Genomic DNA, 141,737 nt, shown 5'->3' with positions numbered 1-141,737 from the left:
TCTCCCGCAAGAGGACCCAGAGCCATGTGCCCTCTAGAAAACTCTTCCTCCCAGGAACATCTGCACTGGCTGGACTCAGGCCAGGGGCAGGTACTGTCCCAGAGTTCGGAGACCTGGCCTGGAGCCCGCTTTGCTGTGGATCTGCTGTGTGATGCTGCCTGTGTCCCTTTCATCCCTGGGCCCCAACTCTCTCTCCTGTCGAGTAGAGGTGCTGTGGGATGGTGGCTCAGGTCCCTCTCTCACTAAGACATCCTAGGAGAAAGACAAGGTGAGGTTTGCTATTCCCATGTGTCAAGGGTTTCAAGGTTCATGGAGGAAAAGGACCTACTCGAAGTCACACAGCAGAGAGCAGAAGCCCTCCTGCTTCCGTGCTGTTTCCCAGGGGCATCGTTCCTCTTACACAAACAGTGGCACACATCCTGGAGTTGTTGGTTTGACAGGTGACCGTGGCCCTTGAAATCAGAACGGTGAGGGGGTCACCACATACTGCCTCTTCCCAAGCCCGAGACTGCCTCTGTCGTGCTCTGCCATTTGCCTGCTGCACCCCTTGTGTCCAATAAGGCAGGCCCGTGTCATTAGCTCATCCAGCCCATCTCTCCTTTGCCACCTACTTTCTAGTTTGTGCCACCTGAGGTGCGCCTGGTGTCTGTGTTTCCAGGCAGAGTCAGTTGCCTTAGGGGGTCGGGGGTACTTAACGAGGCGTGCCCTGCTGAAGGAGAAGAGGAACCCTCTGCAGCGCTGGCAGAGAAGTCTAGGACACAGGAGCCCCCAGCAGGGGAGGCAGCCCTGCTGGGAGCCACACCTGAGACTCTCCTCCCATCTCACCCTGATGCCATGGCCAGGTGTGTTGATCCCCAAGAAGTTTGATGAACTGTCTGATACCTCTTGGGATGGAGGAAGGAGGTTCTGGGAGTTTCTTAAATTTTTTATTCCTTCCTTCCTCTTTCATTCCATAAACATTTTTGAACAACTATATCTACTGTATGGATGAAACAATTATGGTCTTGAGGGAAGTGTGAGAGCTGCCATCGAATTCTGTCTAGGGCCTCACCAGGGTCCCAGACACCCTCATGGCCAGCGTGGATGGGTGTACTCACATGCGTATGTGGGAGTTGGTGGAGGGGCAAGTGGGTACAGCTTCTACCCAGGCCATGTGTCAGAGATCCACACCTGGCTGACTTCACATGACTTCCATGACCATTTGGTAGCATTTATTCAAGGGCAAGCAGAGGAGGCCTGGGGGCCTGGCATCATCTGAGGGGCAAGGTTGGAGGAGAGGGAAGGCCCAGGTGGATCTCAAGGCCTTCCAAACCCATAAGTGAAAGAAGTGGCCTTTGGAAGAGTTGCATTTCAGGTGATGGGGTCCTGAGCCACTGTGAGAAGCCGCCGTCCTCTGTCAACCCCTGCTGGCATCTGCAGGAGTCCCGGATGTGGTGCAGTGTAGACATATATTTTGTGTGTAGCTGAGCTGTATTTATGAAGAGGTCAGGAGGAGTTGGGAGAGTCACAGGGGCCAGAAATGTGGAGGGAAGTCACAGCAGCGAGTGGAAGAAAGTCCTCGGGCCCCATTCTCCATGGAAGTCAAAACTGGGCTTTCCATCTCAAGCTAAGAATAGCAAATGGGTGGTCCCATGGGAAAACTCCTCCCTCGCACCTGCCTGAGGCAGCAGCAGGGAGCACCCTCTTACAGCAGACACTGGGTAGACACTGAGACAACTGTGAGACAGTGGACTTCCCACCCATGCCCCCTACTCATTCAAGGCCTAAACTCTCACACCACACAGGAGTGGAGACCCCAGACTGGGAAATTGTCCTCAAATCCATCTGAAACCAGAATACCAGCGAGAGCCAGTGGATAAAGGGACTATACATTCTGGGTTCTCTGGGGCTGTCCTGGGTGACTCCTGTTATCCCAGTGTTGGGCCTGCTTTGGCGTGCACCCAGCTTTGCATTGTTTAGTGGAGTTCGCTGAAGACTTGCTCTAAAAGAAGCTGGGGGAGGTAGGTAACTCCCCACCTGTGCTTCAGCTCCTGCCATGACTGCATCTCATGGTGTGGGACTCTCCTGGTGTGTAGGCACATGGGGTGTGCCATGAGCAAGTTCTCACCTACGCTTGAGGCTGCAACTGGAAGAGGCAGAGTGCTGACCTGCCTCTCCCTCCCAACACTCTCTTGACTCAGTGGAACCTTTCAAAAACAGCATCCAGGCCATTCCTGAGATACTGAAATGCAGGCAGACACAGGTAACTGAGGAGAGCCAGCTCTTCCCATGGTGGTGGTGCTGAGAGAAGGACACAGCACCTCTGCTCCCACCAACTGCTCAGCGCCTCAGCCACTTGCACAACCGCAAGATGCATGAAGCCACTAGGCTCTGGGGTCAGTGGGAAAAGTGAGAGAGACAAGCCAGGCACGTAGGCAGTATGTCCAGGAGCTGGGAGGAAGAAGTGTTCACAGAGGGGAGTCCCCACGGCCTTGCTGCATTGACTTTGCTACTTACCACTTGCTACAAAGCTACAGTGGTTTAGTTATTGTTTGCCACTGCATTTTCATTTTTCAATAAACCCTTTTGGTAGCAATGAACTCAACAAAAAAGGAAAGTGCCTGAGTAATGAAAACGTAAATATATTGACTTTCCCTTGCCTAAGAAAGTAAATTATGAAACTGTAACATGTACAAAGTTGTTCTCTGCATCTACCATCTGCCAAGAACCACAGCAATACCACTGACTACCGAGAAGTCTGCTCAAAAAGTGTCAGCAGCTACCTCAAAGGTTCACAGGAACTTTAAGAAGCCTTTCCAGGACAGGCGTGGTGGCTCACATCTGTAATCCTAGCACTTTGGGAGGCTGAGGCGGGTGGATCACCTGAGGTCAGGAATTCAAGACCAACCTGACCAACGTAGCAAAACCCTGTCTCTACTAAAAATGCAAAAATTAGCCAGCCATGGTGGAGCATGCCCGTAGTCCCAGCTTCTCAGGAGGCTGAGGCAGAAGAATCACTTGAACCCAGGAGGTGAAGGTTGCAGTGAGCCAAGATTGCACCACTGCACTCCAGTGCTTGGGTGACAGAGCAAGATATCATCTCAAAAAAACAAGAAGAATAAGGCTGTCCAGAACCCAGAATCCACAATTTAACATGCACAGGGGCAACCGAGCAGGTGGCAGTTTAAAATCGAGCTTGCTCTGTGTTCTAAGTTTTCTTATATGTAAGCTGAAAATAAAGCAGTGGTCATTCATTGGATAGCATCTCAGCAGAATTTCACATATGGTGAAACAATGCCAGTTTTAGCGTCACCAGATGCATCAATTGAAACATCAATCAATTTCAATAATGGTTCACTTTATTCATCCAATTCTGGCAAAGTAAAGTTTTTGAGAATTCATTCTGGTGCGGGTGAAACACCTCTCACTACTGCAAGTACTATTGGAACTTCACTTAAAAAGTTCAACATTCAAGATAAAAGCATTCAATTGTAAGATGATTAAACAAATATAAATGTTTGTAGATCTTAGCACCTTTGTCAAAGCAATGGTCTCACTAGTGTTTATAAAAAACAGAACCTAAGGCACAGAAATGTATTTAGAATTGGCTGTTGGGCATACGTTAAGTCATAACTGCACCCAGAGGAACAGAAACTGGAACTGAGGATGGAGAGGAATGGAGAAGGCACTAGGCAACCTGAAAGGGCAGAGTCAGGCTCCTTCTGTCAAGACACTGAGCCTCACAGACAGTTGATGTTCATTTCACAAACATTAATTGACCAATTATCTGTACCAGAGGCTGTCAGGCACAGAGGACTTGGCAGTAAACAAGCCAGACAAAGTCCTCGCTTTTGAGGAGCTCACGTTTTAATGCGGGACGCTAACAAGCAATTGAACATAAGCAGTACTTGGGAACAGGGATGGGTGCTGTGAAGTCTAGAAGCAGGTATCTAACTCAAGTAACTCTGGAGTGTCAGAAGCCTCCCTGGCAACACTATTCCACAGACATGTAGAAAGTGCCTACTGCATGCCAGATACTGGGATGGGTCTCATATGTAAGGATACAGAAAAGACGCATCAGTACCCTAAAGGAGTGGGGGCAGTCTCGTGTTTCTGATGGGGGTTCCCAGCCACAGTGCCTCCCCCTGGCCAAAGGGTGAGCCTTCTCCCAAGTGGACCAATCATCGTGCTCCACTGCCCTGGGCCACAGTGATTGGAGCAGACATGGGCACATGGCCCAAACTGGACCAATCAAAGTACCCCATCTTCAACCCACCCACCACACCCCCAGCCAGGATGAGTGATTCTGGGGGTTTTCTTTCTACTGCTGCCAGGGTTCTCTTCCTTTTGGTTGTGAGGCTTTAAGGATTGCAGGAGGCCAGAGCAGCCTGTAGCTGCGATTCCAGCATTGAGAGAAAGAAGCCAACAGGCAAAGGGAAACAAAACAGAGGAGAGATTGATTGAGAGATTGCTTCCTTAATCCAGTCGCCCTGGAGGCAGCTCCACCTGTCATCCAGCGTTTGGTTGTGGGAGCTGATGCGCACACACCCAGGATTTGACTGAGGTCAGTGAGACAGGCAGGGCAGAGAATGCTTCAACCATGACAGACAAGGAAACTGAGGCTCAGACAGGTAGAAGGATTGCTCAAGGTCACTTGACTAATAGTGGGAGAACCCCAGGCAGAAGAACACCTTTTACCCCCCAGATGACAGCTCTTGCCCCATCCACTGCCTCCAAGGACATAGCCCCTGGGCAAGTCCGTCACCCTGTCCACCTATGTAATGGTCCCTGGGTATAAGGTACCCCTTTGTTCTGGACTCCGAGGAAGACCACAGTGTCCACTCTTGGACGGAAAACTATTCTGGACCCAGAAGCGGAACTTCTCCTCTGAAAACTTGCACATGAAAAGCCAAATGAGGAATTTGAGCAAAACAAAACAGAAGTTAACCATCCTCCTAATACCCTCTTCAGAATGCCTGCCGCAATAACAATGTCCTCTGACTTGGCTCAGGAGGGCATTGGCCTTGCTAAAATGCACTGAGTCCGAATCTCACCCATGAACCTTTCATCATCCACACGCCTCATGGTGTTGCTTAAGAAGTGTCCCCCAGAGAACTCAGAGGGCTTTCTGGTGCTTCCTGTTAAGTAGTTTTCTACCTACTCAAAAGCCTGAGAGAACACAGGTTTTTCCCAGGGCCCAGATTTTTGAAATGAGAACCAAGGTAACCTTGTGTCCTTCCTGCTCAATATTCTAGGAACATGGCTTCCAGCACCTGGGAACTGAAACATAGGTTTTCTAAACCTAATCTGAACCTCCAATACCATGAGGCTATGTTATTCAAGCCCCATAATTTCAGAAGTGTTTCTCAGGAGGCTGGTCTTGCTGTGGGTTTCAGGTTTCCAACAGAATCTGGAAATTCACCTCCCTTGACCCACAAAGTGGAGGAAGTGGCACTGCCCAGGGCTTCTCATGTCAACCGGCCTGAGCGTATTTTTCCTGAGGACTCCAAATGCCTCTGATGTTTATGTGAATGGGTTTAGACCAGACAGGTAGACGAAGGCTTTGGAACTTTTCTGGCAAAAGAACAGAGCTTTAGGTAAAAGTTGGCTGGCCCTGTCCAGGACTCTGCAGGAAGCACTAACTGGCCAGTTTCAACTGGCCAGCCAGGCATCCTGGGTGTCCTGGGGACACTCACGTTCAGACTCTGAACATGGTGGTGGGAACTCACTGCCCAAAAGGAACCCCTGCCTTCAGACTCAGCCAGTTATAGACAGGTGGCTTCATGTGCAGAGCAGAAACCTGAGACTGCAAGCTCTTCAAAGGTCCCTGTCACCCCCAACCCCTCTGTGGGCCACCTCCTACCTCCATGGCCTTACCTCTGATTCCAGCCAAGGTCACAGAAAACTGTTCCAGGTAGGTTCCTCCCACTGCATGTGGCTAGCACTCATCTCAAGTCTATGCCAAATGTCTGCTGCTTCCTCTCCTGTGACTTCTTTGATGTCATAGCATGGGACACCTTCAGGAGCTAACATGGCATCTTCTCCTGCACATCCTGGGGGTGCAGGGAGCTTGGCATTCCATAGAACGACCTAGCCAATGGGAGATGGGAGCCTGTGACCAGCTGCTCCTCCCTTTCTTCCCTCAGGTAGACTTTTTTTTTTTTTTTTTTTTTTTTGATACAAGGTGTTGCTCTATTGCCCAGGCTGGAGTGCACTGGCACGATCACAGCTCACTGCAGCCTCGACCTCCCAGGACTCAAGCTATCCTTGAGCTCAGCCTCCCTAGTAGCTCGGACTACAGCCTTGATTTTCCTCCATATGGGCCTCTCCATGTGGCTGCTTGGGCTTCCTTACAACATGGCAGTTGGGTTCTAAGAAGGAAGAAACAAAAGCTGACAGTTCTCTGAAAAGGGGAACTGTGTCTGAAGGCAGGGGCTCCTTCTGGGCAGTGAGTTCCAGCTAAGTTTTTGCATTTTTTTGTAAATACAGGGTCTCACTTTATTGCCCAGTCTGGTCTCAAGTTCCTAGGCTCAAGTGATCCTCCTGTCTCAGCCTTCCAGAGTGCTGGGATTACAAGTGTGAGCCACCACACCCCGCTAGGGGGACAATTCTGAGCTATAGTTCTATGTTCCTCAAAAGGTCCCAGAGGGACCAAGTCCCAGTCAATCACAGTGGTGGACAACTCAGGGATACACTTTACATTAGCTTTTCCTTCTTCTCCCTCTTTCTGTCTTTGGTCCTCATTCCTGCTACTCCTGGATCACTTCCCAAAGAAACTCTACACTATGAGTAAACCTGTGTCTTGGGTTCTGTTTTTGAGGAGGAACCTGGGCTAAGACATGGACTTCATCTTCATGTTCCCATATGCCAGCATGAGCTCTGTCTGTGCTAGTTACTTATTGCTGCATACCAAACTATCCTAGAACTCAGTGGTTTAAAACAACAATCACGGTCGGGCATGGTGGCTCATTCCTGCAATCCCAGCACTTTGGGAGGCCAAGGCAGGTGAACCATCTGAGGTCAGGAGTTCGAGACCAGCCTGGTCAACATGATGAATCCCTGTCTCTACTAAAAATACAAAAATTTGCTGGACGTGGTGGCGTGTGCCTGCAATCCCAGCTACTCAGGAGCCTGAGGCAGGAGAATCACTTGAATCCAGGAGGCAGAGGTTGCAGTGAGCAAAATGGTGCTACTGCACTCCAACCTTGGCACCAAGAGTGAAACTCCATCTCAAAAAATATTAATAATAAATAAAACAACAATCACAATTTTGCAATTTGGGCAGGGTTCATGTGAACAGCTCATTTCTGCTCTACATGCCATCAGCTAGGGCAGCCCAAAGGGGGCTAAAAGATCCACTTACAAGATACCTGGCCTCTATGGTGGCAAGTTGATGCTGGTTGTTGACAGAGACTGTTGACAGGGAGCCTTGATTCCCTTCCACATGGGCCTCTCCCTGTGGCTGCTTGGGGCTTCCTCACAACATGGCAGTTGGGTTCTAAGAAGGAGGAAACAGAAGCTGACAGTTCTGAAAAGGGTCAGAACAGGCAGAGCATCACTTCCAATGCACGCTATTCATCAAAGCAGTGTAAGGCCTGGCCCAGAGGAAAGAAGGTAGGAAAATAAGACACACCTCTTAGCTCAAGGAGTGACAAGCCATTTTCAACTATTCTTAACCTGCCACAATGGCGCAGAACACTACATTAATGAAGACTTGAATAAACAACTAAGTAAAGAAATCAATTAATTTAATGCAACCAGTCATTACTCAATGGTAACCTTCCCTCAACCCACATAGTCACTACTACTCTTCTGAAATTTTAGAATAAAATATTAATTTGAAAACTTATTTGAGACTAGAAGGTTTTGTGACCTCGGGGTCCTAAAATATTAGAGCTTTGGAATCCTAGGGGTAACCCACCTCAGCCACCTCAGGCTGAGGGAAAGGAAAATGGGAAGGAGAGAATTTGTCCAAAGTCACTGCCTTGGTTATTGGCAGTGCATGTCGCAACACAGGGCCTGGATTCCCACCCAGGTCCCCCATGTCACACCTCAATGCCAGCTTAAGGGATGTGAGGACTGCGGCCTTTCCCACAGGAAACTCCACTTCCTGGGTTCCTCGTGAATCTTCATCCCCAAAAAAGCCACACTCCAAACTGTTGTAAGCAGTTTTTGAAAACTTTTCAGAAACTGGGCACAGGAGGGACCCTATGAACAGGTTGAGGCTGTCAGTGTGGAAAAGAAGCTCAGACTCAGGTCCAAAAATGCTGCTGGGTGGCACTGCCCACTTCATGCAGGCCAAAGGCTGGCCTGCTTTGGTGCCAGTCATGGGCCAGTCAACCACACTGACCTGGTCAATCACACTGATCCAGTCAATCACAATGATTCAGTCAAACACACTGATCCAGTCAATCACACTGATCCAGTTGATCACACTGAACTGGTCAATCACACTCACTTGGTTGATCACACTAATCTAGTCGATCACATTGATCCAGTAAATCACACTGACCTGGTCATTCATACTAATGAAGATGATCACACTGACCCAGTCAATCACAATGATTCAGTCAAACACACTGACCCAGCCGATCACACTGATGCAGTTGATCACATTGATCTGGTCAATTGCACTGATCCAGTCATTCACACTGACCCAGTCAATCACATTGATCCAGTCAATCACACTGAACCCAGTCAATCACACTGATCCAGTCAATTACAGTGACTCAGTTGATCACATTGGCCCCGTCATTCACACTGATCCAGTTGATCACACAGACCTGGTCAATCACATAGATCCAGTTGATCACATGGATCCAGTCAATCATGCAGACCCACTCGATCACACTGATCCAGTCAACCACACTGACTTTGTCATTCACACTAATCCAGTCGATCATGCAGACCTGGTCAATCACACAGATCCATTTGATCACACTGACTCGGTTGATCACACTGATCTAGTCGATCACACTGACTTGGTCATTCACACTGATCCAGTCATTTTCAATGGTCCAGCCATTCACAGTGACCCAGTTGGTCACATTAACTGCCACATTGATAGTGGGCAGCTTCCACATTTCATGAGCATTTGTGGAAGTCCTGGAATGTGCAAGGCACAGAGGAGGATACAAAAATAATATAATGAATGTAGTCTCTCTCTTGAAATTGAGTAGCTACCACGGGTCAGGCATTTCATTTCATTATCTTCATTTTATGGATAAGAACTGGGTAATTTCTGTTGTTCCCTAGCTACTAAGCAACTGGCAGGGGTTTACCCCAGGCCCAGCGGACCTAACCGTCCACTCCTTTCCCTAAATCACCCTGCACACTGGTCAATGTTCTCCTCTTCTAGGAAGTTTGATCAAGTCTGAAGGCCAAAATACCCCACACTCAATCCATAAGGAGATCATACCCCCCAACACAGAGGCAGAACCCATCACACAAGAGTCAGGACTCAGGCACAGGAGGCCTGGGAGGGAGGCTGGGCAGGGCCGACCCTGAACTAGGCAGAGGCTGACTGTGGGAGGAGACTGGAAGGTAGTTAAAGGCAGTGGTCAGAGACAGGTTGCCTGGGGGAGACAGGGGGAGCCATGGGTTCCAGAATTTCTGTGTAAGGGGGCAACTGAGGAGCTCCTGTGCACCAAGTTCAAAATCGGAACTCAGAGACCTGTCTCAAAGCTGCCTTCACACAGTGTACCCTACTGTCTTTTCACCGCATGCATACCAAGGCGCCACGTGCCCTCTACCAAGCCTGTGTTGGTGCCAACAATCATTAGTGGGGGAATGTGGCCAAGGGCCCTGAATATAAGACTGAGACTCTGAGCTCTGGTCCTGTTGTTTGGAAGCCCCTGGGATTCCAAGATGGGCAATGACAGGACAAAGCAGGAGGAAAAGTGCCCATTTATGGAGCAAGCACTTGCTTTGAGTCATTTGACCACAGTGTGAAAGTCAATGCACCTCTCCACTGGGTGAGGGGGTCTCAGGATCCCAATTCCTCCAAATGAGGAAGCCGGGGCTCAGGGGAATGTAGTGACTCACGCGGGTCTCAGCGAGCAGGTGGAGGAGCTGCGCACTGGGCCTAGGTCGCTGCCCTTTGAACTGCACTTCCCTTCCCCTCAGCAGTGAGCTAGACCGGGCTCCACCGTGGGGCATAGGAGCCAGGAAGACCACATCCTGCAGGGCCACAATCCAGCTGGACAAGAGAGACACACTTAGCAAAATGCCCACCAAAGCCGCCTGTGCAGTTTCTAGCAAAGGGAGGCATCTACAGGCCAGGGGCACCCCGGGGCCTTTGCCCCTCCTCCTCAGGAAGAGAGGTTTCCGCCCTGAGCAAGACGGCACACGTCAGAGGCTGAGGCCGACCAGGGGCCAGTTCCCAGCACTCGGGGTAGCTGGGGCCAAGCTGCTGACTCACCCTGTAGCCCTCAGACAAGTCACTTCCCTCTTGGGTACCCAGCATGGAATTGAAAGTGGGCACCCCTATGTCCCGGGCTGACAGAGAGGCCTTTCCAACCAGGGCTGACTGGCTGGGTGGAGGGGGGATTGGATGATTGTCAGCAGAGTGGGAAACATGTTCTTTGGAAATGGATATTCAATGGAATAACAGAACTTAACATTTCAAAAGTGAGAACACAGTGGCTCAAACCTGTAATCCCAGTACTTTGAGAGGCCGCTTGAGCCCAGGAGTTCAAGACCAGCCTGGGCCTGAGCAACATAGCAAGATTCTGTCTCTACAAAAAATTTAAAAATTAGCCAGGCATGGTGACACACACCTGTAGTCCCAGCTACTCAAGAGGCTGAGGTAGGAGGATCGCTTGAGCCTAGGAGGTCGAGGTTGCAGGGAGCCGAGATGGCACCACTGCACTCCAGCCTGGGTGACAGAGCGAGACACTCTGTATTAGTCAGGCGCTCTCTCTCTCTCTCTAATATATATTATAATAGAGAGAGAGAGAGATATCTCGCTCATATGTATATATGAGATACATATATATATGAGTTATTAAGTATAAACTCACACAACCACGAGGTCCCACAACAGGCTAAATTAGTCTGCAGGCTAAGGAGTAAGGCAAGCCAGTCCGAGTACCAAAACTGAAGAACATGGAGTCTGATGTTTGAGGGCAGGAAGCATCCAGCACGGCAGAAAGATGTAGGCTAGGAGGCTAGGCCCATCTCTCCTTTTCATGTTTTTCTGCCTGCTTTATATTTGCTGGCAGCTGATTAGATTGTGCCCACCAGATTAAGGGTGGATCTGCCTTCCCCAGCCCCCTGACTCAAATGTTCATCTCCTTTGGCAACACCCTCACAGACAGACACACCCAGGAACAATACTTTGTGTCCTTCAATCCAATCAAGTTGACACTCAGTATTAACCATCACACCCTCTTACCTCAAAATAAAAAAAAAAAAAAGCAAGTTTCCAAAACAATGCAAACCCAACATTCTAAAAGAAAGCTAAGATATTTACATAAGCACACACATCTGGGAAAAAAAAGTCTAGAAGCAATACAACAGGATATTAACAAAAGATGTCTTTGCATGGTGAGAGATAGGGGAATCTCCCGCTGCACACTTTCTCTTCATTGTGTCTCTGTACTTCCAGGTCTCCTACGTGTACCTACACAACATGTTTAACAATAAAAGGTTTGTAATTGGGCTTGGAAGAATAACTGACCAAAGTGCCACTTTACTTCCAGAAAGAACTTAGCACCCTTATTACTACAGAGTGAGCAGCTCACTCCTTACTGAGATAAATACTAACATGAATCATCAGTGTCAGCCCTGCCAGGATCTGTCCCAATGGGGTCAACAGGAGAGCCAGATTTTGTAAGTGTGTGTGTGTCCATATGTGTCACATATTTTCTTCCTAATCACACACTTTGGTGAGGACAGTGTTACAAATAGCATTCCTGACTGATGGAAAGGGTGGGGTATGGACACAGCCCAGGAAGTGGCAGGGATCCAGTGAAGAATTAAACTTTTCCAGGGATCATTGAGAGGAAATTGTATTAGGAATTAACATCTCACCCTCGGCCCTCTCCTAAGCCATTCCCGTTGCTTCTATCACCATAATCCGAAACCTCCTGGCCGAAAGTAGGACCAATTTGCAGACAGAAAAATTGAGCCACAGAGAAATGAAACAAATGATCTAAGATCACATGCTGAGCAGAGGGCGGACCAGTCAGTGTTTGCACCCTGGGTAGCTATTCAACCCTCTAACAAAGGTTGAATATTGATTGGACGCCTACTATGTGCCTGGCATGAAGCAGGCCCCATGGCATGAAAGATACGTAAAATGCCTTTCCCAGATAAATACATTTCCAGACTAGTGGGAGGAGACAGACTTAAAAACAGAGCTTGCATCATGACGCTGTGAGAGCTATGTGAGAGGCTTGTGAGAATGTACAGAAAATGGGCCTGCAAACTGCATGGCTGGAGACTGGGCGTGGGTAGGCTTGAGCGGGTGGAGGGCTGTTGCAAAGGCTCTTTGAGAGGAGGAACACTGTGCTAGGTCCTGAGACAGGCGCAGGAACCTGCCGAGAAAAGGTGTGGGGAAAGGTATTCCAGAGGGAACAGCTTATGCAAAGGCACTGGGGTATGAGGAAACATACCCTGTTTGGAAATTGGCAATGCCCAGAACCCACAGTGTGCTGTGGGAACTGCGTAAGGTGATGAGGGCCAGGTAAGTTGGGACTGGATTGTAAAAGGCCTTGAATGTCCCCCTGTGAAGTTTAAGCTTTACCTTATTGGCAGGACTGGGCAGATAAAACTTTTTAAGTAAAAAGGAAATGTTGTTAGATCTTCCGGAAGCATTATCTCTCTAGCTGGATGGGACAGGGGAGACTAAGGGTCATAGTCAGTGAGTGACGGGGTGACTGTCTGGGGCGGACAGTCATGTTAGGATTCAAAGCATGGAATCTGGGAGTCCATGGGGCACGGAGCCCCTGCCTCTCCCAGGAGACCAGCAGCAGCCTCACACCGGACCCTGCCTGGCAGGGAGGGTGCTCCTGAGTGCCAGGGTTACATGAGGATCCACAAGGTTGGGCTGAGATGACAGCGGCCTCTTGCCCCATCCTGTCCAGCCCAACACCCAAGATGGAGGGGTGGAGGGATCAGGTGATGTGGGCAAGGCAGGGCAGAGTTCCCAGGAGGTGGGGCCAGGGCCGGTTATGCATGGGAACAGGGCCAGGCCAGGTGTCTGGGGGCCTCTTGCCATGGCCTGGTGACAGAAGGTGGGGCAGCAGCCAAGGGCAGCTGAGGCAGGATGGAGATGGTGTCATGGGAGGTGTTCCCTGCCTGGATGCAGTAACTGTGGCTCCAGCCCAGCCGTGCACAGCACCTGAGGCTCACCCTGCCACGGCTGTGCACAGTAGGACTCCCACCCAGGTCACCCCCCAGCTGCCACCTCCCTAGAGATCACCCCATGCCAAGGCCAGGGTCAGAGAGGAGGGGATCCTCCCCTTTTCCGTGCTCCCTTTTCACAGACTCAGAGAACCAGGAATACTCCAGCTTTTGGAAACTGTGGAGTCCTGCCTCTGAATTTACTGAGACCCAGAGAGGGGAAGCAACTTGCCAAGGTCACACACTGGGCAGCCCCACAAAGCATTAGATGAAAAGACCTAAGTAGACCCCAACCTTCCTTCACCCGCCCCTCCGTGCTCGGGAGACACAGGCAGTGGGGGCAGTCCAGTGCCCGACCCCTGGGTGCAGATGGTCTCACTGCACGGGGAACTCCCTGCCTGCCTCTGGGCCACCCATTGGCTGTTTCAGGACCTCAGACTCAGCTGCGGTTGTGGGAGGCTCACATCCAGGAGCAGCCCGAGAGATGGCTGCCCCTCCTGGGCAGGAACCGGGGCAGGAGACAGGGAGAGACTAAGGGAGCCGGGGGCCAGGCTCCCACCCCCTAGCCATGTGTGTGCTGCTCCATGGATGGAGACCCAGCCCACCCAGCTGTGTGGCCTCCCTCGGCCCTTCACCTGGCCTCAGCTCCAGCTTTGCCACCTGTGAAAGGACAGAAGCATGCCTGAGTGAGGATTGCCGTGACGGTCGCATGAAATCCTGAGGTGAGGACGCACCTCGCAGATGCGAAGGGCAGAGCTGCCGCCTGCTCTCCAATGTGCCCGTGCAGTCAGCTCTCAGGGACACACGTGCCGGTGTTGTCCCCAAGGCAAGCACAGGTTCATCTTTTCTGGCTGGTAAACACTCCCTTCATGTACCTTTTGTTACCAACAGCCAACTCCCTGAGGAAGGCGGGAGTGCCTGTGTCAGTGGGGCTCGGAAGGCAGGTCTGTAGGGAAGGTGGGGCCCACCTACAGGTTGGGGGGAGTCCCTTGGGCCCAGGGCCCACTGGAGGCTGTGCTGCGGCAGGAGGCTTGTGTGAGAGCTGGCACAGCTCTGGGGAAGCTCACATCTGCGACTGTGCCTCTGAGCAGGCTCCTAGTCTCCCAGGACCTCAGTCCTTATTTCACAGCTAGGGCACTTGGCAGATGCTGCAGGCATCCCTCCCGGCCACAGGCCCCCTGACCGGCCCCTCTCTTGTCCCTCCATCTTGTGCACCTCCCTACCCCCAAGCTGGAGCCACACATCCCAATCCCCCAGGGCAGGAGACGAGACTGGCCCTAGAGGGCAGAACAGAGAGTGGAAAAACCAGAGGGTCGGTCCAAGATGACACTGAGAAGGGGGAGCTCTCCCTCTAGCTGCCGCCCTCTTCCTCAGCAGGGACTGGGACTCTGGGCCGCCCTTGGGAGTGGCCAGAACCCCTCATCATTCCTGATGCTTCTGGAAGGGAGGGAGACCCTGAGCTCCCATGTGGCTCAGCCCTTCCAGTCACAGACAGGCAGCGAGGCTCAGGGAGGGGTGGGAACTCATCCAGGCCACACAGCTCAGGGCGGAGCCAGGGTGGTGTTGGGGTCCCAGGATGCCAGCCCCTGCCTTTTCTCTGTGCCAGCTTGCCTCCAAAGCCCACAGCCCTCAGCTCAGAGGATGTCCTTCCAAGATGGACACAGAGACAACAACTGACCGGGTGGAAGGAGGCTGGTCCATGGACTGTTTGTGAATAAAGAGACCAATTTTCTAAGCCCAAATGCTAGGCAGGGGGTCTGATAAAGACAAATGATGTGCGGTCACTGCTATCCTTGAAAATGGTTGATTTTGGAGCAAGAAGGCATCCATTCTGGGGGACCGGGGTGGTGGGGCCCTCAGAGAGGTCGAGTGCTCCGAGGCGGGACCTTTGGACTGCTGGGCCCCCGTCGGCTTCCTGCGGCTGCTGGGACAGGGTGGGGAAGGAAGGCCAGCCGGAGCGAGCTAATCTGGAGAAGTGATTTTCCTCCTGGGCCAGCCCTTCCCTGGGCAGGGCGCTCAGCAGGCTCGAAGGTAGGGCGGCCAGGGCTCTGCAGGGAGGGCCCGGCTTATCAGGCAGGAAACACTGGGCTCTGGCCACATCCTCCTGCTCCTGGTCACAGCAGCTCCCATGGGCAGGAAAACACTCAGCAGCCACTGCTCCTCGGCCTTCCCCGGCCCCTCCTGTGAGCCTTCCTCCTCCTTGGAGACTGGAGTACTCTGTGCTGGTTCTGCCGCCCCCAGCTCTGCCTGCCCCGCCAGGTGCCCTGGACCACCCGCTGCCTACTAGGGCCCTGAATCCTGGTCACAGTACGGCAGAAACCCGACTGAGGGGCCTACAGTGCTGGGGATGTCGGGGTGGGATCCTTGGACCCATCTATGCCAGCCCGGGCTGTCAGAAGCCACCACCTGTTCCCTCCCACGGTGGCCCACAGGTGCACACTGGGACGCCCCCTCCTCTGGGGCCTGTTCTCAGCCCTGCTGTCCTGGGCCAGCACCCACGGAGACAAGCTGGGCTTCAAGCAGCATGACAGCCAAGGCCTTGGGAAGTCTCCTAAATACATGGAAGCCCTAAGCTTCAATATCCCCTCCCGCCTGCACTCTCCGGCCCCTTCCTCGCTTCACCCCACACCTCTGGAGCTGTGCTGCCAGCCCCTGCCCCTGCTGAGACCCTGGTGCAGCCGAGCCCTTCCAAAAGCTCCGCTTTGGCGGCTTCTCTCCGCAGCCTCTCACCCTGGCCCTGGGGGATCCCACCTCCCCAGCTCTCTCCCTACCACCCACGCTCCCCACACAATCCTTCACCGACTTCTCCTCTCTGCTTTGTGCCCTGGGGAGGACACCATTCCCTCTCTGGGCCTCCATTTCCTCTTTCATCAGATCTGGACTTGACAGTGACTCCCGTCAGCCTAAACAGTCAGTGATTTTATTTTTCAAGGTTACAGACCTTGATTAGGGATTACAATCTCCTAATTTCAAGCCTTGGTTCTTTCTGGCACCAATGCAACGCTGCTGTTTACCTCTGGATGCCTCCGAATGGCCTGACGGGAGGGCAGGATGGATCCCTTGGAGTCTCCTGTCTCCTGCAGATCTTATGATGTTTCATGCTTTCTGTGACTTTCGTGGTGCCCTGACCTGTGGGAGCCGGTGCTGCTGTTTTTCAGGGAAAGGAATAAAGAAAAAGAAAGTTCCGTGGCTCCCAGGGATGGGGATGGAGGAGCTACGATGCCCTCATGGGTTCTCTGACAGGATGGGAACACCAGCGACTGTGCTGAGACAGCAGGAACCCAGGGATGCCTCTGGCCACCCACCCACTTTGCACGACCTCTCAGGCCTGGAAGTCACAGCCTTACCTTGCAGGTGTCAACAATGGAACATCTAAAACCCAATGACGAGTCTCCCTGAGGCCCCTGGAGGCGGCAGACCTTTCATTCATCAGAAACCGTGACTTTTCTGGGTGGAATATTGTCCATTTTTTATCGTCCTCCGTCCATCTTTGTCCCAGACCTGCGCCACCCCACGGCCCCTCAGATAGATAGAGATGAGTGACCATAAGAAAGGACAGTGGCCAGGGATGGGGAACCAATCACCATTTGAGCCAGGAGTGAGCATGAGCCTCTGAGAAATGACTACACCCCACACCTACATCCAGAACATTCCAGAAGCACGTGCAGAGCACCCCCTCTCACCCCCTGCTGAAACCCCACTTTCCTCTCCCAGTCTTTTGTAATGAGCCTTATCTTCTCCCTCCCACCCCCACATCCATGTGACACTCGGCCTCTAAGGGGAATGCAGACCAGAGAGGGGGTCTGGAGGAAACCACAGGCTCTACCCGAGCCTCAAACACAGTCCCCAGGGGAAAGAAGGGTGACTGCCAGCCTTCAGGGACCAGGATTGCTCCGACCTCCGCAGATGACGTCAGCAGACGTGGACCTGGACTGCAGCAGAAGGGACTTAGGTGAGACGGAAGGAAGGACTTTTGGATGATGGAGCTTGTTAGACAAGCTTATAGAAAGCAATCCCTCTTTCTTTTCAGGATTCTCCAGCCAAATAGAAGCCCATCTGCCAAGAATGGCAAAGAGGTCATCCTCACTAGAGGAAGGAGAATGGGCTAAAAAAGGACCCAAATGGTCTCTTTCAATCCCACTTCCGTGGCCAAAGAAGGAAACGGACAGAGTTCCTCTATAATCCACATTAGGTTTTTTCAGGGGGTCCTCTCCCCTCATTTCTGCCTCACAATCCATACCAATGTGACAATTGCTGAACACATGGCTCTGGATTTTTCAAGCTAGTACCCACCTCCAGGCCTAAAAACATCTAATGATCTCAAGAACTCCAAAATAGGCAATAGCTCTCCTATGCATTCACATAAAGCTCTGCCTCTAAAATGCATACGAATCCACTCACTACCTCCTTAGATGACAGAACCGGTTCAGGGATTTACCCAAGTCCCAATTAAAATCCAGGCATGGGTAGGGCCAGACCGTGCCCCCAGGTCCCGGCTGCTTTCGGGCATCCTCCCCCTGTATCAGGAGCTCCGAGCGACCTGAAGATGCAGCCAGCAGCATGGGCGCGTGTACCTGGGAAACCTGGGAGGACCAATCCAGTTGCCTCGGTAACTCACAGAGCAATCCTTTGCCCCATATAAGAGGTTGATGCTTAAACTCAGGATAAAAACCACTTTCACACATCTTGGGCTGAGAGCAGTAGAAACGGGTCAGAAGCCAAGGAAGAGTGTGTCATTCACGGTGGTGTCTGGGAAAAGGGACGCTTTTTGCTATTGGAAGCCGTCAGGAAGCGCAGGAGAAGGCAGAGGTGCCAGGACAAGTGACGCAACGGAGCCCAGTCAGATTTCAGGCAGTCTTATAAATAGTCTTCAGACTTTAATTCTTCCCGTTAAGAAAAAGTGAGTTCATTCTGGGAATGGAATGGAGTCATTTTTCCTTCGACAATCAATTGAGACTCTGGGAAACCAATGAACCATTTGAAGCAAAGCCTGCAAATATGCTCATGCGCTTAGACCCAGTGACCTCCTGCTGGGAATCCAGCTGTGAGTGCAAACCAATAGACTCACTGCGGTGCTGTTGATAACGGCAAAAGAGCAACAATTTAGTGATCTGATAGCAAAGGGATGGTCGAAAGCTCCGTGTATTCACTGCGGTATTCTGCAGTCATCAAAAATGATAAAAATTAAGATGGATATGAATGTGGTAAAATTTCTACAACAGAATATTGAATGGAGAAAGCTGAATGCAAATGGCATCTATAGCTACACAATGTTCACAGCATGTGTGCATGGATGTGGGACTAGGGAATTCAGTGTACAAACATGAGTGTATTGAAAAAAGGTCACGGAGTGGGTGGTTTTTCTCCCCCCCCACGTTTTTTTATATTAATCTTTCAACTAGGAAGAGAACATCTTTTGCAGAAAAATGAAATTTAATGGCACAGAAAAAAGTTTATTTAATATTATGGATAAAATGTCTATTACAGAAGATATGTATATATGCATTATATCTACATGAAAAAAAGAAAAAAGGGCTTCAGAGATATATACCCAAAGTATTACCATTAATGTCTCTAAGTTGTGGAAAATCGATGACTTATTTTTTTTTCTTTATGATGTTATTTTTTTCTATACTTCCGACAAACACTATATGTCCCTTTTGAGAATTGAAATATCAGTGAATAAACGGATGGATGGATGGATAGATAATAGATGGGCAGGTGAGAAGGCGGGTAAGGTATGGGATGGATGAATGGAGGTGTGGGTGGGTAGGAGGATGTATGACTGGCTGGCTGGATGTACAAGTATACGTGTGGGTAAGCTGATGGATGAATAGAGAAAAAAGAAAGAAAGAAAGAGAGAAAGGAAGAAAGGAAGAAAGAAAGAAAGAGAAAGAAAGAAAGAAAGGAAACAGAGAAAGAAAGAAAAAAGAAAGAAAGAAGGGAGGGAGGGAAAGAGGGAGGAAGAAAGGATAAAAAGAGAAAGGGAAAAAGAAAAAGAAAGGAAAATAAAAAAGAAAGGAAGAGAAAAAGAAAGAAAAAGAAAAAAGAGAAAAGAAAAGAAAGAAAGGAGAGAAAGGAAGAACTAAAGAAAGAAAAAGAAAAAGGTAGGCTGAATGCCTGGCTGGATTGATGGATGGGTGTGTATGGATTAAGGAGTGGATGGAAGGATAATTAAAGAAGGAAAGACAGAGAGAGATGGGGTGAATGGACAGATGGATAGATGATAGATATATAGACAGACAGCTAAGTAGATTCATATAGATGTCTCTCTCTTCTTTTCCTTCCTTCCTTCCTCCTTCCTCCCTCCCACCCATCCCTTCCAAATTCCTTTCACTGGGATGAAACCAGGAGCACAGCCTCCTCAAAAGGAAAGGGAGGCGAGAGCGATGACAGCAATCTTCTGCCCTCAGCCCTCTTCTGCTGCTCCACGCTGGGGTGGGAGAGGAGTGCTCTCCCCGTGTCTCCGTGCCCATCTCCCACCCCAGTTCTGCCAGGCTACGCTCCAGCAGGTGCAGAAGAATAGTCGTGGCCACATCAGACCCAGCTTCAGAGTCCCAAGAAGGACACACACAAAGGCCCCAGGGTCTTGGTTTCCAGGGAAATGGAAGATAAAGTTAGGGACGCAGAAGCGTTCATTCAGGTCTTTACCACCAAGATTAACCGGCATACCTACGAGGCATCCCAGGTGATCTTTTAATTTATATATTCATTCATTTGTTTCTCCAGCAGCCTCTGTGGGTCACCTGTGGGAGAGAGTGCACAGGGCGGGTGGTTCCAGGGCTGGCAGTGAGCGCAGTAACCGAGGTCCGCCCGAGTCCTGTGGCTGCCTGGGGAGGACAGTGACTGGCCCCCCTCTGCTGAGCGAGGTTGGGCGTGTCTGAGCTGACTAGGACAGTGAGTGTGATGTCACCAGATGATGACGGAAGTGAGGGTCGCCCAGGTCAGGGAATCAAGGATTAGCATTGGTGAAAACACAGGAGCAGAGAGAAGGCAAGAATCTCCCGGGCCCCACAGGCTTCCCTGTGGTAGGGTACACTGCAGCAGGCAAGGGCTGTGTGAGAGGCTGCCGGAAAGAACAGGGTCAATCACAGGAGTGCTCACATGGGGACTGAGCCTGGTGTTCTGAGGCTTATGGCTTGCACAATTGGGGCAGGGGGTGGGGAACTCTTAAAGAATACAAAAGCATTTTCCTTTTTGCAAAGGTTTTACAAACCAGTGGCCATGTGAACACATGACTAGGCCCCTCCCAGGACCCTGCACAACGAGGGGCCCAGAGTGGGAGCCACAGTGAACCCACCCTGGTGCTACCTGTGTGCCCTGGGCAACGAGCCAGTGCTGAGGGACCTTAAGGAAAAGAGTGGAACAGTAGCACACAGGATTCAGAAAAGGAACTTCTAACTGTGCATTGCCATCAATTCCCATTGGCTAAAGCAAGACATGTTCTTTGCACCAGAGGCAGCGATGTGCCCAGAATGGGCAACTAAAACTCAGAGATGCCTCTGGCTCCTGGGCACGACTGTCTCACCCGCAGCTGAGCACAGTGGAAGAGCAGCCCGGTTGTCAGCCTGCTTCCTGCCTTCCCAGAGACAGAAACCATGCCCCCACAGTGTGTCCTGGAATGAAACATGCCCACGAGGCGGTGATGGGATGATGTGCCAGGCAGGCACTGCTAGACAGGAGCTCCAGGCAGCTGGTGACTCTGCAGACTGGCACGGGCCACGGCCGCAGCCACCGGCCTGGATAGCAAAGTCTTCAACATCATCTCACTCTGAGCTGTGATTTCCTCTCCTCTTTTTTTCTCTCCCTGGGCCGTGATGGGTATGAACTAGACCGCATATGACTCCATGCCATAGTAAAGTGGGAAAACTCAGGCAGCACCAACCCCAGCAGTGAGACCGACTAATGCTGCCAACACACATCTGACGATGCTAAAACCCAGGTAACAGGACCACACGAGCCAGCCACCCTTCGCCCACGCCCACCCTGGGCTTCCACGTCCCCTGCTGCACAATGTGGTGGGTGGATGACGGGCCCCACCTGGGGCTGTGGATGAGAAATAGCCCATAAAACTTTCCGTAAAGCTCTGTACACCTATAAAGTGCTATTAAAGTAATGACTATAGATTAGGATCAAAACTGAAGGGAACACGCATGCCCATTTGGGCTCTCCCAAGACCCACTCCTTGGCCCAGAGGGCCTGGGAAACACACGGCTGCCCTTAACTTCAGCAAGTTACAACTGCTTCCCCATAGACAAAAGCCAGACAGAGGTGACCTGCACAGGGACTGAGTCATCCTCAGTTTCTTCCAGTGCTTTTTGGCTGGGATGTTGCTCCTAATCCTCACTAGATTTGCATCCTTTTATTATTACTCTGTGTGCTCTCCTGCCTTCTCCACAATGTCCCAGTGAGTTCTGAGAGCCTGTGATATATTTCCACAGCACATCCATAAACACAGGTGTGTTTCCAGATTATTTCAAAAAGAAGAAAAAAAGTGACAGTATTTTTTTTTTTTTTTTTTTTTTTTTTTTTAAGAGTCTCACTCCATCGCCCAGACTGGAGTGCAGTGGTGCGATCGTAGCTCACTGCAACCTCCACCTCCTGGGTTCAAGCAATTCTCCTGCCTCAGCCTCCCAAGTAGCTGAGATTACAGGCACCCGCCGCCACACTCACGCCTATAATTCCAGCACTTTGGGAGGCCGAGGCAGGTGGATTACTTGAGGTCAGGAGTTCGAGACCAGACTGGCCAACATGGCGAAACTCCATCTCTACTAAACATACAAAAAACAGATTAGCTGTGACAGTCTTAAGTAAGCAAACAAGTAGACAAAACTTACTTTCATTCTTCAGACAGTCTGATAGTCACCTCATTCCACTTATGAGTGTAAAGTGATCACGAGGAGAAAATTGTTCTACATGTAGGTCATGAGTTGACATTTTCTTTCATCATCAATAAAAACAGCAGGTTCTAATGTGTAAAATTTGGATTTATCTCTTTAGCATAACTCATAAATGAAATAAACCATCCCTACCAGATAACAACTTTTTAAAATAAAAAAGTTGATGTAGAAAACATTTTCATCAATACCGCAAGTAGCACTCGATGTAATATTTATGTCTTACTTGGAAACCTTTTCTTTTTGCAAAACTATAGTTCAAAAGACAGAACAGTCATGGTACAAAAACGTTTATTTAAATTAAATATTTTCAACAAATTAATATTGACAACTGTTTCAAAGTATGTGTCATTCTTTCAAAAAAATGAAACAGTTTAGCTTAATGGCTGTGATGCTGTTTTATGAGATTATTCATACATGCTCTGGACTGCACACCAGTCAATCATATCATCAACAATTTACTATTTATTACCAAATGGCATATAAAGTAATAGCATAAAGAGTAATCATATCTTATAAGTGATTTTACAATAGGACATCTTGAGAGGACAAAAAGGATTTATCAACAATACAAAACATAAGATAAAAATAATAGGAGATTATATAAAACATATTTCATACAGGAAATAATATGCTAAAATAAAAAAAAAAAACAACTGTCTTTCAGCACACTGTTACACATGCTCCTTCAAAGGAGGTCTGGGAGAAAGATGAAAATGTTTTGGGGTCAGTTGTCCAGGGCTCAGAAACATTTTTGGAATCACAGTGAGTTTCTGATTTGTGGGAAGTTGCTCTAAAGCACTGGCTGAGGACTTTGCCTGAGGACCTGGCTGGTGAGGAAGACACACTCTCACTGCAGCTGGAGGAAGCACGCTTGGGCTAAGTCAGGGGCTGTTTGAGTTAGTGACTAGTTCAGCAGTGGAGGAAGAGTAGAAAGAAGAGAAGAAGAAATCCCAGAAAAGACAGTAAAGAAACTGGAGACGGCTGGGAAGGAAGCACCTTTCAAATCTACAGAGGGGAAAGTGTGTATCCAGATTTGAGGACAGTGACTTTGCTTGGTTGTAAAGTCCTTTTAGGAACCCGGGCTCTTTGGATCATCAGAAACAGGCAGTTGGCAAGAAGCTGTCATTGTTAATAAAAATATCTGATTTAGACTATAAGAGTTGCATGAAGTGGGCATGTGTCTCTCACACTCCTTTTATATATTCAGACTGTGTAGATTCTTTTTTTTTTTCTTTAAATGGAGTTTCACTCTTGTTGCTCAGGCTGGAGTGCAATGGTGCAATCTTGGCTCACTGCAACCTCTACCTCCCAGGTTCAAGACATTCTCCTGCCTCAGCCTCCCAAGTAGCTGGGATTACAGGCGTGCACCACCACTCCTAGCTAATTTTGTATTTTTCGTAGAGACAGGGTTTCATCATGTTGTCCAGGCTGGTCTTGAACTCCTGACCTCAGGTGATCCACACGCCTCGGCCTCCCAAAGTGCTGGGATTACAGGCGTGAGTCACCGTGCCCGGCCTAGACTGTGCATATTCTCTTGAAGTGTGTGTATAATAAAAAAGAGACAGAGAGAGAGAGAGAGAGAGAGAGAGAGAGAGAGAGAGAGAGAGAACTGCTTTAAAATGTATATTTAAAATAAAATAGTTTTAACTCAATCCCATTTTCTGTAATATAGGTAGCCATACTGGTTAATGTCTCAAATCAGGTTGACTGTTTTTTGTCAAATTGTGAGTCCCTTTGGAATTTTGTGGTCATTTTGGAAAGGAGTGCAGAAAGTGCAGAAAGCCTCGTGGTCCTTGGGCTGTGCACACAAAATTATCACCAGATCATAGGCTAGTGAGCTCATTAATGAGTCAGATTTCCCCATCTTCCTTTATTAACCTTGAGAGAACCCTAAATCAGAAAACTGTGGACCAGAAGGGACCTTGGCTATCAAGTCTGCCCCACCATTAGTTTCCACGATGGCTACAAAGAAAAGAGGTCGGTGAATATTCTACTGGGAGACAGCAACTCTCAGGGGCTGGAGGAAAACTCACTTGAAGGAATATACTTAAAATGCAGACTGCAGGGGCTGGAATGTGGGGAAGGGGATGGAGGCGGCACTCGGATAAGCAGAGTCCAGCTTAGGCCAAAGGCTCTGGGGCCACAGTTCAGACCTCCCTGCCCTGAGTGGTGGGAGGACAGCTAGTGTGGCTGCAGGGCTCCCCCACCCCCACCCCCCCGCCACTCAGGGCACAGGAAGGAGAGGGTGTGAGGGCTGGCTGGACACGGCGCCTCCAGCTCTATGACACACTGTAGCTGTTGTAGTACGTGGCCGTGGCATCAGCCAGGACAGAGATGAGGCTGGTCTCTGTGGGACCCGTTGGTGTCACCTGGGAGACGGGGACATGCCCACTGAGGGCCACGGTCCCTGTGGCAGAGTCTGGGTGGCCAGGAGTGTTCAAATACTGGTCGAATTCATTGCGATCCATGTCCCCCAGGAGTTCCACCTGACTCAGTTGATCCAGGGCATCGAAGCCAGGGTGCTCAGGAGGCGGGGAGAGCTGGCCCAGGTGGGCTTGGAGGTTGGAGTGGAGAGGGTGGTAGGTGGCCGGGGAGTAATAGGCAGGAGATGGGGGACAGCCGGGTACAGGGGACATCATGGAGACGCCGGGGGACTGGCCAAGGGCCAAGGAGCCCAGGGAATGGCTACAGTGGAGAGGGCTGGGGGCGTACTCTGGTGAGTACGGGGGCCCTGGCAGATGGGGGATGCGGCGGGGGTGGCCATGCTCCTCCTGGCAGGGGGAGGAGAAGAAGGTCTGCTCCGGCTCCAGCACGTCCAGGGGAGACATTTCAGGAGGTGTGGGCAGCCCGTACGGGTACGTGTCCACACTGCTCGGGGTGCCGCCGCCGCCACCACCAGCCGGCCCCTCGTGGTAGCAGCCCCGGAGGCTGGGCAGGGCAGTGCCGGGGGAGTACTCACCCCTGTCCTCCTTCTCCCCCAGCACCCCCCGGCTGCCGCTTCTCTTCTCCGGCAGGGCGTTCTGGTCGCGGGAGAGGGAGCTCAGGAGAAAGCCGGGGTCCACGCGCTTGCACAGCCGCTTGGCCTGCTTCTTTCTGCGCGGCCGGTACTTGTAGTTGGGGTAGTCCTGCATGTGCTGCAGGCGCAGCCGCTCCGCCTCGTCCACGTACGGCCTCTTCTGAGACAGCGTCAGTGCCTTCCACGACTTTCCTGCTCACACAAGGCAGAGGAGGCCATGCTCAGTGTTGTGCCCCCTCAGACATTGCACATGCACACGCGTACACACACATGGGCACATGTACACACACCTCCCTTCACCCTCTCAGTCACAGAGGACACGGGCACCTCTTGCACCCTCTTCCCAACCCAGATCCTGCAGACACAGTGAGGCGAAATCAACATTCTGCTTGCATCCATAAAGCCAGATCGTGCACTGTGCACACAGAGAGCATCGCCTCTCATGTAAGAGCCACCAGAGCATGCCCAGGCTACAATGCGGGGTCCCCAGTGAAAAAAGCCCACCTGACCATATTCAGCTACAGGAAGAAAATACCTAATGATCACGATATTGATTGGGGCTCTTTTTACCCTTCGAGGGTCCATTCTAAACATTTGTGCATTCTCATGAAAATCTCTGCCTTCATTGATTAGTGCAGGCTAAAGAGATACTGTCATAGTTACCTATGGCATAAATCTCACAGCCCTTTCTGGGAGGGAACTCAGGCTCAGTCAATAGTTTCACAGATGTCAGTAAATCAGAGATTTTTCACTTAGGTTAACAAATGCCTATTCCTTACCTCTGAAGGTCAAATAGGACCCTGCTGGATGACCGAGGCCAGAATGCTAACATCTGCTTGCAACACATGTATGCATGCCCAGACACATGCGTGCACACACATATACATGCAAACCATCAATTCCAGACAGCCATCTTTTGGGGACCCTTGACAGTGCCAGGGCACCTGCTTAGCCACAGATCCCCATGCAGAAGCCATTCCCTGCACTTTCCTGAGTCTCTATTTTCTTCACTATAAAATAAAGATATTGTGACACTCTCCAGCTCCAAACTCTCTCTTTAAAAATTATTCCATGCTTGCAACCCACTGCTGGCTGCGCTGGATCTTCTATTCACCATTGCTTGCTTGTCTGTTGTTTCTCAAGTCCCCAGAGCATCTTCCCTCATCTCTCAGTGTGCACTGCACACCCCTCCTGCAGTGTTTTCTAGGGGGTGGAGGGCTACTTGGGTTTCTTTGCTACCTCCTAAGGTGGGCTCAGGATTCTACAACTTTAACATGTTCTCCCATGACGCTAATGTGTCCTGAAGTTTGAGATGCATTAACCTAGAGGTTAAGGCCTAAGGAAAGGGCTATGTGTTCCATTCAGCACATTCTGCACAGGGGCAGGTGCAGAGCCGTGCACACAGCAGCCCTCAGTACCTCTGTCGACTGGTTCCTTGGGCCGGGGCTCAGAGCCAGGGTAGCGCAATGATTACGGGCATTGTACCACTTGGATGAGTTTATAGAAATTCTGTGGAGCTTTCAACTAACATCATTAGCTATCACTTAAAAGGGTGACTTGAAAGTGTTAGGAGCTACAGATTCAGGGCTGGTCATCAATTCCCAGCCTGTGGCTGAGGCTACAAAGCTGTTGCAAGCGACCCAAGATTCAGGTGCACCCCATACCCTGTCCGTGGTCTCAGTATAAAATATGGCCCTAGCTTCTAAATGTATCTGGATGTTATATGATCAATAAAACACGTGTTCATTTTAAAATGCTACCAAATGTCTCCTTCTCTTTATGCACTTTCTCATTCATAATATGTTAAAAATACCAGTGTGACTAGGTCACATTTTTAATGTTAAGGTTTGGAAGGTTTATAGTGGAAAAAGTTGAGACTTTCATATCCAGGCTTTTCCTCTCAGGTCAGAAAGGAAAGAGCCAAGAAGGAAATGTCACACAGGTGGAGGGGATCATCCTGCTGCCCCCTGCTAACAGGTGCACAAAGTCCATATTGTGAAAAGCACCAGTGTTGCGGTTTCCCTCACCCAGTGCCAGGAGCTACATGGCTCAGCAGGAAGGAATCTGTGTCTTTTCTGCAGAATGAACTGTAACCTCCTGAAGCTGAAGTGTAGGCCCCGATTGGGACCAATTCACAGGAAGCATCTGTCTCCTGTGTCCCTGTGCCTGCCCCTTTCCTGGGAGCAGGCTTCCCCAATTCCGAAGGGCCGCGCTTCTCACCCTTCCCTCCTCCCCAATCCCTGGCCCAGGCCTGCACAGAATTCCTTCTCTATCACCCTCACAGCAGTGGCTTGCTTCCCCCCACAGCGGGCATGGTCAACAGGCACAGTGCCCAGGGTCCGTGGAAAAAAATGTTTGGGGATCCACAACAAACATATTTTCATTTCTTTTAAAATCTAAAGAAAAATATAAACTAATCGGTTAAAGAAAATGTTTTATTATTGTACATATTAATATATTTGTCTTTATGCCAACACTGTGTAAAATAAAAATGTTACTGTTTTTTGATGAGGGAAAAGGCCCCAGAAGGCTGCAGACCACTAACGCGAGTTGGTGAAGCCAGCCACGAGGCTGGGCCCTTTGCAACCAGCACTCCATCAACTGCTTTACGCAGCAGCTAAACTGCAGGAGCGCTCGGCCGGCCTGAGGCTTTGACAAGCAGAAAGAGGGGCGTCAGTCCTATCTCCAAAGTTCCGCCCCAGGAAAGAGCCCTGAGCTCTGAACTCCGACGAAAAAAAGAAGGGCTCTGTTCTGGGCAGGGTGGGGTTTGGGAAGGGTAAAGACCGCCTCGGGTGCCCACGCGTCCCTTCTTATAGGACCTGTCTCCCGCTGCGTGCACCAAGTGCTTTGAAAGGTTTTCGCCGATTAAAACGAATAAAAACCGCGTGGAAAGGCAAAGAAGTTAGGGGTTAGGTAGGGTCGAAAAGTACTCAGCTCGACACCGGAGGAAAAAGAAACCCCCACAGGAACTCCGGTTGCTCGGGTGTGTCCTAACAGCCTCACTCTGGACCTCTTGGACCTGGTGGGTCTGTGTCCCCAGCCCCTGCGGGGACAGCCCAGGAAAAGGCCGGGTTCCAGGACAGCCCAAGCATCCGAATCAAGTTATCTACACCCCCGAGGCTGAGAATAGATGAACGAATCGAGTCTATTGGGGTAAGATTTTGTTTTGTTTTTCTCTTAATTATTTAGTTAAAGCAAGGATTCGTTCCACAGGGTCTCTCTTCAGGAATATTCGTTAATTATAATTTCATCTGTGACAGCCTTCTTCTGAGATGGCCCAATTGTAAGGTCCAGGGAATGCTGGGTCTTCCCGCTTCGGTATTCCTAGCAAACGCGGGTTCCACCCAGCCTCGACGTTTCCGTCCCTGCCCTGTCCATGCGCGCCGGTTCCTGCGGCCAGGCTTCCCAGCCTGGCAGCTGCCTCGTCTCCCCGCCCCCTGGGGCGCCGACCTCCGCTCCTGTCCCAGCAAAGGAGCCTCCCCTGCCTGCCGCGCCAAGTGCCCCCGCTCTGAATCCTGGGCACCGAGAGCACCCACGCTCGCGCAGACGGCCAGCCACGCGGGCACGAAGAGGGCCCTCGCCCCGCGTGCAGGGTCGTCCCCAGGCTCCGCGCTCGCACCCGCCCTGCCGGGCAGCCAGCCGCTCGCCGTCCGCCCCCCGCCCCCAGCCCGCCCGACAGCGCGCTCACTCACCCAGCATCTTGCTGAGCTCCGCGTTGTGCAGGTCAGGGTTCTGCACCGCCAGCCGCTTCCTCTCGTCCTTGGCCCAAACCATGAAGGCGTTCATGGGCCGCCGGATACGGCTCTCGGAGCCCTTGTCCCCCGGGGGCCGAGGGGCGGCGGGCGGCGACTGTCCATCCGACAGCTCGGCGTCCAGGGCCGGGCACTCGAGCCCCTCGGGCCAAGGATAGGCTCCCAGCAGCGAGGCCATGGCCGCACGCGGGTCGCCTCGCTTAGCTTGGCGGGGCCTGCGCGGACCTGGCCCTCGCACGGGTCGGGGCGTCCAACTTGGCCCGCAGCCGCGACCCGGCCCCTGATTTATCAGCTTCGGGCGGCCGCGTCCTCCAATGACTCTCCAAGGCGGCGCGGCCCCTCCCTCGGTGTCGGCACGGGTCCCCTCCCTGCGTCCCGGGCCGCCGCCGGGTCCCCGCTCCAACCTGCCGGGAGGAGGAGGGAAGAAGGGAGGGAGGCAGGGCCTCCTCCCCGCACCCGCCCCCGGCCCGCCCCTCCACCGCCAGGGGCCCGCCCGGGGATCTGCGCCGGGCTGGCCCGGGCCGCCTCCCGCCCCCTGCCGTGGACCCGCAGGTGCCGCAGAGCCGCAAGGCAGGCGCTGGAGGCCCGCTCCAGCCCCGGCCTGCCCGGGTCAGACTCCACCACCCCTCCTGCGCGTGGAGCCTCGGAAAACCCAATCCAACCAGGTTTCGCCGAGCCCGCCTGGGCGTGAGAGACACTGACCATGAACCCCTCAGATCAGCCGTTCTTAATACTCCGACTGCCATTCCTTTCTAAAATGACCGGGTTTCGGCCACCGCAGCCCCAGTCAACTTGGGTCGCCACAGAGGCCGGCCGGAGCCGGGGCTGGGGACTGCACCCCGCCTCGGGTTCTGTGCAGTGTTCACCCAAGGCCCCGCGACGCCCTGGCCGCCCCTGGCTCTCAGGAGGGCGAGGCCGGCGTTCTGGTTCTCAGCCACCTGGTTGATTTCTCCTCTCACTCCACCCGCACCCAGTCTCCGGGGCCAGGCCTCCAGCTCCCTCACTTCTGGCTCTTCTCACCCTGAATTTTCGACTTATATTTTCTCTTTCCTCCTCGGATTGGCAGTCCGGCTTCTCCGAAAGGAGTCGCTCCTGCCCTCTCGCGTCCCCCCTGGCTGAGCTGCGACCTGCTAACTCCCCCAGTTTCCCTCATCTGCACACCCTGGTGTACAACGACCGTGCGTGCCGGGCCCGCGTGCAGCCTGGGGACTGCGGGCTGGGAGCTCACGGCCGTCGCTTGCCCGCGCTCACCGCAGCACCCATGTCACCCGGCCCCCTGTGTGGAGCGCTGTTCCCGCACTCTCATATAAGCGCAGGCACACAGTAGGCGCTCAAGGCCTGAAGAATGAGTGAGCAAATATGGCTCAGACACGTACTGAATGAAAGTCGGCAGGTTTGACTAGCTCCTGGAATTCAATATTTACTGAGCGCCCTCCATGTGCCGGGCTCCACAGAGGTGATCCTGGAAGGAGGCAGCGTTGTGGGGGTGGGGGTGGGGGTGCCGTGGGATCCGGTGTCAGAACCTGTCTTAGTGTTTAGGTGACTGAACGTGCGACTCTGGACAAGTCACATCTCTCTGGATCGCCTTTCCTAATCCTAACACGGGGCGATGATAAGACTGACCTTTCAGGGCTGTTGTGAAGATTCGGTGAGACAAATGTAGAGAAAGCTCCAACCCTTCCTGTGATGCTTGACGTTAATACAACTCTAGGCATGAAGCCTGTGAGCCTGAGTCGGAATTTCAATGTCCCCGCGCGCAGCAACCGATGCCTTGCATGCAACATGCAGCGGGCCCCACGGCTAAGACCCGGCAAGTGTAAGGTGAACTGCAGCGCCTCTCTTTTCACGTCCTAATTTTTACCTCTAGAGCCCGGGACAATTTTCATCCGAGAACTAGCTTTTCGAACAAAAGAGATGGCTGGGCTTGCCAGGATTCAGTAGCAGCACCCTGGGCCGGTGCGCCCCAACCGCTGCACTGGCGGGCCGGGAATCTAAGGGTGTGGGGCTAGGCGCGCGCTGCGCAGCACGGGCAGAGTACAGGGTGCCCACCGCTGGGGCAGCATCCAGGAACCAGAGGCGGAGCGGTGGGGGACCCAGTGGGGGCCGTTTGCAGAGAGTTTGTCCTCCATCTAGGCGGACTTCCCAACCCTGTAAAGCCCAGGCCATCTCCAGTGGCCGACCCCTTTCCCGCATGTGCCTCCAGCAAAACCCCTAGGCCAGAGTGCGCCTCGTGGAATCCAGGGCCAGGAGAAGGGAGCTCTTTGAGAAAGGGGAGAAAGAGGGTCCCATTTTGGGGCTTGAGCTGCGGCGGAGGATCCAGGGAAGAGCTCGTCCCCGACCCTTTCTGACCCTACTGAGCTCCAGGGCGGGGGCGGTGCTCAGCAGGGTCGGAGGCCACGAGGGGACAGCGCCCCCTTCCCGACGACTGGCGTCCCCACTCCCCGCCCCAGCCCGTAGCGCCCTCCCTGCATGGCCCCAGAGCAGAGCGCTCAAGCCATGGGGCCGCGCCCGGGCACCAGGTTAGGAAGATGCTTCCTTCCCAGGGAACACGGAACGGTCAAGTTAGATCCCAGTCACGGACGGCAACAACAGAGAAAACAACGGGGACGGGGCCAGAGAATACGTGTTGTGATTGTTGTCTGCACTTATTTAGTTTCTTGCTTTTCCTCTGCAGAGAGCTTGCAAGCCTGGGCTGTCCAGGAGGTGATCATCAACCTTCCCAGCGCTGATGCGGGCGCCGCCCGGAGCTCGGGAATTGCCAGCACCGCAGTAGCCGGGCTCGCTCACTCCATTCCTTCATTCCCTTGCGTCCACGCATTTATGCACCTTGGCAACCGTATGCTAGCGCGCCCTGGTGCAGGCGACGCCAAGGGACGCGGGGTCGCCATAACCTCGCCGCTTCTCTGGTCTCTGCGAGCTTCAGTCCTTCCAGAGCTCCGCGCCGACCCTACGCGACCCCAAAGCCTGGAGCTCGGAGGGCTGAGCTAGAGGCGGAGGGAGCCAGCCCTGGCATGCCGATACTTGTGTCGCCAGCGCTGGGTTCGGGGCTGCGGCCAGCTGTGGGTCCAGCGGCTCTTAGGTCGAGGCTAGGCGCGGCGAATCGTCACGGCGCGGACCCTGAAAGACCTGGCAGAGAAAGGTCAAGGCCCAGGGCTACCGGGTTGGATCTTGCGGGGCTCTGACCTTCGGCGAGACCGGTCAGAGGCAGCCAAGCAGAGGCGGAGAGGCAGGGCCGGGTGTGATGACGCAGGGCACACTGGACAACGCGCGTGCTCCACGCAGCAGGCCTGGCCGCACCACCGGAGCTCACGCCTCCCGCGCGAGTTACCTGAACTGCACTCTCTTTAAAGATGTTTTCTTTCTTCCTTCTTTCTTTTCTTTTCCTTCCCTCCCTTCTCCCTCCCTCGCTCCTTTCTCCCCGACCCCCTTCTCTGTCCGTTTAGCTCGGTAGTTCTGTGAACATTGGTTTCCAAGGACACAGGACCTGAAGCCAGAAATCCCCAATTCCGATTTTCTGCAATTCAATTGCGTTGTGATAACTCACTTAACTAATCTCGGCCTCAGTTTCTTCACCAGTAAAATGGGGATAATACAAGGTGGCCGACACAGTGTTTGTAAAAGCTCCTCGTAGAGTTTTCTGAGTTGTGAAATATGAAATCGTGAGTGGGTGAAAACCTAAAAAAAAAAAGTCGGGCCTCCACAACTTTCCTCTCCAGGAGCTTTTCTCATTCTATTCCGAACAGAGGAATTTCAGCTGCTCTGGGGTGCAAGGGGAGAGAAATGGGCAGAAAGAGGGGGGGGAGGAGGGGCAGGAGGAGGGAGAGGGGAATCCAGCTGCAGTACCCCTGGTACCTGCTCCGAACCCGCTGCGAACCCGGAGCTCTAAGCCGGACCAGGCGCGTCCTGGGCCAAGGGCCTGCCTCGGGCGGGGCCACCGCGGATACTCCGGAGGCTCGCGGCAGCGCCCGCAGGCGTTGGGTGCAAGTGTTCTGTGTTTGCTTTTAGTTCCTCACACCAGGCTAGAGGTTGAAGTCATTATCATCACCATCTTCGCTCACGCTGATTTGTCTGTACTTGATTGGCAGTCTTTGCAAAGCAGGTTCCCATTCACTGGCTCATCCCCGCCTCCACACAACCCTGGAAGCAGAAGGCTCAGAGTTTTAGGATTGAGCCATTTCCCAGACAAGGCGGGTGAGGCTGCGGCTACAAATGCCAGAGCACAGACCCCAGCGCGCGGCTCCTGACCTCACGCCTGGACTACTAGGTTCCTGTGCGCCCAAGTAGTGCCCCAGCTTGAGGGAACGGCTTCTAACCAGCTGCTGCGACGCCTCCTGGCTTTGCGCTCCCTCTAGCCTGGTCTCTGGAAGTTCCACTGCACCTTCCCTCATCCAAAGGGTGCCTTCAGTTTAAGGCGTGTCCTGAACAAGGTAACGTGAAAAGTAAGGGGCCAAACCCTGCTGGCCATGGCCGAGGTGCGGGCTGGAGAGAGGGGAGACCCGGCCAGGCCTGCCAGCCCTGCCTCCCGCCCGTGCGGGGTCCAGGAGTCTGCAACTCGGGTTTTCTACATGACGCTGTAGTGGAGTTCCTTTTTCAACCCACGGAAATCTCTCCATAGTCATCTAAGAGAAGCCCATCAAGTTCCTAATTTAGAATAACTGTCTGTGATTAAAACAGCAGATATTGGCCAGGCACAGTGGCTCACGCCCGTAATCCCAGCACTTTGGAAGGCAGAGGAGGGCGGATCACCCGAGGTCAGGAGTCCGGGACCAGCCTGGCCAACACCATGAAACCCCATCTCTAGTAAAAATACAAAAATTAGCCAGGCATGGAGGCATACGCATGTAATCCCAGCTACTTGGGAGGCTGGGGTAGAACTGCTTGAACCCGGGAGGCGGAGGTTTCAGTGAGCTGAGATGGCGTCAATGCACTCCAGCCTGGGCAACAAGAGCAAAACTAACTCTCTCTCTCTCTCTCTCTCTCTCTGGGCAACAAGAGCAAAACTAACTCTCTCTCTCTCTCTCTCTCTCTCTCTCTCTCTCTCTCTCACACACACACACACACACACACACACACACACACCGAGCAGGGATTTCAGATGTACACCTGCAGCTTCACTGCACTGACTGAAGCAGGCAGAACAAAAGGACATTAGGTCAGTTTCACAGAATCTGAGGTCCAGTAGCTTTTCCACATGAACCTAGGGAAAAAGGAATGTTGTTTTCAGACTAGATTGCTCCTGAATGTGGGTAGTACAGACCCCTTATAACATCAAAAGCTTTTTGTAGTTGCTTAAAATACTAAGATACAGTTTCCCTGGGTCAGGCATTCCTGGTTACTGCAGAGGCCCCCCTGTACACACATACTTGTGAGCACCCCTAACCCACCACTTGTCTCTGATGAATCATGTCTCCAGTGGATAATACCTAAAACCTCCATGGTGGGAAGAACACTGACTTGGAGCCAGAAGCCACAAGGCCAGTCCAACCTGCCACTACTGTCTGTGCACATTTTAGCAAGTCACTTCACGGGTTAACTCACAGGCTCTGGAGCCTCAGTGAGGCCCCGAGAGATGAAGGACTTGCCACGTTTTGTCCACTTGGATAGCACTGAGATAAGCTGATGTTCAGTCTGTGATTTGTGTTTGCTTCCCCCTAGCACTGAGGGACATGAGTCCCAAGCCAATAACACCCTTTTTCTACACTAACTTTCTTCCACTCTACTCTGAACAATTATCAGATTTCCTTTAAGGGGTCAAGTGTGTCAGATTACTGCACAGAAATGATCTTTATTTGATTGGTCAGAAGCTAGACTTTCAGACAAATTTCAGTAGAAAAATTAACAAACTACAAGATAAATTAGCAGTTGGTTTGAGGGGATATTTATTTATTTTTATCCTATGGTCTCTTCTTTCCAAATGTCTAAGATGAAGAAGTGAAATTGATTAGAAACAACCCATAATAATACAACATGGAAAATAAGCTTTTTCTTAGGACATTTGTACACACATCTGACTTCTGGGTAAATAGGATATCAGGCTAATGATGAGACAGCCTAGATAGAGATCTCATCACAGAGAATTCTGTCATCAGTCAACAATTCCAGTGTGAGAAGTTGAGGATACTTTGTATTTGTTTAGATTATGAGATTGCTTTATTGTGTAGATTTCAAACTACTATGTTCTGTTTGTAAGATAAAATGTGTATTGAAGTACAGCATCTCTACAGAGAAGTGCATGGAGTTTTCACCAAGTGAACACACCGCATAAGCAGCACTCAGATCAAGTAACAGGTGTTGCGAGCCCTGATATTTTTAAGGCTCCCTACCACTAAGTTGTGAGCTCCCTTAGAGCAGGGACTGAGTGCCATTCTGGTTTAAGATATAGTACATTAATAGAAAATTTGAGCATGGGTTGTGTCTGCTTCACTGTGTCTGAGTCTGGAAAGACGTGAACAACTAGAAGTCACCTGAATGGCCAGAAGCTAGAATTATCTGGAGGCTTCTTCACCCACAAGTCTTGCACCAGAGGAGGGGTGACTCAAAGATTGGGCTAAGTTGTGACTGTTGACTGGCATGTCTACACATGGCTTCTCCATATGTTTTTGGCTTCCTTTTTAGCACGGTGGCCTCAGAGTAAATCTTACATGTCAACTTGGCACTCCAAGAATGAATGTTCCCATAAACAAGCCAAAGGCTATATGGCCTTCTAAGACTTAGGCTCAGAAGTCACATTACATCACCTCTAACCGATATTTGTTGGTCGAAGCAGTCACAAGTATGTCTAGATTTAACCAGAGAAAATATAGACCTCCACCTCTCAAAGTGGGGCATGTCACAGAATTGTGGCTGTGTTTTAAAACCATGAGGTATGTGTATGTGTAGAGATGGTGGAAATGAGAATACCAGAGGTTTATCACAGACAAAGTAGCTAACTTTGTAACTCATAACATTCTTTCCCACCCCAAGGCCAATGTCAGGGCAAAGGAGTGCACCTTCTTTTTCCACACACTTAAACGAAGCCTTACACAATGCCATTCCTTCAAAAGGTTTTTCAAAGTTCCTCAAAAGAAACTAATAGAAATTGGACTATAGTAATTTCATTTTTGAGACAGAGAATGCTGAAGCACAAGATGTGCTTAGAAATATAAAGCAATTTAAAGGATAGGGCTGGAGCTGGGCATTGAAGTTGTATTTGAAAAAAAGTTTAATGAGTTATGGTTCTATATTTGGAACTCGAATTTTTAGGGTTTGATCAGACGGAGTTGTCAAGGATATTTTGAAAAGAATTTCAGTGCAGGTAGAGAAAATGAGTTCTAAGCCCTTCTTCAACTAGCTTCTCAATAGCCACCATCCCCTACGTTTCTGACACTGGATCTAGTTCATATATTGTGTGGAGCAGTACTAACCACAGTCATGCTTACCTGTGTAAATAGAATTTTTAAGGTGCTCTTACACATACCATCTCACTTCATTTTCAAACACCTTATAAGGTAATCTGGGAAGGTGTTCGATTATCGCTCTAATTTTGTAGAGGAGAAACTGAGGCTCATAGAAATAAAATAACAGGTGGCAAGTGACAGACCTGGCAAAATGACTCCCCATTCAAGGCTCTCTCCAAAATATCATTCATTGCTTAATTCTCCATGGGATTTAGGGCTTGACTGAAATGAAGTTGGATCCAAACAAACAATATCACATATAAGAAAGTAAGTTTTAAATTATAAAAACTTCCACTTCTGCTTATGCTGGAGTAACAGGGATCAGATTAACCCCCCACCTTAAACAAATACAAAACTAAACAATATCTGAGTTTTCAGCTATTGCACAACAGACAGTGCACATAGTAATTCTGGAAAAGAGAAACAAATGAGGTGAACCCAATACGTGCCCCTGATCATTGTCTGGAGAAGGTCTCTAGGCCATGATGCAGGGAAGGGGAAAACAGAAACCAGGGTGATGCTGAGTTGAAGAGTCAGAGTTCAGAGCTGAGAGAGGATGAAGCAGAGAAGAGTTTGCACAGACAGGGGTTCAGAGATCTGAAGAGAGGTCTGCTGGAATTTCTGCCTGACAATGATCTGCACGTGTGTGTGAAAAAAAATCCTAAGGCCATGGAAAGAACCACTGGAAAAAAATTAGGTGGAATCATCTCCTGAGCTCATACCAGGACAGAAAGTTTCTGTTCCCACAAGTAGGGTAGAAAGAACTCCTACTACACGGGACATCAGGTAGGATCCTCAGAAGACTACTGTCTGATGGAAAAAGAAACAGGAAAATAGAATCCACAACCAGAATGAAAATCAGTCAATAGAAATGGCACCAGAAATGACAAAGATGATGGAATTGGCAGATATGGATGTTAAAAAAGTTATTTTAAATATACTCCTTGTGTTCAAGAAGGTAGAGGAAAACAAGATCACAGTTCTTGAAAACAAGATGTAAAAGATCTAAAAAAAAAAAAAAAAAAAAGAGCCAAATCAAAATTTGAAAGGTAGAATATTTGAGTTACAAAATACCCTATAGAGGATTATCAGTAGATTAGACATTGCAAAAGAAAATATTAGTAAACAAGAAACATGCCAATATAAATGATTCCAAATGAAAAACAGAAAAAAGACTGAAAATTAACACAGAAGTAACAACTTGTGAGACCATATTAAGTGGCCTAACATAAAAGTAATTAGGCTCAGAAGAAAAGGGAGAGATTAGAAAAACATATCTGGGAAAATAATGTTTTTTAAATTTAATGGAAACTATAAATTCACAGATTCAAAAAGCCCAACAATCCCCCTCCCCAAAAAAAAAACTAAAGTAAACCATACTAAGGCACATCATAATGAAATTGCTGAAAATCTTGAAAGCAACTAGAGGGAAAAGGACACATTACACACAGAAGGAAAAAAACAAAAACTAAAGCAGACTTTGTGCTTGAAACTATGCAATCCAGAAGACGATGGAATAACATTTTTTAAAGTACTGAAACAAAAAAATTTTAAAACCACTCAACCTAGAATTCTATATCTAGAAAAATTATTTTCTAAAATAAAAGCCAAATAGGACTTTTCAAACACACAAAAGCTGAGTGAATTCAACAGGAGACCAACATCATGAAAAATGTTGAAGGAAGTCCTTGAGGCAAAGGATAGTGACATAGATGGAAATTTGGATGCACACAAGGGAATTGGTGAACATAAAATACTTTTCTTCTATTTTTAAAATCTGTTAAAAATATAATTGTTAAAGTAAAAGTAATATATTATTGAATTTATAGCATATGTAGAAGTAAAATTTTATGACAATAATAGCAAACAGATCAGGAGGAGGGAAATGAAAATATATTTTTTGTTAGGTTCTTGTAAATATATGTGAAGTGGTATAACATTATCTGATGATAGACTGACCATTTAAGATGTAACGTTAAGATGTAAGACCATTTACTGTAAACGTTAGAGCAACCACTTTTTAAAAAGAGCTAATATGCCATCAAGGTATATACAATGGAATAATAAACTTCTCAATTAATCAAATCTATCCAAGACAGAAAAAGATGAAAAGGAAGCAAAGAATAGATGAGACAAATAAAAAACAAATAGTAAGATGTTGGATTAAAACACAACCATAATTATGATCACACTAAATGTTTATGGCCTAAATATTACATTTAAAAGCAGGGATTGTCAGATTAGATTTTAAGAAAAAGCAACATAGAACTACATGGTTATAAGATGGTTTAAAGAAATCCACTTTAAACACAAGACACAGATTAGCTAAAGGTAAAAGGATGAGATTATTTTATACCCAGTCCAGCATGTAAGGAGATTGGAAATCATTAATCCCATCCTAACAAGAGAAAAAGCTGAACAAACTGAAAAATGACAACTCTTCTTGGCTCCATCAAATAATGCAGGTCATAAAGCAAGCCACTGTCCTATGTTTGAAGAGACAAAAAGGTGGATACACAGATCACAACTTACCAGAGCAGAAACCCATGAGCAGAAACCTCCACAGGAGTCAGTACCAGGTTCCTCTTATGCAGTACATCATGTTTGGGTTTTAACAAAAAATGACAAGGCATATTAAATGGCTCACAGCACAGTTTAGAGAAACAGAGAATGAAAATCAAACTCAGATATGGCAGGGATGTTGGAATTATTAGACTGGAAATTTAAAATAACTATGATTAACATGCTAAGAGTTCTAATGGAAAGGTAGACAACATGCAATAACATATTGGTAATGCAAGTAGAGAGATGGGGATTCTAAGAAAGGATCCAAAAGATATGCTAGAAATAAAGAGCACTGTAACAGAAATGAAGAATGCCATTGATGGGCTTATTAGTAGTCTAGACATGGCTGAAAAAGAATCAACGATCTTGAAAATACGCCAGTAGAAACTTTCCAACCTGAAAAACAAAGAAGACTGAGGGAAAAAAATGGAACATAATATCCACCAACTGTGAGTCAATTACATAAAACATACACACAATGAGAATACCAGAAGGAGACCAAAGAGCAAAAGGAACAGAAGAAATATTTGAAGCAATAATGATGGAGAACTTCCCAAACCACATATTCAGGAAAGTCAGAAAACACCAAGTAGCATAAATGCCAAAAATGACACATAGGCATATTGTATCCAAATCATGGAAAATAGAGACAAAGGAAAAAATCTGGAAAGGAGCTGGAGGAAAAAATCACCTTCCCAATAGAATAACAAGGATAATAATTACATTGGATCTCTTCAAAAGCCATATAAGCAAGAAGAGAGTGGAGCAAAATCATTTAAGTGTCCAAAGAAAACCCCACCAACCTAGAATTCTGTATCTAGCAAAATTATCCTTTAAAAGTAGAGGATAAAAATTTTCTCAGATCAATAAAAAATTAAGGGAATTTGTCATTAGTAGATATGCCATGCAAGAAATGTTAAAAGAAGTTCTTCAAAGTGAAGGAAAATTATATAGGTTAGAAACTCAGATCTGTATGAATAAAGACAATTAAAGAAGGAATAAGTGAAGGCAAAATTAAAACATACTTTTTCTTCTTCTTCTTTTTTTTTTTTCCTTGAAACAGGGTCTCACTCTGTCACCCAGTCTGGAGTGCAGTGGTGTATTCATGACTTACTGCAGCCTCAATCTCTTGGGCTCAAGTGATCTTCCTACCTGAGCTGCCCAAGAGGCTGGGGCCACAGATATGCAATAGCACACCTGGTTAATTTTTTTATTTCTTGCAAAGACAGGGTCTCATTATGTTGCCCAGGCTGGTCTTAAATTGCTAGGCTCAAGTGATCCTCCCATCTCAGCCTCCCAATGTGCTGGGATTATAGGCAAGAGCCACTACACCTGGCCAACAGGTAATCAGTTCGTTCAAAGTAATTAAAATAACGATGTATGCAGTGATTATTATAGCTTATGGACAAATGAAATCAATGACAGCAATGATATAAGAGACAGGAGGGAGAAGTCAGAAATACTTTATTATAAAGTACTTAAACTATCTGTGAAGCAGTATAGTGTTACTTGAAGGTAGACTTGAATTAATTGTAAAATGTATATTGCAAACTCTAGGGCAACCACTAAGAAAGTAAAAAAAAAAAAAAGAAAGAAAAAAAAGATAATTAAAGGATGGAGGAAAAATGAAATCTAAAAAACCCTCAATTAAAACCCCAAAAGGCATAAAAAAAGTGAAAGACAAAAATAGAAACAAAGAATGGGGCAATAAATGGAAAACAGTAACAAATATAATACATATTAATTCACCTATATCAATAATCATGTTAAATGTCAATGTTCCAAATACACTGTATTAGGCCATTTTCTGTAAAGAAATACCTGAGACTGGGTAATTAATAAGAAAAGAAGTTCAATTGGTTTATGGTTCTGCAAGTTGTACAGAAAGCATAGCAGTATCAGCTTCTGGGGACGCCTCAAAAAGCTTCCAATCACAGTGGAAGGCAAAGCGGGTGTAGGTACATTGCATGGCAAAAGCAGGAGCAAGAGAGAAAGAGAAGGAGGGGAGGTGCCACGTACTTTTAAACAACCAGGTCCCAGGAGATTTCACTCACTATTATGAGGACAGCACCAAGTGGATGGTGCTAAATCATTCATGAGAAATCTACCTTCATGATCCAATCACCTTCCAGCAGGCACCACCTCCAACATTAGCGATTACATGTCAAAGTGAGATTTGGGTGGGTATAAATATCCAAACCATATAATACACCAACTAGAAGACAGAGACTGTAATAGACTTATCACAAAACAAAACAAGACCTAACTATAACTTGTCTACAAAAAAACCCCCACTTTAAATATATAGACACAGATAGAGTAAAAAGAGAAAGATATACTATGCTAACACTAAGCAAAAGAAATCTAGAGTAGTTATATTAATTTCAGATGGACTTCAGAGCAAGGAAAATTACCAGCGATAAAGACAAGCATTACATAATAATAAACGGGTCATTTCTCCAAATAGACATAACAATCCTTAATGTATATGTACCTAACAACAAAGTATCAAAATACATGCAGTAAACTAATAGATGTCCAGGAGAAATAGATGAATCCAGGATTATTGTTGAAGACTTCATGATTCTCTTTCAGTAGTTGACTGACTCAGCAGGCAGAAAATCAGTAAGGGCATAGCTGAACTCAATGGCACCTTCAATCAACTAGCTATAGTTGGCATCTATATATTACTTCACCTAAAAACAGAAGAATACACATCTTTCTCAAGTTCACATGGAACATTCACCAAGATAGACTACATTCTGGGCCATAAAATACACTTAAACAAATTTAGAAGAAGAGAAGCCATGCAATGTATGCTCTCAGACTACAATGGAGTTAAACTAGAAACCAATAACAGAAAGATAGCTGGAAAATCCCCAAACACTTGGATATTAAACAACATGTTTCTAAATAACACATGCATCAAATAAATAAATCTCAAGAAAAATTTAAAAATACTTTGTACTAAACAAAAATGAAAATGTAACTTATCAAGGTTCATGGAAAGTAGAGAAAACAGTACATAGAGGGAAATTTATAACATTAAATGCATACTTTAGAAAAGAAGATATAACTAAAGTCAATAGTGTAAGCCTACACCCTAGGAAATGAGAAAAGGAGGAGTGAATTAAAGTAAGCAAAATAAAATAAAATAATAAAAACTAGAGCATAAATCAATAAAATTAAACACAAAATATCAATAGAAAAAAATCATCAAAACCAAAGGCTGGTTCTTTGAAAAGATCAATAAAATTGCTAAATTTCTATCCAGGCTAACTAAGAAAGAGGAAGAGAAGAAACAAATTGCTAATATCAGAAATAAAAGAAGGAATAACTATTGACTCCATAGACATTAAAACATAATAAAAAAATTAAAAACAACTCTATGCCCCCAAATTTGATAACCCAGATAAACTGAACCAATAGATACAGAGAAAGCGTTTGACAAAATCCAGTACCCATTCATGATAACAAATCTCAGGAAACAAGAAACAGAGAAGAACACTCACAATTTGACAAAGAACATCTACAAAAACGACACAGCTAACATTACACTTAATGGCAAAAACCTAGATGCCTTCCTGTTAATATCAGAAATAAAGCAAGGGTAATCCTTTTCACTACTATTTTCAACATTGTGTTAGAAGATGGCTAATGCAACAAAATGAGAAAATAAAATAAAAGGTATACAGATTGAGAAGTAAAAGATAAAATTGTCTTTGTTCATACATGACATGACTGCCTATGTAGAAAATCCCAAAGAATTGACAAAAAAGCCTCCTGGAACTCACAAGCAATTATAGCAAGATTGCAAGATACAAGGTTAATATACAAAATTCCATTGTATTCCTGTATGCAGCAATAAACAGTTTGCATTTGATATTAAAAACATAACACTATTTACATCAGCACCAAAAACCCGCTGTAATACTTAATTATAAATCTAACAAAATGAACTATATAAGATTCATATGAGGAAACGTACAACACTGTAATGAAAGAGATTGAAGAAGAACTAAACAATTGGAGAGCTATTCTCATTTCATGGACAGGAAGATAATATTATTAAGATGTCAGTTTCTTCCAACTTGTTTTTTAGATTCACTGCAATCTCAATCAAAATCTTAGTAAGTTATTTTGTGGATATTCACAAACTAATTCTAAAGTTTATTTGAAGAGGCAAGAGATCTAGAATAGCCAACAAAATACTGAAGAAGAACAAAGTAAACACCTGATGCTACCCAACTTCAAGACTTACTAACCTTATAGCTATATAGTAACCAGGACAGTGTGGTATTGGTGAAAGAATAGACACATGTATCAATGGAATAGAATAGGGAACCCAGAAATAGACCCATGGAAATAAAGTCAACTGATCTTTGACAAAGAAGCAAAGACAATTTAATGGAGAAAGAACAGATTTTTCAATAATTATAAAACAGGTGAACCTCCTCATGCAAAACAAACAACAAAGAAAAAATGAATCCAGACACAGACACTTACACCCTTCAGATAAACTTCTGGGGGACACATTTAAACCATAGCACCAGTTTTCCCAACATTTGTTGAAAAGACTGTCCTTTCTCCACAGAACCATCTTGGCACCCTTGTTGAAAATCATTTGACCATAAATGTAAGGATTTCTTTATGACTCTTCCTATTCCACTGGGCTCTATGTCTCTCTTCAAGCCATTTCCACATTGTTTTGATCACCATAACTTGTAGTAAATTCTGAAAAGAATGTGTAAGACCTCTAATTTTGTTCTTCTTTTTCAAGATTGTTTTAGCTATTCCAGGACTGTTGACATCCCATAAAATTTTCAGGATGGATTTTTCTATCTCCATAAAAAAACTGACATTGGGATCTTGATAGGGACTGCATTGAATCTGTAGATTGCTTTGGGTAGTAGTGACAACTTAACAATATTATCTTCCAGGCCATGAAGGGATGGACGTCTTTCCATGTATTTGTGTGTTTAATTTTTTCTAGTAACATTTTATAGTTTCCATTGTGTAAGTCTTTCATCTACATGGTTAAGTTTATTCCTAAGTATTTTACCTCTTTGATACTACTGTAACGGGAAATTTTTTAAATTTCCTCTCCAGGTTGTTGCTTGTTAGTGAATAGAAATGCAACTGATTTTTGCACGTCAATTTTGTGTCCTAAAACTTTGCTGAATTCTTAGTTGCAGAAGATTTCTTATTGTGTCTGTGTGTTTAATCTTTAGGGGTTTCTACACTGTAAGATCATGTCACCTGTGAATAGAGATAGCTTTATGTCTTACTTTCCTATTTGAATGCCTTTTATTTCCCCAATTCTTGCCTGATTGCTTTGGGTACAACTAATAGTACTATGTGGAATAGAAGAAGTGAGAGTGGCCATTCTTGTTTTGCTCCTGACTTTAAAGTTTTTAGTCTCCTACCACTGAGTATGATGTTGGCTCTGGGGCTTATACAAATATTTGGCTTTTAGTATATTAAGATTTCATTCCTTTTATTCCTAGTTTGAGGTAGTTTCCTTTTATTCCTAGTTAATTGTTTTTAAATCAAGAATGTTGATTTTTATCAGGTGCTTTTTCTGCATCAACTGAGATGATTATATTTTTCTCCTTAATTCTTTTAATGTGTGAATTACCTTGATTTTTACATGTTGAACATTCTTTGTATTTTAGGAATAAATCATACTTGATCATGGTGTAGAATCGTTTTAATAGCCTGTTGAATTCAGTCTGCTAGTATTTTATTTTATTTTTTTAGAGATGAGGTCTCACTATGTTGCCCAAGCTGGTGTACACTGGCTATTCACAGGTGCGATCATAGCACATTACAGTCTCAAATTCCTAGACTCGAGGGTTCCTCCCATCTCAGCCTCTCAAGTAGTTCGGGACTACATACATGTGCCATCATACCCAGCTAGTATTTTAAATTCTGGTGAATTTTGTTTGCTAGTTGAGCATTTTAAAATCTATATTCAAAAGGGATGCTATTGTGTAGTTTTTTGTGTTCTAATCTGGCGTGGGTATCAGGGAACACCAAACTCCTAGAATGAATTTGGAAGCGTTTCCCCCTTTTCAATCTTCAGAGGAGTTTGAGAAGAATTGGTGTTAATTCTTCTTTAAATACCTTGCAGAATTCATCTGTGAAGCCATCTGATCCCAGGCTTTGTTGGGAGGTGTTTGGTTTTGAAATCAACCTCCTTACTAGTTGTAGCTCTATTCAAATTTCCTATTTCTTCATATTTAGTATAAGTAGGCTGTGTATTTCTGGGAATTCGACCTTTTCATCTTGGTTATTCATTTTGTTGCCATACATTTGTTCATAGTATTCTCTTATAAACATTTTTCATTTCGGTAAAATTGGTGGAATGTCCCTGCTTTCATTTCTGATTTGCATTTTCTCTCTTTTTCCTTAGTCAATCTACCTAAAGATTTGTCAATTTTATTGATCTTTTCTAAGAACCAATACCTGGTTTTGTTGATTTTTACCTATTGTTTTTCTATTCTCTATTTTATTGGTATCTGTTCCAATCTTTTTATTTTCTTCTTTCTTCTCATTTTGGGTTTTGTTTGCTCTCCTTTTTCTAGATCTGTAAGGTGTAGAATTAGGTTGCTGACCTGAGACCTTTCTTCTTTTTTAGTGTAAGCTTTTACATCATAAATTTCCCTCTTAATACTGTTTTTACTGTGTAAGTTTTTGTTGCTGTATTTTCATCTTTATTTGTCTTAAGATCTTTCATAGTTTCCCTTGTGATTCCTTCTTTGACCCATTAGTCATTTAAGAATGTGTTAATTTCCCCAAATTTGTGAATTTTTCAGTTTTCCTTCTGCAGTTGTTGCCTAGTTTCACTCCATTGTGTTCAGAAAAAATACTTTGTATAATTTCAATCTTTGAAAATTCATTAAGGCTTGTTATGTGGCTTAAAATACAGTCTTTCCTGGAGAATGTTCCATATATACTTGGAAAATCTGCTGCTGCTGTTCGATGGAGTGATCTGTATATGTCTTTCATGTCTAATTGGTTTATACTGTCGTTCAAGTCATCTGTTTCCTTATTGATCTTCTGTCTGGTTATTCCATATATTATTGAAAGTGGGTACTGAATTCTCCTACTATTATAGGGCTATTTCTCCATTCAATTTGGTCAATGTTTTTTTCATATATATTTGTACACAAATGTTAGAACTTCCTATGTTCTAACTGACCATAATCTAAGAACATAATTTTAAAACATAATTTAACTTTTATGTTCTTGCTATCTTCTTAGTGAACTGACCCTTTTATTATTTAATGTCCTTATTTGTCTCATGTAACAGTGTCTTAAGGTCTATTGTATTTAAAATTATAGCCAACTTTTCCCCTCTTTTGGCTATTTGCATGGAATATCATTTTCCATCCTTTTACTTTCAGTCTCTGTCATGAGATCTAAAGTGTGCCTCTTGAGGACAGCACAGAGTTGGATTCTATTTTTTTAAAATCCATTCTGCCATTCTATATCTTTTGATTAGATAATTTATTCCATTTATATTTAAAGCAATTTCTGATAGGAAAGCACTACTTTTGCCATTTTGTTGTTTTCTGTATATCTTATAGCTTTCTTGCCCCTCACTTTTTTCATTACTGCTTTACTTTGTGTTTAGTTGACTTTTTATAGTGGCACATTTTTATTCTCTTCTAATTTTCTCTTTTATATATACAGAGTCTCACTCTGCCCAGACTACAGTGCAGTGGTGCAGTCATGTCTCAGTGCAGCCTTGACCTCCTGGGCTCAAGCAATCCTCCCACTTCAGCCTCCAAGTTGCTGGGACTACAGGCATGCACCACTATGCATGGCTAATTTTTTTTCTACAGACTGATCTTGAACTCTGGGGTCAAGCACTCCTACTGCCTCAGCCTCCCTAAGTGTTGGAATTATGGAATGAACTACTGCACCTAGCTTATTTTGTTTGTGGTTATTGTGGACATTAAATATAATACGAGTTATGGCACCTTAAATTGATACCAACTTGACTTCAGTAACATTAAAAAACTCTACTCCTTTATAGATCCTCCCTCCACTCCCCGCTTTGTGTTGCTGGTGTCACAAGTTACAACCGTATGTACTTTATATCTTTTTTTTTGAGACGGAGTCTCACTCTGTCACCCAGGCTGGAATGCAGTGGCATGATCTTGGCCTACTGCAACTTGTACCTCCTGGGTTCAAGCAATTCTCCTGTCTCAGCTTCCTGAGTAGCTGGGACTACAGGTGCACAACACCATGCTCGGCTAATTTCTGTATTTTTAGTACAGATTGGGTTTCCCCATATTGGTCAGGCTGGTCCCAAACTCCTGACCTCAGGTGATCCACCTGCCTGCCTCCCAAAGTGCTGGGATTACAGGTGTGAGCCACTGCAGCCCATCTATATCCATTACTATAGATTTGTATTTATTTTAATAAATTTGCCTTACAAATCCTGCAGAAAATAAAAAGAATTACAAATCAAAATTAAAGTAAACTTTTTTATATTTTTCCATGTATTACCTTTATACTTTGTTTCACATGCCTTCAAGTTGCTGTCTAGCATCCTTATATTTCAACTTGTAGGACTCCCTTTAGTGTTTATTGTAGGGTAGGTCTAGTAGTAATAAACTCCCTCAGTTTTTGTTTATCAAGAAATGTCTTAATTTCACCCTCATTTTTGAAGGACAGTTTTACCAGAGATTAAATTCTTAGTTGATAAGTTCTCCCCACCACTTCATGACTTAAAATATATAATCCCACTGCCTTTTGGCTTGTAAGGTTTTTTTTGCTAAGAAATCCACGGGTAGTCTTATTGAGGATCCCTTGTACATTGTAAGTTATTACTGTCTTGCTGCTTTCAAAATTCGTTGACTTTTAACAGTTTGATTATAATGTATCTTGGTGTGGGTCTCTTTGGGTTTATCCTACTTGAAAATCTTTGAGCTTCTTGGATTTGTATCTCCATGTATTATCTTAAAATTGGGAAGTTTTCAGCCATTATCTCTTCAAATAACCTATCCCCTTCTCTGTTCTCCATTTTCAATTTCTGTAATGTGTATATTGGTCTACTTGTTCAGGTCCCATAAGTCCCTGAGGCTCATTTTTTGATTTTTTATCATCTTTTTTTTTCCCTTTTTGTTCTCAGACTTGGTAATTTCAAATGACTGGTGTTCAAATTCAATGTTTGCTTTTTTTCCCCTCTGTTCTAGGCTACAGTTAAGCCTCTAGTGAATTTTTAAATTCCCTTAAGTATTTTTCAGCTTCTGAATTTGTTTAGTTCTTTTTTAAATATATAATTTCTACCCCTCTGTTTATATTCTAATTTTGTTTATATATATAATATAGTATATATTTACATATTATTTATTAAATATAATTTAGATATATTATATATATTTATATAATATATAAATATATATTATTTATATATTGTAAGCTCGAATTTCTGGACACAAGTGATGCTCCTGCCTCAGCTTCCTGAGTAGTTATAATATATAATTTAGATATTTATATATATTTTTATATATAAATAATATATAAATATATATATCTAAATTATATTTAATTTATTATATAATTTTATATAATAAATATAATTTATATATATTTATTAATTATATATAATTTATAATTTTATATAATTATATAATTTAAATATATAACATATAATTTATATATAATTAAATTATATAATTATATAAAATTATATAAATTATAAAAAATTATATAAACGTATATAATTATAAAAATATATATTTATGTAATATATAAAAATATAAAATATAAAATTATATAATTTATATATAAACTATATATTATAATATATAAATATATAATTTATATTTATATATAAAAATATAAACAAATTATATATTTATATATAAAAATATAAATATATTAGATATTTATATATTATATAGATTATATATATTATAAATATATATATTCTCTATATACGTGTGTGTGTGTATGTATGTGTGTATATATACTACTTGGCCTGGCAAGTATTGTGCTTTTAATTTTTATTTTCACCTCTCTCTCTCTCTATATATATACACACACACACACACACACACACACACACACACATATATATATATATATTTCCTGATTTCCTTTAGTTTTTTGCCCATGCTTTAACTCTTTAAGCACATTTAAGATGGTCATTTAAAGTCTTTTTCTAGTAAGTAATCTGTGTGTTTCCTCAGTGACTATTTCTGGAGGTTTATTTTGTTCCTTTGAATAGATCATGTTTCCCTGTTTCTCTGTATGCCTTGTAATCTTTCACTGAAAAAATGGATGTTTGAAGAACACCTCTTCCAATGTTTGAAGGCTAGAGTTATTTATTATCAAGCCCCTGAACCTAAAGATCGGCCCAGGGTAAAGGCTTAAGGGCTGCTCAGGTCTTCCGGGCATGCATCCTATCTGGGCCTATGTGTGTGTATTTCTTCTGGCTGCTTTCAAATGTCTTAATTTTCCAAAGCGTTCAACCTCAACTTTTTCTCAGAGCCTTAGATGGCCTATTGTATTCCTCTGCCCATGATCTCTTGCTCACAGTTGTCCTCAGATCTACAGTTCTCCTATGGTTTTCACACATCATGGTGTACCCTGCTTCCTTCTGAGGCTTCCAGCCTAAGCTCCAAACTATGCTACCCTTCCATCTGAGCCAGGTGAGACAGATACCGGTTTGTTGGACATCCCACAAATAGGCGAGAATTATACAAAAATTTCAACTCTGCTCTTTCTGGCCCAAGGGAGAGAGTCAAAAATTGGTCCTGTTCCTCTGGCCTTCACTGCATGGGTGAGGCATGGGCAAGTAAAAACAGCACTAAATTTCCTACCATTCTGAGTGTGGCTTTTTTCTGATTGGTATTCGCTTGGTTGTTACAGATCTTTGGTTGGTTTCTAGGGCTCTTTAAAGTGATTTCAGTCAGTCTGTAGTTGCTTATTTGATGTTTTATGGGAGAATAAGAGCTTCCTGGTCTGCCATTTTGTTGATGTCCTCAGTATTTTAATCTTTTAAAAATGGATTGTACATGGTATTATGCCTTTTTTTTTTTTTTTTTTTTTTTTTTTTTTGAGACAGGGTCTTGTTCTGTTGTCCACGTTGGAGTGCAGTGGTGCAATCAGCTTACTGTAAGACCGAATTTCTGGACACAAGTGATGCTCCCGCCTCAGCTTCCTAAGTAGCTAGGACTACAGGTGCATGCCACCTTGTCTGGCTATTTTTAAAACTTTTTTGTAGAGATGGCGTGTTACTATGTTGCTCAGGCTGGTCTCAAACTCATGGCCTCAAAGTGACCCTTCTGCTTTGGCCTCCCAAAGTGCTGGGATTTCAGGAGTGAGCTACCTTGCCAGGCAAATATTGTGCTTTTAATTTTTATTTTCAACAGTTCATTAAAGCATAAAAAATTGTGTGTTGTTCTTGTATCTTGTAAGCATGCTAAATCCATTATTAGTTCAAGGAGGTGGTTTAGGTAGATTTCTAGAGGTTTCTATGTAGAACAATCACCTTAAAACTCAATAAAAAAAATGCAATGAAAATGCGGTCAAAAGATTTGGACACTTTACAAAAGAAGATATAAGAATAGCCAATAAGCATATTAAAAGGTGTTCAGCATTATTAGCTATCCAGAAGAAAATACAAACCAAAAGCAAAATGAGATACTGCTATGCTTTAGGATGACGAAAACTTGAAAGATTGAGAATATCAAGTGCTGGGGAGGTTGCAGAGCACACAGAACTTTCAAGAACTTCTTGCAGGGATGGAAAGTGGTACCTTTTAGAAAACTGTTTGACAGTTTCTAAATTAAACAATCATTTGTCATATGACCCAACCTAGGCATTTTCCAGAGGAAATGAAAGTGTATGCCCAAAGAAGGACTTGTATTTCAATGTTCATAGAAGTTTTATGCACAAGAGTCCAAAACTGCAAAAAAATCCAAAAGTTCAATAAACTGTTATCTATCCATACAATGGAAACTAGCTAGCAATAAAAACTATGGACATTATTGAATCTCAAAAGTATTATGCTAAGTGGGAGTGATTCTATGTATATGAGATTCTAGAAACAATAAAATTATAACGGTAAAGAGCAGATCAGTGGTTGCAAGGGGCAAGGGCATAGGGGAGAGAGGACCAACTGTAAAGGGGCTTGAGGAAACACACTGGCGGATAGAAATGTTCTATACCGCAGTAGTTGTGGTCATTACACAACTGCACATGCTTCTCAAAAGTGACCAAATTGCACACTTCATAGTGGTGGATTTTATTGTTTGTAAATTATACTTTAATAAGTCTGATTTTATAAATGCAATCTTGAGTAGTAGACAGATTTCTTTGGCCTGTAGGTGCCCACTTACCACCCTGAAAGGCCCCACTTGCCTAAAAATAGAGAAATAAGAGGAAATAATTTCATTTATTCACTTATTCATTTCATCATTTATTAACTTTATTATTTATTTACTAAAAGTATTTCTTAAACATGGATTAGGGGACAGACAGTACCAGGTGTTGGGACAGAGTGGGGAGAGCTGCTCCTGTGATAAGCATGCACCCAGCACTCCATGAGTGCAGAAGAGAGACATCCAGCCCAGACCAGGGTGTCAGGGCAGCGGGTGGCTGCTGAACTAAGTCCTAAATGATGAATATGTTGTGCTTTTCCCCTCAACATGTTCACATAATGATCCTAGGGAATAGCTGGGAGGCTCTTGTAGCACAGAAGAAAGAGTGGACACTTCAAAGTCATGCAGGTGTGGGCTCCAGTCCTGACCTGGCTGTTTGCCAGCTGTGGAACCTTGAGAAAATGTCAATCAACCAGAGTCCCATTTTTTTCACACCCAGAGTCAGAGCAATCATAATTATCTATACATTGCTCTGAAAATAAATTAGAAAATATTTCTCCTTTTTTTGAGATGGAGTGTTGCTCTGCCACCAGGCTGGAGTGCAGTGGCACAGTCTCGGCTCACTGCAACCTCCGTCTCCTGGGTTCACACCATTCTCCTGCCTCAGCCTCCCGAGTAGCTTGGATTACAGGCATGCACCACCATGCCCAGCTAATTTTTGTGTTTTTAGTAGAGATGGAGTTTCACCACGTTGGCCAGGATGGTCTTGATCTCTTGACCTCGTGATCCGCCCACCTCGGCCTCCCAAAGTGCTGGAATTACAGGCGTGAGCCACCGCACCCGGCCTAGAAAATACTTCTAAAACATCTAGCTCAATAAAGGATTAGTCATGATAATGAGACATACATATCAGGTAGCCTCTTTGGTCACCATAACCTCTTCCCACCATCATGGTCAAACACTAGGAATGAAAAATGCAGGATTTGGGGTTCCTGAAACTCAAGACTCACACAGTGTCACAGTCAGTAGAGTTGCAGCCAAGCAGTTTTTGCTGCTGGCACCCGTCAGGAACCAGCCAGAAGAAGACCACAGCCCAGGGAGAGGCCACGAGATGCCACCCACCCCTTTTCTTCTGTCTAAGGTTGTTCTGCATCAAATCATTGCCTTGTTTTGCACCTCTCTGGTGAAATTTCTAAGCTTCCTTCCAGTTCTAAAATCCAACGTCCATGAAGCAAAACTCAAAACACAAAAGTCAAACCCCAGCAAAGGGGGTTCAAAGTCATCATTCCCGAACTTCACTGTGAAGAAAAAAATGTACTCAGGCACAAGCTCCTTCTAACTCTGAGCTTTCATGCCCGTGCATCCACGCACAGGTGTTTCGCTGCCCTTAGACACCAAATGAGCATTCCTTGGCTTGAAAACTCTCTTAAGGCTGACAGCCTCCTTTTGAATTTGGATACATAAAATTGTTAATATCCAAAGGAGGCACATGGCTTTGTTTTCCCAACTTTAGTGACACAGTTAGCTAAATGGCGAGCTCTTGAGAGCTGGGACCATGTCTTTTCACACCTGTATTCCCAGCCTCCAGCACAGAGCCTTCACCACTGAAGCTTGTGGAACAAATGACTGAACACATCTGATGGTGCTTTCCCGCAGCATTTTCTACATCTCTCCTCTAACTCATGTTGGCACAAAGGTACACTACGTGCCAAAATGGACGAAATCACACGCAGAAGAAATTCAATTATTAAAAACAAAAATCAAACATAGTCCCCATCACATCTTTAAGATGAAAAAGGGGTTAGTCCTGGGGGAGAGAGCCCGGGGTGATGGACGTCACACCCTTCTGCCACCCTTTATGAACTGGCGAGCCTGGCCAAGGTGCTTATCGACTCTGAGTCTGTTTCTCTACCTACAAAATGAGGAGCATAAGAATGCAGCTCTTACGGGGCTGTGGTGAGCAGGACTGCTTGTTTCAGGGATGAATACTGGGAATGGTCCCCTGATTTGGAAGACCTACTGGCTCATGTGTCCTGAAAACACTCTGATTGTCCCTATTCCAGCTCAGTTAACATCAGTTGTTCACTGCAGATTGCAAGGGCCTTGCCCATCACAGCAGGATTTTGTAATCCCTCCAGGCTAAATTGCAATAACTTGCTCTATTGGGGCTGCCTAGGAGTCCCGGGCAAGGGCAGGACCTGAAGCCTGTCACCTGAGCGAGTCTGAGTCACTGTGCCCATGCCTCAGTCCTGCCCCAGGGCCTGCACAGGTTACCACCTCCAGTGGCAAGCCCTGAACCTCCCTGGGACTCTGCTGTCTCCAGGATGACCTGGACACACCTTCCTGTGGCACACCCTGGAGCTTGTTGGTCCTGGGTAACAGTCACAGGAGCAGGTAAAAAGTGGCTCAGGAGCCTTAGGGATGGCTCTGCAGAGGACGGGGCCTGCCGGTGCCAGTCCCTCATCGGAGAGAGGATGGCAGTTGCCCTCCTGACCAGGACTAGGCTCCCTAGTATCATGTGAGGAGCACTTGGCATTTTTGAGAAAGACTTTCTTTTTTCTGAGGCAGGATCTTGCTCTGTCACCCAGGCTGGAGTGCAATGGTGCAAACATAGCTCACTGCAGTCTCGACCTCCCAGGCTCAAGTGATCCTCCCACCTCAGCCTCCCAAGTAGCTGAGACCACAGACACGTGCCACCACGCCCAGCTAATTTTTATTTTTTGTAAGAGATAGGGGTCTCACCACGTTGCCCAGTTGGAGGTCAAACTTTATTGCCTAGGCCACTCTTGAACTCCTGGCCTCAAGCTATCATCCTGCCTTGGTCTCCCAAAGTGCTGGTGATATGGTTTGGTTCTGTGTCCCCACCCAAATCTCATCTTGTAACTCTCCCGCCTGTTGTGGGAGGGGCCCGGTGGGAGGTGATTGACTCATGGGGGCGGGGCTTTCCCGTGCTGTTCTTGTGATGGTGAATGGGTCTCACAAGATCTGATGGTTTTAAAGAGGTGAGTTCCCCTGCACAAGCTCTATTTTTGCCTGCTGCCATCCATGTAAGACAGGACATACTCCTCCTTGCCTTCCACCATGATTGTGAGGCTTCCCCAACCACGTGGAACTGTAAGTCCAATTAAATTTCTCTTGTAAATTTCCCAGTCTCGGATATGTCTTTATCAGCAGCATGAAAATGAATACGGCTGGGATTACAACTCTGAGCCAATGTGTCCAGCATTGACTTTATTTTCTTAGAGCCATTTTAGGTTCACAGCAAAATTAAAAGGTACAGAGAATTCCCATATAGCACCTCTCCTACACCCAGGCATAGCCTCCTCCACTATCAACACCCCCCACCAGAGTGGTACACTGGCGACCATGGATCGAGTTACCTTGCCACATTATCATCCCCCACAGCCACAGTTATGTTAGGGTTCACATGCACATTCTATGGGTTTGGACGGATATACGACGACACGTGTCCAGCATTCTAGGATCATAATTTCCTTGTCCTAAAAATCCTCCATAGCACTTCCTTTTCATTTTCTACTCTTGTATGTGTGGAGGAAGAGAAGAAAAATGCATGGCACGCCTGCTCTCAGGTATTTTGCTGAGCCGCATTTCATTTAATCCTACAGCCACCCTTTGAGCAAGGAAGACTTGAAAACAAGGCCCTGGGAATGAGTTTGCTGAGATCCCGGTGGCCAGGGGACAGTTACAAGGAAGACCTAGGGAGACACGCAGACGAATTCAGAATCAAGCTTTCAACCAAGGTGAGTGAAGAGGTCTCATCTACTGAATGCAGTTCTGGGAGTCAAGGGAACCTCAAGTGCGGGGGCCAGGGTGTAGCCACAGGAGAGCATCACTGGTCAGACATCTTCATCCTGGGATATACCTGAGGCCTCCAGAACATGGGTTCTTGACTGGGTATGGTCTGTTCATTTGTATTCATTTAAGAATTCTGTTAGCTGAGCATGGTGATGTGGGCCTGCAGTCCCAGTTACTCAGGCATCTGAGGCAGGAGGATCACTTCAGCCCTAGAGGTCAAGGCTGCAGTGAGCTTTCATTATGCCACTGTACTCCATCCTAGGTGACAGAGCAAGATCCTGTCTTTACTCTAAAAAGAGGAGAGAGAGAAAGGGGGGGATAGAGGGAGAGAGATAAGAGCGAGCGAGCTGTACCTTCCTTGTGCCTGGCACCGTCCTGGTGCTACAGGAATGCAAAGATGAAGGTTGCCTTCAGAGGTCCTAGGGTTGAATGGGGAAAGTGACATACCCCAAAACACAAGTAGACTTTGATGAGCGCAGAGAGCACTATGAACATTCAGAAAATGGAGACTGCTTCTGGGGGCCGGATCAGGACCGGCTGGAGAAGTGGACGGCACCTGTGGCAGGCCTTGAAGCCAGTGGGTGGAGAAGGGAAGCCTGGTCAGAGCCACAGATATGCACCAGGGGAGGACTGTGGGCAGGAGGCAGAGCCGGGGGTGCAGGTCTGGGGGAGCGGCATTACAGAGGGAACAATGGGAGGCGCAGGGCAGCACTGTCCTGGCAGGGGTCAGACAGAGGGGTGTCGAGCTGGGAGCTCTGTGAGGGCAAGGACCTACCTAGTGTACAGTGGTGGCAGACACTTGATTAGGTTGGACTGCTGATAATGCCTCTTGATGTTGGGGTGAGACTAAATGACAGCATGGGGTGCCTGTAATAATAATGGCAGGGGGGCAGACAGGAGGCAGCCTGGAGAGGATGAGTTCCTCTTAAGACCCACTGCATCTGACAGGCCCTCTGGACGGTTGGTTGGAGATGCAGGATGAAAGCTTGAGACTAGTGGGGACAGAAATGCTGACCTGGGAATCACACAGAAAGCAGCAGAAACCCCAGCCGTGCAGATGTACATAGAAAATGGATAGTCAGAGGACAGAACCCACAGCTCAGAACCACTCAAGGGCGTCCCATCTTCCCACACTTAGCTGACCACAGTAGGAGGAAGAGCCAAAGAGTATTCAGAAAAGGCAGAGACTTAAGAGTTGCATGGAGTCGAGATAGTTGGAGAAGGAGACTAAGTGGTCTGAGATGCAGTTACTCACCGGGGCAGCCACATACCTCACAAAGGTGAAGATGAGGGTGCTTCCTTCCGTCAAGGTGCTGGGGTCACTCTGGATTGCTCAAGACCTTGATTCTCTAAGGTTTGAAGACCGGAGTCGGAGTTTGCCTTCAGCAGTTTTCCATGTAACAAATGTGTGTTGATACCTGTCTTTGTCCCATCCAGGTTTGAGGGGCATCCCCAGTTAGTGGGTGGAGGGAGGCTATCTGGAGGCCACCTCTCCTCTCCCATCCCTGTGCACGCCATCTGCACACTCAGTAGATCCTCTGGAGACAGGAGGGGCAGGAGGAAGTTGGGCTTTATCTTCAAACTGACCTGTTAAGAGCCATCCCACGTAGGTGAAACACATTTCTAATGCATTCTATGTGCAGAAGGCACATAATATAATTTTGTGAATTTATCGCAGAGTTAGAAATGTTGTTAAATGTAGACGGCTCCTCCTCAGGTTCAAGTAAAATGAGCTGGCAAAGAGCTTCTCACAGCTCATGCATGAATGCCAAAGGGGAGAGGACATTCGCTAGCCATGGTGGAGGAGGCTGCGTCCTGGGCATCAATGTGTTGAGATTAATCCAGGACACGGCAGTCCTTTCTCAATGACACACATTCATAGAACTTGAATGTGGGTAGGCTCTGTAATGAGTCAGTCACTCTGTTGTCAATTGGCCTGGAGCCGGGAGTCGGTGTTCAATAAATGTTTTCAGAACAAATAACTGCTTTCAGCACCCACGCACCTTTTACTAAGGAAACTCGACATAGAATATACAAACAGAAAATTTCAGCTATAACTGATTACAAAATTCTCCCCCCCAGCTGAAGACTTCACTGCTGCTTTCCTTAAAAGTTCACTGCTAATGCCTGCGCAACAGGTCAGCTGAGGTGGGAGGACTCGCACAGCCTGCACCAGCCCCCTACCCACCTGGTCCTTAGGAGGCCCTTCTTTACCTGCTGTCTTTCTCTGGCTTATTCCTGCCTCTTACTGGTTCCATGAAGGCTTTGTGTATGCCACTGCAGTATATTCAGTATTTCCTAAATAGATCGGACACTTTTATGCAAGGAGTTTAGTCATCGACTTTACTAGGACACGGTACTAATTTGCTCATTAATAATCGAGCACTATAAAATCACACACCGGGCACCCGACCTGACCTCCTGCCCTGCCTGCCGGCACAACAGGCTCCGAAATGCAGCGGCTGCAGAACCAGCGAGATAAACAGGGTGGTGACGAGGAGGTTCTTACTCCAATCTAAGTACAGCCGCTGCCTGCTGATCCCAGGGCTGAGATCACTCGGACAGACTGTGCCGAAAGCCTTCCCTGATGCTGTTTCTTCTCAATAAACAGGTCTCGGCATGTGCCTGCCAGCCAGTGAACAGGTGGAGGAGGAGGGAGGCAGAGGGATGGCCTCTGCTAGGAAAGAGATGCTCACTGGGATTTCAACTCTCAAAAGCATCAATAGTTTCTACAAATTGAAAATACTCTTTTTCAGAATTGCAAACAGGGTTTAAGAAGCCGACTCACCCAATTTCCCACCCACCTCTTGACCAAGTTGGAAAAGAAAATCCATTGGGAATGTCTCACGTGCAGCATATCTCAAAGTATTTTCTATAGCTCATCCGAATCATACTAACTCAAATCAACTGTGAAACTCTTTGCCGTTTGCCTGCTGCTTTCAAATCCATTCCCAGTGAAGAGTAACAATGACACGTGAAGAGCATCTGCAATAGGGAGCCTCGCAGGTGGAACTCGCTGTAGCAAGGATGGAGGAAAAGGGGCGCGGGTTTGTGACTACGGTAGATAGTGGGCTGGGGCATTGCGGGGCCTCTGGGAACAGCATCAGTCTAGTTATAAAAAGGCTGAGAGCCAGGAGCAGTGGCTCATGCCTGTAATCCCAGCACTTTGGGAGGCCGAGGTGGGCAGGTCATCTGAGGTCAGGAGTTTGAGACCAGCTTGGCCAACATGGCGAAACCCTCTCTATTAAAAATACAAAAATTAGCTGGGCGTGATGGTGCACACCTGTAGTCCCAGATACTTGGGAGGCTGAGGCAGGAGAATCACTTGAACCTGGGAGGTGGAGGCTGCAGTGAGCCAAGATCACACCACTTCACTCCAACCTGGGTGACAGGGCGAGACTCCATCTTAAATAAATAAATAAATAAAATAAAAGGCTGAGGGGCCCTTCTGTAAAAGGGGATGATGATGATGGTTACCTCCTGGGTTGTTTGAGGACTACATGAGTTGACTTATTTGAAGTGTTTGGAATAAGGCCAGGCATCCAAGACCTCATACAATAATAATAATAATAATCATCATCATCATCCATTAAAATTAACAGAAAAGGAGAGAAGGTTACTGCAGGACAACACAGAAGAGCCTCTTCAGTCGACAAATATTTCCTTGGGAGCCGCTTTTCCTCTTTAAACTGAAAGAACCAAGGAAAGCACTGAAGACTAAAATTAATGTATTTTTATCTGGCAAAATAATTCAAGGCAAAAACAGGGTTAATATGCTATCCATTTTTAAAGTATCAAGCATAAAATGCAATTCAGAGTATTTGTTTTGTTGTTCTAATTTCCACTTAGATCCAGAAAACCAAGTGAACTGAAAAACAGATACAGAAAAATGAAAGCTGAGGGTATCTAGAGAAAAGAGAGTCTCCACCTCCTTTGGAACAAATCTGCTCTTTGCTGAGTATGTGACTCATTCTCAGGCTGCCCACTCAGTTAATAAAATAATTCAGGAGGGGTCAGAAGCAGTGGCTCACACCTGTAATCCCAGCACTTTGGGAGCCCAAGGTGGGTGGATCACTTTGAGCTCAGAAGTTTGAGACCAGCCTGGGCAACATGGCAAAACCCCGTCTCTACTAAGAATACAAAAATTAGCAGGGCGTGGTGGCCAGCGCCTGTAATCCCAGCTACTCAGAAGGCTGAGGCAGGAGAATCACTTGAATCCGGGAGGCAGAGGTTGCAGTGAGCTGAGATTGCACCACTGCAGTCCCTCCTGGGTGACAGAACGAGACTCCCCGTCAAAAAAAACAAAAACAAAAAACAAACAAAATATTCAGGAGGCTTTTCTCCAGTCTATGAAAACAATCATCACCACATTTTACATCCTCTCAGTAAAAGTTGCATGTGGGCCAGGTGTAGTGGCTCACACCTGTAATCCCAGCACTTTAGGAAGCCAAGGCGGGAGGATCACTTGAGGCCAGGAGTTCAAGACCAGCCTGGGCAACATAGCAAGACTGTATCTCTAGAAAAAATAAAAACATTATCCAGGTGTGGTGGCGTATGCCTGCAGTCCCAGCTACTGGGGAGGCTGAGGCAGGAGGACTGCTTGAGCCCAGGAGTTCGAAGCTGCAGTGAGCTTTGATCAGGCCTCTGCACTCCAGCCTGGGCGACAGAAAGAGATCCTATCTCTGGGGGGAAAAGAAAACCCAACAGTTGCACGTGAACAATCTTACAGTCGGGCTGCCTTGGAATTCCTAACTCCGGGAACTACCAGCTCCCTTCGCTACCTCCCTCCTCTGGTCTTCCCATCCAGCCCCTTCACCCACGCCTGACCTAAATGCATTCCACCTGCCTCCTAAATACGCCTGCACACAATTTGGTATATTCTCCCGGCTCTAATTTTTACTGGTAAAGGAAGTTAAAACAAAAGGCCAAAAAAAAAAAAAAAAAAAAAAAAAAATCAAAAACAAACCCCAATCAGCATCTACTTATTTTTGAAAGTTAGCTCCCCTTAGGTTCCAGGCATTCCACTTATTTCTGGATCTCTGGTTTCACAGGCAAGATGGGACAGGCAGACAGAACTTGGGCATGTGCCCTCTGTGGAGAAAGTGACTTCAGAAACCTCTGAGGCTTTATTAGCCTGCGATTCTAAACTCGGGGGGACATGAAAAACTCAGAGACGAGTCATCAGGCTCTATCTTCATAAGAGTCTTTTTTTTCCTCTCTCTCTCTCTGTGTGTGTGTGTGTGTGTGTGTGTCTTTTCAAGCAAATAGCACTGCGCAGTATCCTTAGAAACTACAGCCAAATGTCCTTCACGTATTTTCTCTACATTTCAAGAATCTCAGGACCATGCTTCTTATCTAATGTGTGACCTTAAGAGTTAAAAATCAAGGGGAAAAGGTCACAGAATTGGGGGCAAGTTTGAGTTCCCGTCACCAGTCACAATCTCTAGATCAAATGGAGGACAACACACTGCCTGGGACCTGGCCAGGTTTGCCTGAAGCAGGGCCAGGCAGCCTCAAGGCCTCCATGGCAGGCTGGGGATATGGGGACGTGGGAAAAGGGGGTGCAGGGAAACTGGGAACTGGGGGGGGAGCGTGAGAAAGGGAATAAACGTGTACGCGGATGAAGAGGAAAAGCAGGAGGAGATGAAGGCAGTGCAGAGGGCAGAACGGCAGACACGGGGCCGGGAAGGTGGCAGGGCTGCACTCCAGAACCTCAGCTGAGCGTTTTCTTCTCCTGTGTCCCAGGGATGGTGTGAAGTGTCTGCAGGCGTCTGAGTGAACCCACAGGGAGAGTTCGGCTGGCACACAGGGAGATGGGCCAGGGCGCGGCAGGCGAGGGCAGCACAAGCATGGTGCTGCGACACCACTGCTGGCAGCAGGGTTGAAAGGCGTCTTTTGCTCTAAGGACTTTCATAAGGCAGTCCCAATCCAAAGACCGACCTTAGTTTCACGGCCTTAGCCTCTCAGTTTCTTAAGTCTTCTGAGGACCTCCTGATCATAATGAATAAGTCACTATTTACAGCCATGTGACAGATAAATCAGTATAGATGATTTGTCCCAAAGGGAAATACATCAGAGTACCCACACTCGGCACAGGAACAGCACGAGTCCTCCTGTGAGAGCTGAGAGAGGACACTGGCCCTGAGTCTGTCCACTGCTGAAGCTTGGCAGAGGCGGGGGGAGGACCTCAGAGCAGTCGGCTGCCACTGCTTAGTGGAGGGGAGGGCGGTAAAACGTTTCCCCATCAAACCAAAACACAACAAAAAACCTCTCTGATTTGGGAACGTAACCATATAATTTCCACTTGGCAAAAATGTTGGTTGGCTATAGAACAAAAAGAACAATCTGAATCCAAGCTATTGCCTCTTAATCCTTTAATTAGGCCGAGTCTTTCAGAAGAAAGCACCATTCATTGTTACTGAAGGGAACCAAGAGCAAACAGAGATAGTGACACACACACACACAGACACGCGCATGCACACACGTGTGCACACTTACATGAATGCATGTATTTGTAATGATTATAATTAAACACTCTTGCTGAAGGGCTCAAAGTTTACAAGAAAATTTATTTGTGTCTGAGAGCCACTATTTAGAACATTAAAAAGGCCCTCCTGGGAACGTAACTTGGGGGAGATGTGGTGAGAGGGCGGGACCCAGCAGCCCACAGGCATGTCACAAGATGCGCCCAGACGCTCTGGGGTGAACTCTGCTCTGACTTCAGGCCAGAGGTGTCTGCCCCGGCAGTGCCCTAACAGCTGAGTGGTCGGAAGGCTCCGGCTGGGGAGGATTCATTTGGAATCTTTCTTCTTCTTCTTCTTTTTCACTGGCGTTTCTTCTGGCGTAGCGTCCTCTGCTATCTCTACTGGCTTTTGCGGCTTTTTCTTCCCTCTCCTCTTTTTGGGCTTCAGGATGAAGTCCCCGCCCTCAGGTGGCTGCACATGGTCCCCTGCATCCAGAGCAGAGGCCTCGGAACTCTGGTCCCAGCAGGGGCCTCTGAGCTGCTCTTCCGCTGGCCCGCTCTTCTTGGCCACTCGCTCCTGGGCTTTGGCCCTCTTGGGCTTTCCCTCCATGTGCCTCTTGGCCTTAGGCTGGGGGTAACTCTCCACATCTTCACCTGTGGCCTCTTTGTTTCTTTTCTTCCCCCTTTTGCGTTCCATCTGCGTCTCGGAAGTGTCAGACCCTGGAACAGGGACCTGGGGCTTGTTCTTCAGTGCTGCCATCCGCTTGGCAAAGTACTCCTGGATGGTGAAGGCACTGGTTGTCGTGGTTTCATTCTCATCTGGAGTGGAGGGACTGGCATCGCCCTACAGTGCGCAGAAGAGTTAAAAGGCAGGTAAGCATCAACTGTTCATCCCTCACTGCACCCAGGAGGCACTCACACCCGGTACTCACACCCGGCACCCACACCCGGCACCCACACCCGGCACCCACACCCGGCACTCACACCCGGCACTCACACCCGGCACCCACACCCGGCACTCACACCCGGCACCCACACCTGGCACCCACACCTGGCACTCACACCTGGCACTTAGGAGACAAGGCTGAGTGCCAGGCTTCTTTCGGTCTCTCTCCCTTCTGGTCGGCCTGAACTGCAGGCCTGGAGCAAGGCGGCCACACACTCTGGCTGAGTACTAGGTGGGGTGGTAGATGACAGGCAGAAGTTAATGTCAGAAGGGAGGTGGCAAGCCACCTCGATGGAATTCTGAGTAAACATCTCCCTAGAAACAAGTGTTGTGGTGACTAAGCTCCCAGAATCTCCCATCAGAAACAGGGACACTGGCGTTCCAGAGCTTCGTGATTTTGTTAGACAATGATTTCACCTTCATTATGAATTACACGGGCCTCTGTGTTGATCTAGAAACTGAAGACAGCACCTAGATAGGTTAACCTTCCATGAGGACAGGAGCCGCATTCCACCCTGGAACCTGGCTTGCCGGGGGCACCCTTTCTCACCCAAAGGCGGAGTGTGGCCGCTCTGGCAGCTGCTCCTGAATGGAGTGCAGAGTGGAGACTCCGCGTTTCTCAGCCTCCTCCCCGAAACAGCGGGCCAGCTTGGGGGCTCTTTCCCTCAGCTGGGGGTGGGGAGGAGGGAAATGCCCCCTCCTTCCCTAACAAAAACTAGATACTCAGGACTGTGTTCGGGCTGTTCTTACATTTGAGGAGTTACTCACACATAACAGCTGAGATGAGGATTTTAATTTTAAATGAGTAAACTGCATTGTCAGATAATATCCGCTATGAGAAAAAATGTGAAAAAAGTATATGTCTAAAAGTACATTTTGCTGTAAAGCTTGAGAAGCGGCAGAAAATTCCTAAGGGGAGAGGCTGGGATAAAGAATGAAATGCTGGAATCGCCATTTGGGTTGAGGCTGACAGTAAGGTGAGGAGGCGTGCCTGTGAGGCAGGAAGTGCCTTCGGGTTGAAGACTACAAGGAATATGCTCGGAGTCAAATCAATGTCTGCAGCAACTCTGCCCACAGAGACTCTGGAAATAAGTCATTAAGCTACCATGCTAAACTTAGGTTTTCATAGTCGCCCGGCTTCTTCCTTCATACCCATTTATCTCCCAAGAAGAGGCTGGGTGTTCCATGCTTTCATGGTGGGAGGGTGGGAAAGGGCTCCTGAATAAAGCAGTCTCCAAATCAGGATTCTACTATGATCCTAAACTCGGCTGGCAAGGTTCTGCTTGTGCAGGTAACTGAATTACAAACCACCCATAAACAGACCCTGTATTGTCTTGGCAGAGTGGTCCTCAAAAACCAGCTCGGTAGAATCCAAGATAATGTCCCGCTTGCAGTTCCAGCAGAATCGATATTATTACATATCAACGGACAACTAGGGCTTGAGTGGCAAGTGCCTCAGAGAGCTTTCACAAAAGGGTACGTAAAAAAATCTTGTGGTCAATTTTGGAATTTCAAAACAGGCAGAACATGAGGAATAAATCAACTGAGTTTTGGGAAGAAGTTTTAATTTTATCCATCACTATTCAATTTGTGCTGGAATTCCATGGGGTGATTTTGGGAAAAATAAAAAATATCTGCCCCCAGGAGATTTGTCTTTTTGTTCTTCAAATGTTGAAAAAGAGCTGAAATGCTGCACAGCTGAATGAAGGATCTTCTCAAGGCTCTCCTGGTGCGAGCCAATCCCAGCCTCATGAACGAGAGAGATCCTGCCACCTACAGACGGGCACGTCACAGCCACATGGAGACAGAGACAGGCTCGGTGACCAGCCACCCTCACAGCCACACGGGGACAGCCTCGGTGACCAGCCACCCTCACAGCCACACGGGGACAGCCTCGGTGACCAGCCACCCTCACAGCCACACGGGGACAGGCTCGGTGACCAGCCACCCTCACAGCCACACGGGGACAGGCTCGGTGACCAGCCACCCTCACAGCCACACGGGGACAGGCTCGGTGACCAGCCACCCTCACAGCTACACGGGGACAGGCTCGGTGACCAGCCACCCTCACAGCCACACGGGGACAGGCTCGGTGACCAGCCACCCTCACAGCCACACGGGGACAGGCTCGGTGACCAGCCACCCTCAGAGCCACACGGGGACAGGCTCGGTGACCAGCCACCCTCACAGCCACACGGGGACAGGCTCGGTGACCAGGCACCCTCAGAGCCACACGGGGACAGGCTCGGTGACCAGCCACCCTCACAGCCACACGGGGACAGGCTCGGTGACCAGCCACCCTCACAGCCACACGGGGACAGGCTCGGTGACCAGCCACCCTCACAGCCACACGGGGACAGGCTCGGTGACCAGCCACCCTCACAGCCACACGGGGACAGGCTCGGTGACCAGGCACCCTCAGAGCCACACGGGGACAGGCTCGGTGACCAGCCACCCTCACAGCCACACGGGGACAGGCTCGGTGACCAGCCACCCTCAGAGCCACACGGGGACAGGCTCGGTGACCAGCCACCCTCACAGCCACACGGGGACAGGCTCAGTGACCAGCCACCCTCACAGCCACATGGGGACAGGCTTGGTGACCAGGCACCCTCACAGTCACACGGGGACAGGCTCGGTGACGACGGCGGGCTCGTTTATGCAACAGAAATCTCACTGACAGTTTTGCAGCACTACAGGCGCCTGCAGTCTGTGGGCCTCTTTTGGAATGTATTTGTGAGGCTGGAACTCACATCTGAGTCGAATCCTATGACTCCTTACCTTGCTTATCTATTTACTACCTTGTGAATTTCTGATTTTAACCACAGGAGCTAAGTGCTGGTATTAATCACATTTTTTATTATCAGGAAATACAAGACCATTTTTGAGTCACTTGTTGAATTCAGTGGGTCTTCCTAATCCCAGAAAGTAAGTAGGCTCATAATCAATTCCTGGGATGTAAGTTTAATCGGCACGGGCCACTGCACAGGCTTGGCAGGGCATGGAGACAGGCTAGAGAGGGGCCAGCACCCGAGTCCTACTTCTTCCCAGCAAAGTGCTGGCCACATAATGACTGGCTAGAGAGAGCTGCTTAATGCGGAGGTAGCCACCCTCCCACACCACAGAAATGTGCCTATTGTATAACACCATGGACTCAAAGGAAAAATACACTGAAAATCTGACTCCTGCAGGAGCAATGGCCAGGACTCATCTTTTTATACACTGAAGTCAGAAACTCAGTTTCACTGCAGAGATTCTAATCCTGCTTCTGCATTCTTGACCATGGCATCACATAAAAATATATACATATTTTCAAGAAAACTAATGCTTTTGTATCTGGTCTCTATCAAAGTAAACAAGTATTGAGAAAAACAAGTTACTTTAAAGTATTTTGAAGTGACAATAACTTGCATTTTCCCACATTTCCATTAAACACACAATACAACCTCAAAAAATAAAATCTGTAATATTTAAATGTGACATTCACTGCTTCATAAACGTTGAGAATGTCTGTTTGCTAACTGTGTTCCAAAAACTAATGAAACAAATTTAAGAGTAACTTGAAAACTTCTGGTTCTATATAAAATACTACTAAGAAATATGGTTAATTATCTTGCCAAATGTGATTTAAGCTCAGGGATTCAGGAAATGTCTCTCTCTCTTTTTTGAATTCCAATGCCTGCTGTTCAACTAAAGGAGTTTTTTGTCACTAATGGCAAAAACCGTGAGTACTTTTGCACCAACCTAATAAAACAAGCAGGATCTAGCCTTGTCCGTTCGCAGCAAGCCTCACGGTCCTCTCCCTTCCTTCAGCGCTAATGAGTGCATCGCACGTGTCAAAAACATTTGTGACTTTCCCAAATGGTAAGTGGGCCTTAATTTCTACCCAATCAATAAGCACTTGTGGGTTTGAACTGAGATGACTCTGGAGCACCTGCTCCCCACTTCACAGAGCCCTGAGAGTTGAAAGCCAGGCCCTTGGGAGCACCCTGCTCACTCATGTGAGGAAGCTTCACCCAAAGTGATCAGGCCCGGGGGTCCTGAGGAAGGCAGCTATCACCACTGTGCCAGGCACTTGACATCAAGTGGCATCTCAGCCGACTCTTGCGGCCACCTGAGGAGAGGCGCGTGAGACTCCTAGCACTTAATCCGCAGAAGGTCTCACAGCTGGAACACGGCAGGAGAGAAACAGCCCTAAGGCTGCTGGAAGCAAAGCACTTGCTCCCTCTACCACAGGACCTTGACTCCTAGCTCCCATCTCATGGACTGCCTTGTCACCTTTCCTCTCTCTTCAGAAGCCACCACCAAAACTAAAGTATGTATCAAGTGACCACATAGTCCAGAGACTGAGGTCCACACTCACCTAAGTTGACTGATGCAGAAAAAATATCCACAGAAATAGTACTTTCCAAAGAGAAGAAAAACTACATCATCTTGGTTTGCAATTCATATAAATAAAAAACAGCCTGAAGCCAGGCTTAAGGGTTTTATAATTTATCAAACTAGCATGTACAGTCACTTGAAAAAGTGTGACTGTTTCAAAGCAGAGAGTAAAGCCCAAGTCCACAGCCACACGGGGACAGGCTCGGTGACCAGGCACCCTCAGAGCCACACGGGGACAGGCAAGAAGCCGTCTCGAGCAGATGCTGGACAGCTTCCACTGGGACACTGCCAGTATGGAAAGGTGGCTGCTCTGGTTCTCTGACTCAGTTTTCTCATCAGCAACAGGTCGATTCAGGTGGTTCATGGGCATACACTGTGTGTCATGATTAGAGCTGGAGAATCTTAACACCATCTCTGGCAAGTCCAAATTACCACTGAGGAAAAAATAAAGAGTGGGTACAAAGGCAAGCTGACCCTGCAGAGAGTCCCTGCAGGTGTCAATTACAATACACCACAGTCCTCTCTGGTCCCTGAAAGATGTCTGAAGCTACACATATCAACTCTTCTCAGAGGTCTACAGAATTACAGTCTATCTGCTTCTTGTAGGATCCTCTCTCTGGAGACTGTGCAGCTCCACGAGTATCTGCGCAAGCTCCTCTGGGCTCACGGAGGACTTTGCTCTTGTGTCATTCAAACGTGTATACTGAGATGGATTATTAATAAAATGCCCAAATAGAGAGGATTCCCCATTATTCTCAAAAGAATCTTTTGGGGCAAGGAAATGAAGCAGTCTGTACACAGGCCTTAGTGAAGTGCCTAGAGCAGATGCACATTACTATAGAATCCCCCTACTTATGATCAACACGCCAGTCCAGGGAATAGACTTCAAAGGCAAGTCTTTCAGCTTGCCAGCCTTGCTCACACATCACCACTGATCTTAACTGAGAGGATGATGGAAGCTTTCTGATTTCCATGTTAAGACACGGAGGTCATGCTGCAACAGTAACTCTTCAATGAACTTTGTTAACAAAGTAGACACCCCGAGCTCAAGGGTAATGGATTTAGCAACTGGGGTTGTGAGTCCTGATGGCTATTGCCTGTGATGAACAAACGCTCACTGCCACCACAGCCTGTCTGTCATCAGCCTGTGCTGGGTTAGTCCGTGAAAAGTTAAGAAAGCTTGGCAAGTGAGTGGTTTGACAGAACATTCTGTATCTTTTCCAAACTTTTCAGTAGGGCAGTTCTGACAAACACAAATTGTGTACCCCTTCAGGTATGAAGTGACTGTGTGACTCCTCGAGACAAAAGGATTGTGGAGACCCACTGTCAGCTGTGTGTGTCCTTTAAACTCCTCCAACAGAAGGGGCAGGATGAACTAACCCAGTCACTCCCTATGCTGGCCTACAATGTCCTTCCACATCCCCTGTACACAGTCCCATGCATCACTTTCTTGAAGATCAAGTGTAAAACTGCTTCCTTCCACAAGTCCGATCCCATGTGAACATCCTTTCTTGTTTATTGCCCATAATAGCAATTTGTTGCTTCTATTTTCTGTATTTGTTTAATTTGCTTTGCAAGCATCTTCCCAAGGAAACAAGTTTCTTGAGGACGGGGTCATTTCTATTTCATTTGTATTCATACAATCCACAACCTCCCTAATGAGGAACAAGGTACAGTAAGTGCTCAACAAAGGCACAAAGACACCAAACCCAGCTGGACCAAGGCTGTGAAGAGCTCCCACCACCACCCACTGGCCCCAAATGTTTTGTGTTTGTCAGCACGAACTTGTCTGCATATAAGGCAGGTCTAATGTACAGAAGGGGCATGGGAGGGTAAGAAGAGAATCAGCATTTTGAGTGCAGATTCTTCCCATCCACATGAAACCACCCCCTTCTCATCAGACAGCACCTTCCCTTGCCTCAGGATGCAAACTGCTTCTCTAACTACTGCAAGGTATATCTGAGTGTCCTCTGCTGTCAGCCAGTTCCTTCCTGGCCCTTAGCAATAAATAGAAACTCAGTCCAGTGATCCATCCATTTCTTCTGCTCCATCATTCCACATGTTACCATAGTTGCCTTGGAGGGGATAAGTCCATTGGAAAAAAGCAAAGTACTGTGTGGTACGGGAACTGCCACGTTTTTTCTGTGGGATTAGTTGAACACAAGCAATGCCAGTAGGGACTGAACTGTTCTTGCTAAAGAAGACAACTGTTCTTGGTAAAGAGAAGAGAGTTCTCAGGCATATTAGATACAAAGGTAAGCAGCTCATTTGGAGAACAGCAGTGGGATGCAAGTTCCACCAGCAGCCTCTGGTAGCAAGCTGTGAAGGCACAGCCTACATTATATCTTAGCTGAAAACACAACCTGGGCAAGCTGATTCTAGGGAATCATTGAAATGGGTTTGCCACTGAAGGCTGAGCTAGGCAGTGATTCACAGCCATTCGTCGGAAAGCCTGCCCTGAACCACCATGGCGGGCGGCCCTGCTCTTCTATGAAACCTCTGTGGTTTCATGCTTTTCCTTTGTGGTTTCTACATAACTGAAAACATCCAGTGTTTTACTGACGAACAGCTATTTTTACACTCACAAAAAGCTTTTCAAGTGTGAAATCTCGTACATTTTTCAAGACACTCATCGCTCACATCTGGAATTAGGCTAAACACACACAGTCTCGGCAATGAGCAGCAAAGGGAATTTGCCTGGGAGATGCAATCAGTTTTAGCATTAGCAAGTATCACAAGAGTCAAAAACAAATATAAAACCCCATCGACTGGAGCTGTGATTTGAAGTGGTGTTAAAAAGCAAAGATAAAATAACAGAATGAGAATTATGGAGCAACTCAATTGGAAAACACAGAAATTGTGTGTGCACACGTGAAACAGGTGTAAGCACCTGTGGCGTGTATTAGAAGCCCACTATGCAGGGGTTCCAGAGGGTTCTCTCTAGACAGACTGGTGAACTATGGCCGTGGGCCTAGTTTTTAATGATTTTTTTTAAACCATTTCTAAATGGTTAGGAGGAAACAAAAAACTTATGACATGTAAAAATTACATGAATTTCAAACACCAGTGTCCTTAAAGTTTTGAATTTCCTCAGTAAAAATCTTGTGAAAATTTGTTTTCTTTCTCATTATACAAGTATATGCAATAGGTGCTAAGTAAATATTTACTGAATAAATGTATTATAAAATCGGCTCTGCGATTGTGAATATAGTACTGCTGACTTTTGGAAGTGGCAGGTGCTTTTCAAGTGCACACACACAATATACCTTTATATACACGCATGTACCTATACACACGCATGGAACTGGAGGACACTGGGCTTTGACAAAGTCCTCAAGCTCTGTCTCCTGCCAGCGACAGAATGCCTACCTTTCTGAACTGTGTCAGCAAGCAGCAGAGAGGCTGCTAACTGCTGCCTGCTTTTGAGTAGCAAAAGACAGCAGACAAAGAAAAAATTTGTTTAAAAAGTGATCTGACATCAAAGAGAACTCTCAGCAACCCAGTAAGTATGCAGATACACCTTTCTAATAATCAGGCATCAGAACTCTGCTTGGAATTTACAAACTCAGACACACCGGACATCGGAGAAGATAATACGAACTAGAAGGGACAGAATAGCTTGCTCTTCCCTGGACTTTAGTAGAGAAATACACAGAATGCCAAATTCCTCATATGAAGGCCAATGCTAACAGAGCTGTTAATTTTATGTCTTTTTCTTTTTCTCTTTTCCCATATGCCTAAACAGCTATTCCGATTGCCACTTATTAGGAAAAGCCCACACAAACATGTTTGAAAAGGATGGTTCTCTATGGCAACAGCTTCTCAAGTAACCAACATCAGGATCACTGACAAGAGTCATCCAGCTTCTGTGGAAAAAGAGGGAAAGAAACAGGAACAGGCTTCCTGCCTCCCTAAAAGGTCCTCAGGCTCGGAAAGTTGCAGTGACAACCATTCCCGACACTCTGGCCATGAAGATAAACGAGGCTCCTCCAGAGCTGGAGATGATCAATGTGACACAGGCCCCAACTTCTGTGAATGATGTCTAAAAATAATCCAAATTAACTGCATTTTAAAATTCCAGGTCAACTGGTTCTCTCCCCTGCTCTCCAGAGGCAGGACAAACAGCTTTGATAAACAGCTGAGACCCAGCATTGGCCTCTCACAGAACAGAGCAGAAGCTTCCAGAGGGTTCTGTCTCTTCCATCTTTATCCCACATGAAGAGGTGAAAATTGCTAAAGAACCATGACAACTCGAATGCAGGTTCCTTACTATAGAAGGCAAAGCACATCAGTTCTTGAAGATTCTAGAAAATCTAAAGTCTTCTAATTTCTAAAAAGAATAAGGTCTTTGTTTTTTTTAGACGAAGTTTCACTCTTGTTGCCCAGGCTGGAGTGCAATGGTACAATCTCGGCTCACCGCAACCTCCGCCTCCTGGGTTCAAGTGATTCTCCTGCCTCAGCCTCCCAAGTAGCTGGGATTACAGACATGTGCCACCATGCCCGGCTAATTTTGAATTTTTAGTAGAGACAGGGTTTCTCCATGTTGGTCAGGCTGGTCTCGAACTCCCAACTTCAGGTGATCCGCCCGCCTCAGTCACCGAAAGTGCTGGGATTACAGGGGTGAGCCACAGCGCCCAGTCGAATAAGGTCTTTTTTAGAGAATAAAATCTTTATTTTGAAACTAGGAATAGGGTATGCATAGTTATATGGAATAATTAAGTAGTCATGATTGTTTATAAAAGAAAGGTAAATTAGGTGAATATAGTTGACTAATACAAAAAGTTTCCTCTTTCAATTTTTGTAAACTACATAAGGCTAATATTTTCATATACTCTTTCTTTCACCAAAATCAATGTAGCAAATAAAAATATTTAAGAAATATTTTTAGGAGTAAATTTGGCAAGGCAAAGTCATTCTACGTTTAAAAGATATTGAAATTAGTAAGAATAAATAAAATTCTGAACTTAGTCATGTTAAAAAAGTAAATGATATAAAATAATACACCAGATAGTGTTCTTATCACAATAAAAAAAGACAATATACCGGCACAACTTATTTTTAGCATAGACAAAAACTAAACAACAACAAACCAACTACAAAACCAATTCTACTCAAGAAAAACCCTAACCAGTTACACTGAGACGGTAATTCCAAGGAGCTGATAAAAAATAAAAATTGTTACTGCTATTAAATATATAATCCTATAATAACCTCTTCTCTTAGTTTTACAGAAGCTATAATTTGTTATTTTATAAACACAAAATATACTGAAAGCTTAAGTGAAAAAGTACAAGAAACACTATCTCCCTGCATGCTCAGAATCCAAAAAGGTTCTTGCAGCAAGACGTGCCTCATTTGCAACAAAGCATTGCTCGCAGTCCTGAGCCCACCCAACCACCAGAAATTCAATGCCCTCCAGTATCTGCTTCTCAAACTATCAGCGGTAAAGGATTAGTTCTGTCTGTTTTGTGTTTTGTTTTTTTTTTTTTCTTTTTGCCTTTAAAAATTTCCAATCCATTACAGGATTACAGGGCAAGATTTTTATACAGTTAAAAAAGTTACCAGAAAAATGAAGTTTTAAACAGATATCTAAAACCCAAGTCCTAAATTATTGTCAAATTACTAGAAAAGCTTCTAAATGCTTACTCTTAATTTCTGTCTTTATCTTGTCTATGGACCATACTTTGAGTGGCACTGCTATCAAATATCAGCTAGCAAAGGACAGAAAACAGGTGCTCAATTTAAGACAGTAGAAGTGGAACTGAACTGGCTGTCAGAAGATCGGACGCACAACGGACAGAACGTGTGATCTAGGACAAGTCCCGGGACTTTCCAGGCCTCAAATGCAATCATTTGCAACACAGAGAAATAGGGCTCCTCAGTAACTTTTTTCAACATAGTTTCTTCACATGCCTTTCTTCAAACACAATCTTAAACAGAAGGCCAATCTGTACATCTCGGGGAGCTTTGGCTGCAGCGGGGCGGAGGCAACCCAAAGCTCATGTCCCAACTCTCCCCTCCAATCCCCTTGTAAAGGCCCCTGGGGACCCTAGAACTCTATGGAATCCAGTTTGAAAATCGACAGCTATATTTTTAAGGTCCATTACAATTCTAGCATTCATTATAGCCTAGATAAGTCCATAGCACTCAGCAAAAGGAGAAGGCGAAAGCTTTTGAGAATAAAATTGGTCTTTGCCTGGGTGCGCTGGCTCACGCCTATAATCCCAGCACTTTGGGAGCCAAGGTGGGTGGATTACCTAAGGTCAGGAGTTCGAGTGCAGCATAGCCACCATGGCGAAACCCCACATCTACTAAAAATACAAAAATTAACCAGGCATGGTGGTGCAGTCTGTAATCCCAGCTACTTGAGAGGCTGAGACAGGAGAATCTCTTGAACCTGAGAAGCAGAGGTTGCAGTGAGCAGAGGTCGCGCCACTGCACTCCAGCCTGGGTAACAGAGTGAGACTGGTCTCAAAAAATAAATAAATAAAAATAAAATAAATTGGTCTTTAACATTATGTAATATACATAATTCTTAACACTGTCATTAACCTTTGGAATGTCAACAACTGGCAGTCAGAACTGTACAGTCAACCAATTTCTTCCAAAAATGGTAACCAAGAATCAAGACTGAACTCCCCAATATTGTAAAGTCTCACTTTGCAAAGTGGGTCCTCCTGAGGCTCACAACGGCTGACGATGACCTCAGGCTGCCCACTCTTCCGGCTCTGCCTCGTGAGGTCAGGAAGGGACCACAAGGAAAGGGAAGCAAGGGACGGGATGGTGCTGCCCAGACCTGTCACCACAGCTGCCACCCTGCTCCCTTCAGACTATGGCTGGAGATGCAGAGCTTTGCCTTCTCTGCCAACCCTTCCCCCATACTGCAACCCAAAGAAAGATCCCCCTTCTTCCTGTTTTCATGACGTCACAGAAGGAAAATCTGGGGAGGAATGTTATTTCTGCTTTTCTGGCAAGAGAGAAGTACAGAAGGAAAAATGAGCCGGTGTTTCCCTCCACTTCTCCTGCAGTAGACCATGTGTATGTCAATTTCTTACTATCACAAAAGCTCTTAAAACCACTTGCTTCATGTGTCAACACACGAAAAGCCAAATCTAATCCTTTCAGGCCAAACCTATGTCCTGGTGAAGCTCTAACCAAACAAAACAGCCCAGCGACTTCCAACCCTTGGGCGTGTTGGCAGGCCCTGCCCTCACCCCCACTGCTTTCTCATATCTTCTTTACGAGTATCTTATTATGAAGTTATGTTGCTGATCTACAAGACGACAAACATTTTCACTGGTACTAAAACAACTTTCAAAAAAGTCATGACCCACTTTCTCCTTTCTGGCTCCTCTAGAAAGTAGAGGCAGGCCCAAGCCCCGTTTGAAGTCCTTGCTGCCGGGAGATGGCCAGTTTATGTCTCTTGTCCTAGAACAGGAAAAGGATGCACTCTCGGCACCATGTGCTAGGGTGAGATAAGACCAGAGATTCTGTCCTCAGCACCTTATCAGCTTTTCCTGCCACTTTCCAGAGCAGACAGCACCATGGCTGGCAATGAACGAAGCTAGCTGAAGGGGGGCTGGGTGTGTGAATGGCTTGGGGACTGCAGGGAGTGAGGTAGGCAGGGTGTAGATGAGAAAAGGAAAGAGAAGAGGTTCTTCATGTATCTTAAAATGGTTTGGTCCCCCCCAAAATTGCTTTTTTTTTTCTTTTTTTTAAACACATGGATTTTGCATCTCTGCTGAAACTGCCGCAACCAGGATAGATGTTTTTACAAGGACTTCCGTTCTTGTTCGAATGAACCACCACTTTCATTGCTTCGCGCCCTGCCCCTCACTGCCTTGTGCGACTGGCTCCTGGGCACGTAGCACAGGACGGATCTGCTATCAGATGCTCCATGGAATGCCTGTGGGGCCCAGGCTGCAGAGCGAGTGCCTTCCATGGGCACGTGAGCCTCTATCTGCACACCCAGTGATCTCCTGGGGCCAGGACACACTTGCTCACATGGGACAATCTGCCTCACAGTGCAAAGGAACAAGGGACGCTACGGGACACTCCTTCAAATACAGACGAATGGCATCGATGAGCTGCTTTGTTCTGCAACAAATAACATCTGCGAATCCAAGGATTATACTCTTTAGAAACCCTGGTCTTTTGGGGTTGGGTTAGGGAAGGGGTGAATAAAACTCTTGGAAAAAAAATCTAGACTAAGCAGGAAAATTTTAATTTGGTTATGGTCTCAGTTATTGATAATGAACTCATGAAAGTTCAGGTAGAGTATCCCTTATTTGAAATGCCTGGGTTCAGAAGAGTTTCAGATTTTTGATTTAGGGATATTCAACCTGGAATAGCAATATAAATATACTAAATTGATATTCCAGATTGAACATCCCTCTCTTGTTTTTGCAATTTGTTGTTGATGAAACCAAACCACATGTTCTGTAAAGTTCTCTCATAATCGGATTTTTGCTGAATGTATCCCTGTGGTATAGGTTAACACATTTCTCTGTCTCACGTATCTCCTGTTCGGTTTGAGTGAGAGGCAGGCTTACTTCCTAACGGAGCACTTTTCCAACGCCAGCATGTTGTTTTATGAAAAACTCGGCTGGATTCATGGTCTAAGGAAGTTTGGGAAACAAGCCTGTGCTATTCCTCCCTTTGATTCATAACGCACATCACCATTTGAGACACGTGGCGGCTGTTCAGCTTCAGAGTGGCCCACATTTATTTGATCCGGGAACATTTTTGGTACACACCCACCGGCATCCCACGAAATCAGTGCTCTGCCGAACTGACTTTGAAAGGGCTATTCAAACAGATAGTTCCATTATCTGGATGAAATGAGTCGTTCTCTTGTTAAATCTTATAGTTAAATCTTTGTTTTGTCCCAGACTGTCCAAGAGGGTGGGCTTTTACCAATGTACGTTTTTGCAAAAATGACAAAAGCATAGCAGGGAAGTGAAAAGAGGGCCTGGTAAGCATCCCACTATGGACACTAGTTTGCAGAGCGCCTCCGGGAGGAGAGGTTAGCTCTTTCGTAGTTATCACATGATTGAAACGGGAAGGTCTGTTCCTAGGTTTAGAATAATTATGCTTCCATTTTGGAATGGAGGGTAGCGGAGAAATAACATATCCTAAATGATGCCGAGTATGGATGTATTTTCTTTGTTTACTTTTAAGACTGCCTACAATCTAGCCGTATTTTTAAAAGGATTATGCAGTAAGCAGCAAGCCCTGCAGAGTCTGACAGTGAGATGACCACTGTGAAGAAGAAAGATCTTGGGCATCAGGTTCCACTTAAAGTCTGTGCAAAGTTCAAACCACAGAACCAAGAATAAATGTATAAAATAATCAAGTGAATAGCATATGGAACATAGAAGTCAATGGACACATAACAAAATCAAGTTCAAAAAAGCAATTTCTAAAAGTGAAATGAAACAAACTTGATTCTGCAACTAGCTGGGGAAGAGCCACACAAAAAGAAATTCCAAATGACTTGAAACATAATAATTTAACTGTATAGACTGAATAGGAAATACATAAAGACAAAAAGAACTGCCACACACCCAAAACAAACCCTCTGAATCTCTCTCTCTCTCTCTTTTTTAAAATGACCAAGTTACTGGCCTTATTCTGTGACTACTGTGTGTATAATGGGAAATAAGCAAATGAGTACTGTGATATTTTAATGCTTTTATTTCTGGAACCTGTTGATTCCAGAATCTTACTGTGGGTAAGTAAAGATAAAAGATGAGCGGGGTTAAGTCCTTTTGGTCCTGAATCTAAACTAGCAATATGACTATAAACTCAGGATATATTTTATTGTAAAGAAATTATAGTTATCTACATGTAACAAGGCCTCAAATGAAGACCAATCTAGGAATAAATGAGCAACCCCCAAGCCTAGATTGTGTCGCTAAATATCATTTACCACAAAAAAAGGAATCAGGGAGAAAGGGATGACTCCAAGTGTGGGGCAGCAAATGTACACAGTGGGCCTGGAAACTCTTACACTAGATTGGAAGGAAGCTATCAAATACCACTTAGGGTCATGTCAACAGTACTCAGGTCATTGTCTGTGTATAGAAATACCACAGATTTTTGTATGTTGATTGTGTATCCTGCAACTTTACTGCATTCATTTAGTTCTAACAGTTTTCTGGTAGTCTTTGGGGTTTTCTACATATAGGATCAGGTCATCTGCAAACAAGAGATAATTTTAATTTTTCCTTTCCAACTTAGAGACCTTTTATTTCTTTTTCTTACCTGACTGCTCTTGATAGTACTTCCAGTACTATGTTGAACAGAAATGGCAAGAATGGACATACCTGTCTTGTACCAGATCTTAGAGGGAAAGCTTTCACCTTTGCCCCACATCAGTTATGACACTAGCTACGGGTTTTTCATAAATGGCTTTTATTTTGTTGAGAAATTTTCTTTCTCTACCTAAACTATTGAGAGTTTTTACCAATAAAGGATGCCGAGTGCTTTTTCTGTGTTGACTGAGATGATCATGTGGTTTTGTCTTTCCATCTGTTAATATGATGTGTTACACTGACTGATTTACATAGTTAAACCAGCCTTGCACACCAAGGATAAATCCCAAACAAATGAAAACCTAGCTGAAAAATCAAGAAAACAATCCCATTTATGGTAGCATAAAAAAAAAAAAAAAAAAAAAAAAAATCAAAATACTTACGGATAAATTTAACATAGGAGGTAAAAGACCTGTACACTGAAAACTATAAAACACCGATGAATGAAAAGGGACATAGATAAATGGAAAGATATTCCACATTCATGAATTAATAGAATATTATTAAAATGTCTATATTACCCAAAGCAATATACAGATTCAATGTAATCCGCCAGAATCCCAATGGCATTCTCAATAGAAATAGAAAAAACAATCCTAAAATCCATATGGAACCACAAAAGACCTTGAATAACCGAAGTAATTCTGAGAAAGAAAAACAAAGCTGGAGACACCACACTTTCTGATCTAAAATTATACTACAAGCTATAGTAATTAAAACAATATAGTACTGGCATAAAAAACAGACACATAGACCAGTGGAACAGGATAGAGAACTGAAATAAATCTAAACATTCACAGTCAACTAATTTTTGACAAGAGCATGAAGAAGACATAATGGGGAAAGGATAGTCTCTTCAATAAATGGTGCTGGAAAAACTGGGTTTCCCACGTAAAAGAATGAAATTGAACCTTATAACATACACAAAAATCAACTCAAAATGGATTAAAGACCTAAACATAAGACCTAAACCATAAAACTCCCAGAAGAAAACACAGGAGAAAAGTTCCTTGACATTGCTTTTGGCAATGATGTTGCGGATATTATACCAAAATCTCTGGCTACAAAAGCAAAAATACGTAAATGGGACTACGTCAAACTAAGAAGCTTCTGCACAGCAGAGGAAACAATCAACAAAATGAAAAGGCAACCTACGAATTAGGAAAAAATGCTTGCAGACCATGTATCTGATATAAAGTTAATATCTAAAACTTAAAAAGAACTCATGCAACTCAATAGCAAGAACATACATAACCTGATTTAAACATGGGCAAAGGAGCTAGACGGGCATTTCTCAAAAGATGACATACACATGACCAAAAGATGCTCAACATCACTAACCATCAAGGAAATGTAAATCAGAACCACCATGAGATATCACCCCACACCCATTAGGAGAGTTACTATCAAAAAGATAAGAAATACTAAGTGTTGGCAAGAGTGTGGAGAAACAGGAACCCCGTACACTGCTGGTGGGAATGCAGATTGGCATACCCTTACAGAAAACAGTGTGGAGGTTCCCAAAGGAATCAAAAATAGAACTACCGTATGGCCCAGCAATTGCTCTTCTGGGAATATACCCAAAGCAAATCAAATCACCTTGTGAAGATAGCTGCACTCCCATGTTCATTGCAGCAGTCTGCATAATAGCCAAGACATGGAAACGTCCTAAGTGTCTGTCCACAGGTGAATGGATAAAGAAACTGTGGTGTGTATATATGTATACGGTGAAATATTATTCAGCCTTTAAAAAGGAGGAGATCTTGCCATTTGCCATGACATGGATGAACCTAGAGGACACTATGCTAAGTGAAATAAACCAGACAGGAAAGAAAAATATTGCATGATCTCACTGATATGATGGAATCCTTTAAAAAAAAGCAAATATACAGAAATAGAGAGTAAGATAAAACAGTGGTTACTGGAGCAGGGTGGGGGACAGAAATGGGGAGATGTACATCAAAGGATGCAAAGTAGCAGGTGTGTTAGTCCCCACGCCGTACTTTAGATCTCTGAACTTCAGATCGAAGGTATGGCGTGGGGTCTGTGGTTAATAAGAGTATACCCTGTCAGGAGCTTCACTAAATGAGATTATAGCTGCTCTTGCTATGAAGGGAAAATCGGTAACTATGTCATTATATATATGTAACTCATAACATGTACACGTTACTCAATAAAAAAAAATTTTTTTTTAAATACTCAAAATGCCAGGCACAGTGGCTCATGCCTGTACTCCTAGCACTTTGGGAGGCCGAGGGAGACAGATCATCTGAGGTCAGGAGTTCGAGACCAACCTGGCCAACATGATGAAACCTTGTCTCTACTAAAAATATAAAAATTAGCCCGGCACAGTGGCTCACACCTGTAATCCCAGCCACTCAGGAGGCTGAGGCAGGAGAATCACTAGAACTCAGGAGGCAGAGGTTGCAGTGAGCCGAGATGGTGCCACTGCATTTCAGCTTGGGCAACAGAGCAAGATCTGTCCAAAAAAAGTACTCAGGAACCAGGCTCCCATTGGGTAGAAATGGGAAATTTGATCACCAATAAAGATAATAACTGCAATGTACTGAAACATCAAACATTTCAATTCACTAGCAAAAAAAAAAAAAAAAAAAAAGGAAAACTCTCCAGTTTTCTTTGGAGAATGCTAGAGCACCTCCTTGTTTGGAAATTGCTAAATAAAGGACATAAATATTTATCCTGTCTTTTCCATATAATCTGTTCCTCAGAGTAATCTACTAATAAGGGGAAATACACATTCCAAATTTCATTCTAAAAATGAAAGAGGAACGGAAAGAAATATGGAGGGAGACTCTACAGATTGAAAGAAATTTAAAAGATACATCAACCAATTGTTATGTGTGCCCCTTATTTGAATCTTAATTCAATGAAAATGTAAAGAAAACTCAAATTTATGACATTTATGAACACTGAACTTTGAACACTTATTAATAGTATGCAATTACTATACATTTTTATAGAGTATAATGGCATCAGAGATATACATTTTTAAAAAAGAACCTCTTAACCTTTGGAGATAAATACTCACGTACTAAAATACTTGTGGATGAAATATTGATTTCTGGGATGGATTTGTTTCAAAGTAACACAGACAGGAGAAGTGTCTGGAGCACTTACAGACTAGCCATCAGTAGGGCTGTTGTTCCCCAAAAGGACCTGCGCTTTCAAGAACCCGTGTCTTTGCAGATACGGTATTTTTTCTCTCTGGAAAGCCTCTGAACCTGCCAGTTGCTGCTCCTTCGAGACACACGCAAAGGTTATCTTCCTTGGTCTCTGCAAGCTGAATCCAGTGCTGCATCACATATGCCCCCAGTCGTCTGGCACAGCACTCAAGGCCTTTGCTCCGGTTGACTGTGAATGTCCCAGACTTCCTGACGAGGTTGTGAATAGGGATTATACCTTACCCATTTAATCACCTGTCATGAAATAATGCTACCGGGTAGCAAGAAAAACATCTGAGTTAAGTAGGAAAAGGAATTGGAGGGGACAGGGAACCAGAAAGGAAAATGGTTAAAGCACTATTACATAGAAGAACTATGAAATAATGAGATATTACCCTGAAGGGAGTCATTCTAAGACTATAGCCTTGTGTAAAGACACTGAGTCAATTCAAGTCTGATCCTATACTTTTAAAACACAGATGACTAGAAAGTAGGCTCTGTTTATAGATCACTTGTAACCTCAACTCAAAGACAGCTGATTTTATTCACTAATTTTAAGAGGGTGCCACCACAGTATGAGTCTAACAGCGGTTAAAGCCTTCTAAGAATCCCTATAAAGAGTCTAAAATAAACTGTGACCAATGATGATAATGTGTCATGCATCATGATTAATCCAATTCAGAGTACCTGAGGTCTATTAAAAAATAAAATAATATGAAGGTCATGCTTCTGCCTGTATAATAACACATAGATCTCCATAGCAGGGAGGACACAGGGGCTGAGAGTGAGGAGGCTGATCTAAAATGAAATGACTGATTTAACTAAATGAATAATGTCACTGTTTAACTTTATAAAGCACATCATACATTTTAGAAGATTTTAGTGACCTTCCTTAGGATCACAAAGTAAGCAGGTACACAAATCCAATCTGAAACTTTAACAATTTGGGAATCAGAATTGGATAAATTATTTTAAAGCTGATACTCTATTTACAAGTTTCAGTGCTACCTAGAAATAAAAGAAAACTAACTGCACTGATTCCCAGAGTCTACTCAACAATTTCCTACAAAAGCCATGTTCCTTTTAGAAACGGTGCTGACATGAAAGGTTCAGATTTACTTAAAGTAGCTTTCCCAGGTCAGCTTTTCTGCTTGCAGAAAAATAAACCTCACAAAACCTAGTTTACTGAAAGGCATAAAATAAGTTTAAGCACTTGTTAAAAAGCTATTTGGAGTTCAGGCCCACAAAATGCTTCAAAACCAGTCAGGTAAAACTTAAAACCTCCATGTGATTTTAAGAGTCAGAATGAGAATTACAGGAGCCTGGACTAAAGTTAGGGGACAGAGGTAACTGGAGGGGGGATGTCATTACTGTTACTACTTTGCTTAAAACAAGCCTTTTTGATGCAGGAAAGATAAACTTGTCAAAGAACAACAGATGACAAATCAAAGACTAAAGCATTTCAGCCTTGTGCTCTTTGGCAGAGACTGCCCGCTGTTCGAAGAAATACAAACTCTGAGTGAACTTCCTAGAGGCGCAGGCGGCTTCAGATAAGAATTAACAGAACCTTGAGAAACAGAAGAACCTACCAGCACTCTGATCCCTAATAAACATAAAGAGCATATCATTTCAATCTTACCAAGGAAAAAAACTTCTTTTTAGATAATTCCCATAAAGTTTTAAGCTAGTTCAAGATTGTGTTTTAAACAGAAATTTCTGGTTGTCACAAAGTAGTTCCAATGGAATTATATAAGATTACAATTTCATGACAGATAAGCAACAAGAGATATTGTAAACTACACTTAGAGCTATTTAGGATTGGTTTAAGCTGCTTCTTGCATTATTCTATGGAAGGATTAGCCTAGCAAGTTAACCCATCAGAACCTTATTTTAATACTTTACTTTAGAACCAGTCTACGAAAGACAAGATTCTTAGACTCCATCCAACCATGCTTCGATGATAAATATCCAAATGACTTAATTACAAACAGTTTGAATTACAAAGAACTCCTAAGGCACAGGAAAATGTTTATTTAAATTACTATAAAAAAACACTTTCAGGTAGCTTCAAGCAATAGGATAACACTCACTTATACAAACATTTGCTGTACTAATTACAATTAGTTCTTATTATAGCAATCCCACTGGGACAGTTTGAACAATAAGCTGGGGTTGAAGCTGTTTTTTCCTCTAGAACAAAAGTTCTTAAACCCCAAACTCAAATAAGAAAGATCTTAAATACAAATGCTTTTCGCAACCCTGAGCTAATTCGTGTTGAAAGACCGATTTTTAAGTACCCAGTGTGTGGAGGTCTGTTGCTTGTGTATGTATACCTACATATACATGTGTACAGCACCCCCCTCCATGTAAGGAACAAACACTACATACTCTAATGGAACACAAATAATGTACTGAGAAGAGTTCTTTTCTCTTTAGCTAGACAAGTGTTTAGGTTTGTTACCATGAAAATCAAATTAAAGATGGAAGGATTCGTTACCTGAAAAAGATTCTGGACTGGGTATATCACCACTAGATTAAGGGAGTGTATATGACGAACGCAGAGCTAGGCCACGGTGAGTAAAAAGGTTGTATGTGGATCCACTAGTGTCTTTGGTTTATAATCCTTCTTTATTTTTCACATTTTCATCGACTCAAAATGCCTTGTTATCTTACAAAATTATTCTTAATCATTTGTTCACTTCCTTGCCAATATATTTAAAGAGATGTTACATTTTAGGTGAATTTCTTGGGACTGATAAACCTGATAATTGAACATCAGGGTTAGGTCTATAAATGGCATCAATACCTTCCTGAAGTCAATACAAAAGTGAAGAGGCCTTGTGATTCTCTTGCATAGCGGGGAGTTGCATGGTTCACACGTGACATTTCCTAAGCAAGGGGAGCCAAGACAGTGTGAGCAGAACTATAACCCTGAGAAAGAAAGAAAAAGTTCCAAGTCTCAGTGTGGCTGCAGTATAGGCAGGACCCCTCCAGTCTACTTTACGAAAATTAAGCATGAACTATGCCCCCGCAGGGTTGGACCCTGTGACTGGTCAATGCAGGGGCACAAAGACTCTTCCCCCTCCAAAGATCTGGGGCAGTTGGGAAGAGCTCCCTGTGGAGTCAGCTGAAAACTTCAGTGTACACTGCAGGCCAAATCCTCTCCCTGTGTAATCTTGCTTCCTCCCTCTTGCTCCCCCAGCAGGCAGTCCTGAAAGCACTCCTATGAACTTTCTGCAGGCCAACTCCCAGGACCCAACCTGCAACCGCACTTGCACCCAGCGCCTCTCCCCAGACAGCCCTCAGCTGGTGGCAGATTGCACCCCACTGTGGACCGCTAATGGGGAGCCTGTCCATTCAACTGTCTTTGAACATTTTTAAGACTCCCAAGTAGCCCCCCGGTCTGAGTGAATTATCTCATGAGGAAACAATTACTGTGCGTGTGGAGGGGTAGGCAACATGTATTCTGGGTGCAAAATGACACACATTTTAACAGCTTGACTCTTACCCAATTTTTCCCACGAGCTCTGTTATTTTTATATTTTTATAAAATATAATATTTTTCATGAATGCATAAATTGTGTTATAGCAGAAATGTCTATATTTGATATTATATATAAATGTATTTATATATATATACACATATATACATATTTTACACACACACACACACACACACATTTTTTTTTGTTTTTTCAAGAGACAGAGTCTTGCTCTATCACCAGGCTGGAGAGCAGTGGCACAAACACAGTTCACTGTAGCCTCGAACTCCAGGGCTCAAGCAATCCTCCCACCACAGCCCCCCGAGGAGCTGGGACTATAAGTGCATGCACCATCACACCCAGCTAATTTTTAAATTTTTTGTAGAAATGGGATATTGTTAGGTTGCCTGGGCTGGTCTCCAACTCCTGGGCTCAAGCAATCCCGCCTCAGCCTCCTAAAGTGCTGGGATTACAGGCATGAGCTACCATGCTTGGCTGACATGTCTTCTATTTGACATTATTATTATTTTGAAAAAGTTTACAACATTATTATCTTTCAGATTACACTATAAGCTACATGACAGCAAGAACCATTTACCTTTTGGTAACAAGAGCCACACCAGGGAAATTAAGGATAAATGTGGATTCAGCAGGGACGGTAATCTATGTGGTAAAGCCAGTCAGTGTAGGGTCTCTTTACAAAGTGAAGATACTAAAGCCCACTGGGAAGGTGAAATCAATAAAATTCAGGATATGGGAAATTCTGTAAGATAAGGAACCCAAAGTGACTTCAACGATAAACTGCAAAGAAAAAAGTGAGAAGGAATGAGAGCCTATCGGTCAGGAGAGTCTATCGGTCAGGAGAGTCTAAAAGACATTTCCGAATAATCTATAATATACAGACCTTGTTAGATTCAAATACATATGCAAAGTAAAAACTTACTAGACAGCTGAGGAAACTTGAACATTGACTGGATTTGATGATACTGAGAAACTGTGGTTAATTTTTTTCGGTGTGATAACAGTATTGTGATTGTGTGTTATGGAGACCTTATCTTTTAGGTATGTAATACATACAGATAGAAAGATATGATGCCCAGGAATTGCTTCAGTAATGGGAAAGACGGGTGGGAGTACAGCTGGAATGAGGCTGGCCACAAATTGATCATTGTTAAGCTGGGTACCAGGCATGGAGAGACTCCTTTATTATTCTCTCTACTTTTAAACACATGTAGAGTACTCCATAAGCAACAGTTTTAAAAAGTGAATGTAGGCTAGATACAGTGGCTCACATCTGTAATCCCAGCACTTTGGGAGGCCACGGCGGGCAGATCACATGAGGCCAGGAGTTGAAGAACAGCAGTTGGAGACCTGGTGAAACCCTGTCTCTATTAAAAATACAAAAAAATCAGTTGGGCGTGGTGGTGCGTGCCTGCAATCCCAGCTGCTCGGGAGGCTGAGGCAAGAGAATCGCTTGCAACTGGGAGGCGGAGGTTGCAGTGAGTCAAGATCGTGCCATGCACTCTACCTTGGAAGACAGAGCAAGACCCTGTCTCAAAAAAAAAAAAAAAAAGTGATTGTATATCTGTTGGTATAATATCGTTACAGTTTTTCCTGGAGTGTAGTAAGTAACCCAAGGAATCTGTGTCTAAGTGAAAGTGGTCACAGAAAGTGGCCTACCTGAAGCCTGGCAGTTCCATTATCCTAGGAGAAATAATCGTGGACTCTCGCAGAAAAACAAGGCTGAGGGGAAGCCAACCAAGGCAGAAAGGTGACCCCATCTGTGCGCTGACTCAGACAGCAAAGCGGTGGGTTTCCCTTATGAGATCATGGATTGGCCGCCAGTGACCGCTACTAATGTTAGAACAGGGTTTTTCCCTGAAAGAGTCACAATTCCTCTCCCTGGCAAAACAGGAACTGGTCCTAACAGGAATATTATGTAATACCAGAACTGAGGAGCTCAGGAAAAGCAGGATGAGGGTGGGGGTGGGGATGGAAGAGCAGAGCCCTTTGTGGGAGCGTGAAAGGGACAAGCCCAGTACCGGCTTCCTGCCAGCCTCCCCTTCCCGCCTGCAGCACCTTCTCTCTGGGGATGAGCAGGGATCTCGCAGGCAGACAGAACATGGAGCGGGAATAAAAGAATCCCACCTTCTCCAAGGCTGACGGTAACTGAGACTGTAACTACAGTGTAACTGAGGGGACCCTGCATATAGAGATGGGCCAGCAAGAGGAGGAGCTATGCTGGACGAACGTCCTTTTTTTTTTCCAGATGTAATAAGGTATAAGTGACAGGAAAACTCTATGTTTAAGGTGTGTCATGTGATGTTTTGATCTACATACACATAGTGAAATGATCCCCACAGTCAAGCTAATTAACACATGCATCACTTCTCACAGTTACCTTTGCGAGTGGTGAGGACACCTAAGATCCACTTTCTTAGCAAATCTTGAGTACACAGTGTGTTCTTATTAACTGTGGTCACCATACTGTACGTTAGGTTTCCACAACTTACTCATCTTAGCCTCTGTCCAGAGGGGAGCTCCCTTGCAATGTAGAGGGCAGTGGTCAAAGGAGTAGCATTTTAGGAATGTCCTCAAATAGCACAAGGACGATAAACAACACACGTCACAGGCCCAGTGGCAGAGCCAAAAAGGCAAGCTGCTAAAGAGACAAAGTGTGTTCAATTGTTTTTCAAGTTCAATATTGTCTGTATCCGATGACCCTGCTTCTGAGACAGACAGGAAGGGTACACACCACTGAGACCACACGCACACACCTCCATGTGCCCAGCTTTTCACTGCAGTTATCTCTGGCTGTTTGGATCATGGATTTTTCCCCCTTCTTCCTAATGTATTATGTATAGGTCATGATTTTTCTAGAGTGGACAGGTACTGCCTTTATAATTTAAAAATAGTTGAAATTAAAACTCACACAGAAAAAAACCCTACAAGCCTAGGGCAGAGTGCTCTCTCTGTGAGGACAACTGCATTCAGGAGGCCAGGATGCCGTCACAGCCAAGCCGCAGGTGCTGGCCCTCATCTCTGGACAGGACACAGGTGGAGGTGCCATCTGCACTCACTCTCAGGACTCAGGTTGCCTCCTCATCCCTTTCACTTCCAGAAGGTCCCCATGCTTCTCTCAAGGTTCCTCCCCCACTACACCCCACCGGCTGTGTCTGTAAGGGATCTAACAGGGCTGAATAAAAGTCTTCTAGCACAGCAAATGACAGGAAAAAGTGTTCAAATGAGAACGAAGGAGGCTTTTCAGGAAGTCACAACCCGATGGCAGAGAGGGCTTTGACATGCATAGATGAGTACATGAAAGAAGTGAAGGACCTCGCAGCATCAGGTCAGATGTGGAGGAAAAGTTAACAGCACGAGCGATGAGATGACAGGCAAGCGAGGGGGAGGAAGCAAGGGTGTACCAGCAGAGGCTTCACATCCCGAGCTGCTCCCCTCCGCATGTCTGCCCGGCTGTGTGCTCCTCTCCCGGGAGCCATGCCACCATCCATCCAAGCTGTCAGAGCCTCAACTTGTCCATACTGTCGGCCCCCAGTCCCAGGGCCTCGACCTCCCAACATGCCCCCACCAAGCTGCCCCTTTCTCTTCAGGTCTTGCCACCACTGAGCAGCTCAGGCTGAGGCTCAGGCTCGGGCTCTGGCGTCCTCTGGAACAGCAGCCTCCACCTGCTTGCCTCAGTCTGGCCCCTCTCTGCCCTCTTCTTAGTGCCTTATCTCTGCTGCTAGAGGGATCTTTCTAAAATGCAAAAGCAACTAGCCCCGTCCCATACTTCAAAGCCCCCAGCAGCTCTCAAGTACATGCAAAACATACAGTCTATCCTCCCTGCAGATGTCTTTTGGGGGCTCTCAGGGAAAAAAATTCCCCCTCCCCCCACTCTTTTTTTTTTTTTTTTTCAGACGGACTCTCCCACTGTTGCCTAGCTGGAGTACAGAGGCGTGATCTCAGCTCACTGCAACCTCCACCTCCCAGGTTCAAGCTATTCTCCTGCCTCAGCCTCCTGAGTAACTGGGATTATAGGTGCGCACCACCACACCAGGCTACTTTTTGTATTTTTAGTAGAGACGGGGTTTCACTATGTTTGCCAGTCTGGTCTCAAATTCCTGACCTCATGATCTGCCTGCCTCGGCCTCCCGAAGTGCTGGGATGACAGGCGTCGGCCACCACGCCCAGCCAAAATCCCCTCCTTTTTAGATCCCAGCTCATTTTTCAACACCCACCCAAAAAGTCAAAATTAATTCATAACAAGACTCTTTTTTCCAACATCCAGCTGCACCTAAAGCATCTGAAGCCTCCAGTGGCTCCCATCCTTTCTTGGTGGAAGCACATAGTGCAAATGCTCTGTACACTGCATCCTCAGGGCACCGCAGGGGCAGTACGAAGTGACCAGCTTAGGGACGGCAGCTGCTCCAGGATCCTGGCCGCGAAGAGGGCTGAGGGGATAGATCCCTCGGATCACCTACCATCCACTCGTGGCATGCCAGCTGGTAAACTCTGCCTAAGAATAAAGGTGACTGGTGAAACCAGCTTGCTGAGCCACAATTCGAATTTAGGCTTCAGTGCAAAGTTGGAAACATAGCTGTATTCTTTTAAAAGGACTAGTGGGTTGTTTTGGTCTGGGGAGCTCCGGCCCCCATCTTTGTGGCTGCTGCTGATGTGCTTGGGGGATCTGCTGGCCCCCTGGCTTTCTACACGGAATCTGACTACAAACCGTAAACCCTGGAAGAGATGCCAGGGTGGTGGCGGCGACCTCTCTCCAGTACTGCACGTAGCAAAGGACTCGAATCTGGCCTGTGGTGCTGCCATGGTTCCTGCCCGGGAGCGAGTGGACATCTTGCCCTCTTCCAGGCTGACCAGAAGCGTGTAGCTTTTGGAGGCCCTGAGACCCCCAGGACAACATGCCCCATCTCAGTCTCTCCACAGAGGTTCCAGTTACACCCAGGAGTGATGAGACTCTTAACTCCCCGTGCTGGCCAGGACAGCCCATCTCTCCCGCTCAGGACCAGCAAGGGTAGCGGTGGAGCTTGCCTGTGTTACGATCAACCACTGGAGTCTGAGTCTCTGGATAAAGGTCCAGCTATTTAGAGACCTCGAGAATTATCCTCTCACCGGACGACAACAAGCCCTGCAGATGCGCTGGCCTCGCCCTCCCCGCACTCTCTGCGCTGGATGGGCCTGCGGCTGCAGGTTCCTCTCCGCCCTCTTTCCACTTCACATCCACACGCGATGCAACTTCTGCTTGAAAATCCTCCTGCATCTTCTCTTACTGACCCTTTTGTCCTTATGGATTAGCAAGGACAAGACCTCCTCCAGGAGCGCAGGAACCCACCTGAGAGGGAGGTGCCCAGGGGCCACGTGCACGCCTTGCCTCCAGCTCCAGCTCGACAGTTACCAAACTGCATCAAAATCATTGACTGTCCCTCTCCCGTGACACTGTGTGCTCCCTGAAGGGACAGACTGTGCATCTTCTTCACAGTCCATGGTTATGAGTGCCTGGCACCACTCAAGAGTGGTTCTGGGAGAAATGGATGAAAGCAGATTTACAGCAAACAGAAATACTCTCAGGGATGGAATTCATGAAAGATTTGCAGATGGCACACCACATACACGCCGCAGGGACTCTGGCAAAGGTATTTTTAGCATCTTGAGATTAAATGGTTTTATCTATAGATGAGTGTAATAGGAAAAAAAGAAATACTTCAGGGACAGGATTGTTTAATTGCTGTGATGTGATAAACAGCAGTCTACATTGTATTCCTCATGGGATAGCTGTCATCTGTGTGAATTACTTAGATCACAATGTTTACTATGTTAGTTAGTGTGAATATATACAATACACCATCTCGTTATCTGAGACGCCCCCTTACCTCTCCCAGTCAAGCAGCTTTCATTCCCAGGTAGAAGCTGACCACACACCGTGCCTCATCCCTTTTCCAGACTGTCTTGTTCCCACTTCCACGGATTTGCGAGATCCCGCTCCCAATGAACGTGTTTCACGGCACGCCATTCTGACCCTCACTAACATCTGCTGAGTGCCTACTATGCATGAACACTCAGCCGGGGCAGATACCCATGATGATGAAAGCATGATCTTCCCCTTGAGGTGCTTCAAGAAGTGTAAGCTTGAGGAGCTCCTGCCCTCAAGTCTGTAACTCCTAGTGTCTGCATTCTCTAAACTATTTTAACAAGAATATTATCTACATGATGCTCAATTAGCTGGTCTACAAACCAAATTATCATTGACAAGTTCTTCTGAGCCAAGTTATGCTCCCGAGCTTAGTTTGCCCAAATGTTTTCACCTAGACCAGGGGTGTCCAATCTTCTGGCTTCCCTGGGCCATGTTGGAAGAAGAATTGTCTTGGGCTATCCATAAAATACACTAACAGTAATGACAGCTGGTGGGCTATTAAAAAAAAAAATTGCTAAAATATCTCACAACATTTTAAGAGACTTTACGAACCTGTGTTGGGCCACATTCAAAGCCGCCCTGGGCAGCATGCAGCCCACTGGCCATGGGCTGGACAAGCGTGACCTAGACCATTACCTTTCTACCAAAAAGCTTCTAAGGAATTAATGCTGAAGAAAGGACACAGATGACCACTGGAACGGGGGCATTTGTTTTAATTTTAATTATGAAAGGTCGTTAATTTCAACAGCCAGGAAAAAAAAAAAAAAGACCTTACTTGAAAAATAAAAGTATAGTGAATTTACAAATCATTTTGCCTCAGGGATCTCTGTCAAAGCAGCAACATGAATACACTTAATGCTGTTGTAACAAATCATGACAACATGAGTCACTCAGGAGCCTTTCAGTATATTCTTTATTACCTATACAGATTTAACTTAAGATAAACTTCAAACAAATACTGCAATAAGTATGTAGTAACAGATTCAAAGAGGCAAAATAATTCCATTGGGGTGTGTAAAAGCTATGCTGCTTAACAGAGCTTTTGTGTAAGAAGAAAACTACATTCAAAGATCTGGAATGTTTTAAAATTTGAATAAATGTAAACTTTTAAAAAATGGACTTGCTAGTTGCTAAGGAGTTGTCACCACCAGAATAACTCTTTTCATTAATTTTTCTCTTCAAAAGTGAGAATGTTATGAAGTGGCAACGAAGGGGTATTTTTAGAAATGGGCTCAGATGAACCAAAATATTATTGCTCAATCACTGGTAATCTATCACAATTAAAAATTTAAATTACAATTTTTAAAATAAAATTGTAAATTATATTTTAAAACATACAGATCTTAAAATCTCAAATACTTCCTTTAACCTACACAGAAAAGTAATTTTTGCTTATTCGCAAAAAGTAGCTTCATCATATATTGACTTAAAATATCTGAACAGTATTACAAAGTAAAAAGGAGCAAACCCTTCCCCTTCGCCTGTTACTACCACTTTTTTTTGAAACAGTTTTGCTCTTCTTGCCCAGGCTGGAGTGCAGTAGCGCAATCTCGCAATCTCGGCTCACTGCAACACCTCCGCCTTCCGGTTTCAAGTGATTCTCCTGCCGAGTAGCTGGGATTACAGGTGCCTGCCACTACGTCTGGCTAATTTTTGTATTTTTAGTAGAGACAGGGTTTCACCATCTTGGCCAGGCTGGTCTCGAACTCCTGACCTCGTGATCCGCCCGCCTCGGCCTCCCAAAGTGCTGAGGTTACAGGCATTAGCCACTGCGCTCAGCTGCTGTTACTACTTTTAAATGAGTGGGAAGATGTGTTCAAATTAGACTTTTAGGGGTTTAAAACTAAAATCTGAGTGCATGTATGTTTTTCAGATTGTACTTTGTTTTTAGTGACATCAATATAACAAGTGCTCTGAATTCCTCCCAGGAATAGAAAGACCATTTATCTACTGTATTTATTCAGGGCAAGCTTCCTGTCTGTGTCAGACTGAGAAATTTAACATTGCTGAAGAACGCAGGCAGTGATAAAGGGGGTGATGCTAGAAATGAACACCTCACATGTTTCCAAATACTTTTAAAAAGGACGAATACTATACTCATCTAGAAAGTGGCCATTTTCACGATATTGATTCTTCCTATCCATGAGCATGGTATGTTCTTCCATTTGTTTGTGTCCTCTTTGATTTCACTGAGCAGTGGTTTGTAAAAATGGCCATACTGCCCAAGGTAATTTATAGATTCAATGCCATCCCCATCAAGCTACCAATGAGCTTCTTCACAGAATTGGAAAAAACCGCTTTAAAGTTCATATGGAACCAAAAAAGAGCCCGCATCTCCAAGACAATCCTAAGTCAAAAGAACAAAGCTGGAGACATCACGCTACCTGACTTCAAACTATACTACAAGGCTACAGTAACCAAAACAGCATGGTACTGGTACCAAAACAGAGATATAGACCAATGGAACAGAACAGAGTCCTCAGAAATAATACCACACATCTACAGCCATCTGATCTTTGACAAACCTGAGAGAAACAAGAAATGGGGAAAGGATTCCCTATTTAATAAATGGTGCTGGGAAAACTGGCTAGCCATAAGTAGAAAGCTGAAACTGGATCCTTTCCTTACTCCTTATACGAAAATTAATTCAGGATGGATTAGAGACTTAAATGTTAGACCTAATACCATAAAAATCCTAGAGGAAAACCTAGGTAGTACCATTCAGGACATAGGCATGGGCAAAGACTTCATGTCTAAAACACCAAAAGCAACGGCAGCAAAAGCCAAAATTGACAAATGGGATCTCATCAAACTAAAGAGCTTCTGCACAGCAAAAGAAACTACCATCAGAGTGAGCAGGCAACCTACAGAATGGGAGAACATTTTTGCAATCTACTCATCTGACAAAGGGCTAATATCCAGAACCTACAAAGAACTCAAACAAATTTACAAGAAAAAAACAAACAACCCCATCAAAAAGTGGGCAAAGGATATGAACAGACATTTCTCAAAAGAAGACATTCATACAGCCAACAGACACATGAAAAAATGCTCATCATCACTGGCCATCAGAGAAATGCAAATCAAAACCACAATGAGATACCATCTCACACCAGTTAGAATGGCGATCATTCAAAAGTCAGGAAACAACAGCTGCTGGAGAGGATGTGGAGAAATAGGAACACTTTTACACTGTTGGTGGGATTGTAAACTAGTTCAACCATTATGGAAAACAGTATGGCGATTCCTCAAGGATCTAGAACTAGATGTACCATATGACCCAGCCATCCCATTAGTGGGTATATACCCAAAGGATTATAAATTATGCTGCTATAAGGACACATGCACACGTATGTTTATTGCAGCACTATTCACAATAGCAAAGACTTGGAATCAACCCAAATGTCCATCAGTGACAGATTGGATTAAGAAAATGTGGCACATATACACCATGGAATACTATGCAGCCATAAAAAAGGATGAGTTTGTGTCCTTTGTAGGGACATGGATGCAGCTGGAAACCATCATTCTTAGCAAACTATCACAAGAACAGAAAACCAAACACCGCATGTTCTCACTCATAGGTGGGAACTGAACAATGAGATCACTTGGACTCGGGAAGGGGAACATCACACACCGGGGCCTATCATGGGGAGGGGGGAGGGGGGAGGGATTGCATTGGGAGTTATACCTGATGTAAATGACGAGTTGATGGGTGCAGCACACCAACATGGCACAAGTATACATATGTAGCAAACCTGCACGTTGTGCACATGTACCCTACAACTTGAAGTTTAATAATAATAAATAAATTTTAAAAAAAATAAATAAATAAAGTAATTACTGATAGGGAAAAAAAAAAAAAAAGAAAGTGGGTATGCATTCAGAGAATCAGAAGATAAAATCCAAAATTTTATTGACTTTATAGATGCAAAATTCTAAGATTAATTCACTCAAAAAAAATCACTTGGGTTGGGTGAAAATCCTAATATCAAAGTAAGAAAATTCACCAAATCTACATGGCGAAGGATTATTAAACCTCTGCCTCTGCAGAGTAAGTTCATAGAAATGTCTTTGACCCGGCTACAAACAGAGGGCTTGGCTGGCTCCCAGGATGTCTTTCTTAGCTGCCATAATCAATGAAGCAGAAAGGGTCCTTTCTAAAGATGCTGGCAAAATTTTTAACAATCAACATCACCTTAAGTAAAAATTAAAAGTTTCTCTCCCCACCACCAAGATGGCGTGTCGCTCTGTCGCCCAGGCTGGAGTGCAGTGGCGCAATCTCGACTCAGTGCAACCTCCGCCTCCCGGGTTCAAGAGATTCTCCTGCCTCAGCCTCCCAAGTAGCTGGGAATACAGGCACACACTACCATGCCCAGCTAATTTTTGTATTCTTAGTAAAGACAGGGTTTCACCATGTTGGCCAGGCTGGTCTCGAACTCTTGACCTCGTGATCTGCCCACCTCGGCCCAATAAAAGTCTTTAACTTGTGACTTTATGACTTACTTTTATAGTCACTGCTTGTAAGAAAAAATCCCAAGACTCTCAAAGCATACTGTATTACCTAAATAGGTAAAGTTAAAAGTAAAGTGATCTTACTTTTTAAACCAAAATCTCTGTTAGGGAATGCCAAATATTATGATAGTTAGGAAAAAACAACAAAAAGGCCCTTATTCACAAATCCCATTTTATTTTATTTTATTTTATTTTATTTTATTTTATTTTATTTTATTTTTTTCATGATGCCTAAGCTTCTGTCCCATTCAACTGAACAAAGATTTGTATGGACAAATAAAATAGAGTAGTTGCTTTAGTTGCCTAAAGGTGGTTTAAGAAAAACTATTATCACCACAGAAGAAAGATACAGGTGTTTCAAAAAGCGAACTGGTTGATGACTTTGGAGGCCAAGCGGTAAAAGAACTTAGAGATTTGGAGAACCAGTCAGTTCAAATGATAACGGGATGCAAGATTCTGAAAAGAGCAGATAATGACTTAGAAGAGCACACAGAATTGTATACTGCTGAGTGCATGGAAGGAGCTTGTTTGCTCAGATAAGAGAGGCTTCCAAGAGACTGTGAGCAAAACCCAAGAAACAGGGCAGCTTGGGGGAAAAGAACTTCCATCGGAAGTCAAAGACTCCAGGCATATGAAAGGCACAGGATCTCCCAGGGGGAAATGGAGAGTAAAAGAAGTACGATTTGTTTCATTTCAACGAGAACAGAGACAGCCGCAAGAATCCGATGAGTTCCATTTCTACCTCTCGTACCCAGCCTTTACCATTAAGACTCACTCAGCCATCAGCCCCCCTTCCAGAGAGCAAATTGGGAAAGGGAATGAAGAACTCTCTATTAGATGATGACTCAGCTAGTCAGGCTGCCTTTTGGGTTGCTGTTCTATTTGTTTAGTTCTATTGTGATAATAGATTTTCTTTAAAAGATATAACATTTAAAATATGGGAAGTACTAGGAAACAAACTTGTTCACTCCAGACAGGTGATAAAAATCCATTACTCTGCCTACATTTTTTTATCTGATTTTTTTTTCCCTTAGTAACCTAGTGTAGCTTTCCTCAACTTATTCTAAGGGCTGTTAAAAAAAAAAAAAAAAAGGAGAATTCCAGTCAAAAAAGTAACATTAAGTTTTAGAGCTGAACCATGTTCATTACCATATAAAAGGCTCTAAGAAGGATACAATGAAAAAGTTGTTAAATATCTACATGTTTAATCCGTGTTTCCCAAATGTATCTGAGCATGCGACAATGACAACCATCAGCACTCCCCTCCTCCCATGCCAAACATCTACCAGCAACACTGATGGTTCCAAGGAACACATTTTGGGAAACTCTGCCCTACAGCAATGCTGACAGTAAGAACCAAGCAGAAGAAACAGCCCCACAGCTTGAATTGAAGCTGAGCCAGTCTCTATCTCCCCTACCCTGCAACACACGTGAACCTGCAGTACAGTAAAGCGGGTGACAGAGAGTGTTGCTGCTGTGGAGGGAGAGGGGCCTGGTTTTTCATTAGGGGTCTTCACGCTCACTAGTCTGAGTCTTCAGCCAGCTCACTTTAACTTCCTCAAGAGTAGTTCCTACCTCTCACAGCTGGTGTCTCAGGGACCTAAAAGGAAACAGTATTTTGACCGCACTCTAAAAACCAAAAGCTCCCTCAAATACAAGGCACTGCTGTTGTTAGTAAGTCACTGACTGTGTGACAGAAAGGGTGTGCTGGAAGACACTTCTACTGCACTTAGCTCAAGCCTACTAGCAGAGCCTGAAATAGTCGACAGTGGCCTCTCCTGAGCTCAAAGTTTTGAACACATAGTTATAGGAGACAATATTGTTGCTTAAAACAAAAAAACCAAAAACTTTCTAAAGACAAACAGAGCCTAAGTCATGTAGATTACTATAGCTTCAGGAATATTTGTAAGCCACTATTTTATTGAAAATGAAAAGAGGATCCCTGAATCAGAGATTCAGAAGAAATCTAAACATTGAGGACCACCAGGGGTGCCCGAAATTCACTTTATTTCTAGGGCTTCATCATCACAGCAAAAGGTGCCTCAGACCACCTTTTCATATTTTCAAATAATTTGAAGAGAAAGAAAACAGCATATTTTCAGTCACAGAAATGTATTAACTCATAATTCGTAATAATTTATTCAAAAATTTGAATTAGGAAACGGTATAGCAGGAACTAGTGAGCTCTCCGCTGTCTGACGGAGAGAAGAAATCTGCACTAACGCAACCATGACAACCACGTCAGAAGAATCTCAGCCATCTACTAATGCATGCACGCAGGACATTCTCAGTGATGAGCTAAACAGTGCCTGCTACTTCACTCTATCAGAAATAAAGCAAGTGTCCTTACAGTAAAGAAAATAATGAAGTACTGAACCGGCTTTCCAGGAGTAAGAGCTACACTAGAAGTGAGGAATAGACGGGGAGACAGATTCCATCCTGGAACTGCCCCATCAACACACGAGTTTCTGGGATGTTTGCAAGACATGAGTAGGCTGCCTTTGAATAAACTGCTCAGCCAACATTTTTGAAAACTTCACTGAATTTCTTTTAGAGTCCATGTGGCCTGGGCAATGCTCATTAAGCGTCCACTGAAGTGTGCATGTACGCATGCCCACATGTGTGCTGTTGAGATAATGAGAGCAGCACAGGCCCCAGCCTTGAGAAATGATTACTTCAAGTTGACTTCCACCCCTTCCCAAATCCATTTCCCTCAAACATAATTGGAAACAACTCAGAATGAGACTGTGGCAACATGTCATTTTTACCGGTTTTTAACTAGCATATGATTTAAAAACTCAGGATGAAGTTACACTTCCACCTGATATATAAAAGAAAATATAACAGTGGAAATTACTAAAGAGGAGAAAAATCATTTCTTTTTATCAATCAAACATGTAGCCAGGACTCCTGGGTAAAAAAAAGCCAACCAGGCAATTCAAAAGCTGCACTGATGGCCATTTAGGAACAGTCTCTTTGCAGTAAGCCAGGTAAAACTAAAATCTTTCCATCTCTTCCTCAATTACTTTTGCAACTCTCTCAAAAGGTAGAGCCACCTTTTCTAAATTCAGAAAAGGTGAATTATTTTCAGTCTAATGGTCTGGTCAGTGTTTCTGAAATTACATACCATATTACCTGGGAGCCTGTTAAAAATGCTGATTTCTAGTGTCCAGCCAGAGCCTACAATATGCATTTCTAATAAGTCCACCAGGTGATTCTGCCAGCTTAGAACTGGAGTTGGTGAATCAACTACTGCTCAGTAGCTCCTCCTGGTGTTAGCTTTTCAGAAAATAATCAGTTTTCCCAAATTGTGCACAACAAGCAATGATTTGATATTAGAAGAATCATTATCCAAATCATTAGTGTGATCAGAGAAAAGGCCATCTGCTTGCCCTCTGAGAGAAAAATCCTCCTCCCTTTTCTTAATTATGTAGACTATTTATGACTCTTAAATTACATATTTTGTCTGCACATCGTTTTCTGGCCTTTCTCTGTGAGAAAGGTTGTCCCTCCCATCACACGATTTGTAAGAAAATGAGTTTGTACTCACACTTTCACAGCAAAGACATTAGAGGTAAGGACCCTTCCTACTTTCTTGGGAAACTGATAAGCTGTATCATAATATTTAAATTTTATTTCAATAAATTACACAGTATTTAAAGAAAGGTTTTCTAGTTTGTCAATTTTTTTTTATTTCAGTGCATTTGGAATCTCTATCTGGACAGAATAACTGCAAAAAGTAATAACTCAGTTAAATAATTGTATTATAAACCTGAACTTAGGTTTTATGCTGTTAACTATATTTGAATACAATCATCAATTTAAGATGGTCTCAACAGAACTGATGAGACTTTAAAGGGTGCGTTCATGCGTCATGTGTTTGCTGTTGCTTTTTTTTTTTTTTTTTTTGAGAAAGAGTCTTGCTCTGTCGCCCAGGCTGGAGTGCAGTGGTACGATCTCAGCTCATTGCAAGTTCCACCTCCCGTGTTCATGCCATTCTCCTGCCTTTGCCTCCCGAGTAGTTGAGACTACAGGCGCCCGCCACCACACCCGGCTAATTTTTATATTTTTAGTAGAGACGGGGTTTCATCGTGTTAGCCAGGATGGTCTCCATCTCCTGACCTCATGATCTGCCCATCTCGGTCTCCCAAAGTGCTGGGATTACAGGCGTGAGCCACTGCACCCAGCCTGCTGTTGCTTTTACAAGCAAACAGTTGTCCTTGAGGCCCCCAGAGGCCTGACAGTTGCTGGGGAAATGATGGGACAGACATGCCTGCTCCTGTTTCCATCCTTCTTCTGCCTGGCTCTGCCATTTCTCTTACTGTGCATTCTAGATCTGCCATCAAAGATTCCAGTTCATTCCCCAACACACCTGCTTGGCTTATGGAGGTCCATCTTCAATATGGTTTGAAATGGACAGGTGAGAGGCCTGACTGCGAGAAAGCATTCAGGGAAGAGCGGAGCCACTCGGACCACATTGGTGACCAACCCACAGCTGTCTAATCTCACTTATTGTCCCTCTCTAAACTGGGGTGCAGTGGACAAAACCACAATCCCTGCATGTCTGAGTGAAGGGACATGACACAGGGCCATTAGATAAGAGGAGCCCACTGGCATGGGATCAAGGGAGGACAATGTCCAAGGACTATGGGCTGGAACATGGATCCTGGGAATTTTACTGGGCAAAGTAGGTTTTTTCCAAGTTAGGGCCACTTCCCACAAAGTTGAACAGGGAACATGTTCTCAACCAGGGTCTGAGTTAGTCCTTACTGGGCTATTTGTCATTCCACTAGCTGACTACTAAGGCTCAGAAAGGTTAAATTCCTGCCTAAGGTCATATGACTCATAAGGGCAGAGCCGAGACTGCGATCCAGGTCTGCATGATGACACAGCCTGGACTCTTTCTACTACACCACACCATTCTCGCGTCTGTTACTACTAGTCTTTAGGATTGTTTTCCTTCTCCGTTTTGATGGAAATAACATTTTTTATCTCCACTGTGACTTCCACAAAGTGAGACCGTGGGTGCAGGAATATTACCTAACAGGAGTCTGATGTACAGCATTTGGTATTATTCTCAAGGATTCATGAACAAGAACACTGCGTATATATAAATGAACTTGTCCGACTTAAGAGTCACCCTGTTGCTAAACCACACTGATGCAACTGGATGTCGCCGTAGGGCTTTAAACAATGTCAATGATAATTATTTTGTGGTTCTTTTACTGAAAGTGCTGTTATAAGTAACTTGGGTTTTTCTTGGTCATGGTCACTCTAAAACAATAGAATAGAGTTTATCTACATGATCTAACTGAGAATAAAGTAAAAATGCTTTTTTTTTCTCCTTTATTTGAGAGCAAGTCTCACTCTGCTGCCCAGGCTGGAGTGCAGTGGTATGATCTCGGCTCACTGCAGCCTCTACCTTCTGGGTTCAAGCAATTCTTCTATCTCAGCCTCCTGAGTAGCTGGGATTACAGGTGCACACCACCACACCCAGCTAATTTTTGTATTTTTGGTAGAGAGAAGGTTTTACCATGTTGGCCAGGCTGGTCTTGAACTCCTGACCTCAACCGATCTGCTTGCCTCGGCCTCCCAAAGTGTTGGGATTACTGGCATGAGCCACTACGCCCAGCTGAGAATAAAGTAAAAACTCTTTTTTTTTTTTTTTGAGACAGAGTCTCGCTCTGTCACCAGGCTGGAGTACAGTGGCACGATCTCGGCTCCCTGCAACCTCCACTTCCCGGCTTCAAGCAATTCTCCTGCCTCAGCCTCCCGAGTAGCTGGGATTACAGGCGCCTGCCACCATGCCTGGCTAATTTTTGTATTTTTAGTAGAGGCGGGGCTTCACCATGTTGGTCAGGTTGGTTTCCATCTCGTGACCTCGTGATCCGCCCGCCTCGGCCTCCCAAAGTGCTGGGATTACAGGCGTGAGCCGCCGCGCCCGGCCAAAGTAAAAATTCTTAATGTTACACCAGCCTTAAATGAAAAACGATGGCACTCTCTTCTCTTTGCTTTCCCACCACAGACCATACCACCTGATCCAGGCGCTTAGCTTACAGGACCCAAATATTAAAGTATGCAGATGACAAATCTGTCCCAGCTCTCCTTTCTGCAAGATGGACACTGAGTCCGTGTGAGATGGTGGACCCTGGGGGAGTCCTTGGCATCAGTCTCTTCAGCTCTATTTTCTTAATAGATGGATAATGGAGTAGAAGCTCTATATTTTATCATGATCTCAGCAAGATAAAGAGAAATATATTTTAGGAAGACACTGCTGGTAGAAAACTGAATTCCAGAACACAAAAACCTCAGTGAACTCTTCCCAGTACCACAGATTAATCATGCCCATCCTGCAGAAAGGGAAGGAAGGGGGAAGTGAATAGAGGAAAGGGATGGATTTCCACTGATGGCTTACGAAAGCGTGCTTCCAACTCCCCTCCCATATGCTAAAGGAGGAGAGGATGACGGTGTCCCAGCTATCTGCTTAGACTTACTTCCTCCAACACAATGATGACTGCACATTTGCTTTATGCCTTAAAGAGTCTCCAAGTACTTTCAACCCATACAATTTCATCAATTGGTAAGGTGAGCATAGGCTGTCATCCACATTTCCCAAGTGAGGAGGCAGAAGCTCACAGCAGGCGTGGTATGCTCCCCTCACCTAGAAGCAAAAAGCCAGAATTCTCTGCCCAGCTCTACAGTGGGCAAGCTTAACCTCTACAAACCTCAGTTTCCTTTTCTGGAAGTCAAGGGAAGACCCAGATGGTCTTCTCCAGCTACAAAATTCTACCACTTGCCCAAAGTCACGCTGAGGGTTCAGTGACAGAGCTGAGACTTGAGCCTAAGTTTCTGACTTTTAAAATAATCGGTCCTTACAGAACTACACCAAACCACCTCCAGTGAAAAAGAATTTCTGGTATCATTCTAACCTAGCTCCTGGATGCTTTAAACCTGTGAGCGGTATCTCAAGAATCTAGACTGCTAGGAGAACAGATTTGCCTAAAAGATAAAGGCACCTCCATCGCTGCCCACGGGTATCGTCCTGGCCCCATGAGAGACCTTGTCACAGGAAGTGGCAAGGAAAACATCAAATGCACAAGCACCACTGGAATGCAGCAATCTCACAGTACTGCCCTGTCCCTGCACTGGAGAAGCAGAAGATGTGCTGCGAGCCGTACAAGTGCCAGCTGTATCCTACTGACAAACTGGAAGACGTACAAAGAAGAAAAAGCAAAGGGCCCAAACGCTTCAAAGAAATGAACAAGTTAAAAAGATAGTTTGGGGGATGGAAGGCAGAGGAAAAAAAAACTTTAGCATAATCAAGAACTTCTTTGGAACAAGTCGAAAAGCCTGCAGCATTCAATGCCAGGGACTCCCTCCCCTGTAACAGAGAATTGCTTTAGGGGGAAGCTCAAGAAGCTGACCGCACCTGGGGAACCGTCGCCAAGGAGACAAACTTCTGTGACTTACACACAGCAGGTCACTCATACACTAATGACATTCCCTCGGAGCACTTCACCCCACAGACAAGAACAAGGCTGACATGTATGAAGACAACCTTCACTCTGGAGACATCAATCAAATTTGGATATTCCAGGCCTGGAATAGCTTTGCATTCCACTCCATCATTTATGATGAAAAAATTGCTTTTTGGGCTTGGTCCCATTTTGGAACTCCTACCTCTTTGCCAGAATCCAGTATCAACAAAAACCTACTGGTTACTCGGCATTCCCAAATCTTCCTAACTGCTTGCTATACCCAACCTTGATTTCCCCAGTAGCCAGGAGTGCACAGAGGGCAGGGGCCCGGAGGAACCAGGCACTCTACTGCTTCTGCACCTCACTTCTGTCCCATGGGATCTGGGCGAAGATCTCTGTGAAGGGAATGTGCCAGTCCTCCGAGGTGGGAGATAGGGTGCTCTGCTCAGAAGACTGGGGAATTATATTCCAGGAAAGAACCAAGATATGGATTCTCTTGGGACAACTATCTTTCTTCTCTTTGTTTGCTTCCAGCCCTGACTTCTATTAATATTAGTACACACAGCAAGAAGACTTATTGAAGGGATTTAAGGAAGAAATAAACTAGGACGTATGAGGGCAAAAATAAATTGAACACTAACAACTTCACACTTGTAGGATGACCATGACATTGTGAACTTAAATGTCACACAAAATTAAACCATTTCTGTGGTGGGACTAAATAAATGTTAACGTATTATTAGTAGATTAAAAAAACTTTTTTATTGTGTGAAAAATTTCAAATGTACAAAAATATTAGTGAACCCTAATATTCCTATCAACAATTAACAAAGTTTATCACACCATTACATCATTGCTTTGTTCTTTGCTAAAGTATTTTAAGGTGAATCCCAGATATCAAGTCATTTCATCCTGAATGCTGCAGTAAAAACCACTAAAAAGTATGGAAATTTCCTTACACAATCACAGTGCCATTAGCACATCTAACCAAACAGATAATAATTTCTTGGCATCTAATACGATCTACAATCAGATTTCCTCACCAGCTCCGGGATGTCTTTTTATGGTTCAAATCAGCTCATAAATAAGGTCTATACTAGCGTGTGATACTTGTATCTTCTAGGGTTTTTCTAGTTACCACACCCTATTCTTTCCCACAATCCCATATTTTTTTTTCATTCCATTGACTTGTAGGAATTGGGTCAATTGTCTTGAGCTCTGTCCCACATTTTGGATTTTTGTTTGTTTCCTTCTAAGATTGCATCTCTACAACTTGTATTTTCCATGAATGAAAAATACTTTTAGAGATTTGATTAGATTTAGGTTCAGCTTTTTGGCAAGAAGAGTTCAGATTTATACTGCATTATGTCAGGAGCACACAAGGTCTGATTGTTCTACCTCTGTGGTACCAAGGCTGAACCATAAATAGTAGGTTCTTTATTAAGCTGAAAAATACTCTTTTTCTGTTGAAAACAGATTTACTATGAAAGTGTATAACTCTTAGTATACACTTTTTTTTAGTATACACTTTTTTTTAGTATAACTCTTGGTATAGTGGATAATGTGTCTGGATTTTAGTAGGAAGCAGAAACTTAATAATTCTTTCATAGGGCTATCAATTAAGAAGCAAGGAAATCAACCTGCAATATAAAACTACCCTTGATTCCCATGAGTATTAAAGAAGTTCAAACCAGCTATCATTTTAACTATACCAATGAACTCATAGTTACCTAGTTACCTAGTGAACAACTACTAATGACCCTGAGCCAGGGCCTATGAAGGGACAAAGGCATGGCTTCTGTCATAGGGGTAGAAGAGGAAGACACACTGTTGAAAGGACAGCACGCAAGGCAGCAGACAGTAATCAGCAAATTCAGACCAAGGCAGAGCGCAGTGAGAGGCAGGATGGAGACGAGGAAACCTTCCATGAAGATGTCACTGCGGTGTTAGCCGCTGGGGGCAGTGACTCGCATTACCAGAGCCTAGAACAGCGCCTAGCACAGAAGTATTTAATAAAAACCTGCCAAATAAAATAATGAGCCAGAACGTGGTCAGGGTCCTAAAAGAAGCGGCAGCAGAGTGGGTGACAGAGCTGGGTGAGAAGAGTCCCGGGAGGTCTGTACCAGGAGCCAGCAAGCATCAGCATCAGGGAAGCAGGTTAGCATGAGCTGGGCAAGGGTCTGGTGTGTGCATTAAGGGAGCTGCATCTGTCATACGCTGGACACTGCTGACATAGGACAGGAGCACTGGAGAAGAGCCGATTTTGAGAATAAGCTCTCAAAAATGCTCTGAAAGGATGCCCTGCAAGTAGGAAACAATGGGGCTGAGGAGGCCACTTAGGATTATCATTTCGGGTCATGATGATTAGGAATGGTTTCACTGGAAGGAATGAAAAAGTAGGATGGATGCTGGAGGTGTTAAAAACACAAAATCAGCAGGCCCTGGTGATGTCAAAAGAAAAAAATAAATCGCAGATCACACTTAAGATCCAACAACTCTAGGTAAGTAAGATATCCAATGATAAAAAATGTGCTTAGTGCTTGTACTTTTTCCCCCACAACTCTGGGTATGGGTTTAATCTACTCACCATCATTCTCACAGGAAGTGACCCTGTCTATGCTTTAATCGAAAACTCAAGAAGGACCCAAGAAGACTTGGCTTAACACTACAAAGGGAGCTGCCAACAGACCTCGGACTGAAGTGAAGACTGGTGGCACTCAGCTCATTCCTCTTTTCTCTTCCACATCACAACTATAGTTTCCACTAATCTTTCTCAATAGGGCAGTTATTACTAAGAAAGGCAAACCTGCAATAGGTGAGGCCTGTCTCTCCTGGCAGAACACCTCACATTCTTTCTGTGGGAAAGGAAAATGGAGCCAGGGGCAACGTATCTGACCTGGTACAACCTCCTGCAGGGTGTGCTTGGAGGAACCATCCACCAGAGACAGCCTGTTGGCTACAGGAGGCACATGCAAAAGACATCCACGTCAGGGTAATAACGACCAGCATGTATTTATGGAGGCTCAGAGCACTTTCTGCAACCCACCCCATGTTTCAGTAAGATAAGTTAGGAATGGCGTATTTCCATGATATACTTTAGACAACCAGAGTACTTGGAAGATTCATGCTTAACTTGCAGGAAGAGGCCACACTAGTGCTGAGGGGGAGGACAGAGCACAGGAAGAGGCCACACTAGTGCTGAGGGGAGGAGGCAGAGCACAGGAAGAGGTCACACTAGTGCTGAGGGGAGGAGGACAGAGCACAGGAAGAGGCCACACTAGTGCTCAGGGGGAGGCCAGAGCACAGGAAGAGGCCACACTAGTGCTCAGGGGAGGAGGATAGAGCACAGGAAGAGACCACACTAGTGCTGAGGGGAGGAGGACAGAGCACAGGAAGAGGCCACACTAGTGCTGAGGGAGAGGCAGAGCACAGGAAGAGGCCACACTAGTGCTGAGGGGGAGGACAGAGCACAGGAAGAGGCCACACTAGTGCTGAGGGGGAGGACAGAGCACAGGAAGAGACCACACTAGTGCTGAGGGGAGGAGGCAGACCACAGGAAGAAGCCACACTAGTGCTGAGGGAGAGGCAGAGCACAGGAAGAGGTCACACTAGTGCTGAGGGGAAGACAGAGCACAGGAAGAGGCCACACTAGTGCTGAGGGGGAGGCCAGAGCACAGGAAGAGGCCACACTAGTGCTGAGGGGAGGAGGACAGAGCACAGGAAGAGGCCACACTAGTGCTGAGGGGAGGAGGACAGAGCACAGGAAGAGGCCACACTAGTGCTGAGGGGGAGGCAGAGCACAGGAAGAGGCCACACTAGTGCTGAGGGGAGGAGGACAGAGCACAGAAAGAGGCCACACTAGTGCTGAGGGGGAGGACAGAGCACAGGAAGAGGCCACACTAGTGCTGAGGGGGAGGACAGAGCACAGGAAGAGGCCACACTAGTGCTGAGGGGGAGGACAGAGCACAGGAAGAGCCCACACTAGTGCTGAGGGGAGGCAGAGCACAGGAAGAAGCCACACTAGTGCTGAGGGGGAGGACAGAGCACAGGAAGAGGCCACACTAGTGCTGAGGGGGAGGACAGAGCACAGGAAGAGGCCACACTAGTGCTGAGGGGAGGCAGAGCACAGGAAGAGGCCACACTAGTGCTGAGGGGAGGACAGAGCACAGGAAGAGGCCACACTAGTGCTGAGGGAGAGGCAGAGCACAGGAAGAGGCCACACTAGTGCTGAGGGAGAGGCAGAGCACAGGAAGAGGCCACACTAGTGCTGAGGGGAGGACAGAGCACAGGAAGAGGCCACACTAGTGCTGAGGGGAGGCAGAGCACAGGAAGAGGCCACACTAGTGCTGAGGGGAGGACAGAGCACAGGAAGAGGCCACACTAGTGCTGAGGGGAGGACAGAGCACAGGAAGAGGCCACACTAGTGCTGAGGGAGAGGCAGAGCACAGGAAGAAGCCACACTAGTGCTGAGGGGAGGAGGATAGAGCACAGGAAGAGGCCACACTAGTGCTGAGGGGAGGAGGACAGAGCACAGGAAGAGGCCACACTAGTGCTGAGGGGAGGAGGACAGAGCACAGGAAGAGGCCACACTAGTGCTGAGGGGAGGACAGAGCACAGGAAGAGGCCACACTAGTGCTGAGGGAGAGGCAGAGCACAGGAAGAAGCCACACTAGTGCTGAGGGGAGGACAGAGCACAGAAAGAGGCCACACTAGTGCTGAGGGAGAGGCAGAGCACAGGAAGAGGCCACACTAGTGCTGAGGGAGAGGCAGAGCACAGGAAGAGGCCACACTAGTGCTGAGGGGAGGAGGACAGAGCACAGGAAGAGGCCACACTAGTGCTGAGGGGAGGAGGACAGAGCACAGGAAGAGGCCACACTAGTGCTGAGGGGAGGACAGAGCACAGGAAGAGGCCACACTAGTGCTGAGGGAGAGGCAGAGCACAGGAAGAAGCCACACTAGTGCTGAGGGGAGGACAGAGCACAGAAAGAGGCCACACTAGTGCTGAGGGAGAGGCAGAGCACAGGAAGAGGCCACACTAGTGCTGAGGGAGAGGCAGAGCACAGGAAAAGGCCACACTAGTGCTGAGGGGAGGAGGACAGAGCACAGGAAGAGGCCACACTAGTGCTGAGGGGAGGAGGACAGAGCACAGGAAGAGGCCACACTAGTGCTGAGGGGAGGAGGACAGAGCACAGGAAGAGGCCACACTAGTGCTGAGGGAGAGGCAGAGCACAGGAAGAAGCCACACTAGTGCTGAGGGGAGGAGGACAGAGCACAGGAAGAGGCCACACTAGTGCTGAGGGGAGGAGGACAGAGCACAGGAAGAGGCCACACACACTAGTGCTGAGGGGAGGACAGAGCACAGGAAGAGGCCACACTAGTGCTGAGGGGAGGACAGAGCACAGGAAAAGGCCACACTAGTGCTGAGGGAGAGGCAGAGCACAGGAAGAAGCCACACTAGTGCTGAGGGGAGGAGGACAGAGCACAGGAAGAAGCCACACTAGTGCTGAGGGGAGGAGGACAGAGCACAGGAAGAGGCCACACTAGTGCTGAGGGGGAGCAGAGCACAGGAAGAGGCCACACCAGTGCTGAGGGGGAGGCAGAGCACCATCTCCTTCACTGCACAGCGGACGCTTTCTCAGCTTTCTTTAGGCTTGGATCTGACAGGCTGCAGCCGGAGCTCATGGACGCACATGTGAGGGAGAGGCCCGCATGAGACCACGGCCCTACTTAAATACAACTCATAAGGAAGTCAATCTGAGGGGCAAACAGAGTAAGTTTTTGTGTTTTCTGTTTATGTTTTAAAATGGGAATGATGCCAGGGCTAGGATTTGAAAAGAGCAACCACTCCCACCCCTCCCACATCTATTGAGATAAAATAGTTTATAAGATTTTGGAATTGATGGATGAGAAAAAGGGTTGTTACACTTTAAAATAAATATTTCTTTTGAATTGAAAGGGTTTTCTCTTACTCTTTCTCCACTCTTTTCCTTCAATAATGATTTTCTGAATACCCTGAGCCTAATGGCCCAACCACTTTCCAGAGTGGGGAACAGCAGTGTTTCCTCTACAAGAGAAACATGTGAGGCAACAGAAGGTATAATCCCTGGAAAAACTGACCCCCAGAGGTTCTGCCAGCAGGACCTGGGATGCAGCGGAGGGCAGGGGAGGCGCTCCTGACAGTGGGGAGGCGCTCCTGACAGCGGGGAGGCGCTCCTGATAGGAGGGAGGCCAGGGCATGTAGGAGGACCTCCCTCTTGTCCACCAGAGCCCAGGTCCATGGGCCCAGCAAGATGGCTTCTCTAGAGAAGTCAAGACCCACTGACAGAAAGACCCGCTGACTCTGACATCCGGGGGTTCCCTAAGGAAATGGCCAATTCCCCATCTGAGAAGGCTGCCTCTGCAAACAGATTCCAACTGGCTCTTCATTAACTGACTGTTAAATGAGAGTGGACAGCAAAGGATCATCGGACTATGTCGGGGAAATCCTCCGTCATGAAGGCAGCAAACCAAAACCAAAAGAAAAGAGGAACTCAGAGGACAAAGACAGAAAAACAATCTATGAATCTGTGAAAAACACAATGCCTCCAGAGGCCAGGTAACATATGGTTATATCCATGACACAAGAACAGGACATTATTAAAAAACAACAAACAATGAGATAGTAAGACATAGCTCTTGAAAATTAAAAATATGACAGCAAAACTTACCTTATAATAAAAAGGTTGGAAAATAAAAACCAAGAAAATGCCCCCCACCCACCCCCACCAAAGTAGAACAAAGATACAGAAAAACTAGAGACAAAAGGAAAATTTGAGGAGGAATTCAAGATGTCAGTGCAAATACTGGCTTCCTGACAAAACAGAGGGGAAAAAATTATGAAAGAGCTAATTTTCCAGAACTCAAGAAAGGACATGAATCTTCATATTGAAAGTTCTACCAAGTGCCTGGTAAGTAAAAACCCCCAACCAACTCATATTCCCATGAGGTTTTAGAATCTGAACATGTTAAGATTCTAAAACCTCCTTGAAAATGAGATAAACAGGTCTGTGCAAAGGACTAAAGAAAGAACTGCAACAATGGCTATCAAAAGACACTAGCTAATACCTTCAAAATGCTGAAGGAAAATGATTTCCAACTCAGAATTCTATACCCAGACCATCTGCCATGGAATTAATAGAGATTTTCAGACCCATGCCCTTCTCAGAAAGCTGTGGAAGATGAGTAAGGAGACAGAGGAGCTAAAAGGAGCAAGGCTGGGGAAAAGTCCAGGAGGCCAGGGAAGTGGCCGAGCCAGCAACCAGTCCTGAGGGAGCCAGGAGGCGGAAATCTTAGGAGAGGTCTCTTGGGAGACAGATCCAGTCAACAGATGATCTGATGCAGCTGATACTCTGCAAGTTTTATATTAAGAGGCTACCAGAGGGTCTAGAGGGAAAAAACAAAATCACACAGATATATAGAATGCTTTTGTTTCCCATCAGAAAACCAAAAATTGTTACAGGAAATGTTATTATTGCACACTATTTGGCTTAGCAGGGTACGATATTTACATAGCAATAAAAATATAAACCCCAAATAACAAATTCACTAATTATTATACAATACAATCAGTAGTTTGAGTGGTGTACAGGCCCAGATCTTAATCTACCAAAACAGAAGTCCACATTTTAAAAATTATGACATTGAAAAATGTCAGTGCAAGTTATTATTCTAAAATATGAAAGTAAATACCAAATAACTGAAGAAGAATTGAAAGTGCTGTAGGGAGGAAGTTTGTGAGGTGAAGTGGCAAGGATGACTACAGAATGCTCTTTCTTTAAAAGCTGTTTGGTGGAGCTTAATTTTTTTACAACTACGTGCATATATTACTTTGATTAAAAAATAACAAGCATTTAACACATACTCTCTTTGTATGAGTCATTGTTCAAATGCTTTATAGGTGATCTCATTTAATTCTGCCTAATAGATGATATTACTATTATCCCTGTTTTAAAATATGAAAATTAAAGTACAGAGAGCTTACATGGCGTGTCCAGTAGTGCAGTGCTAGCAACTGATGGACCCAGGATTTTAACTCACGCAGTGTGGACCAGAATCTGGAGATCTTAACTCGCAAGGAAGCCAGGAAAAGATAATTTCATCTTGGGAAAAACGATCTGATTTTCACCTATTGGTAAACCTAGATAGTCAAAACCAATCAGCCTATCTGACATGAATAAGTAGGAAGCATTTATTTTCTCATATCTAAAAATCCTATATTTTTCTATCAACAACACAAAAACACAGCCTAAACAGCAAGAGCAGCAGAAAAGGAAAAGTTGGAAAAAAAAAAATTGCAGTCACACAAACTGTAGTTAAAAAATGACTAAGTTTCCTTGATATATGAATTTCTTGGAAAACCATTTATCAACAGCCTGTTTCTCTCTAGCAGAGTCCCTCAAGCCGAGAGCCATGTCATTCCCCTTTGACTGATTAATTAGCCAATCAGGGGACATTTTTCATTGTGAGATATGATGGTTTATTTCAGCTAATGCTTGGTCTCTAATGGCGACACATTAAAGCCAACTCGGCTATTTCAGCCCTGTGGAGTGACCAAAAGGAAAGAACAGAAGATAAATCAAAAGAGCTCCCTTCAGTTCCCCTTCAGTCCTTAACAAAACCCCTAAGGAGCAAGTGGCTGGAGGGAAGATCCTCTACCACTAAAAAGAAAAAACAAGTAAAAGAAAGGCACACATGTCTTCGAGCCAAAGAGTAGCCTTCCTGCTTCTGAAGAGCAATAATTTATCTGTTGATTTACAGACCACTGATAGAACAGGCCCCCAAAAGTCAATATCTAGCTCTTCTTCCTTTTATCAAAAGCTGTGCTCAATAGAAAATCTAGCTCTGTAATGCTTCTTACTCACGGGGCTGATTTTCCCTGCACTCGGAATTGGAAGAGGCTGTGAGTAACCCACCTCAAGCACTATTCACACCAAAGTCACTCCCCCAGCCAATATCCCACTGCACTGCAGGTTCTCTAAGCTTCTTACCTGTCCCCATGCTGTGAGGGCACTGAAAACACAAAGAAGTAGAAGTTCAAGGGGAGGACAGATGGGAATATTCACATATCCAGGACAAGAAGCACATCTTCAACACGTCCACTGACAATAGTCACCAAGGTGGGTCTAAGGAGCTGGTCTTTGCTATGCAGTCACACACTTTATCATCACCATCTTCATTCATCATTCTAATTTTATGAATCTTGGAAGCTGTGTTAGTCTGCTTTTGTACTGCTATAAAGAAATACCTGAGGCTGGGTAATTTATAAAGTAAAGAGGTTTGATTTTGACTCACAGTTCCGCAGGTTGCATAGGAGGTGTGCCACTGGCATCTGCTCCTGGTGAGGCCTTGGGAAGCTTCCAATCATGGTGGAAGGAGAAGGGGGAGCCAGCCCATCACATGGTGAGATGGCAGGAGGAGGTGCCAGGCTCTTAAACAACCAGATCTCATGTGAACTCAGAGAACTCATTCGTTACCATGAGGATATCAAGTCATGTGTGAGGGATCCGTCCCTACAACCCAAACACCTCCCACCGGGCCACACCTCCGACACGGGGGATTACAATCCAGCATGGGGTTTGGAGGGGACACACCTCCAAACCATATCAGAAGCCTTCAGACAAGACACCACTGTTTCCTTCCTTCCCAATTGATTCAACGATGACTTCCACATGGCTAGTTATATTCCTGGACACCACTGGCATTTGTGTTTGAGGCCAGGACGAGTCATGGCTCATGCTGCTTCTGCCTTTTGATGCCTTGTCCAGCGAGAGAACTGCCACCCTTCAGGCCTAGCTCAATTTCCAATTCTTCTGTGTCTCTATGTCTCCTGACAGACTCAGTGAGCATTAGCAGCTCCCTGCCTTTGTCCCCACATGTTTAAGGCATATTTCAACAAATGAATTCAATTCAGCAAGAACCTTACTGAGAACCCACTCCATGCCAGGCATAGTTCTAGATACGAGGAAATATAAAAATTCCTGCCCTTACGGAGATCCCAGTCTCCTGAGGGAAGGCAGGCAGTCAACTAGGGAACCACTGAGCATGTCAGCGGGTGCTCACTACTCTGAAGGAAAACAAGCGACCAAGGTCTGTACTTCCACCCAAAACTGCAGAGAACATGGCATTAGAAGGTTATTGCCTTAGTCATTACTTATCTTCAACATCAATTAAACAAAATTGATGCGTTAGGAAGTCCTGTGCCATTGCCATAATGGCAAAACGGCGGGCAGGAGTCACTTCACTAGAGGACTTTGAGAAGGACATGCTTCTCAGCAATGACCCCGTTTACTCAGTAGGTTTATATCAAATATTGTGACTATGCACACATAGATACAATTTTCTCTGTTCTAAAGGATGTTTCACAGAAATTATTACTGGCTATTTTAAACTGTGAGAGTGTTGATGCTGACTGTGATGACAGTGGTCTCAGCAGCAGCAGCTAACTAAGAGTTTTACGTGGCTTATCATTTAATCTTCCCTGGATCTTTTATTATCCCCATTTACAAATGAAGCAGCTGGGGCTCAGAGAGGTTAAATAACTTGCCCCAAATCACTCAGTCTTCAAACTACTCTTGGGCTCAAAGGCAGGCATATGAAACTCTCAAGTGCCTATTCACAACACTATATGGCCCTGAGTGAGTTGCCCTTTAGAAGAAACCAGAGTAGAACATTCATTAGATGACCTGATTTCCTCATTCTACTGGCTCAGATGGTTCTACCAGGTATATATTTTTGATACCAGGTACCAATGTCTAATCACAGAACCACAGGAAGACAAATCCTGAGACAGCCATTTCAGTTATCCACACAACAAACCATCCTGACACTCGGTGGCTTCAAACATAACAGCCATTTCCCTGTTCACCCTATTTCTGTGGGTTAGCAATTAGGAAGGGCTGGGCTGGGCAACCCTGGCTCAGGGTCTGTCACGCGGATATTGTCAAAAGGTGGGGAGAGCCGGCAGAGCCGGGAGCTGGCCAGGCACGCTCGGGGAGCCTGCATAACTCACTGCTCATGGTCTCTCCATGGGGGCTTGCCTGGGCACTGGGCCTCCTCACAGCTTGGGGCATGGGACAGCTGGACTATTTACATGAAAGCTTCAAGAGCAAGTGTTCCAGCCAATGAGGCCTCAGAAGTCACCTGGCACCCTACTGCTAGACTGTCTTGGCTACAAGCAAGTTCCAGGCCTGCCCAGGTAGAGAGGAGGGGACCGGACTCCACCTCCTGGTGCGGAGGCGGTAAGGGCCCACCTAGAAGAGCGTGTGGAATGGGAGGTATCACTGACGCCATCTTTGGAAAACAGAATCTGCTACACAAACTATAACTCAAGACTCATTTATAGATATCTGAGTTTACAGATAAAATAGTAACACCCTACCCAAGGTGAAAGTAACTTCGCCTTGATACTCCACAGTTCCAGTTGCTCTTTCAAGTCTTGAATCTGCTAAGACAGATGACTTGCTATTTTACCTGAAGTCTATTTGATCTCTTGTTTGCACACATCAAGACCCTTTCACATTTATCTACTGGATAAAGGACGTAAGTAGATAAAGCCAAAATTGCTCAAGTATGTAAGAATCAAGAAGAATCCAAGTAATGTTCTCTTCTTTGTTGTCGAGGAAAACGTAAAACTTCAAGTCAAGTCTTAAACCTGCCAGCACCGTTTCAAATGGGATCATTTCACATCTTCTCTTTACTCCAGAATGAGAGAAGGACAGAACTGGAAGGGCTTGAATGCATTTAGCTGGGACTCTTGCCTGGTACCAGAACCTGCACAGGGCACTCCCAGGAGGCGTGCACTGTGCCCAGCAGCTCTGCCAGCCCATGCAGGCTGCTTCCTTTTCCTGAGTTGTTACCTTTCTATGAATTTCATCAGTCAGTGCTAGTTCTTCCTTTGTCCAAACTGTCACCCTGGTAACTATACCCAATTCTTCCATCTGTTTCTGAACATAACATGCTTTCCAGGCGCCATTGTCCCCAAAGGCCATTCTCTGAACGTACTCTTTGAAAACATGACCCTCAGGCCCCCAAAGAGCTGTTAAAGCACAGTCACTTGTGAGGAACACAAGTTACAAGTCTGTTGCTTTCAGCAAGTGGGCACAGCCTCCCTTGCACATCCCAGCCTGCACTCAGGACAGGTGCCACAGGACATAATTTGGCTTAGGTTAAACTTGTGGTCAGGATACATGTCCTACCTTCTAACTAATTTTCATCTAGCTGCTACCAAGTTAGATCTTTCTAGAACTAAATGAGACTGTATGTACCTTCATAAACTTTCACCTTAAAGCAGTGAAAATGTTTTGGCCAACTGTCCCAGCTAAGAGAGATCATTTTGAATCAGGATTCTGTTATCAATGGTCAAAATGATGACAAGAATTACTAAGGTCATCACTGTTGGGAAAAAATGAATTTTGGAACTCAAGTGTATTATTTGTCTTGTTTGTGGGCTTATATTTCTCCCTAACTAAAGGTTTTTAATTAAAAGATTACTTTGGTGTCCAGATGTGGAGGAGGGGGAGGGTGGGCAGAGCGATGGGTACAGGAAGGGGGGTCCACATCCTGCAAAGCCCTCATGAAACTCACCTAACCATAAACATTGGGTATCAGTGTGAAAATTCAAAACAAAAGGAGAAATGCCCTTCAATTAAAAGGCACTTGAAAAATTAAGGCAATAAAGACTCTTCTCAATGATCTTCTCCATGAGGAACTTAAGGCATTGAATCCAACCAGAAAAATAAATGGTCCAAGATACCCCATGAATTCCACCAAGCAAAACAGAAGCGTCTGCTTGGAATTCATTTTCAGACTGGATAATCAGCAAGCAATGGGGAAAAAAAGGGGACTGACAAAGAGAGGTGAGAAAGGAATACAAACTGCAAATAAGTCATGCTTTGCTTCAAAAAGCAAGTCAGCAGAAGAATTTCAAGGAAAATGATTATTGATTTGGTATCCTGGGAGAGTGTAACTCTCATGAGGGTTCTAATTCAATCAGGCTAGAAAGGTGAAGAAATGGACAATTATTTTGCCAGGAGCCCATGCCAGAAGCATGCTAAACAGAGAAACGAAGTGAGAATGCTGGTGACACATTCTCCATCCTCACTCCGGTTTCGGAGTATTTTCTCTAGTGATAAGGCTCAATCCGGAAACAAGCTGGAGAGAGGAAGGAAACTGGGAAGGTCGGGGAGGGAAAAAAATGAGAGAGGAAAAAAAAAAAGAGTAGCAGGAAGTTCAACCAGATAGGAACTGATGGAATTTGTTTTTCAGTGTCTCCAACTTCAAATTGCAAACCAAGTGAGAAAAGACACACACTTATGTACACAGGCCCTGGCAGGCACTGGCCAGCACAAGTACTGCCGCAGGTCCCAAGGGGCCCTGGGAATCTCAATTCATTATCTTCGATCATTTCTTTGTCTCCATAGAAAGTGCATACATCTCCAATTTAGGTGCACTCCAAACCAGAGTTATTATCTTCCAATCAATATACAACAAAGATGGTGGGAAAAGGAATAACTTGGAAATTAGAAATGTGCAACCAGCCGTCCCCACACAGAACAGTTTATGAGAAGTTTTCTGAGCAATTGGCAGTTCATGATGATCTTTCACTGTTGAAGCCAGTACTTCTGAATAGCCGGATTCAGCGGGCAAACAGCACCTCCTGACAACTTCTGTGTCTGGAGGAAGTACTAAGCACCAATAAAGTTAGAGGAGAGTCCTTCAAGCAATAGGAATGCTTTATCTTCTGAGCAAAGAAAAACAGCTAGAGCTGTGAAAAACTATTCCAGAGTGAAATGCAAGGTCTGAAAGCCAGTTTCTGGCAAACTGGGTTGATTTTTAAAAACATAAAATGGTGTGAGCGAAGATTTATTCAATAATCCTTTCTCCAGAACCCACAAGTAGATTGTGCATGGCGTGCAATGTAGATTATGAATATTTCCTACTCTCAGAGAAGAAATACTTATCGATTAGAACATTTCAAAAGGAAACGACATTTCAAATATCAATGATGACGCTATACGAACCGTGATTTTATGGTAACAAAGTCCATTTTTAAAAAAGAGATGAATGATGAGGCTTCAACTGACTGAATCCCTACCATGTCCCAACGACTGGAGCCAGTCACATGGTGGGGCCTAGAAATAAGAACACAAATCCTCTCTAAGGTGTTCGCTGGCCAGTGTACACCACAAATGAAAAAGTCCACATGTAAAACACAATGAAGCAATTTCTTCTTTTTCTTTGTTTTTTTGAGACAGGGTCTCGCTCTGTCACCCAGGCTGGAGTGCAGTGGCATGATCATAGCTCACTGCAGCCTCAATCTCCTAGACTCAAGCAACCTCCCATCTCCAGCCTCCTGAGTAGCTGAGACTACAGGTGGATGCAACTGAGCCTGGCTAATTTTTAAAATTTTTTTGTAGAGACGGTGTCTTACCACATTGCCCAGGCTGATTTCAAACTCCTGAGCTCAGGCAATCCTCCTGTCTCAGCCTCCCAAAATGTTGGGATTATAGGCATGAGCCACTGCGCCCAGCTAGCAGTTTCTTCATTAGACACAAAAAGGTCAGAGAGAGGACAGAAAACATGATTTAAGTTTCATAAACATGTCCTAGAAATCTTGCATTTAGCTTGTATTGTTGCTGTTTCATTTTGATGTAATTTTCTTTTTATTTCTATACATTATATTCAAAATAATTAAGAGAACACATTCTTCACTTGGCATAGTTTGTTCCACTACACAAAGTTCATTCCTACTATGCTCACAAAGGAATTTTACATTTTAAGTGATTTTTTTTTTTTTTTTTTTTTGGAATGAAGACTTTTAAATGCATAGTCTTAAATTTTAACGCTTCTTTTTGGACCAAGGACACGTTCAAAAATCCAATGAAAGCTCTGCCCGTGTGCCCCCACATATTTTGCATGCAATTTAAAAGAGGTCACAAACTCACTACAGTGAGTTTACCCTGAGATACTGCCAACACCATGAGCTCTCCAATGCCAGCACACTATAGATGACAAAACTGTCACGATACCACTTTGTACTTATATATCGCTTCACAGTTTAACATACCTCTGAAGTTACTAAGTAATGATTTAATCAATTGGAGTGAACTTTAAAGACGTCAACTGATTTGATCTCTATAAGGAGTTCTCTAAAGACTCATAAAATAGAAAATAACACTGAGCTTGGCTAAGTGCAGGAAGTAGATCACGGAAACGACAACCGGCCTTTAGCACTGGGTAGTGACCCCTGCAGATCTGAGCAGCCTCAGCGTCAAACTGAGAGACCATGTGGTCTGTACACACGATATTCCACTCCTAGTCAGACAATTCTGTCGGCAGCAGTGGTTGCCAGGATCACGGGCAGTGCTGGAAGGGTATGCAACTATGATTGGGGTTAGCATGAAATAGTTCAGGATCTTCACTGAACTATTAGTTCAGGTGGCAATGAAACAGTTCAGGATCTTCACTGAGATAATAACGGTTACACAATCCACAAATGTGATAAAGGGGAACAGAGCTATATGAGCAGATGGCACCAATGCCCATTTCCTGGTTTCATCATCCTGTACTGCAGTTAGGTAAGATGTAACCACTGGGGAAAACCAGATGAAGGGTACACGGAACCCCTCTACTATCTTTGCAACATCCTGTTAATCTATAAAAAGTTAAGGAAAAAACCCTCACGACTATTAATCAAGGGCTGCAGATGTTTCTTGGATATAAATATATTCAGATCATCCAGTTCAATAGAGAGATGAAAAAATACACAAGCAACACAACATCAATGCTCCAGATGCTCAAGTTCTTTCTTAATTCAGCCTCCAGCCCCAACAAGGAAGTCAAGTCGTTCCCCAGGCTGGTCCAGACACCTAGTTACATGCTTCTCAACCCTAACAGCTCACCTCTGACTACAGGTAACAAAGAAGTTTTGAAATTTAAACCATTATTTTCTACAAAATAGGAACAGCCAATCATTTTCCCACAAAGTTACGATACAGCATCAACCACTGGTGTCTCTGATGAAGCTCAACAGAAGCTGCTAAGGCCTAACTAACCCCCTTCAACGTAGATTTTTTGTTAAATGTGAAAGAGTTCATTAACTTCGGCAGGACTGCGGTATAGGAGAAAGAAGGCTGATTTTGAAATTGGAGGGACACAGATTTAAAGCCCATGTGTGCCATTTTGGAGTGTTCTAACAATTCTGTGTTTCCCTTTCCTCACTGCTACAGAGGGGATGCTGACGCCTATGTGACGGGATTGCTGCGAGGATGAAATGAGAAAAATCCAGCAGAGGATCTGGCACACAGGTGCTTAATAAAATTGGAATTCTATGATGGCAGTCAGGAGCTGTAGAAATTAAAATCAGTAGGCTTCGCTTAATGCAAGGGTGATGCTGTTACCCAAGCCAAGAATGTGGTTAACACCAAGGTTTTGGAACTCGGGATGCTGAAGACAGATCAGCGTCAGCACCTAACTAGAGCACCCACAGAGCTACTGCTACCTTAACGGCCCACACTACCATGGTTTCCAGGACTCTGGAGGTAGGTGGCCTCCAGCAACACCTTGGCCTCTGCAATGCCAAATATAAATCCAGGCCGACGCGGCTATGAGAGTCAAGCGAACAACAACATGCAGTATTCCCGCCCACTGAGGATGGGAGCCGAAAGAGGTTGTATTTTCAAACAGATCTGATCAAAGGCCTCCTGCCTTTGACTATAAGGGCTGTTGTAACTAACAAGGTAAGGCTTCTTAGCAATAGTCTACTCAAGGAAGGTACCAGTATACTCAATGAAAGCAAACTTAACATATGAAAATCCACATGGATGTCAAAGATAAATTTAGAGGTCATTTTGCTTTGTAGAAAGAATATTCTGTTTGTCTTAAATGTGATAACATTTAAATAGATTCTGTTTTCTGCACACATGTAGGCACACGTCTAATGGAAAATACTGTCTAGGCCTGACCTCCTCAGTGTGGCACACGGGCCAGCAACAGTGTCACCTGGGAGCTCCTCGGATGGGGACGTGCAGGCTCTCAGCCCCCGCCCAGGCTTCCTGAGTCGGAATCTGCAGTTTGACAAGGAAGCCCCGTGCACACAGCAGGACTTGAGGAGCTCTGTCCTCAGGGTTACTCACAACCCCAAAGCCAGAAGCTCTCAGTACAGCTGCATGGCAGGCTTTCCCCGGGTTCTCAACCCTCGCTCCTTACCGAACGTCAGAATAACTGCCGGAACAGTTGGGGAGCTATTGAAAAAAAATTTTTTTTAAATTTTTCTCTTTTTGTAATATAGATACCTGGGCCCTGACCCAAGATTTAATTTAATCAGTCTTGGGCAGGACCCTGGCATTAGCGTTTGTTTAAAGCTCATTAGGCAATGCCAGGGCAACCTTGTTGAGAACTATGGCTACAGACGGGGAGCAGGGCCTGGTAGAAGACTGCCTCACCAACAGGTAGGACCTAAATTCATCACTGGAAGAAAACAATGAACTGGAAGAGAGAGAAAGGTGTGACTAACGGAAATCTTGCACAAAACACCATGTTGCATCAAGGTTGATCATCTCTACACCAACTGGACCAAAAGAGATTTTCCCGGGGCTAGCATTAGGGAACTGCTTCTGAAGCTCCTCAAACACAGGTGGGTGTCTCACTTTAACATGACTTAGCCACCAGAGTCAAGTAACACCACATAGTGCTGAAAATCTCAAGGCACCCAACACAAATAAATTCTCAAACAGAAATCTGCCAGAGGATCAGAAACCTCTGATCTCTGACATCTAACAGCTTTCTGCACCAACCACATAAATTCTCTTAAAGTTCTACAAAAGCCAACAAGTAATATTCTCCGCCCCCCCCCCCCCCCGATCTGTTCAACTGTACCTTTTCAAAGAGGGTGTCCGGGAGGGCAAAGGCTGGGGGTGGTGGGTGGGCGGCAGGGAGAAGAGAGAGGATCAGCGTGCGGGGATGTGGAAGCACCAGTGCAGAAGGCACCGTGCGCCCCACGGGGCTGGGGAGATGGGGGTTATCTCAAGGTGTGGGAGGGATGTGGAGTTGATGCAAAGGCTCAGGCTGTGATCGTGGGGTGGGGGCAGCTGTTGGGCAGACCAAAGGAGATGGAGTGCAAGAGGCGCGGGACTGGAATTCCAGTTCTTCCTGAGGACACGGAGACGACTGAGAGAGTCAAGGAGGAGGGGTTGGAGGGGAGCCTAGGATAAGCCAGAGGCCATGTCCTCAGTGAACAAGGAAGAGTGGCCTAGTCCAGGTCTCACAGTGGGCACTGAGGGCAGAGGTGCAACCAGAAGCCAGCCTGTCTGACCACGGCTCTTTCCAGCAGCCCCTTGTGAAGGAGCAGCCAGCCTGGCCTGATGTCAGAGCAGCTCCTCCCTAGTGACCACTGCCTAACCCCGTGACTCAGCACAGTCCATGCAGGCACCAAAGCCAGGTATCCTTTCCCAGCCTGCTGTTTCCATCTGCTGAGGGTACAGGGGCAGACAAGGGCTAAGATACCCGGGAATTTAGTCCCAATCTGCACAGGGAATCACCAAACAAGACTTCCAACCACTGGTAATTCTGGACTCTCTAAAAATTATTACTATTAAGAAACAAATATCTACCACTCTAGAAATAAAGATTTCTGTCAGTCTGGAAAAATGCCAGGAATTAATAAACCAAGTCTTCTTTTTTGCTCTATGGTCAGCAAGGGCCCTGGCTAGGAACCAATAAAAGAACATCAGTACAACATACCAGGTTAGCTGAGTAACAGTGGTCACAACCATATGTTCCAGATTTTCTTAGACAATACCAGTTCTAAGTATTTTTAGCCTGTTATCTTCAGAAATCCATATTTCAAAATCCTGATATATCTCAAACTATATCCAGGGCTGTCTCTTACACTTAAAAACAGCACAAAAAATTCTTTGCAATATTATACAGCCCAATTTAATAATTAGAATGAGAAATTATGGACTTCATTCCATTAAGGGTGCAGTTTAGTCACCCCATTCTTTTCTTCCAGTTGTAAAGCAAAAATATTGAATAATAGCGGAAACACCCCATCGAACCCCCTTACAGATGGTGCTGATCTAGCGCTGCCTCAGATGCTGTTAGAATGGAACAGGCTGGTTCTAGAGAATGAAGGTGACATGCTTCCTCCCACCTCCATTCCAAACGGAGTAACGCAGTTGGAGCAGAACGGACAAAATCCTTCCCGTCTCGGCCACGGAAGAGATATTTTCCCCTCCGATTATAACGGCAATGAGTATTCTTCCCCAAGTTTAATCTAGTTCTCACACCAAAACCAAAAGAACAAAAGCCAAAAACCAGAAAACACTTATTCTTTTTTTAAAGATTCCTTATAAAACATTATCTACCCACTAACATTAGTAAAAGGATCATATCTAGGCTGTGTATGAAGCCTCCAAAGTGTTCTGGAAACTTTGTCGGAAAAGTACTAGTCCTAGATAGAAACAGTCTCATACACAGGTGAAAATCAGACAGTATTAAAGCGGAACACAGACACTGTACTGGGCTTTATACCTCGGGAGTCTTCTTACTCTGTCTTTTCCCAAAAATGCAGTCAAGATCTGTTTTGCTCCGAGATGACAGATCCTTCCCTAGAAAAACAATGTGATGCTTTCAGTGAGACCGCTCTTCCTAAAAGAAGGAGCACAGACATGAGTTACGGGGCACCTCAAAGGAAAATGGCTTTTGGGAAAGAAAGAAACAACTTTGTAACTACTGACTTTCTACCCACTGTTTCATTACAACTCTTCCATTAGTAAACAAAATTAATTAAATTTTAAAAACAAGTAAATGTTTTAGAACCAGAACTCTTGACATTCACTTAATTATAGAAACAACCCAGAGCATACTGACTGCAAGGAAAGCTAAATTCTACAGCTCACTCTACTCCCGCCATGCCCTCAAGGTGCAATTCCTGGGTCTCTGGGTTCCTCATTTAAAAATAGATCTCATTTGCTTCAGAGACATGAGCTACTTAAAGATTATGAAATGCAGATTAAAAAATACTACTAGATACATAGCTTCAACTCCACATATGCACATGAACGAGAACGTATCATATTTGACATATGGGAGCTTAATAATTAACTCAACAAACATTTTAAAAAAATATATGTAAATAAAAAATACTGTATAAGGGTGACAGGGTTTCAGATTTTTCTTCTTAAAATGTTCTTTACTGCTCTAGCTATATTGTCTCTAAATAAAAGGCTACATAGGGAGAGCAGGAAATTAAATGGCTCTATGGTTCTTATTTAAAACACTAAACTCTTCAATTTCAAACCCATGAACCAACTAATTTAAAATTCACTTCTTTGGAATTTCCACTTCTACCCAATAATCCTCTGTGAGCAGTCGGCCAAATCTATTCCCATTGTCAACGGCATGGTAAATGCATTGTAAAATGTAACTACTCCATGTAAAGGCTTGAGGCTCTGGGCGAGGGAGGTTCTGGGTCAGACACAGGAATGTGAGTTTCACGCTGGAAGCCGAGTTCCACCGTCACAGACTCACTCGTCGTCTTGGTTTCCTGTAGCACACTGACTTGGCAAAGTAATGTCATGACCCAGAAGGTTCTAGTTCACTGACTATCACTGGGGCACTTAAATATGACATTGCTCAGTGACTCCGTGAAATTAAAAAAACAAAACACCCTTCAATTTAATGCAAAACCAGGTGCCAAAACCAGTTTCCAAGGCAGCAGTACCAGAATAAGTGGCCCAGGCGGTATGACCTGTTCCTCCCAGGAGGGCAGGCTCCCTGGGCTCTGCCTGCTGCTCTCCTTCCTACCTGAGCTTGACACTAAGCCCTCCTGCTTCTCATTTATGATTAAATAGGACCTACACAAAAAGACCCAAGGGAAAACCTACTTAAGAATAGACAATGCACATCACAGATAGTGCAGAAAATGAACCGGGAAAGTGGGGAAGAAAACTGGTTGTAGCAGGAAGAGGTGGACAAACTCATCGGAGGTGTAGAGATGTCCTCACAGCTTTGCTGCCAGCACAGCCCATTTTCCAATGCAAAGCACAATTTGTACTTCAGAAAAGGCAGCTGTACTTAATTCAAAATGTGTACTGGCCATCTATCCCTAACCTATCCTCTGGAATACGGACACTCTAGAAAATGCAAATCAAGATCTCTTTTACAGGAATTCGACTAAAAGGAATGCTGGAGGGATTAAGGAAGAGAGGGTACATGCGAGATCACAATTCTAAAATACGATGTCAAAAGACAAACACACAGAGATTCAAAACAGATCTGAAAGTCAAAGGGGAAACTGTCAAGCTGGCAGAGACAGTAAGCTATACCAATGAAGGTGCAATTGTGTCTAAAGTTTTGATGATGGATTCTTGTATCAGAAATTTTTATCCTTTAGCAAAGTTCACTTAAATAAGTGTAGAAACCAGCATTGTTACAGGCTTTGCTCTGGATTTGATCTGGAAAACAAGAACACAGAGAAGAAAGAAGAGTCAGAGACCAGTGGAAAGGAATATAAAAGGTGGATAAAAAGGTGAAGATGGAAGTGACCTTGAGATTGTTACTAATTAATGGTCCTGATGGAAAGCTTATAAACACTAGGAAATTATGGCCACTTGTGAATAAATACCACAAATTTAAAAAGTATTTAAAAAGCTTATTTGTTTCATTTCTGAATTATGGTCAAATCATACAAAATACTGTTGATAAACTTAGAGAAAATGACAATTAAGAAAACGGAATAGGAAACAGATCTATCTGGATTTGGTTCATCTATTAGTCTTCAATGCATGACATTTGCAGAACCAGTAAGAAAGGCCTCCGAGAGTCAGACTGCAAGTTCCTGCAAGGATGAGCAGGTGCTTTCATGGAAGAACACTCTATTTAGAATCGTTTTAGCTGTTGTCTAATAATCATGATTATCAGTTTCCCAGTCTATCAGAGTAGCTACTGGGAAGGGAGGAAAATTACTGCTATAGTCAGACACATTTACAATACCAAGAAGTCCACATGGGAGGCAACTAAAACTTTTATAGACACGAGAACTTAGGAATCAAGATGATTTGGAAACAGTTTAGCAATAACCCAACAAGTCGTATTAGAACTGAGGCTCGAAAAACCAACTCTACGGAAAAGCAGAGTTGAGCTGCCGAGAGTAAAGAAGCGAAGAGCAAGGAATATGTTTGCTAAAATAAAAAACAGTTAGGGTTTATATAGGTAGCTTTGATTGTTTAGAAAATTCATTTTCATTATTCAATCAAGAAGGACAAATAAAATGAAATACTTTTATTTATTTATTTTTTTAATTGCAAACACACAGAACTGGCAGTCAGCTGAGGGCAGAAGATAAGGGTAACTCCACTAAAAGCCACCGTAAACTAGAAAAGTGAGAAGAGTCAGTGTGGGTGACACAGGTCAGACCCTAATAACCAATAATAGGAGTCAGAATTTTCAAAAAGCCTACAAGGTGCTACTTGATATTTATTTAAATGTCAAAAGAATCAGAAGAGGAAACTGAATGCTCCTCACCCCCAGTGTGCGACTGAGGGGCGGGGCTGTCTGCGCTGTGAATACTAATTCTGTATTTCCCGACCAGGAAGCTGAGCACCTGAACACCTGAACACGCGTTAGGCATGTCGTTTCCTTGTTTAAGAAGCATATAAAATAGCCCAAACTCTCATAGGAATAAGAAGTCTGCAAGATTCCCAGGATAAAGCTGCACAATTACAGTTTACGCAACTTTCATCGAACGACTGCATAACTGAGGGGAGGAAGCACTGCTCTCCTGCCAACATCTCAACATCCAGTCAGAAAACCTCAAAAATGGCTTTGTATCGATTGACATTTTCCCCTCTGCAGATATAGCCTCTATCTGCAGACATCTTTTAAATTAAAAAAAAAAACTCACAAACCAAGCTGGAGTTGGGCTTTTAAATAAGCATGGATAAAACCGACTTTTAAAATTATACAATAAATTAGCTCAAGTTAGAATGATAAACTCAGGACCAGGGAAAGGAATAATTATATATCAGAACTAAAAAGATATAACCAGCCAGGTGCAGTGGCTCCCACCTGTAGTCCCAGCACTATGGGAGGCTAAGGCAGGAGGATCACTTGAGCCCAGAAGGTCAAGTCTGCAGTGAGCTGAGATTGTGCCTCTGTGCTCCAGCCTGGGCAACAGAGTGAGATCCTGTCTCAAAATAAAAATAAAAATAATGATAAAGTCAATATTTAGGCAGTAGCTCTTACCAAGCTATGTAAAATTTCCATCTTCCTGTTTGATTTCCTGGACCATACATGAGTGACAATATGAATCATCCTCATCAACTAAGTGAATGAGTTACTGTCATTATGAGCATGCCCACTGGTTAAAATCTTTATGGTCTATAATGCTGAAAAAGCAAAAGTTCCATAAATGGGTCACTTCTTATACATCATAAAACAAAACCTACCTTAGAACTTAATAGTCACTTACAAATGTATCCACATTTTACAAAAGAGGAAACTGAGTCTGAAGGGAAATGGGTAGGTGACTTGTCTAAGCGAGTAATGGCCAGAGTCAGATTTTCTGTGATCTAAGATAGTCCATCCTAGAGGAAACTTTAAAATAAGCTTGCACTGAGGACTGAAAAGCTAGATGGTAAACCATTCTTTTCTTCACTCCCTGGACTTGTGCTTCCTTCTCTCTCTCCTACATAGGCCCAGTCTGCATGTCCTTCCTGTCTCCACTCCAGCTACTCTCTGCAATCTGACAATAGATCCGGGACGCTTTCTGTTCTGCATACTGACTCCCCCTTCTTCCCAGGCAAGGCTAATAGATACAGAACCCTCGCTGGAAGACAGAAAACAAAGGCACAAGTCACCCAGCAGTCTGACAGGGTCACCCAGCAAAGGAGTGGCTTAACTAGAAATAGAAAGCAGATGCTCCCGGCATCCATTAGATTAAAGCAGATTACAGAGGCTTATCCCAGCCTCAGCAAATGCTTCAGATGAAATCATGCATGCAGTCTGGCACCAAAGGGAAATCAGAAGATTCTACCTGTAAAAGTGAAAGCGTAAAATGCTGCCACACCATCCGAAAGTTACAGCTCACTGAGTTTTATTAATTTGCTCTGCAACAGTACCTTCTGTGATCTTGCTTTTTTCTACAGTCTAATGAAAACAGAAGTGCTATTTCAGGGATTGAGTATGAAGTGAGCATTTACCCTCTCCTCAAAAGAACTGAGGGCCAACGAGGCCTATATTCTGATCCGTAGCAGGCTGGGGTGGAGAAGAACCCCAGTCAGAAGGGATACAGGTGACAGCCAAGAAAGTTCCGCGTGAGAGAAAGAAGGGATGAAGCGGAAGAGCCACGGCTGCTGACGAGAAAAGGGAGGCTCAGCCTCTCCCTGCACACAAGCCCCGATCCACTCAGCTCGGCCACGGCCTCTCACCTCAACCAAACCCAGTCCTTACTTTTGGGCTCCTGGCCCCAAATGAAAAACATCATCAATACTTCAAAGTAGTGGGAATTCCAGCTCCCACTGCTATCCAGGCTGGTTCTACAAGTTAAGAGCTTCCCAGCAATGCCCTGATATGCACGACATTCATAGAAGACCAAAGCAAAGAGATGTGCTTTTCCTGGCATATCGAGGTAAAACACATCCAACCTCCCAGGAAAGAACCATCAGTAGAGACTAGATATGAAAGCATCAGCATCATCATCATGCTTCTTATGTGTACTATGTAATAAGTAGGTTTCTAATTCATGATACTGTTCTACAGGCAAACAACTGGGGAGTTGATGCGATTAAGTTCAATTGTTTCTTTCCAATGCAGGACCGCCACCTAGTGGCTGAAGAGGACAACCGCATGCACAAATGATTTCACACACTGGGAAGGGGCTGGGGAGGTGGTGATGAAGGAATAGGGATTCTCACCCAGTTCTCAAACGGCTTTCTACCCAACTCGGCAATGACCATGGAATGCCTACGCTGTGAAATGGATAAATTACGTGGAATAAAGGGTCAACCAGGGAGTGTGTTTTATCACACTGGAGGTCTCAACATAGAGCATAATTCTCTCACTTGGCATATTAAGAGCTATTTAACACCAACACTCAGCTGTGAAAAAACACAATGCAGCTAAAAATGTTGGGCAGGAAATAAAAATTATTTTCTGACCTAGCTACATAAAGTCCCTTTCTCCTCTAAATATAAGCTGATTCCATTTTTTAGCTCAGCCACAGGACTCGTTCCCAGTCTAAAGCCTAACCTGGATCCCATCTCAGATTTCCCAGATCTGAATTCTAACAAGACCCTCAAGCACACCACAGTCAATGCGAAGACTCCAGCACTGTTTCAGAGCAATTCAGTCGGGCTCTCCATAAAGCATGAAGTCACTGTTGGCCAAGAGCTAAAATGCTTCAAGCAACTCAAGACAAACACACAGATTTCAACAACAAGTAAAGAAATGCTTAATCTTACCTTTTGTGAATTTCATATAGTGAACACGGTTTTTGGAGATTTTGGACTTTTCCTCAAGGCTAAAAGATTTCTTTTCCTTCTTGTCTGAGGAATCTTTAAAAAAAGATGAAAAAAACATACATTAAAGTCTTTGTAATCCAATCTCATTTATTCTCCTAACAGTGGATAGTCTTTAAAGAAAATTTTAGGAACCATATCATTTATGATTGAACTCTTTCATTTCTTTGCTCTGCAATAGCACCCTTCTGCTGGATCTCTGTTTTCTTTCTACGGGTCAAATGATTAGAAATATTTCCTTAATTTGCATACTATGGATCAGGCCAAGCTGCCCTCCAGAATTTAGAAAATCCTTGAGGAAGAAATGAAAACTTGTGTTCACACAAAAACCTAGACACAAATGTTCATATTAGCCTTATTCATCAGCAAAATACCAAAATCACGCCCAAGTCCTTCAACGTGTGAATATGCATGAACAGCCGAGCAACCCCTGGGCCATCCTTGCAGTGGAATACCACTCCACAGTAAGAGGGGCGGCCGCTGCCACTGCAACAGCCAGGACGAACTCCAGGGTGCTGTGCTTAGTCAAAGAGGTCCATCTAGAAAAACACATCATATGACTCCATCTACAGAACATTCTCAACATGACAAAACTATAGAGAGAGAGGACAGATGAATGGTTTCTCGGGGACAAGGATAAAGGTACAGTGAGTACAAATACAAAGATGAAGCATGAGGTTGCTGTGCCGTGGAGGCCAATCCTGTATCTTCACCGTCGTGGGTGCAGCCTGAATCTACACTTGTGATAAAATTGCACAGAACCATACACCCATGTACAAATGAATGGAGGCCACAAAAATGATGAAAACTGGATAAGGTTTGTGGTGCAGTTAACAGTAACACCAAGTGTCAACTTCCTGGTTTCGAAAAGCCACAGCAATATGATGTCTCTCCACCCTGAGAGAACAGGGGAAAGACGTTCAGGACTCTTTGCATCATTTTGCGAATTCCTACAAGCCTCTAATTATTTCAAAATAGGAAGTTATTTTAAAAAGTGAATAGAGGTAAAACAGGTTAAATGATCATCTAAATACAGATCAGAGATGACGATTAGGTGACATGTGACGGAGCAGCACTGGCTCTGAGCCACCTCCTCAGGGTTTCGGGGAGGACCACTGGCAAGGCAAAAGGAGCAGGAACACACCACTGAGGAAGACATCCGAGTGGGAACTCCTTTGACAGAAGGGAAAATGTGAGCCAAAAAGTAGTCCCTTGCCTGAAATACCAGAGCAGGTTCATCTGGGGTTAGAGTCAATTATAAATTAGCTAGCCACCTGCATTCTCTCACCTGTATCTGCTTGTCAAGTTCAGATAGAAGAGTGCCACAGAAACAGATCACAGGTAGAAGAGAGACTAAATTTTCCTATAGTTTTAAGAACATTCAACTATGAGGTTAGAGAAACTGGAAAAAAAGTGGCCGGGCGCGGTGGCTCACGCCTGTAATCCCAGCACTTTGGGAGGCTGAGGCGGGCGGATCATGAGGTCAGGAGATCGAGACCATCCTGGCTAACACAGTGAAACCCTGTCTCTACTGAAAATACAAAAAAATTAGCTGGATATGGTGGCGGGTGCCCATAGTCCCAGCTACTCAGGAGGCTGAGGCAGGAGAATGGCATGAACCCAGGAGGCAGAGGTTGCAGTGAGCCGAGATCGCGCCACTACACTATAGCCTGGGTGACACAGCAAGACTCCGTCTCAAAAAAAAAAAGAAAAGAAAAAAAATCCAACCAACCAACCATCTTCAGAGGATATAAGAGAAGCTGGAAAAAAAGAAACTCTCACCCTAATACTGGAGCGAAACAAGCACGCGTCCATTTGATAGCATGTGACTGCACTGAAGTCCCTCCCAGGAGTGACTATTTCAAAGGTGAAATGGGAACTATACAGCAGGCTCGGAAGAACGTGAAGGCAGATGTTCCACACTTGAGGCAAAGCCCAGCACGGGTTCATTATTTCCACAAGCTGAAACATTCTCTTCTGCAGCCACTTCCCAGGGACACCTTGGATTTTTTTGCAAAGACATCCTACTAGTAAATTCTTCTCTTTTGCACTTCATATGGCACATAACATTTTCAATGCTGATGTTCCAATCACAGATCACAGAGGAAGTTATCAGCTTAAAGTGGCTCCTACCAACTGCAAGTGTATGAGGGACTAGGCGCTGGACTGGAGGCTTTCCAAGAATTCTTGGATTTCCTTCCCACAGCCACTCCATAAGAGAGCTGCTGTGATGCCTGAACTCACCACAGAGGACGACACTGATAACGCACACCCAGGAAACCACCGTGATGGGACCGATGCCCAGAAAGACATGACTGCGAGGCCACATCCTGAACCACCGCACTGTGCCCTCACAGAGTAGCTCTCAGCCTTGAGAGGACAGAAGAATGACCTGGGGAGCGTCTCTACCTTCTCAGTATGCAGGTATCAAGAAGGATGCGTGAGCACCACCAGGCCTTGAGGAATCACTTTCCATCTATTTGTTCACGTGCACTTGTGCCTGAAACTGCTCAGAGTCTGAGTTACGCGTCAATCTCGCTGTCCTTTCCCAGGTGCCCCCTCCCACTTTACAAAGGAAAGGCACAACTTTCCTCTTACTGGGATCAGTGAGGGACAAGCGAAAATACTGGTGTCAAAGCAACAATCAAAGCAGCTGACCTAGCCCCCACACCCCTACGCCAACCCAGCTCGTCAGGAGGTACACTGCTAAAGAGATGTGTTTAATAAGCATTCATTAAAATTTATAACAGATCTGCTAATTTTACTAACTGTAATCTACTAATCATGAGGGCAGGTACAGTGGCTCACACCTATAATCCCAGCACCTTGAGAGGCCGAGGTGGGTGGATCACGAGGTCAGGAGTTTGAGACCAGCCTGACCAACATGGTGAAACCCTAGTCTCTACTAAAAATACAAAAATTAGCCAGGAGTGGTGGCATGTGCCTGTAATCCCAGCTACTCAGGAGGCTGAGGCAGGAGAATCGCCTTAACCTGGGAGGCGGAGGTTGCAGTGAGCCAAGATTGCGCCACTGCACTCCAGCCTGGGCCACAAAGCGAGACTCCATCTCAAAAAAAAAAAAAAAAAAAAAAAAGAGAGAGAGAGAGAAAATAAAACCCTAGATTCCTTATCGAAATCCTTCAGAGTAAAGTAAATTTCCTAGCCTTAATCGTGGTTTATAGCTCTAGACTTGCCAGTCACACTATCAGGAGGCTTACGGTGCTGAGTATCTCTACTTGCTTTTCTCAGATGTTATAACGCATTTAGTCCTCACAACAACCTTCCAAGGATGATACTACTGCTTCCATTTGACCAAAACGGAACTCGAAGTATAGCCATGTTCAGCAATTTACCCAAGGTCGTGCAAATGAAGAGTCAGACCAGGATTAAAATCCAGGCAGTCTGACTCTGGTGTTTGTCTCTAAACCACTACATCCTATTTAATCTCCAAGTCTTATACGGTCATGCTTACATTCTTACTTTTTTTTTTTTTTTTTTTTTTGATGGAGTTTCACTCTTGTTGCCCAGGCTGGAGTGCAATGGTGCGATCTCACCTCACCGCAAACTCTGCCTCCCAGGTTCAAGCAATTCTCCTGCCTCAGCCTCCAAGCAGCTGGGATTACAGGCACACACCACCACGCCCAGCTAATTTTGCATTTTTAGTAGAGACAGGGTTTCTCCATGTTGGTCAGGCTGGTCTCGAACTCCCGATCTCAGGTGGCCTGCCTCAGCCTCCCAAAGTGCTGGGATTACACCGTGCCCAGTCAAGCTTACATTCTTATCTGTATTTCTACTGAGTTCAAGTGTGATCATAAATATCAAGATGTTTTCTCTGTATAATTAGTAAGGAATAGTGTCCTTGAACTTTACTACTTCATAGATCCTGCATTTCCTAATATGAGTCACTCAGTATTTTCAGAAAACATTTTCCTTATCTTTTTCTTCTGCTAATAAATTATTGTCCTTCATATTAGAACCACACACAGAACTGTTAGGATATTTTAAAATCATGATCCTATGGATAAAGAAAACTGTCCAATTATACATTCCAACAAAAAGTCCAATCTGGTTAGAAAAAGTACCAACAAAGCACCTTTCCCTTCATGCTTTTGGGCTCACTTCCATACACAGCACTGCAATAAACCTTCCTATGGTTAGATGTGTGCTGTGATTTTACCAGGTAATTACCAGCATATTCTGCTAGGTACATCCAAGCAGGACTGTGCCTGACACCTCTGCAGATCCTAACACCTAAACTGGTACCCAGCACACAGTTCAATAAATATTTGCTGAACTCAAGTCTAATTCATTATTTCACTCTACAAAATTCTCTTTCCATCTATCACATATCTTTTGATTATTCACACATGATACACAAGGAATAGATTGTTTATAAACTAGAATGTTTATAAAAATGCTTGCAGATTACAACAACAAAATCCAATTAAAAAATGGGCAAAGTATTTAAATAGACATTTCTTCAAAGAAGATATAAAAATGGCCAATAAGCAGATGAAAAGATGCTTAATATCGGTCATTAGGGAAATGGAAATCCAACTCACAGCGAGACATCATCTCACACCCATTAGGATGGCTACTATCGAAAATATGAAAGATAAGTATTGGCAAGGATATGGAGAAATTGGAAATCTTATGCACTATTGATGTAGTCACTATAGAAAACAGTATGGCAGCTCCTCAAAAAGTTAAAAACAGAACTACTATATGATCCAACAATCCACTCCCGGCATTACCCAAAGGAAAGGAAATCAGCATGTTGCAGAGGTGCCGGCAAACCCACGTTCAGTGTAGCACTATTCACAACAGCCAAGATATGGAATAAAAATAAGTGTCCACCAACACATGAACGAGGAAACAACATGTGGTGCATACACACCATGGAATACTATTTACCCTTACGAAAGAATGAGCGTTTTCCATTTGAGGCAACATGGGTGAGCTTGGAGGACATCAAGTGAAATAAGCCAGGCACAGATAAATATCGCACATTCTCATTCATATGGAAAAGCTAAAAGAGTTGAGCTCATAAAAGTAGATAGCAGAATAGTGGTTATTAGAGCTAGGTAAGGAGAATAGCTAGGTGGGAATAGCTAAAGATTGGTTAATGGATATAAAAGTCCCACTAGATAAGAGGAAAAGGCTCTAGTGTTCTATAGCACTGTAGGGTGACTATAGTAAATAATATTTTATTGTGTATTTTCAAATAGCTAGAAGAATAGATTTCAAATGTTCCCAACACAAAGAAATAAAAAATGTCTGAGGTGATGTGTATGCTAATTGTGCTGATGAACACAACACATGTGTACATTACAAACTGTGCACAGGTATTGACATATCACACTGTACTCAATATATATGTAGAATTATGTGTCAATTAAAAATAACAAAAGCAAAAAACAAAAAGTAGATAAACATATTTTCACTGACAGCTTATGTCATCCAATTTCCCTACCTGCGGTTTCCTGCCCATGGCAAGTGTTCAGTTCAGCCAGAAGCTGGTTAAAATCATCCTGATGGGCAATCCAGTTGTCCTGAAAATATCAAAGAAATGAATGAGAGGTAAGCCTGTAGTTTACCTACACTGACTGAGATGATATATTTTGGAATCAAGGAAATCCAGTGGTTAAGAAATTTTAAATGTTATACCAAAATATTATTTGATAAATTTAAGTGGATTCAAGAAACAATATAAAGTTAAAATGCTCTTTATCAAGGTCAATATTAAAAAGGGGCTTCCTGGAAGCTTAAGGCCTGATTTCAAAAGTGAATGACTATCAATCAAGTCAATCTATAGTAAAGAATCAACAGGCAATGTGTGTGCTAAATGTTAAAGTAAAACACAATAAAATTACTGTTTTTTTCTCACTAGGGGAAATTCCATAGTTCAAAGGACAAGAACCATGACAGACACAGAAATGTTCTTCTTTGCTCAGTAGAAATTAAAATATTCTAATTACTTGCATCAACTCCAATTTTACAAAACTCTGAGGAAGGGGAGGAGGAAGGACCTCAAGTCCCCTGAATCAATGAGCATTCATTTGTGAGGTGGTTACCTAATAAGTTCATTATTTTATGAGAGAATGAAGATCTCCCAACCCGGTGGGAAGCAGGGTTTCAATGTGGGCAGCTGCCTTACTCACATTCTTATGCATTTTTAAGAATACTTAAGGTAAAGCAGTATGGAATAGGTTTACTGGGCAATGCTTCTTCTAAGAAAATAAGTATATCTGTGTCATCTATCCCTCAACAACTACATTTGAAATCAACCTTATATAAACTCTTTCTTTAGTGGCTAAAAATTTTAGCTCCGCCAATCCACTACTCAGAGATACTGAACTAACCAAAGTAATTCAATTTACCTAAAGTAATTCTCCAGATTTCCTACCAGATTCTGTTGGCTGCAAAAACTGAGGAAGAAAACTTCCAGTTTAGATACTTTGCAAAAGGGAACAATGATACTAAAAATGAAAAGCACGGTAGGCCACGGACTTCGAATTACAGTGCCACGCATTCAAAGTGTCAGTGTTCAAGAGGAAATGTGAATAAAATGAAATGCTGCACCAACAGTCAGAAACAGATGAATCAATCAACTGACAGGACTAAAATTTTTACATTTACAAGACTAAAGTCAATTATGCAAAGACACCCAGGAGGCACACTGCTGCTCACTTCATTATTGATGGTAGCTCCGAGTCCCAGGTGGTTATTTTTCACTTGAACTTTAATATGATCTGTAGCTCCTTGCTCCTGAGCCCCTAAACCCTGTGGAGATTAAACACAAAGAGAGTTAGAACATGCCTCTCACTGATACTCAGAAGCAGAGCACTGCTACAAAACTCACAGATGCCCATGGCAGGTGTTCTGAGTGGATGATTCTCTCCATTAAATACTTTCACAAAACAACACGGGGCAGGACTCTAAGTCCTCTGTATCAATCAGCACTCATCTGTAAGATTTTCCAGGTAAGGGAAGATCAAGTGCAAAGACCCTGGATGGGAAAAACTCAGTGTACTGGGAAACCTCACAGGCACCCGGGTGGCTTCCGCAAATGAAGGAATGAAGGAAATAGGATGACGGAGGGGCTAGATCTCACATAACCTATGGGAGGAATTTGGATTTTATTTTAAACACAATGGAAAACCACTGGTCTTTTAAGAATGACATGATCTAATTTCCATATTTTAAAAGATCATTCTGGCTGCTGTATAGCAAATGGGCCAGAAGAGAAAAAGGAGGGAGGAAGGGAGGCAGTTGAGAGTCTAACGAGTCAATGAGTGCAACTGATGACAGTGGCTGAAGCAGAGCACCGCCCTGCATGGAGAAGAATGATGACTGGGGGTGCAGGAGGTGAGAGGGTGGAGGAACCAAGCATGACTCTCAGGTTTCTGGCTTGTGTAAGTGGCAGATGGTACCACGTATGAAAAATGGGGAAAACTTGGGAAAAATATATTTGGGGGAATCAAGAGTTTTATAATAGAAATGATACCCTTGAGATGCTTACTCAAGTGGAAATATCAAGTAGGCTATTGAATTTACAAATCTAGAGCTCAGAGGACAGAACTGGACTAGATACAGAAAAATGACAGTTCCCAGACTTTAGCTAATCCAAAGTGTTGCAAGGGAATGAATGAGAACACTGGAGCAGAGTGCAAAAAAGGGCCTGAGGTTGAGCCTCAAGGAGCTCTAATAATCAAAAGTCTACAGAAAGAACAGACAGCAATCAATTTAGGAGTGGCAAGTGAGGTTAAAAGGAAGAACAGAAGAGACAATAGTACCGTGGAGGCCAAGACAGAAGTATTTCAAGGAGAGTAGTCAATTACATCCAGCACCACTGAGGAGTGAAATAATATGAGAACAAAACAAGGCCCCACTGGATTGGCACTTAAAGATCACTAACAACCTCAACGAGAACCATTTAAGTGTAGAGATATCAGCAGAAGCTCTACTGGAGTCACGAACAAATGAAAAGGGAAAAAAGCGTGTAGCCCTAGTTGCACAATCTACAAAAGATGCTAACCATGGCAGCTTAAATGATAGACAGTTGACACTTATGTTCAATCCTAACTTACCATCATAAGGTCACAACAATTTTTGATTTTGGATCAAAATCACTTACTGATCCAAAGCGTATGTTTCTTCCAGTCTCCTAAGAAGGAAGTTTTCCCCTAATTTCTAATCTCTTTTCATAGCTCAGATTTTTTCTGCTTTTCTCCAAAATACCTTTCCTTTAGACCACCCCATCTTCTCTAGCATCCTCTGGCCAAACTTGGAATCATCATTACTCCAGGCAGTGTTCTGAGGATCCACAGCCCACTTCTGCTTCCGCCGACCTAGAAATGAAAAAGCATCTCATCAGCAATGCACTACCTTTCAGACCTGGAAAATACCACACAAACATACACATGCATAACTTTGTGTATTTTATGTATGTTTGTAAGATATGACATACATTACAACACAGAAACTAATTCAACCCTCAATAGAAAGTTAACAGACTGGATCATTTATCCTGGTTTCCCTAATAAATGTACATTCTAGACATATAAGTTGACCTCTTAAGATTAAAACTGAAATATTCCCTCATAATGTGGCAAAGCAAGTACTCAATACACTGGAGCTGTGCCTTCCATACTCCACCATCAGTACAACTGAAAGCCCCTGTGGACACCAGCGTCCTCATCACCATCAGCAGTGGTAGTGGCAGCAGTTACAGCTTCCACTGCCATGCGTTACTACATACAAAATAATATGCAATACCAAGGATGCATTTAAAATAATAAATGCCAATTGTTCAACCTGAGACTTGCTCCAAACGCTGTACATAATAAAGATTCACAGTAACCCAACGAGGGTGGATAGTACCATCGTCACTGGCAGATATGAAAATCTGAGGCTTAGAGAAAGAAATTTGCCCAACTTCCCCAAGCAAAACCCAGACCCTTTAAACCAACCTTGGTCCTACTGACTTCAAAGCTTATATTCTTAATCCACAACATAGAATAGTCATTACACTCTTGGGGAGAGTCAACTGTACCCTCCACACATGTGACCTACAGAAAATAACAATTCCATCCCTCTTACAGAGATGCCCTGAAGCCCTCTGACTCCCCTTTGAACTTCTAGAATAACTTACCTGTTTCTTAACATCTACTGTATTAGAGCTATTTACATCCACCTTTCAGGTTTCCCATTAGACCATCATGTCGTTAGGGCTCATATTCATGTCTTTTTTCTGAGGCTTCATTGCAAGAAATAAAAAAATCACTGTGCCCACAGCAGGCACTCAATAAATATGTGAATAGAATAAATGAATAAAAATGAAGAATGGAAAGAGGGAAGAAAGGAGGAAAGAAGAGAGAAGAAAAAAGGAAGGAAGGAGTATAACTGAATTAAGGGAATTGCTTTGAATCTCATCAAAGCAACTTTTTTTAATGCATATAAACTACTGATCATTATGAACTCAAGTTTATCACTGTAGTTTTAAGGAAAATTATGGCAAAAATAAAGAACTCCAAAGGTTCAAAGAACAAGAATATGAAACCCAAAAGTAGACTGTGGCCAAATGAGAAATTTGGAGGTGTCATTACCATTTATCTGCCACATCAATGTAAGCACATTGTCTCACCATCAACACAACCCCTCCTACCTTGGCCATCTCATCACATAATTAAAAAATAACACGACCCCCTGGCAAAGGGGCTCACTGTGCCACACATAAAATCAATAGAGGCCCATAACTATGCACCCTCCAGCAAAAATAGGAAACCCTTTACAAATACACAGGCAGAAAAAAAGGCCACTTAACAAAGCAAAACAAGCTGGGCTCGAATTTGTAGTGTTTTGCAGAAAAAAAAAGGTGACCCAAAAATGTTCCATCTAAGTTACCACTTCACTTATCTTGGCAAATACTCAGCATAACACTGCCTCTGCTAAGGAACAGCACACCAGAGAGAAGCCTGTTAGCCAGTATTCTACATGCAAGCTGGCATCAGGGTGTCACAGTTCATGTGTCTATGCAGTGCTTGCCAGGGTTCTTTGACTAGGGTTTGTATGAAGGAGACAGTTTTGAGAATAAGCTCACACTCTGCAATAAGAACTGCACACGCTTCATGTTACATACTTATATAAAACAAACGATAATGCCTACACGAGAGATTAGCTATTCGAGGTCAGTTCCTCTCCCCCGGGGAAATGGCAGTTAGCTTCAATCAATGGGATCACACCAGTGTTTCCAAACAAGGATACTAAAAGGGAAGGGGGGCAGTTTCCCATTGAAAATGAGTAACACTGGGTTAAACAAAATACTGAAGAATCTCCTGGAAACTTTACTATGCAAATGTGTAGATCCTCTTAGGGGAGGCCAGAGCAGGCCTGCCTGCTCCCCAGACTTACTTGACCAGAACCCTGCTTCCCTGGAACACTTCCCCGCTCTAATGCCACGCAAGTTTGCAGGTGTGGAAAATCATGGTAAGGAAAAGACTGCCTCTGAGCTCTTCCAATTGGCTCACCTTTTACATGTCCTTTGTAATTCTCATGCCACAGTCTGTTCTGTGCTCAGATCTCAGCTTTGTTCACTAACACAGCAGGCCTGACTGCTATCCTTTGAAAGGCCTGTTTATAACAGGGAACCCAAGGGTTCCTACCATTCGCAGAACTGATAAGAGTGGCTCATTGTTCCTGTTTACACAAATGATATGGTTTATGCTGAATGCCTGCTTTCCTTCTAGGAGCCTGGAATTTTGGTGCCTGCCAGGTAGAGGGTGTCTATGTGACCAGCCCCCAGGAAATCCCTGGCACTGAGTCTCTCACTAGCTTCCCTGGTGGGCAACATTCCACATTTGCTGTCCGAACTCACTACTGGAGGAATTAAGCGTGTCATGTGTGACTCCCTGGGGCAGGGCTCTGGAAGCTTGATGCCTGCCTTACTCTGGACTTTGTCCCATGCATCTTTTCCTTCTGCCGGCTCTGTTCTGCATCCTTTTGCTGTAATAAGCTTAGCAGTGAGTGCGACTACATGCTGAGTCCTGTGCCTGAATCCCCCCAGCACATCACTGAATCTCGGGATGATCTTGAGGACCCTTGACACGATCTGGAATAGCAGTGTTTACAGCATGGCGCTGGACTTCAGGTAGAATACCCTGAATCTGCAGAATCACTATTTGGGATGTATTTAACCATCCTTTAGCAGCTACTCCTATGTGGAGATCTAACTGTAAATGGATCTGTCGGGATACTTTTGGGCAAATCCAATAAAAACCATCCACACAACAGCTCAATGCCACATGACTTATGCTAGGATCCCATTTACTCTAAAGGGCGTGTTGAGTCCCAAGAGCCAGGAGCAGAAGTTTTAAACAATCTCTCAAAATTCAGAGGTTGATCAGAAGGAGCGAATTGTTACACTAAATTAAATTTGGCCTGAGGAGGCCTCCGTACTTGAGTCCTTACGTGAGGAACTACAACCTACGTTAGAACTTAAGCCAAGCGAAAGCCTATTCGTAAGAGTATATTCTTGTAACATAAAACTGAGTCTCAATCCTTTACAGCAGCTGAGCATCAATCACAGGCAGCCAGCTGATTCAAATAAGGCAAATCAGAGCGGCAACCCTAACCAAACTGTCACTTCCGTTTACTGTCCATAAATACCGCCTGACAGCATAGGCTTGGAGTTCTTATAACCTGTTTAGTTCTGAAGGTTGCCTAGTTCTTGAATCATTCTTTGCTCAATCAAACTGTTTAATTTGTCTAAGGGTTTTCTTCTTAACAACACCAATCCTAAATATCTAATTACAGAAGATGCTATACCCCTTTGGCAAATTATGGAAAAAAAAAAAAAAAAAACCACAAAATGTTACATATTATAATGACAAGGATTTGACAATTTGGAATAACGTTGGGAAAGGAGAACTGAAAACACTCTCTTGAAATCATGCAATCTGAATTACGGATGTCTACAAATAGCATTTTTACACCTCTATACTTCAGATTTTTCCAACTATGTGCATGTTCACCATCTCATTGATTTAAGGCCACCTGGAGATAAAGATAGTAAGAGAAGATTTTAGTGGCCTCACAAACACCGATCAAAGGAACAGACATAAATGAATAGCAGAATTAGGGCCAAAGTCGCCAAGTGCATGCTGAATTGAGCAAACATCAAATACGGAAACCAGAAGAGATCTTAGCTATCTAGGCTCTAACCCTGACTCCTCATTTTTTACTGGTGAAAAAATAGAACCCACGGGTTCAGTCTAAAACATACTCATTTCTATGGGTCTCTGCTGGTCTTACTGGCAAGAATATAAAGATACAGAGATAACTGGATCAATTTTGCCATTTTCTAGCTCAGTGACTAGGGGCAAATTATTTTCCTTTGAACGTCAATTTCTGCCCCTGTAAAACCGGGATGGTGACTGACCCATTTTGTTTTGTGCTCCTAGTCCTCCATCCTCTTAGAAAAGAGTGCTAACAGCATTTATTTCACAAAATCGCTGTGCTGGGCTGGTTGATCTGTTAAATAAGCTGTTTCTGTTCATTGCTCACTATACAACTCACAAGAAGGACCCGCTTTTCAGGATCAAAGCACGACTGCCATCTGGTGGCAAGCGACCTTAGCTGCAGGCACAATTCAGAAGTTCAGCAGCCTCTCCAGAGACAGGGGTTTCACCGGCCCCACAAAGTGAAGGTAAATGTCAAAGGTAAACAGGCAGGACCGGGCGCTGTGGCCAACAAGATCAAAAACGCCGATCTCATTTAGAATTACGCATTAGCCCTGCACTCCCCTGCTAAGTGGCTGACGTCCCATATTTGAGACTTCTAACTCCTTTGCTTTTCTTTTTCTGGGTCCAAGACATCTTGGACAATGTGATTACAGTTTGAAGTGATCCTTCTGCTCAACCTTCTCTTTTTAACCTGAGGAAGCTGAGGTCCGGGGGCAGTGAAGCAACCAGTCCGGGTCCCCACAAAGGGCGGCGGCGGGGCCAGTCGCGGGACCCGGTGTTCTGACCCACTTCGCGCGCGCCCCAGGGTGACTGTGAGGAAGGCGTCTCCGGGAGACACTCGAGGTCTTTCTCACTAGCAGACCCGCGGCCAACTTTCGGGGAGCTCTGCGGCGAGCAGGACAAGCAGAGCCAGGCTCGGCTCCCCGGTCCCCCGACCCCATGCGCCAGGCGCGCCTGGAACCCGCGTTCCCAGTCACTCGGGACTGCCGTGCGGGTCACCCAGCATCTTCACCGACGCGCCCGGGTCGGGCCTCTGCTTCTGACACTCACGCTCAGCCAGCATAGACATGTCGGAGAGCCTGTGATACCGCGGCCTCTGGACCTGGGTGACTGCGGCCACTGGACGGGCAGGAGACTCCAGGAGAATCAGGACCAGCGTAACTCCCTCGCAGGCTGCTGCAGACGGGACGCGTGCTGGTGACGTCAGTGGCGCGCGACTCGCTCCTCGAGCACGCGGCGGTGAGAGGGCGGAGCAGGGCGGGGCAACCTGGGGCGGTGACGGGACGACCAGAGGCTGAGGGGGCGGTGGCCGCCCGGCGGGAGGTGGAGAAAGGAGTACGTATTCGCTCATTGGCTGGAGGGAGTGTGCGTACTAAGTGATTGGATGTGAGTAAAGCCCGCCTGGGCGTGTCTGCCGCGGAGTACGCGCTCACGTGGGTTACCTGTAGGGTCTCCATCAGGAAGCCGTAGGTGCCGGCAAGGAGGGTAGTGGAAAGACGTGACCTGCCCTCAAGCAGCTCAGCCTCACGGGGAAAAGAAATGTGTAAAGAGCTGAAGTTAGGGTCATCAATGTTGTATGGACAAGGAGTTTGAAAAACTTGGCTGGAGGGGAGGACTTTGTACTGTATTGTCCCATCTCTTCTTCATACCCTACCTCTGCTTTCTGAGATAAACAGATGGATGATAGATGGATAGATGGATGGATGGATAGATAGATAATTAGATACCAGATAGATAGATATTAGATACCAGAAGATAGGTCTGCTATCTATCGGTTTTTGTGTGGGACCCGATGGATGGATGGAGGGATGGAGGGAGGGAGGGAGGGATGGATGGATATGATAGATAGATATTAGATACCAGAAGATAGATCTGCTATCTATTTATCGGTTTTTGTGTGGGACCCAAACTTAAACAGGTAACTAGTTCTGGGGAAAATGTTATCTCTTTAAATAATGGGATGCCTTCAACAAGGCAAAGATTTTATTTATTTTCTCCACCACAGTGCACACACTGGAACGTTGCCTTTATCATATCCATTTCTGTATTCGTACCAGCACCTCGCAAAATAATGTGAGTATGGTAAGGCTCCAT

General features: G+C 44.9%; 2 protein-coding genes across 3 annotated transcripts; both read right to left on the bottom strand.

The window, feature by feature from the left end:
- Positions 1-22,497: 22,497 nt before the first annotated feature.
- SOX7 (SRY-box transcription factor 7) lies at positions 22,498-29,383 on the bottom strand. Its single transcript, XM_007961660.3, has 2 exons — positions 28,935-29,383; positions 22,498-25,434 (listed from the first exon to the last, which is right to left on the bottom strand). The coding sequence occupies exons 1-2, from the start codon at positions 29,170-29,172 to the stop codon at positions 24,506-24,508; spliced, it is 1,167 nt and encodes a 388-aa protein (XP_007959851.1). The 5' UTR covers positions 29,173-29,383; the 3' UTR covers positions 22,498-24,505.
- Positions 29,384-61,704: 32,321 nt separating this feature from the next.
- PINX1 (PIN2 (TERF1) interacting telomerase inhibitor 1) lies at positions 61,705-140,861 on the bottom strand. Of its 2 annotated transcripts, XM_007961657.3 has the most exons (7): positions 140,694-140,860; positions 135,643-135,752; positions 134,092-134,184; positions 132,875-132,953; positions 127,346-127,438; positions 121,416-121,492; positions 61,705-62,462 (listed from the first exon to the last, which is right to left on the bottom strand). In XM_007961657.3, exons 1-7 carry the CDS (start codon positions 140,710-140,712, stop codon positions 61,947-61,949), a joined length of 987 nt encoding a protein of 328 aa, XP_007959848.3. In that variant the 5' UTR covers positions 140,713-140,860; the 3' UTR covers positions 61,705-61,946. The 2 variants fall into 2 exon arrangements, with proteins under 2 accessions (XP_007959848.3, XP_072874034.1); XM_073017933.1 differs by lacking the exon at positions 121,416-121,492 and having other exon boundaries at positions 62,323-62,462; positions 140,694-140,861.
- Positions 140,862-141,737: the final 876 nt, after the last annotated feature.

Source organism: Chlorocebus sabaeus, chromosome 8 (assembly GCF_047675955.1).
Source record: "Chlorocebus sabaeus isolate Y175 chromosome 8, mChlSab1.0.hap1, whole genome shotgun sequence".
NCBI classification, from domain to species: domain Eukaryota; kingdom Metazoa; phylum Chordata; class Mammalia; order Primates; family Cercopithecidae; genus Chlorocebus; species Chlorocebus sabaeus.
Note: the sequence above shows the minus strand (reverse complement) of the source record. Positions and strands in the feature narration are given on the sequence as shown.

Excerpts from the sequence above, each read along its gene's own strand:
- SOX7 (XM_007961660.3), bottom strand. The coding sequence starts at position 29,172 with ATGGCCTCGCTGCTGGGAGCCTATCCTTGGCCCGAGGGGCTCGAGTGC. Across the intron at positions 25,435-28,934 it reads GGAGCTCAGCAAGATGCTGG|GAAAGTCGTGGAAGGCACTG; the intron begins GTGAGTGAGCGC and ends TTGTGTGAGCAG.
- PINX1 (XM_007961657.3), bottom strand. Across the intron at positions 134,185-135,642 it reads TGGGGTGGTCTAAAGGAAAG|GGTTTAGGGGCTCAGGAGCA; the intron begins GTATTTTGGAGA and ends TAATCTCCACAG. Across the intron at positions 121,493-127,345 it reads CTATATGAAATTCACAAAAG|GGAAGGATCTGTCATCTCGG; the intron begins GTAAGATTAAGC and ends TTGTTTTTCTAG.